At 43.9% G+C, this 106,366-nt stretch overlaps 1 protein-coding gene across 7 annotated transcripts; it reads right to left on the bottom strand.

Annotated features, from left to right (window-relative positions):
* Positions 1-7,213: 7,213 nt before the first annotated feature.
* Positions 7,214-93,183, bottom strand: IFT88 (intraflagellar transport 88). 7 transcript variants are annotated; one of them, XM_053309775.1, is made up of 28 exons: positions 93,045-93,160; positions 92,905-92,943; positions 90,753-90,848; positions 90,354-90,416; positions 89,447-89,503; positions 88,623-88,676; positions 84,982-85,045; positions 84,834-84,903; positions 83,581-83,671; positions 81,928-82,032; positions 79,844-79,946; positions 71,050-71,164; positions 69,538-69,769; positions 67,688-67,758; positions 66,807-66,893; positions 65,915-66,014; positions 51,177-51,263; positions 49,491-49,677; positions 43,151-43,259; positions 42,849-42,999; positions 40,217-40,332; positions 30,629-30,681; positions 27,596-27,661; positions 20,279-20,385; positions 14,754-14,814; positions 13,103-13,153; positions 9,739-9,840; positions 7,214-7,517 (listed from the first exon to the last, which is right to left on the bottom strand). In XM_053309775.1, the coding sequence occupies exons 3-28, from the start codon at positions 90,840-90,842 to the stop codon at positions 7,396-7,398; spliced, it is 2,514 nt and encodes an 837-aa protein (XP_053165750.1). In that variant the 5' UTR covers positions 90,843-90,848; positions 92,905-92,943; positions 93,045-93,160; the 3' UTR covers positions 7,214-7,395. The 7 variants fall into 7 exon arrangements, 6 of the variants coding, with proteins under 6 accessions (XP_053165750.1, XP_053165751.1, XP_053165754.1 ...); XR_008319501.1 differs by lacking the exon at positions 13,103-13,153 and adding an exon at positions 12,633-12,742 and having other exon boundaries at positions 92,905-93,183; XM_053309776.1 differs by lacking the exon at positions 13,103-13,153 and having other exon boundaries at positions 92,905-93,181.
* Between the last annotated feature and the right edge of the window lie 13,183 nt (positions 93,184-106,366).

The raw sequence follows: 106,366 nt of genomic DNA, 5'->3' as shown, positions 1-106,366 counted from the left end.
AAAACTACATTACTTCAGGGAGTTTTCCAGATTACACGCTGCAACGTACTCGCAACGTGTCCACTAAGTGCCGCTCCATATTGCCTATGTTTCCACATCAGTGTCGCTGCATTGTCAGGCAGGGTACTGTTCATATTTCCTATGCCTTGATTCGAATTTTAATGATGCATTTTGGACCTACAACATTGTAAACGCACTGGAGGAAAGTAGCTGTATTTTTCTGTTGTAGGGAGCCTTGCCGTGCATTTTATCCATTGCCGCGTGTAGCAGTATGGACCATTCTTTGCCCCCCTGCCCCGCCCATGCTTGCTTCCTTCCTTCTCCCCCTCACCACGTGGAGAGAAACAGGCAGGGAGAAATCTTGGCTTTCCCCTCCTTTCCTCCCCACAGATCCCAAGCCACACACCTCCCTCCGCCTCTGCTTGCTTCCAATATAGCTTGAGCTTGTCAACACAGAAGGGGAGGGGAGAGCAGTTGAGCAGATTTCTTCATTTACTTCTGTGCAATCATTTACTTCTGTGCAATCTCACCTGCTTACTACAAGGCAAAGGGCAGGGAGAGAGAACAGTCACTTACTTAAAAGGAAGCCCACTGCACTTAATCATTTCATTTACTTCTGTGCAATCGCACAGCTCTCACTGGTGTAGCACTCCCCTCCCCTCCCCTCCCCTCCGCTGCTTCCCTCCTCTTTCCTTCTCTGTTTCTCTGGAGGTGTGCCAGTTCCTGTCTTTCCCCTTTCCTGGCTCGCCACAGGATTCCCTTTCGCTCCCCTCCCTGTTATTGCTTGCACAAGACAGGAATGATACAAGTTATTGCTTGCACAAGATGGGAATGATGCAATACAAAGTTGTATTTTTGTTTTGCAACAGCGCTTCCCCCTGCTTGTGGATTAGCGCAAGGCAGCTGAGAAGTTACCAAAAAAAATTTCACGTCATGCCCCCACCTGCAACTCCATTGGCCCAAATGGAGCAGGAGCTAATGGTGTGCATGGTTCGAAATCCCGCGGTCCGGCACAGGGGGGAGTTTCTCTTTAAGGGGTGGTGGTGGTAGGGTTTTCAAAACGTTCTTGGGGCGGCAGAGTTCCTCCCTGCCGCCCCTGCCCCCATCGTTGTCCTTGCTAGCTTAAAAGTAGGCAGAGCTGGTGGCGCGCATGCACCCTTTGCGGTGCGCGCACTCATCTCCACTGGTGGCGCGTGCGCGCCACATATGTCACGCTGCACTCGCGCGCCAGCAGCGGAGACGAGCGCGTGCGCCGCAAAGGGCGCATGCGTGCCACCAGCTCTGCCTACTTTTAAGCTAGCAAGGACAACGACGAGGGCAGGGGCGGCAGGGAGGAACTCTGCCACCCCAAGAACATTTTGAAAACCGTCAGCGCCGGAGGGGGAAGAGCGGCGGGGGGAGGAATACTACCACCCCCCCTTAAAGAGAAACTCCCCACTGCCCTTCCGAACCGAACCGGGGGAATTCCGGACCGGTCCGGAAGCCTTGTCAATGGCCTCTGGACCGAACCATGCACACCACTAGCAGGAGCAGGGACAGATAAACGTTTTCCAAGGAGAATATGGACAGTGCTGCTTTGAAAACACATTGCAATGGACGGAAAGTATTAATGGCCACCAGCCTACAACGAAACATTGACTAACGTTTTACTCTCGGTTTTAAACCATTGCACTATTCCGTCACACTTTGCAATACCTCGTTGCTAATCTCGTAGTCTGGAAAATGCCCAAGAGAACCTGTTTAGATGCTACTAGATCCAGTTTTTACCCAGGCCCCATGCTATTCCAAGACAACTAACAGAGCCTTGCAAAAAGTCTCAAGAGATCCACTCCAAAGCATTTCCCCCAGGTTTAGAAGAAATTCTTATTTCAGTGAGGCCATGGCAGTTTAGCCTTAGTCCAGTGCCATCCAAATCTCTAAGTGAACTTTGGAGCCATTTCATAGTAGAACTTATGTTTTCTTTTATTGTTCTGTCATTAAAAAATGGATTATTTCTATAGCACCCCAAATTGTAGCATGGAGTTCTGTTTGCAAATACTCAACAAACTGGGATAACCTTTTTAATTATTGGACATAAGATGTTGCCTTAAACCTAGACCACTGGACCTTCTAGCCCAATAACATTGTGACAGGAAGTGAGCCTCCAAGTTCCCAGGCTGAATTTTTTTCCTTTCTGAAGACCTTGTACTAAAGGGCTTGTCCATTCAGCAAGTGTCTTCTGCTTCTCATCCCCCAGTTCATTTAATTAAGGAGAATAAGGTCAGTATTGATAACTTACTGAGCATTAGTAATGAAAGCTCTGCTTTTCAGTCTGTAGCTGAAAAGTCATTCTAATTTTTATAAGCAAGTTCCCAGCAGAATAATCAAAATTGCGCTGCAGAGCAGCAACTGAAAACAAAGCAAAGAAAGGTTTATTGGATATGCTTCGATTCCCATTTGAGATTCTCATTAATTCATAGATTAAAACATAGATGGCACTAAGAACAGAAATGTCATTTAATGATAATTTTGCTTCTTTCTGATTCAAAATGTTATGTGAGGCAGTTCTAATTAGGAAAATCCATATTTAAACAAAAGGATGCTATTTGAGTTTTCCACTATAGTGCATCTTTTAAAGTTGCTGCCTTTTACAAATAAATATGATGGAAGTACAGAAAGGAAAACAAGGGGCCTCTACATGCTGAAAGAGTTTTTGTTAACTTAGGAAAAGCAAACGCATAATTTATGATTCCCTAAAGGTTTGCTAAGTTGGATCTGACTCTAGCACATTTTTCTGCTACAGCTAAGAAGCTGCTCTAGGCGCAGGGGGAAAAATGTATACGGGTTTCCTTGCTATGTTTAGCTGTCAAATTCAATTTAAAAATGTCAATTTCAGCAAACTAGAAAAAGAGAAGAGCAAAAACACCATCTTTCAGATCTGTTATAGACCACTACCTGGTTTTTGTTTGTTTGTGCAACACTAATTACTTAGAGAAACATCCATTTGTGAAACACTAAATTACTTATGTTTCCCTAGTTAAATTTCCTAGAATGATTCCTGAAATGATTTAAACTAGAACAAGTCCAGTGATCTCAGTGCAAGAGTGAGTGGTGTAAGAATCGCAGTTGGAGAATTCAGACTACACATACACAGAGTCTCTCTCTCTCTGGAGGTACACACTATGCAGCAGCTCTCTTGCAGATAACTAAGAAAGAAAGAGCTCTTTCTCACGATCAGTGAGAAGGGCTTGAGGGCAAACGATCCCTTGCAAACGATCCCTTGCAAACGATCGTTGGGTCCATACTGGGTGTGCAAATCGCCCAGCCAGATGGACACAGGCTGCTCCTGGCACCACGCAAGTGCACAGTGCATTGTGGGGATTGCTTCCTTGATGGGTGGGCACTCATCACTGCTTCATTGCTGGCTAAAAGCATCCGGCACTGGCAGATGATCAGGAAAACGGGCTCAGGGCTAACGGAACACTCATTCATTTAACCTCGTTTAAGAGGCTGGCTCTGTAGGCAGATTTACCACTGAGGTGTCACCAACGGCTGCTGGCAGTTCTCATACACAGCCAAGCCCTGTCTTGGGCTGCACATGAGAACAGTCTAAAAGACTACGTGATAGGTATGAGAAGATGTATGGAAAATATTCCAGCAACTATGAAGAGCCGGCCACTTGGCTCAAAATAGCTAGGCACTTTGTTGCCGTTCTCACAGTTCAAATAAATCAGTCCACTACACAGGTGAGCTACATAAGACTACTAGGTTGTCACAGGTAAGAACACTCATTAGTGATGTCTGGATGGAATAATCTGTTCAGATTCCTGTTCCTTCTACTTCAGGAGAAATGGAACAGAAATGTGACAAATGTGCAGAGTACTCTGGATACAGCATGGCACTCAGGGCTGTGCACACATTGTGACACAAAATCCAAACTGTGAAAATGTAATAACTGTCTTAATGTTAAGGAATGGATAAATGAGATCTTTGGAGGTGACCCCAAAGACCATAAAACAGAACTGCTGGCAGCCCATTTTGACCAGTTTATGTTACATTTTGCGGATAAAATTGCTCACATCCGTTCTGACTTGGATGCTAAGATTTATGTGGTGCTGGAACTGGATGTTACCGATGCACCGTCTGGTCCTATTATGTTGGATGATTTTCAGACTGTGTTGCCTGAAGAAGTGGACAGGCTGCTTGGAAGGCTGAGGCCTACCACATGCGTGCTCGACCCTTGCCCTTCATGGTTAGTGAAGCCTGCTAGGAAGGGACTGGGTCCATGGGTGGAAGGGGTGGTGAATGCCTCTCTAAGGCAGGGGGTAGTGCCCCCTCAACTTAAGGAGGCAGTCATCAGGCCCCTCCTAAAAAGCCCTCATTGGACCCCAGATGATCTGAATAACTTCTGACCAGTTTCTAGCTTTGCCTCTCAGCTGCTTTCGATACTATCAACCATGGTATCCTTCTGGGACGTCTCTCTGGGTTGGGACCTGGGGGCACAGTTATGTAGTGGTTCTGCTCCTATTTTGGGGGTCATACTCCGAAGGTGGTGCTGGGAGATGCCTGTTCCATCCCTTGGCCTTTGGCCTATGGGGTGCCACAGGGATCTATTCTGTCCCCCATGCTGTTTAACATCTACATGAAACCTCTGGGAGAGGTCATCCATAGGTGTGGGCTGCGGTGCCATCAGTTTGCTGATGACACCCAGCTCTACCTATCTTTTAAGTCAGCAGACACCAGGGAGGCAGTGGATGCTCTGAACTGGGGCTTGGAGGCTGTTCTGGACTGGATGGGGGCAAACAAGCTGAAACTTAATCCAGATAAGATGGGTGCTCTGGCTTGGTAAAACTGATTATCCAAGTAGTGAAGTAAATCTGGTCTTGGACGGGGTCATACTCCCTCTGAAAGACAAAGTCCGCAGCTTAGGGGTGCTTCTGGACCCAATGATGTCCTTAGAGGCACAGGTGGCAGCAGTGTACAGCAGTGCCTTTAACCAGCTATGGCTGGTGCGCCAGCTGCAGCCCTACTTGGAGAAGCCGGACCTGACCTCAGTCACTCATGCTTTGGTAACATCCAGATTGGACTACTGCAATGCGCTCTACATGGGGCTGTATGTGGTGCTACTGCAATGCGCTCTATGTGGTTTGGAAGCTTCAGCTGGTTCAGAATGCTGCTGCAAGGATGTTTGTGAGTGCTTCACGGGTATTACACCTATCCCTGTGTCAGCTTCATTGGCTACCAGTCCACTTCCGAGCTAGATTCAAGGTGCTGGTATTGACCTTTAAAGCCCTATACGGCTTGGGGCCGGGGTACCTGATGGACCAAATTCACCCATATGAACCTGCCAAGGCCCTCCGCTTATCATCTCAGGCCCTGCTCATGGCCCCGCCAGTAACAGAGATCCAATTGGTGGGGACTAGAGACACAGCCTTTTCGGTTGTGGCCCCTCGGCTTTGGAATGCCCTCCCTGAAGAGCTTCACCACACTCCCTCTCTGTGTTTTAAAAAAACAACTAAAACACATCTTTTTAAAGTGGCTTTTTAATGTTTCACCTGTTATGTATATCTGGTAGGTTCTTTAGTTTTTCGCTTTAAGATTTTTATTTGGAATTTTAAAAACTAATTTTGATTGTGGTTTTAGTTTGGATTTGGGGTATAAATATTTTAAATAAATAAATAAAATAAATATATAGAGAGATTCTTCTACAATCAAGCACATCTTCCGACCACTAATAGTTGCATTCCAACTGACCCTAACCATCGCCATGTACGCCATGATCATCACAATTATAACAAATTAAGGCTTGACTTATCTCGCTTTGCATGTAATGCGTCTATCTCATATATCAGTTTCACCTTTTAATTTGCATTACTGAAATTAATGAACTTTTGCACGATATTCTAATTTTTCGAGTTTCACCTGTATGTACAGAGAATCAGGGCTTGTGAATAATCAGCTGAAGCTTATGAGCTAGGATTGTATTCATTTGCTCTTACTTTGCTTCTTGTGATAAGTGACTTAAATGTGATGTCTTAGTAATATGGGTATTAATGGTGAGTTTGTCTTTGAATCAGTGTGAAATCCTTAGTATTAAGGCCCACTGGGAGTTTCTTGCCCTCTTTCTCTCATTTTAACTGTCTTTCTGAAATACTAGAATATATTCCAAGCAGTGACACAGTTTACTCTGCATATCCTTTAATTATTTACAGAGTATCTGGGAAAAGTCAAATTCTCCATTTATTTTTAAAACTTATGTAATAGTGATGCTACAATGCATAGTAGAGAATTAGACAAGCACTTCTGTTTAGTTTTCCAACACCTCCACACAGTATTTGGGTATTTCATGAGCCTCAGCATACTGAAATTTGTAGTTTTCCAGCATTTTTTGGTCTGGCTATGTCCACAGCTCAATATTTTTTGAAATATTAAAAGATTAACAAGCTTGACTTGTATTTTTCAGCTGATATTATGGCAAAGTTATCTGAAAGATGGGTGTCGGATGTTTGGACAGGGGGTGCAATTTCAGTGCTTGCCCTAGGCGCTATTTTCCCTAGATACGCCTCTGCTACCTAATGAGCTTTTCCTAAATACCCAGAAAAACATTATCCTGCATGAGCTCACCGGACTCAACAATAAAACTGGGAATATTTCATTTAGTTAAATATGTTATTACCCATGTCCTGCCATAAGGGTGACTTAATGAGCCCCTGGTGGCGCAGTGGTAAAACTGCCGCCCTGTAACCAGAAGGTTACAAGTTCGATCCTGACCAGGGGCTCAAGGTTGACTCAGCCTTCCATCCTTCCGAGGTCGGTAAAATGAGTACCCAGAATGTTGGGGGCAATATGCTAAATCATTGTAAACCGCTTAGAGAGCTCCGGCTATAAAGCGGTATATAAATGTAAGTGCTATTGCTATTAACATAATACCATGCCAGTCCATGGTTTCAGGTATATGTCACTCTCCCAGGCACACATACATGTGTGCATTCCAATATATGGGGCTGATTTTCAGAGGCAGAACTTTTAAGCATGTGAGTGGCAATGGGTACTTTGCATATGCACTGGAGTGTGTGGTTCTGCCCCCCACCCCAAACACACACACAATGGAATTGTCAGGTGAATACATGTGGAGATTGTGCAGTGTTTCAGGCTCAAACTGAAACTATCCTGGACCTTTAAGGATCTTTGGAGATGTCGCAGTATGGAAAAAGAGAGAATAAATTGAGATAGGTGCTGTCAAAATCTATATATAAAATTTACCCTATTACTATAAAAATGGTTTACTTGGAATCCACAGTTCATATGTACAATGATAAAATAAATATAAGTGTTTATAAACATTGTATCAAAACTCATGTTTTTTGTTGTTTTTCTTTTAAAAACTAAAAACAAATAAATAAATGGAACTACAGGTTATTCTGGAAGCAAATCATCTCCAAGTTCTTCATCAGCAAATTCATCTTCATCCATTTTTTTCTTTAGTGCAGTTTTGGGTCTCTCAATCTGTGGTCCAAGAGGATCCAGATAAGAAGCATCTAAGTTTCAAAAAGGAGCAAATAATTAAAAAGTTATTTCTTCCAAATAACAGCAGAAACCTCTCCTCTAAATTTTCACAATTACATGAGATTAAAATAAGTGGGTTGGGTCCTAAGTGATGCCCACGGGAAGTAATTCCTGCAAGGAAACAGCCCAGTCCCCTACAACCCCCCCCAAACCCCTCTGTTCCTCAAATCAGCCTCCCATGTCTCATTTTCTTTCATTTTTAAGGACACATGACCTTCAGGTGAGACTTTTCTGGGCTACAGGTAGGCATGATGGAGAGGAGGGGCAGGGAAGTTCCCACATGAGAACTTCCTTTCACATGCAGTACCTAAGATCAAACCTATTATTTATGCTCTGGACTATTCATACTCTGCACCATACTTAAAAATTCTGTGCCAAATCCTGCCAAATTGCAGAAGTCTTTCCTAGGATATTATCCCATCTCATCTTCTGCATCAGTTCTGGGATTTCACCCTATCCTGCATTTTGGCATCATTTCTACCAATAAATCTTCAAATGCTCTGTTGGTAGCACAAGGGAACATTTCATTGTCGTCGTCGTCGTCGTCATCATCATCATCATGGTATGTATTTACCACTTTCCAACAAAAAATGTTCCAAAGTGGTTTATATAGCAAAAATATGAGAAAATGTTCTTTGAATAACTGAGTAAAATATAGATAAAACATATTCTACTAGCCGACCCTGCACAGAGCATCTGTGTGCTCTTTGGGGCCGGCAGTTACCTCTTCCCCCACACCTTTTCCCCTAGTCTCTGCTTCTTGACCACGGCTGGCCTGTGCCGGGACCAGCCGCCTCTCCTCCCCACCTCCACTTCTGCACCCCCACTTTCTTTCCCCCTTCCTGGGCCTTGCCTCTGCTGCCACCTCTGGCCTCCACCGCCGCGGCATGACCCTCAGGAACATATTTTGATGATGCCCAGAGAGAAGGAAAGACTGGCGAAAACCACACCTTTCCCCCACTCAAGTGACAGAAGAGTGGTAGTCTGGAACTCGGACTTCCATATGTACAATGCACATGAACAATGCTAATCTGGATGCTCAGCATTGTTTCATAACATTCATTAGCAATAGCAATAGCACTTACATTTATATACCGCTCTATAGCCGGAGCTCTCTAAGTGGTTTACAATGATTTAGCATATTGCCCCCAACATTCTGGGTACTCATTTTACCGACCTCAGAAGGATGGAAGGCTGAGTCAACCTTGAGCCCCTGGTCAGGATCGAACTTGTAACCTTCTGGTTACAGGGCAGCAGTTTTACCACTGTGCCACCAGGGGCTCTTAGTAACAGAGTTACTAGTAACAATGATGGATGCCAGTGCAATATTTAGGCAAGTCCAGCAATTACAGAGTTGTGTTTATTTTCAGGTGATTATTCCTAGGAAGTGTGCCAAATGGCTATGTATATTTTATTGAGTTATTGAGTATATTCCAATAAAAACATTCCAAAAAAGTTTTGAATTTGTTTCAGTATAACAAAACACATGAGCTGTCTTTATAGAGCCCCTTCCCCCCATTAAATTGTCAGTTCAAATACTTGGTTGATGGAAAAAATTTTGTTATATCGTTTGGGAAACTAATATGGTGGAGTTTTAAAAAACGGTATAAATAGGTCAAATAACATGCCAATCAGATCACAATCTATTTATGGCATCAAGAAAATTTGTATAGTAGGTTTTTTTAAAAAGAAAAATAATGTAAATATTATGCAAATGAGGGAAATTTGCATGGAATTTTTTTTCTGAAAAAGTTTCCAATTCAAAGATGTCTGGAAAACCCACATCATTTACCTATTTCTAGAAGAGTCTATTTTCAAATATTTCAAAAATTACTATTTTCTAGTCTATTTTCAAATACTTGTTTGACAATTCCAAACTCAGGCCTAACTGAAGGTATCTGGTTCTGGAGGGGCCAGAACAATACTGATGGTCATAGGAGGACCCCACAAACTATTTTTGCCCTGGGCCTCGCAAAAGCTAGAGCCCTATCCAAGCTCATAAAGCATCATAGATAGAAGGCATGTGAAGGGTAAGTACTTTTAGTAGTTTTGCAACACCATTTGTGCTTGATTCTGTACCATGAACGTTTGCCAGGATTGTCGTGTTTTTTCTTATGAATTACACAAATTATTTGCAACACCTAATCTTGTACTGGTTTCATGATTCCCCCCAGAGAGTAACACATCACTTACCTATTTCTTTGTTAGTGCTGCTTTCATAGGGATCATTTGTCCCTGGCAAGGACTTCAGTTTAGAACTTAATCGCTCCCCTTTAACATTGATGCTACCAGGATCTGGCAGAAGAGTGAAAACATTCCATAAAACCTCAGGTAGATAGCAGAAGCACAAGACCGCAAGAACATTTGATTATTTTCATGATATGATAAGTGATATATTTTTCACATTAATATTAAGATGTAGATAGTCCAGAGCATTTTACATACAGTATTTTAGTAATCTACAACTACCCAGTAAAAAATATCAGTATTTACTCCCCACTGCAGATTGGGGGCCAGCCCTTACGCTAACTTTGACCTACTTGAGAGGGTCCAATCTGGATTTTTAAGAGCCCTTTATAACGCCAAGATGTGTTGCCAATGCTGCACTAAGGCTGAAAGCAGGTTTGATTAGAACAGAAGTCAGAATTTGGATGGTCATTATTTAATTTCTGGCTTAAGCTTCATTTTAATCCTGTAGGACTGATACCCTTGATATTTGTGGATAATTTCCAATCTTCTTGTCAGAGGGTTATAGCTGTTTTTCTGTGGTGTTTCTCTTGATTTTCTACTTTCCTTGGGTCATGAACAGACAAAGGAAATGATTCAACAGTGTATAAAGGACATTGAACAGCAGAATGATAGAAATCTGTTGCCTAGCTCCTATAAGATACTGAGGGAATCCTCTATAATTGCAACAGCGGCCCTATTCATATTTGACATACTCCAAATATTGCTGGGCATTTTCTAGGGCTTGTTTCAATGCCCTCCCTTCAGCATTATTGGAAGGTAGATTTCAGCATATGCTTATTTCACAATGACAATGCCTTTGTGGCACTGGTGAGATCGAAACAATAACTCATGTTCTTTTGCAATGTTGCTTCTATCGAGATTTGAGATTGGATTTGATTTTACCATTATTAGTGAAATTCCTAGGATATTTGGACAATTTTTATGTTAAGTTTCTTTTAGAGGATAGAGATTCCTATGTCACCTATAAAGTAGCTAAATTTTGTTTTTTAGCATCTAGGGCACGTCCTGTGCTTGTCTAGTCAATATGAGTAACAATGATATAATCAATGATAGTCAGTAATGTATGTATGAGTTGTAGAATTATGTTGTTTTGTCTTGTTGGTCACTGACTGTAATAAAGATTGATTTAAAGGGAGCTGATAAAGGCTTACATTCAGTGCAAGAAAATGCCAGTGCATCCTAACCCTAACATGGATCCCTAGCTTTCATTAAAAAAAAAAAAAAAGCTCTAGTCCTTTACAAGTGGAGTTATGGAGCAAAATATGCGGCAACTATTTTTCAAATGTTAGGATTGAATAGTGCCAACTGTCAAGTGTCAACTACCCGCTCCCCATAACACACACATTTTAGGAATTTTTGAGGTGTTTAGATTCCTCATAGGGATTCGTTATATGGAAAGGTTATCAGACACCAGAGTCTAAACACTTGAAAAAATTCCTAGAACATACTGAGTAGTACCCCACTGCCTTGCGTGTAGGAGGCGGGTGTAGTTGGTACATGACAGTTAGCACCATCCAAAGAAAGTCAAAATGAACAGAAGAAATGAAGGTGTGTAATGAATCCTCATAGGGATTCATTGAGGAAAAGTTATTATACACCAAAGAATCCAAACACTTGAAAAATAGTGACCACACATTTGGCTCCATAACTCCACTTCTACAAGGTCTAGAGCTTAGCTTTTTTAAAAATGAAAGCTAGGAATATGGGGGAATTGATAGGATGAATCCAAATCTTGAATCAATTCAAACAGAATCTGGTGCTATTTGATTTGGACTTGAATCTAGCCAATGGACCACAGGGGCGATTTGCTGTGCCTCCAAATTGCCCAAATCAGCTAGATTCAGGTACAAATCAATTTGTACCCATATCAATTCACACATCCCTAATTTCCAGTTGGTTGATTTATTAGTAGATGTAACTTAATGTTCTTAATGGTGGAATCTGAGATGAACTTGTATTCATTTTACTTTTTCATGCTGTTTTAGTGACTTGGGGCCAGACTAAATGTGGCATTAATTACACTGGCCAAACCTTGGGGACATATTTTCAGGTGGTGCAGGGCATTTCTGGGGGGAAGGCGAGACTGGCAAGCATCACCTTGTGTGATCAGTCTTGTGGAACTAAAGAAGCAATTGCTTGGGAATACTTCTTCCCAGCATGTGGCTGCACAGTTAGTGAAGATGTCTGCAACTGTCAATCACTCTTTGAGTATTTGTTTGTTTGCTAAGTATCATCTGCAGGGGGCCCCAGATGGTCAGGATCAGGACCATGGAATGGCAATGGTGGAGAGAGGCATTAACTTTTTTCGTGACTTGCATCAGAACCTCTCATAGCTGCCAACTGATCTGAACCCACTTATATCAGTGGCAGCTTACCACCTGGGGCATGGAGCATCCATGGGGAGATCTGGAGTGGGATCACAGTAGAGTGAAATGTTAAAGCATCCGCCGCTCCTGTAGGCCTGATCCTGGTTGCACCCCCTCCTAGCTAAAATATAACAAGAAAAGGAAAGGAAAAGAAAAGCGGGGCCAAATATCATAATTATCATAATACATTTTGGCCCTTGGGCTGCAATTCTGTACACAATTATCTGGAAATAAGAGCCATAGCATTAGTGGAACTTACTTCCAAATCAATATGCATAGGGATGGGGTATTAATCTGTTTCAAATGTATGCTTACTTTATTGGTATGTAATTTATTTTAATGTGCTTTAAGTATGCTTTACTTCAGCACAAAAATATTTTTTGCGTTTTACTGTACATTTCTTTGAATAAAGATTTCTAGGCAAGCAGCTTATAAAATATGCAAGTGAGGCGTATCATATCTCCCACCTACAGTTTCTAGCCATCTTTTCTTTGCTCTGATCCCTGTCCATATATGGAACGAAGAGCCAGAGCACAAGATCCTGCCAGGGACTCCTGCTTCTTCTCTGCCATTGCTATCTTCTGCAAGGGGGTGCAGGGAAGGGGAGAGGAGAAAAGGAGGACAGGAGGCTGTGCTTTTGCCCAGTAAGTGACGACTTCTCAGTGTCTGTGCCTCTCCTGTGGGACTAAGCTGCTCATACTCCAAGTTGTTGTAAAACTCTCTGCATCAGGGTTCAGACTGCCAAATAGTTTCTCTTTTCAAAAAAGATGTCAGACTATATAGTAGTTTCCAGAACCAAAGCTATATGTTTCCATTGACTGATTGTGCAGCAAAGAGAGAAAGAATATAAAATAATCAGTTCATATTTACAAAGTACCTAAGTTATTCTAAATTATATACAGCAGATTTCTCTAATGGTCAATTAGAGAAATTACACTGACCTCTTACTACTTCTGAGACCAAACTAGGCCTATTTTCAGGAGAGAGGGAAGCTAGAGAATGGAAAGAAAGAATGAAAGAAAAAGGCAAAAGGGAGCCCAATAATAGTGCTGGGGAAAAACACAGGATGAAAACAATAAACCAACAAAACACACAGAACATTATGAATTAAAAAGAATAAAAACAAAGGATAACAAATGGGAAATCTACAGATGAAAACTATATTCGGTCAATTTTTAATCAGCAAACAACATACCAACAGTGATACAGTATTTGTATCTATCTATATAATTCTCCTGGGTGTGCCCAGGAGAAATGCGTCCCGGCAGCCCAGCTGATTGGCTGGGCTGCAGGGGGCGCCTGATTGGCTGGCAGCACACCCAGGAGAATTCGCTTGCTGGGCGGCTGCGGAGGCGCAGCGGCGGAGCCCAGCGAGGCGGTGGGCCCAGCAAGGTGGCGGCGGCCCCGGCCGTGAGGCGGGGCGAGGCGGCGGGCCCAGCGCGATGGTGGCGGGGCCCGGCGGGGCCGGGACCGACCGCAGAAGCGAGGCGGCGGGACTGGCCGGGCTGGGCCCGGCCGCGGAGGCAAGGCGGCGGGCCTGATGGCGGCACTCTGGGGCCGGCCAGGCCCGCTGGCGGCGGCGGCCGCACTCTGCCCCGCCGGAGACGGGGGGCAGGAGGAGACAGAGAGGTAGCCTGGCCTGGCCGCGGAAGCGAGGCGGTGGGACTGGCCGGGCCACGGAGGCGAGGCGGCGGGACTGGCCGGGCCTGGCCGCACTCGGCCCCCGCAGGGCGGCGGCGGCCGCACGGGTCAGCTAGTTATTATGAAAAGAATTAAGAACTTAAAAAATAGCCCTGCAGGATCAGGCCCAAGACCTATCTAGTCCTGTTTCACACAGTGGTCCATCAGATGCCTCTAAGAAGCCCACAGGCAAGAGGTGAGGACATGCCCTCTCTCTTGCTGTTGCTCCCCTGCCAGTGGTATTTAGAGGCATCTTGCCTCTGAGGCTGGAGGTGGCCTTCAGTTTCCAGTAATATAATTAACTAAGTAATTAATGTTGATAATAGCATTAAGCATCTAAAGACCTAGATGCTGTACAATTGATAAATAACAATAGTACAATTGCCCTGACCTCGCACAATCTAATAATAGATACAATTAAGAAGGAAGGAGAGAAGTGGGGAGTATAATAAACCTGGTCGATGTTTGCCATGATTTCTAACGCTTGCAGGAAAGGGACTGAGCAGCTGCCAAACTCCTGTACATCTGACAGAAATTAGGAGCGATATTGTATTCTGTACCATGAAGCACACACAAAATAAAGGCACAATACATTCCACATGCTGCACTTGTGGGAAGAGGTCTGTACAAAGCTCAATGGAACCCTCTTCCTCCCTCCTCGCCCTTCTCTGGCTGGTCCACCTGCATGCTCAACACAGCATAATGACCACTACCTTTAGCTGGAGTCCCATGCATGCTTCCTATTTTCGCATCTAGCCATTCCTGTCCACTACATGGCTTCAAGTTGCCCTTTGCCTGGAGTGATGCAGGCTAGAGCCACGAAGAGGACAGAGATGGCTGGATGTGTCCATGGGGTAACTTTTTCTTTGGTTTCAGAAGCCTCGAGTATGTCGCCATTTCTCCAGCACTTACCACCACCAGCGCTTCCTTCTCTGCGGGCACGGGCGCTACCATCTCTGCCAGATTTGACACGCTATGGGAACAGTAGAAGAAACAGAGGTGCTGCTTAAGATACTTTAAACTAACAATACCTTTCATAGCACTTTTTAGTGTTGTTGCTATTATTGTTATATTGCTATATATTATAATAATATGTATATGCTGTTCTTCATCAAGAAAGTTCTCAAAGCAGTTTACATAGCAAAAGGTATGAGAAAGTGGTTCCCTGGCTCAAAAGGGCTCACAATATAAACACAAAGTAAATGAAGTATACCTCCCAATTATACACAAGTATACCACCAACTGAAATCTTGAGCTGGGGATTAACACAGTGGCTCATATACTGCACAGTGCACTGTCCGATCGAGCCAAGCACCCATCCCCACAGCTAGTAGAGGCAGAGACCATGGTGTGTATTAGCCTGTCCTGAGGGCGGGAGACCAGGGTGATCACCCCAGGCTGCACAATGGGACAGGCTCCGCGGGGGAGCAGCCTGCCCTGTAAAAATTGACCTTCCTCCCACCCCCCAGCTTGGCTGACCTGTAGAGCTGCAGCCTGCAGGAGCAGTGTGCAGGCTTGCCTGCTATCCAAACGCTCCCTGCAGGAGAGGAGATGCTGCTACAGTTTCCTTTCCCCCAACTCTCAGCTGCTCAGCGAGTGGGCAGGGCTTCCAAGGGCTTCTCTGCTGGAGCAAGCCTCTCGGAAGTTCTCCCCAGTCCCTGAAGCTCTCCAGCCAAGAGGAGATCTATCTGTTCTAGATGGGGTCACACTTCCTCAGAAGGAACAGGTACGTAGTCGGGGAGTGCTTCTGGATCCACACCTTTCCCTGGTTCCCCCGGTTGAGGCAGTGTCCAGAAGCACTTTCTATCAGCTTCGGTTGATATGCCAGCTGTGTCCGTTTCTTGAGGTTCATGATCTCAGAACAGTAGTACACTTGCTGGTAACCTCCAGACTTGATTACTGCAACGTGCTCTATGTGGGGCTGCCTTTGTGCGTAGTCCGGAAGTGACAATTAGTACAAAATGCAGCAGCCAGGTTGGTCTCCGGGTCATCTCGAAGAGACCATATTATTCTTATATTACAGGAGTTGCACTGGCTGCCAAAAAGTTTCCGGGCAAAATACAAAGGCTGGTTATAACCTATAAAGCCATAAACAGCTTAGGCCCATGGTACTTAAGAGAGCGTCTTCTTCTGCATGATCCCCATCGTCCACTGCGTACATCAGGGGAGGCTTGTCTGTGGCTATCTTCATGTCACCTGGTGGCCACAAAAGGTTGGGCCTTCTCTGTTGTCGCCCCGAGACTTTGGAACACGCTTCCCGTGGGAATAAGAGTCTCCCCATCTCTAGCAGGTTTTTAAAAGTGTCTGAAGACTCATTTTTTTACCCAGGCTTTTTAACTTTTTAAAATTTAGATTGTTTATTGATTTGTTTTAATTTAAACTGTTTTTAGTATTTAATTGATTTTAATGTTTTGTTTAGTGTTTTGTTGTGAACAGGGAGAGGAGAGCTGGTCTTGTGGTAGCAAGCATGACTTGTCCCTATAGCTAAGCAGGATCTGCCCTGGTTGCATAATGAATGGGAGACTTGATGTGTGAACAGTGCAAGATATTCCCCTCAGGGGATGAAGCTGCTCTGGGAAGAGCAGAAGGTTTCAAGTTCCCTCCCTGGCTTCTCCAAGATAGGGCTGAGAGAGATTCCTGCCTGCAACCTTGGAGAAGCCATTGCCAGTCTGTGAAGACAATACTGAGCTAGATAGACCAATGGTCTGACTCAGTATATGGCAGTTTCCTATGTTCCTATGGAAAACCCTAAGACCTTGGTTTAGGGCAGTATAAAAATACGCTAAATAAATAAATACACCACCACCCCGGCCCGTAAATTTATGGAATGGCTTCCTATAGGACTTTGATATTGGGCACAGATATAGGGCAGAGTGGGAGGACTCTGAATATGGAAATTGAAATGGATTGGACAAATTGTTTATTTTTTGCATTTTTTCTAAAAATATAAAAAAGATCCTATAAGTGGTTTGTTTCGTGGCAGAAAATTACAAAAACTTCTGGAACTGAAGCCCCGCCTTGGACCATCATTCCACCCCCATGTGGAGGAATCTGCCCTTTGCCTTTATAAAAATGGGTATAAGCATCCCACCTTTTGCCCCACCCTTTAGATCACCTGGAATGACATGGCATAGGGCTCCGATATTGAGCACAGATGTAGGGCAGAGTGGGAGGGCTCTGAATATTTAAATTGATTGGTCAATCCATTGATTTTTAATAATTTTTCCCTACTGCAGGAAATCTTCCAGAATGAGTAATCCATAGAGTATTTCACAACTAGTGAAAGCAGGGCTAACTGTAAAGAGCTGAATAAACTTTATTTATTTTATTTGTACATGCACTATGCTCAAGCTGGTTTGCAATCCAGATTGTCTGAGTGAGAACTGTGAAGCAAGGGGGCATGTGTTGTGTTTTTAACTTCCCCCCCTTACAAATACACAATATGTCCAAGCTGGTTGGACATATCCAAAAACCTCACTCATTCATTCACACTATTTACACAGTATGTCATCAGTCAGTATGTTTTTGTAATGATATATGTTAAGCACATGCTGATTCCACCCCCCAGCCCCACAAGCCCCTAGGGATGGCTCTGGTATGCACACCAAGTGGTCTACAATGCTACTGACATGATTCACAATGGCAATAGTGGTGCAGCAGTGATTTTGCACAGTTTTGTGTGCACTCAATAGCCCCTGTCACCTTAAGTGGCGCAGTGGGGAAATGCTTGATTAACAAGCAGAAGGTTGCCGGTTCGAATCCCCGCTGGTACAATATGCAGTTCAAATCCCCACTTGACAACTGCAGCTAGTGCAAAATGCGGCAGCTAGGGTTTTATCTGGAGCTGCCCGGTGGAAGCACATCACACCCATTCTGAAAAAGTTGCACTGGCTGCCAGTTCGTTTCTGGGTCCAATTCAAGGTGCTGGTTTTTATCTTTAAAGCCCTTAACAGTTTGGGACTGGGATACCCGAGGGACCACTTGCTCCCAAGGGTTGTTGCCCACTCAATGAGGTCATCTGAGGGGGCTCTGCTCCGGGTGCCGACAATGAGGGAGGCTAGGCTGTCGTGCACTCGGGACAGGGCCTTCTCTGTTGCTACCCACCAACTCTGGAATGCTCTCCTGGTGGGTATCCGCTCCTCAGTCTCCATCACAGTTTTTAGAAAGCATGTCAAATCGTGGCTTTTTACCCAGGCGTTTATATTATTGTCTCCACTGCTGCTTCTTGTATTTTATACTGTTTTTATGTTAGTGTTTTAATTTAATTTAAAAAAAAAACTGATTTGTTTTCATATTTTAATTTTATTGTGAGCCGCCTTGGGATTTTCTTAATGAAAGGCGGGGTATAAATTTAACAATAAATAAATAAATATTTAATGGTAAGCAATGGTAAACTGCTCCTGTATTCTACCAAACAAAACCACATGGCTCTGTGGGTGCTAGGAGTGGAAATCAACTTGACGGCACATTCTACCTTTACCACTAGCACTGGGGATGAGCTCCCAGCTCGCTCGGAAGCCTCCCATGTACATCCCTCTTCAAAGGCCAGAGAAGTGCATGCTGTGCGAGCCCCCAGATTTTTGTCTATTCCAGAAACAAATATATTCTCCTATCACTTGTGAAAATGCCCTGTGTGTGCAAATTCATGTAAAGTTTAGGTGGAACGGATGGGACTCGGGGCTAGTTCACACATGCATTTAGATCAGTTGACTTCTCTGCACTTGATTACTATACACTATACACTGGCAGATGAGTGGGTGAACTGATGCAACTCAAAAATATTGTTTGAGGGAATGTTAGCTTTGCTTGTGATATTAGATCTGTAATGGCCTTTTCACACATGAAGGTCATCATTGGATGTCAAAATCATCAAATGAAGAACATGCATATGTGAATTAGTCTTATTGCCAGACAAATCTAAAACGCTGTTAAGACAGCAATTCTAGTTACAAGACTGCTGAAAACATTAAATGTCATTTACTCCTAAATGTAATAAAAATAGGATTAAAGTAGACTTTGCATGTTGTCGTTGTATGGCCTAATTAATAATATGGTGTAAGAAGTTACACATCGTAAAATGTTTCACACAATGTTCACATAGATTGAGAAGGTTCAGCAAAAGGGTTTTTAGATCTACTTCATACAAAACAGATGACTAAGATTAAAGTAGGAAGGGTACAGCTGGAAAAATACTAAACGTATTCCACAATTGGGCTTCAAAGACATTTCTGCATATTAAAATCTTGTAAATCCAAAAATATGTTGTTATTGTAAACAGTAAAATAGAATGCATGAAAGGAAATAGGTATCCTCAAGGTTTATGCTTCTAATACCCTTGGCACTGAATTGAAAAGGTTTAATTAATTTGTTGTAAAGTGTGAAAGTGTGCTTGGGAAAGTTTCTTAGAATGAGGAAAACTATATGATTTTTTTCCAGCAGCATAATTTCTAAAATAATGACTTTTGAATGAGAAGTACCTCTGTGCCATGAATGAGAAGTGCCATGAACACATACATGAAACATACATTTTTTTTAATAGGAAAATCTGATTTTCATATGAAACTGTTTAAAAAGCTGGATCTTGCACAAAGATCCTACATCAACATTTGAATTTTGTAATCAGCAGGTGCAGGGATTGGAGCTTTTAAGTCTTTACTTGCTAGTTTAAATTAAAAACAAAACAAAACACCACCAACAACAACTCCAGTATATATTTTGCAAACCTCTTAAGAAGAAATGTGTGGGCAATGTGGTCATTTAAATATCACAGTATGTGCAGTATTAAAAACAAAGTTTCTCAGCACTTTCTTGTAATGAAATTGCTATCTCAACTGGATGGAGATACCATAAAAGCAGACAGGTGAGTTTTGTTTGGCCACAAGGTCTTAGACGATGAACGGCTTAGACCATGAACTTGGGGATAGATGGAAATGTCTTTAACTGAAAGCATGAATATATTTACTAAATCTGCAGAGGAACAGACTGTTAATACTATGGCAACTGTTCAGCAGTCTGTTCAACAGTCATGATGCAGATACAGTCTTCCATAGAGAGTCATGAGATGGAAGCTTCTCCCAAGAGCACCAATTTATCAGGAGGTGACCAGAAGCAGTTGCATCATGAAACATTTGTTAGAAGTGACTGTCAGGTACTCTGTGCAGCTGGTGTAGAATGCTGCAGCCAGAGGGACTAACGGAGGCCTGACAGGCAGCCCTGGGCCTGTTGCATTGAGCATCACATCACACCACTGTGAGGTTGTGCCAGTAAAAGCAGCAACACAGCTGCAGTCATTTGGGTGAGATCACAGGATCAGGCTGCCCATGAGACCCAATAAGATACAATCGGGACTTCTGTTCCAAAGGCTAGAGCAGAACAGTATTTTCAGAATTTTGGAACTGAAGTGAAATTCGAGTTTTCTTAAAAGGAAACCAACATACCTGCTCCCTTATTTCTTTCAGTTTTTCCACCCTCTTAAGCTTTATTGCATACTCTTGGGTTTCTTTCAACCCCATGTCTGTGCAGAGTCGGACTAAGAAGCGTAGACCTAGTGGTACAATGGTTCTCATATTAATTAACATTAATAGACTTACAAGCACATAAAATAAAAGTAAAGCACACTGCCTATCAACAATCACAGACAGAGTTAAATGTGCTTATGCCCTCTGTTTTCACTGGGTTGTGCTATTAACTCTGTTGAACTGTGACCAATGCATTCATAGAGTGGCACTATGATTTAGTAGACATCACAAACATGTAGTAAAATGAGCTTGTTTTCTCCAGCTTTCAGCATGGAGATCCCCAGCCCACAAATTGTATCACATGCATTTTAATGCAGGGGACAGCTGTAGGGGCACCACAGAACACATGGCAAATGGATGCTCACATGAAGAGGCTCTCTTCAATGAAAGTGAACCAGGAAGCCTACTTATGAGGAGCTGTGTGTGCAACACAGAGCACATGGCACCCTGGATCACGGCTATATGTCTCTCCCTGACCCCTGACCCCAGCAAGTATTGAAAGAAAAACAAGTTGCTTACCTGTAACAGGTGATCTGGTAGTGATGCCTTGACATTCATAAAAAAATGTTTCTGTGCCTGTGGGTAGTATTGATTAGCTCCTCGCGACGCCTTTTAACTGCCTCAGCACGAGCCGTGCAGTACCTATACTGGCAGTTAGGCGTCTGTTGCTCAGTTTCTGTATGACCATTTGACAGTATAAAATGTCCACGTAATCGTAGCTTCTCAGTCGTTTGTATTCTGTAGGAATGTAATGCTCCAATTGTTTGCACTCTGTAGCGGGGCCGGCTGGGAGGGTTTTATGAATGCCGAGGCATCACTACCAGATCACCTGTTACAGGTAAGCAACCTGTTTATCTGGATAGTGATGCCTCGACAGCCATAAAAAAATGGGTGAATCATGAGCTGCCCAGATGGAAGAGGGCACTGCAGGCTACTGGAGCACCCTCTTTAGCACGGCCCTGCCAAACTGCGCCACCTCTACAATGCGAAGGTCTAGAGCATAATGCCTCACAAAGGTTTGGTCTGAGGCCCAGGTGGCTGCCGTTCATATATCCTTGAACTTTATTCCTGAAAGGTGAGCTGCTGAAGCAGCATGTGCCCTTGTAGAATGGGCTCTAATAGAGGATGGTGGAGTGACTTCCTGAACATCATAGGCCATCTTAATGAGTTCCACAAGCCAAAGACAGCTTTTGGCGGGATGGCTGAAGGCCTCTGTTCTTTCCATTTAAGGTAATGAAAACAGTTAGTCCTTATCTCTTTTGTTCTTTGCAGGTAGAAAAGGATGGCCCTGTGTACGTCCAGCTTGTGTAAAGAAGTCTCCAGCGGAATGGAAGGGTTGCTGGAAAAGGTAGGTAAAACAATGTCCGCATTCAGATGAAAATCAGTAACTATCTTCAGACGGAACTCAGGGTCCAAATGCATAACCACTCTGTTAGGAAAGAACTGAGTATAAGGTTCATCCATCCGAAGAGCACGTAACTCACTCACGCGACTTGCAGACGTAATCGCCACCAAGAATAAAGCCTTTAATGTCACTAATTTTAAAGATGCAGTGGCCATTGGCTCAAAAGCGCCCTCTATTAAAGCCAAGAGAACCATGGAGAGGCTCCACTTGTCAGACGGCTTTTGTACGGGGGGTATAGATTATTCAACCCCTTCAAAAACTTCTTGCATTTAGGATGAGTGAACACGGTCTTATGTTCCCAGCCTGCATGCCGAGCGGAGATGGCTGTCAAATGCACTCTTATGGATGCATTGGCCAACCCACTGGATTTCAAGGAGATCAGGTATAGTAAAACTTCCCTCATGGTGGCCACCTTCGGTTGGAATTGATTTTCAATGGCATACAACGAGAATCTTCTCCACTTGAAGAGGTAATTCCTCCTAGTTGACTTTGTCCTGGTGTTTTTCAATATTCTCTTCAGTAACCCACTTCCCATGCTGTCAGATTGAGAACAGTCAGGTTGGGATGGAGTATTTGCCCCTCTTGTTGAGAAATCTAGTCCCTCTGATGGGGCAACCTCCTGTACGTATGGTTCGACAGCCGTAGAAGTTGTGGGAACCATGTCTGTCTGGGCCACCAAGGAGCGATATCAATTGCCCTGGTGTTGTCCTGTAGAAGCTTGGCAACAACTCTGTTCAGTAGGGGATATGGAGGGTACAAATAAAACATACTTCGTGTCCTGGAACGCATCTCCCTTGGATAGGTGGCCCTCCGCCATTCTTGAACAGTATTGGCTGCATTTCTTGTTTGCCGATGTTACAAACAGGTTGACTGTCGGGGTATCCTAGGCAAGGAATATCTCGCCCAGCAAGTGGGGGTTGAGCTCCCATTCGTGTTGCTGAAGGACGGGAGATCTGCTTAGCGTATCGGCCAGGACATTGTCCTGTCCCTTTATGTGTTATTGCTACTAGGTGTATGCGCCTCGCAATACACCAATTCCACATCTGGAGCCCCAGATGGCATAATGGTTTTGACACTGTCCCTCCTTGGTTGTTCACATATGCGATTGTGGTAGTATTGTCCATCTGGAGCTGCAGTACTCCTTCCTAAATGATGTCTTAAAAAGCTTATAGTGCCCTGAAGGCAGCCAGAAGTTCCAGGAAATTGATGGCCTCTTTCCCGTTGAGTCCATCGGCCTTGCACCCTGTGGACTCCCAAATGAGCCCCCCATCCGAGCATGGATGCATCTGTGGTCAACGTGAAAGAGGGTACCGGGGTCTGAAACGACATCCCTCCCTGCATATTCGTATCTTTCATCCACGATAACAAAGAGTCCAGGATTCTGCGCGGGATTCGAAGGGGCATGCCCTGGGGATCCACATTGGGCCGGAATACATCCAGGTACCACAATTGTAGCTTCCTCATGCGAAGCTTTGCGTAGCAAACAGTAGTGGTACAAGAGACCATCAGCCCCATTAGAACCTGGATCGATCTGGCCTGTTGTGTTGGAGCGGCATGAAAGAGTAAAACCATGTTTTTGGAGAGGAGAGCTGTTCTTGTGGTAGCAAGCATGACTTGTCCCCATAGCTAAGCAGGGTCTGCCCTGGTTGCATATGAAAGGGAGACTTGATGTGTAAGCACTGCAAGATATTCCCCTCAGGGGATGAAGCCGCTCTGGAAGAGCAGAAGGTTTCAAGTTCCCTCCCTGGCTTCCTCAAGATAGGGCAGAGAGAGATTCCTGCCTGCAACCTTGGAGAAGCCGCTGCCAGTCTGTGAAGACAATACTGAGCTAGATAGACCAATGGTCTGACTCAGGATATGGCAGTTTCCTATGTTCCATGTTCTTTATTTGCTGGAATCTGTCTTGTGGAAGGAATGCCCTCTGGCAGTCCATGTCCAGCTCCGCTCCTATATATCTCAGGCTCCTTACGCTTTGCAGGAGTAAGGTGAGACTTCTCCCACTTTATCCAAATGCCCAGGTCGTTCAATAGAGCAGTCACTGTTTGAATCTGGCTGCCCAATAGAACCTTGGTCTTCCCAGTAAGAAGCCAGTCATCTAGATACGGAAATATCAAGACTCCTTGCGTCCGCAGGTAGGCTACGATGACTGCCATGCATTTTGTGAATACTCGTGGGGCCATCACCAGGCCAAAAGGGCAGGACATTGTACTGAAAGATCTGACTGCCCAGTGTGAAACGTAAATATCTCCTGTGGGACTCCTGAATGTCGATGTGGAAGTAGGCATCCTTCAAATCTAACGTCGCAATCCATTGCTCCTGGTGAAGAAGAGGCTGGATTTGTTGCAACGTTATCATCCAAAATTTCTTCACATCGATGAATAGGTTCAGGTACCTGAGATACATGATTGAGCGAATGCCCCCATTCTTCTTGGGTATCTGTTAGAGCATGAGCCCACGGTACCGGAGAAATTGCTTCCTTGTCCAGCAGAACCTTGACCTCCTCCTCCAGCGTTTCTGTCTCTGGGGTGTACTGTATACCGTTGAACTGAGGAAGAGTCTTGAACTTGATAGTATAACCAGTCCTGGTTTTATGCAGGACCCGTTGGTCTGATGTTATGTTGCCATGCTTGGGCATGGCTTGCCAGTTTGATGGTCCACCTGGTTTGCAACAAGGTGATGTTGGACCTTGTGGTTCTGTTGGGTAAGCTTGGTTGTTCCGTTAGTTGAGATTCTGGCAATTGTGGGCTCTACGAACAATCAAAGATGTTGTTTTGGTTGTTGAGCAGCCTTATTGCAGCCCTCCTGTTCTGGCTTGTTATTTTTTTGTGTAATTTCTGCGATTGTATCGATTAAAGGGTTTCTTATATTCCTTGCACTCATTCCTCCTGTAGGAGCTTTGTCTCCGTTGATATGGCTGAAACCTATTATTTGTAAAACACTGTGCTGCGAAAGTCTTCACTGTAAAATTAGATTTCTTCAAATGTTCCAAAGTTTCATCCGTCTGTTCCGCAAACAGGCCTTTCCCATCAAATGGTAATGGCTCAATGTGGTCACACATATCCTGCATCAAAGTAGTCGACCAGAGCCATGTATGACATCGCAACATCACAGCAGTTGTCAGAGTGTGCGATTCTGACTCTGCCAAGTGCTTGGCATTCACCAATTGCTGTCGTGCAGCTGTCATGGTCCTTACAAAAACGTTTTCAAAATACCTATGAAACTCCTCTGATGTCAAAGAGGATCTCTGTGCATGAAGACCTTCCCATAAAGAGTAGGTATACTTTGCAAGACAAGCTATGTAATTTGAGATCTTAACAGACAGGCAAGCCATAGAATAAGCCTTTCTAGCGAGCACATCCAGTTTCCTGCCTTCCTTGTCTGCTGGTGTGGTATGCTTCCTTCCTGATTTTGCCGAAGAGGTGCAATCGATCACCAGTGAATTCGGAACTGGAGGAGTTAGCAGATATTCATTATCCTGCTCCCTTATTCTGTATAGAGATTCCAGACATTTGGAGGTGGTAGTTGAAGTCTGTAAGACCTCCCACGCAGATTTCACTACCTTGGTGATCCCTGGGAGCATTGATAGGTAAACTGGCTGCGAGCCAGATGACTTCTTCAAAAAATTGTAAACAGGGTCGTCAAAATCCGTTGTTTTCTGTGAGAGATCGAGACCCAGTACCTCGGCCATTTCAGCTACTTGCTGATTGTAAGATCTCATTTCCTCCGTAGGCGAATCCATTGGAAGAGGCACGGCATCTGGACTGGGATCCTTTGGAAGCTGATCATCCACATCGTCCTTTGGGTTATCATCTGAGGAATCCGAAGGGTATTCCTCCTCATCAGAGGAGCATGGCGCATCATCAGGTAAGTCAGTCTCTGAAGGCAAGGGTCCCTTATGACTAACGCGCGACATTATAGTGGCTGGCATAGACAGTGGAGATAATGAGGTCTGAATTGACACTGATCTGATAGGGCAGGACAGAGGGATGACAGCTTGCACTGCCGAATCATGTACAGGAGGCTTGTTCACACGTGGTTCTAAGGTCTGTACTGCAGCACTAATGCCCTTGGGTACTTCCTTCAAAGGTGTGTTTGTCTGAATAGAAACCGAAGTGCAAGGTAGTACACCTGGAGTAGTCTGTGTCGTGACAGCCATAGAGCATTCCAAGAGTAGGGCTCTCTTTAGCTTTTCAGTCTGCCACTCCTTAAACAACGTATACTCTGCAGGAGATAATGTAATGCAGGCATCTCCCCATCCTCCCAATGGGCATAAACCTATCAGTGTCCTATTCGATGGAGTGATTGATGGTGTCCTGGGAGGAGGAAGACTAACCCTCATCTACATCCACTCCCTGGGATATAGATCCCTGGAAAGTAGAGGTTGAAGGAGATGTGTTATCAGACTGAAGGAGCTGCAAGAGGTCAGGGTCAATATCCATCTCCCCCTCTGCCGGTGCAATCTCAATCTGCATTCCTTCATCCAGGGAGTCCAGCCCAGTCCGTGCAGAAAACCTGGAGTCCCAATCTATTGGGGATGATTCTGCAGTGTGGCTTGAAGCTATCCTCGATGCAGAAGAAGTGGCAGCTGCCGACATCGAGGAGGTATCCCTATCCATAATGGCTATCGATGTTGAAGGGGCGCTTCTCCCTTTCGATTTCGTGGAGGTCTTGCCTTTATTCTTGCCGGCATCCACCTGATGCCGAGTTGGATTCTCTTCAGCTGGAATCGAGGTCGGGGTTGCAGGTGACTGACGCAGAGTTGGGGCAGGTGATAAAGACTTTGCTCTGCCCTTCCACAGCTCAGTTTGAAGCCCCGATGGCGACGGGGTGGTATGCCGTGAAATTGCCTTATGCTTCTTCTTTACCGCATTAGCTGGTGGTGAAGAGCAAGGGCGCTTGGGGCTTCCACCTTTCGGCGCCGAGGGTTCCTTGAATAAGCTCGGCACGGTAGATTTCAGGGAGGTCCCCAGAGCACTATGAGCCATGCCCAAGGGTTTAGACTGCGTAAGAGCAGCCTTCAGCAGGGAGGAGGAGGTAGACGGGCGAAGTGTGTCCTCCATTAAAGAAACTTTCAGTCGTGCCGCTCTGTTCTTCAGGGTTTGTTTCGAAAATGTTTTACATATAGGGCAAGTAGTCGTGGAGTGCTCTTCCCCCAGGAAGAGGAGACAAAGCTGATGGCCGTCAGTTGACGGAAGCTTAGCCCTGCAGCGAACACACAATTTAAAGGTGGTCTTTTCCCTCAGAGGTGCACTCATGAATAAAGGAATCAGTGGCCGTCGAGATCGCCGTTACCAATTTATTAGGTTAAGTATGAATACCGATCAGTGCCACCGATCAGTGCCATGGGCTCCCGATAACATGGGACAGAGCTGGAAAAGTTTGAATGGGACAGAGCTAGAGAGACTCAGTTTCTCGCTCATCTCTTGCTGCACCGTGTCAGTCCGTGAATGAATGTATCCATTAAAGCAAACTATGTCTGTTCAAGCAAAGAATGGTTGGATTGTCTTTAGGTCAATACACTGAGTTTAACAACAAGTATCTTCCGATGAGCAACAAAGTTTCTGAGGTCTTAACGCACAGACGGTCAGAAAGAAACTGAGCAACAGACACCTAACCGCCAGTATAGGTACTGCACGGCTCGTGCCTTTTAACGTCGCGAGGAGCTAATCAATACTACCCAAAGTTGTCCTGCGCAGGCGCAGAACCCATTTTTTATGGCAGTCGAGGCATCACTATCCAGATCTAACCTGCACAGATGGATTATAATAATGAGTTCGTGTATAAAAGTGATGAGCAAGTATTCATATCCTTCACCCTACAAAATCACTTACATTCAGCATTATCTGGAAACTTTTTGTGAATCGCCTTGTACGTATCAAGAGCTTTTTGATAATTACCTGTTAGCAAAAATAAAATAAAAAATATCACACACACAGACTTATCACATCAGAAACAGAGATACCATAGCATCCTCTATTTCCCCCATCACTAGATTTATTTTTGATGAGAGACAAAGGAATTGGAATATAAGAAATCAAGCCTGTCTTCTTTTCCATTGTTATCCAAAGGTAAAAATTACAGGTAGTTACAAACAAGAATCCTGTGGACTGTTGATAAAAAGTTCCAGGAGCAGCATTATCACTCCTATACTACTGCAAAGGAAATTCAGATAAAGGGATCACTGATAATAAATAGCTATTGAGGAAAGTCCAATACTCATGTCCAGGGGTGGAGGGGATGTGGCAAAGTGGGACCAACTGAACAGCAGACAATCTTAAACAACAGCCAATTTCAAAATCTGAATGCAAAATAAAAACTTGGAATAAAACAGATTAGTTAAGTCAAATCTTATACACATTCATCTGGGAGTGTTAAGTGGGCAATATCTAGACTAGTTAGTCATAGCATAGCACCACTGAAATCAATGTGACAAATTAATCATGACTAATTTAAGTCTCATTAATCAATGGGACTCAGTCATGACAAACTTAGGGCTGATTCTCACAATCATTCTGTTGTTGGATATCGAGTGACAGAGAGAGGAGGAGCAGATGGCGTGTGCACGCTTTCAATCCCCAGTCACCTGTGTCATGAAAATGACCAGGAAGTGACCATGTGTAAGGGATCAATCACAGGAACATAGGAAACTGCCATATACTGAGTCAGACCATTGATCTATCTAGCTTAGTATTGTCTACACCAGGCCTGCACAACATGTGGCCCGCGAGGCCTTTTTTCTTGGCCCATGGGGCCATTCTGCTTGTCCCCCTTCCAAGTCCCGCTCGGCTGGCGGCCGCCCCCAAGAAGACCCGCACCGTTCCAATAACACTCACCCGTGCCGCTCCTGAAGTGATTCCGAAGATCCACGCCAAGATCCTGAAGTGTAGACCCCTGCCCTGCCGTGAAGACCCCTGCCCCTGCAAAAGCCCTCCAATTGCAGAAGGGCAGCGGGAGAACTCCCCTGCCGTGCCCTTCCCCTTTGCCGGTCTGGCTGCAAATGGCTTCTAAGAAGCCTTTCGTGCGCATGCGCGAAAGGCTTCTTAGAAGCCATTTGCAGCCAGACCGGCAAAGCGGACGGCAGGGAGTTCTCCGCCGCCCGTTTTCTAAAAGGCTCCTTTTAGAAAACGGGTGGCGGAGAACCCCCTGCCGTCCGCTTTGCCGGTCTGGCTGCAAATGGCTTCTTAGAAGCCATTTGCAGCCAGACCGGCAAAGGGGAAGGGCACGGCAGGGGAGCGTGAGCACCTCCTCCTCCCTTTGCCACCAGACATTCAGTGGCAGGATAATTGTGAGAAACAGTTCTCATGTTGGGAGTTGCCCAATGGGACTTACTTTTGAGTAACATACATAACATCACAGTGATCTTTACTATTTTTCAAGCAGGGGGCACTTTGCCAAAAAGTGGCCCCCACTTTTGCCTGCTGATCTTGAAGAAAGCGGAGGCAACAAGCTTGTATTTCTCTCCTAAAGAACATATCAAGCAAGGAAACAAATAATAAATCAATCAATCACCAAGAAAACAAAACGGAAAGGAGAAGCTAAGTTTGTTAGGGCTAGTAATTTTCTAGGTTTTGATTGCTTGCTGGCTGGAAGTGTTTGCATATTTGACAGAGGAGTTAACCTGAGTGGAGGATTCATTCCAGGTGAGTGACTCAGCTTGTGGGAGGGGTCACATTCCTGATGAGAGTTGGTTTGCCTGCTGATCTTGAATACAAGGCTCAGACCAGAGGAGCTTTGCTAACAGGTATCAAAGGAGTTTTGCAGGCGTTTAGTGGGAGATTGGCAGGGAACTCTGTGGTGAGGCACACAAGTGGTCCCCCTTCATCACAGAGGAGACACCCAGTGCAAGAACAAGCTGAGTACCACCTGACATTTGTAATTTTCTTGGAGAACAAAACTTAAAACCTTTAATTAGCTGACAACTGCACCCAGTATATAGCTTCAAGTGAACAAACCCTATATACTCTAAATAGCCAATCAAACCAGTTATGAAGGTACAATGCCAGCAGGAGAGAGAGCATGCTCATACCTCTTGCCTGTGGGCTCCCCAGAGGTATCTGGTGGGCCACTGTGTGAAACAGCATACTGGACTAGATAGGCCTTGGACCTGATCCAGCAGGGCTGTTTTTATGTGAGCCATTTCCCACTGTGTTGACCTCTGCACAGTACTGTGCTGTTCTCAGTGCTGGAAGGCCCATTATGAGAGATGGAGTCTTCTCTTAAGAGCTTTGTGGGGAAAGTACTGGGAAGGGCTATACTTAACAGCACTTGGTGCACACCATCCAGGATGGTGGAGGGGCTCAAGAGGGCTTCATGTCCCTTATAGGAGCCCACCTCCAGTGCTGCGCAAAGCACTGCACCGCGAGAATGGTGACCCAAAAATGGGTCATACACGAAGAAGTAATCCAAGAAAAGGAACAGCAAAACACTGAGGAACTTTCCGACGGAGAGGCGGCAGACTGAGGTCCAAACGCTAAGGCGGTCGGAAAAGAACTGAGGAACATGGCGCCCAGCCCGCTCTTAAATAGCACGCTCTGCGTGGGGGCGGGGCATGGATGTCTCGACAAGCTGAGACATGGCTACCGCGGGGTTTCCTGCACAGGCACAGAACCCACTCTTATGGCTGTCGGCGGATCTCGATCCAGATCTATTAGTACCACGCTTTGAGTTGATAGGGGCTGTCACTGGCCCCAGGGCCTTACAATGAAGAGCACTGTAGTATCAGGTGTAAAAACTCCTCAGTTTTCCAGTTGCTTGACTGTTAAGGACAAACATTACCAAATTAAAAAATCTGTTTTAGTAAAAATTAATATTTTTTAGAAAAAGATGTATGTGAAAGCTAGAAAGTGATATGCGAAGTGACTTACCACTTCTTCTGTAGCAGCTAGCAACCATCAACTGCCATTTCACTTGAGTTGGTCTGCAGATAAATATATCATTTTATTTTTATTTATTTATTTATTTATATACCACCCTTCCTAAAGTGGCTCAGGGAGGTTTACATTAAAATTAAAAACACATAATAAAACTATTAAAATCAGAAAACATTTAAATCAGATTAAAATTAATTAAAATTAAAACTAAATATCATTAAGAACTAGGCTAAAAAGATAGGTTTTTAAGGTTCTCCTGAAGACCTCCAAGGAAGATGGTCCTCTTATATCCACAGGAAGCACATCCCACAGCTGAAAAGGCCTGATCCCAAGTCGCTACCAGATGAACCAGTGGCCCCTGAAGATGGAACCCTCCTGATGATCTTAATGAGAGGTGGGGATCTTGTAAAGAAAGGTATACTCTCGGGCTACCCAGACTTAAGCCACTCAGGGCTTTAAGGGCAATAGCCAGCACCTTGTAGTTTGCCCGGAAACATATCGGCAACCAGTGCAACTGTTTAAGAGCAGGCATAATGTAGTCTCTCTGGGATATCCCAGAGACCCAACTGGTTGCTGAATTTTGAATTAACTGAAGTTTCTGAACTAAGTACAAAGGCAGCTCGACATAGAGCACATTGCATTTGTCCAACCTGGAGGTTACCAGCTGGTGTACCACTGTTTCCAGGTCATTCTCCTCAAGGAATGAGTGGAGTTATCAAATCAATCATAGCTGGTAAAAAGCTGTTCTGGCCACAGCCACAGCCTAAGACACCATGCTGAGACCCAGGTCCAAGGGGGGTCCCAAGCCATGAACCTGTTCTTTCTGGGGGAGTGTAACCTTGTCCAGAAAAATGGGTTGTTTACCTGTAACTCTTGATCTGGAAGTGATCCGTTGTAGTAATAAGGAATGGGTTCTGCGCCTGCTCACGGGTAGATTGAGTAGCTCCTCGTGATGCCCCACACCGCCTGTATGTGCTGTGCTGAGATCATTAAGAGTGGCGGTTGGGGCATCCTCCCTTCAGTTTCTCTTTGACCTAAGTGTTCAAACGTCGTAGTGTAAGCATTGTGTAAAGTGCCGGGCTAAGCTTCAGACCACAGACAACCAGTCTTTTTCACCTCCATCTCTGGAGATAAAGGTCAATTTTTATTCTTCTAGCCAAATTGGTAAGCGAAGCAATTCTTTTTTTTCAAGTCCAAGTTCAATCCCAAAATCAACAAGTACTTATCCAATAAAGCCAAATCGTTATCCAAGTCAAAGTCCAGTTTCGAAATCCAAGGTCATCAACAAGATAAATCTTTCTTCTGAGGAGCTTACAAGAGATTTGAACGCTTAGGCGGTCAAAGATAAACTGAAGGGAGGATGCCCCAACCGCTACTCTTAACGATCTCAGCACAGCACGTACAGGCGGGGTGGGGCGTCACGAGGAGCTACTCAATCTACCTATGAGGTCCCTGCGCAGGTGCAGAACCCATTCCTTATGCTTACAATGGATCACGATCCAGATCAGGAAGTTCTATCCCGTCTTGCAAATTATGACCCCCAACAATGAGCACCTGTCTTCCTTGAATTCAGCTTCAGTTTATCATCTCTCATCTAGCCCATTACTGCCTGTAGGCAGGCATTTAAGGGGCTAATAATATTGATGACAGGGAGAAATAGATTTGGGTGTCATGAGCATACGGATAACACCCAGCATCAAATCCCCTGATGACTTCACCCAGTGGTTTCATGTAGATGTTAAAAAGCATTGGTGACAGAATGGAGCCATGAGGGAATCCATACTGTAGCTCCTGTTTTGAAGAGTAATTGTCACCAAGCACCACCATCCAAAGTCTACCTGAGACAGGAGCGGAAACACTGGAAAACAGTGCCTCCTATCCCCAAATCCCTCAGGCAATCCAGAAGGATCCCATGGTCAATGGTATCGAAAGCCATTGAGAGATCCAAAATAAAAACAGATTGCTCACCTGTAACTATTGATCTGGAAGAGATCCGTTGAAATCCATAAGAATGGGTTTTGCGCCTGCACAGGACCCACTTGGTAACATGCTGCAGCTCATTGCGGTGACTAAGCCCTGCCTCCACACCTTCAGCATGCTATTTAAAGGCCGGCTAGGTGCCATGTTCTTCAGTTCTTGGACGACAGCCATGGAGGACGATCATCCAGAATTAAGTGAGTTTATCATCAAAGGAGAATAGCTTGCACACTCAGTACACACCACAGCATAGCACTATTGCAGAGATTGGTGGTCTGGGAGAGTCTTATGGATATCGACGGATCTCTACCAGATCAATCGTTACAGATGAGCAACCTGTTTATCTGGATCGAGATCCGTCAAGATCCATAAGCATGGGTGTTTAGCTAGCTCCCCAGAGGAGGAGGGTGCAGTAGTGGCTATTGTAACACCCACTTCAAAATGCTTCTCCTGAAGCTTGCCTCTGCAGCAAAGCGCATATCTATGGTGTAATGCTTAATGAAGGGTCTCAGTAGACCAAGTTGCAGCTTTGCAGATGTCCATGAAGGTTATCCCCAATAGGTGTGCAGCTGAAGCAGCGTAGGCACGAGAAGATTGGGCCTTGATTGCTTCTGGCGGCTGATCGTCCTGTTGCTTGTACGTCAGTAGGATAAGTTCCACTAGCCAAGTGGACATCCTTTGTCTAGAAATACAGGAGCCCCTTGAAGAGCCTTAGTATGCTACCAGGCGTTTGGTGGACCTGAAGTCCTTAGTCCAATGTAAGTAGTACAGCAGCGCTCTTCGTATATCTAAGGAGTGCACTGCACATTCTAATGGAGTTGTAGGATCTCTAAAGAACATTGGTAGGACAATGTCCTGGTTGAGGTGGAAGCTCGACACTATTTTTGGTAGAAAATCCGGGGCCATGCACATCAAGACTTTGTCTGGATAGATTCTAGTGTATGGTAGATCTATTCTCAGGGCCGTTAATTCACTTACTTGTTTGGCTGTAGTGATGGCCAACAGGAAGGCTGTTTTCAAAGTCACCAGTTTGATGGAAGCCAAACTCATAGGTTTGAAGGGGGCCCCGGTCAAAGATGAAAGGACCAGAGATATACTCCAGGGCTCAATTGGCATGTGAACGGTAGGTACAGGCTCAAAAGGCCCTTCAGGAAAGCCTTACTTTTTGGATGGGGAAAAAGGGGTTTTCCCTCATAACCTGGATGCCTAGAGGATAACGCAGCTAAGTGCACCTTGAGAGACACGCTGGCCAAACCTTGAGACTTCAGATCTGTAAGGTAGAAAAGCACATCTCTGATAGTGGTGCAGGCAGGCTGGAAACCCTGTTTCCTTGAATAAAGTTTAAAACGAAGCCATTTGCTCCTGTAGTTATGCTTGGTGGAAGATTTCTTCTGGTTAAGAAGAATCTTGTTCAACAGTCGATCCGCCATGCTGTTAGGCAGAGCGTTAGAACATCTGGATGTAGTATCTTGCCCTTATCCAGAGTTAAAAGATCCAGTACCTGCAGCTGTCTTTGGTAGCAGTTCTTTGACAGTCTGAGTACCTGTGGAAACCATGGTTGCCTTGGCCACCATGGTGTCACCAGGATACAGGATGTAGGAGCTGTTAGAAGATGGGAGACTACTTGGCTCATCAGCGGTCAAAGTGGAAACATATAAGAGATCGGCACCTGAGTTCCGACATGTACACTATCACACATGGTTTATGTGGCTGACTCTTGGAGGAGTATATCTGAAGTCATTTGTGTGGCTTTTGTAGAAGTCACGGGTGGCAGTCTCTATGGTACAGTACGAATAGAAGCTTGTGACTGGCCCCAAGACTGATGTTCTTGGAAATTGTAAGGCAATCCAGGGGAGATCACCCCCAAAGGTGCTGAAGCGAGGGCATCTCCTGCTGAAGATAAGTGAGCAAAGCCACACGTATGCCACTGAGAGGTTGCCGTGTGTGCAGCCGTCAACGTGGCTGGCTGTTGTGTAACCATTTCCTGTGGTGTCCCCCTCATAGATGTCTGTGGAAAACCCTTGAAAGTTGACGCCGAGGGGGTGCTCAAAGTAGAATCCAAGATAGACAGTAATGTATGAGCTGTTGTCGTATCCAGGGCCACTTTCCTATCCTCCTCCTCAATATCAAAGGTTGGTATGTCAGTGGGACATCAAGGGGTCACCAGTCCCAATGCCGATAAGACAGGCATATTGAGAGTCAAAACAGCAGGTCTAGCTATCGGCATCGAAGGAGAGCAAGTTAACATCTATGGCACTTCTCAACACCGATCCATAAGAGTTTGTGAAGGAACTTCTTGATGTCGAACCCCTGGTGTTAATGCCAGTGGAGAATCTATCTGCATTGGTGCTGGCGACAGAGACTGGGTCCACTGTCTTAGGCTTTTTTGATTTATAGGAAGGTTGAGGATCCTCCGATTCCGAATGTCGCTTAGGTTTCAAACTCTCCGATGTCGAATGCATGGATTTCGTCGAAAGCTTAAGGATCTGCGCTCGGAGTCAAAGGCTTCTGGATCGATGTAGATGCCTTTGTGGTTGATGTCAAAATCGAAGGGCGGGGTTCTCGTGACGTCAAGGGACTTAGCACCTCGTCATAAATGGTGGTGTGAAGCACCACCATGGTTTTTTCTCGTTTGTTTCGAGGACAGGCAAACCTTACAGGAGGAGACATTGTGTTTTAATCCCAAACAGATTAAACACAAGTCACGCAAGTCCTTCGAAGGGAGTTTGGCATTAAAGCCAGTACATCTTTTGAAGGTCAGTTTCTCCTCAGCCATGTCTGTGTGATCCAAATTGTCATCAAAGTCCATTCTAAATAGTTCAAATAACACCAGCAAATTCCGGAAGCCGTTCCATTATAAAGGTCACCAGAGTAGTCGTTAAATTCTGTTCCTAGTCAGAGCCAATAATTCAGTCCGGTTTTCCTTTTTGTTTTAGATAAACTCACAGAGCAACTAGTCCAACGAGGAACAACAGCCCGAAGACTGCACGCAACTGCTGTCGGAAAAGAACGGAAGAACTTGGTTCCTAGCCCGCCTTTAAACAGCACGCTGAAGGTGTGGAGGCGGGGCATGGTCACCGCGACGAGCTGTGGCATGTTACCAAGTGGGTCCTGTGCAGGCTTATTACCCATTCTTATGGATCTTGATGGATCTCGATCCAGATCCAGGGGAATCACACTCCCTCTATCAATTCCCTGGTAAAGGTCATCTATTAGGCCGACCAAGGCAGTCTCAGCCCCATAGCCCACCCTAAAGCCAATTTGAAATGCGTCTAGATAATCAGTTTCCTCCAAGACCACTTGAGGCTGATCAGCCACCACCCTCTCAATCATCTTACTGATAACACTTTCTCTGAACACAAAAAAAATCAAGGAAATCCTCCATCAAGTGATTATTTCACCCAAAATAAACCAGGTAAACTATTTTTTCACTTAAGATTAGTGAAATATGTTGTGTGGATTGCATATTCACGTCCGTTTTTAATCTCCCAAGCATAGTACTGAAGATTCTACAGCAACAGTCTTTAGTTGATAAGAGTCCAACATTTTAAAGCATATAAAATAAGGCATGGCCCAGCCAAAGTAAAATGCTTGCTCTGCTCTTTCAAATCTGAAGAGAATTAAGCACGGCTTAACTCTTGTGTTGCAACAGAGTGCTTAGTTTGGCAAGATCACAGCCTTGATGTTAAGCTCCCCAAAGCAACTTGCTCAAAACAAAATTTTACTCTCCTGCTCCTTGGCGTTGGGGCCTGGAACGTATGTGTATTTTTTTAAAAAAATACACATTTTGTTGCACTTTTTTTGGTTTTTTGTTGTTGTGCACTTTTTAGTTGCACTTCTGTGGGTAACGGCAGCTGCTTCAACAGCAATTGGAAGCACTGAGAATGTTCCTGGTAGATGGCTGCTACTGATCGCCATCTACACTTCCTGCCCCATTCTATGTGGGCACCTAACAAACATGCCCGCAGTGCTGTGCAACAGAGCTCTTCTACTACTTACCCCTGTAAAATTGCACATCACAATGCTACTTGCTTGGGGAACAATGTAAGCAGCATTGCGACATGCAATTGTGCGAGGCTAAGTAGTAGTGGAAGAGCCCTGCTGGGCAGCCCCACAGTTCTAGACTGCCACAGCATGCAAGTCATTGAAAATTATTGACGTATGCAAATAACAAAAGGACTGAAATCGAATGAAGTACTGGCAATCAGAAATTAAGATAAACTAGTGTCATATTTGTTGAAAATTAGTAGCATTATCTCTTTTTATATGGCCATTATTACTTCAGAATTAATTGGGGCTAGCCCTCCTACCAAGCAGGGTGAAAGTGGGCTGCTGCAGACAGTAGAATGTAGGGTAGTTTTTAGGGGCAGAACAGCTGTCACCCAATAGTGTAAGGAGGGCATAAGCAGCCCATATTCAGGCACTCCCCCCCGCAACGCCTCTCCTCTCCCCATGCACACACAGGGCACCCCTTCTCTTCCCGCCATACATGTGGCAGTGGCAAGAAGGCTGCCCTGGCTGCTGCGTGCGCTGTGGGGAGAAAAGAGGGACCCTGGGCACGTGGTGGGGAGAGGACAGTGGGGTAGGGCAGCCTACTACCACGAGCTGCTGTTCCACCGCTGTCCTGCATAGGGCAGGGAGAAAAGGGTGCCCCCCCCGCACTTGGCAGGAGAGTAGAGGTGCGGGGAACCACCACCGGGTGCCAGCCACGGTGAGCGCAGCAGCCCTGGAGGCCACTGTGCACAGGTAACACTCAGGTACACAATTACAGCTCCACCCAATTGATGGGCTGCTGAGGAACGAAGGCAAAGTGGCACCATTTCCTCTTCCCTTCTCAACAAAAAAGAAAGGAAGGGGAGAGATTTAAAAGAAAAGAAATGTGGGCGCGGATTTTAATAGGAAAATATGGAAAGGGGAGAGGAGGCAGGGGCATCATTTCTCGCTTTGCTTCAGGCAGTAAGAGGTCATAGTTTAGCACGGGGATTCATATGTAACTTCACATGCAAAGGTTAAATGTATTCATGTTTTTAAAAAGAAGTTCTGTTATCTGTACTTGGAACATTTTACATAAATGTGCAAACAGGCAAAGGTGTGTGCAGGTTTGCTGGCAGCATTGGTTCTCAAATGCCTAGGGCTCTGGGCCAGGAAAAACAAACCTTCATCCAGTTCAATACTTTAAAATTAACTGAGTTGTCTTCTGCATTTTCCAAATGGAAAAAATTGTTTTTGTTGCTGCTGCTCTGTATTTTATGGTCTTATTCTGTATGTTTTTTTAAACTTTTAATTGGATTTGTATTTTTATATTCCAATTTTATATTTTTATTGTTTAACTGTTTAATAGTTTTATATTGTTTTAAATGTTTTGTAAACCGCCTTGAGATTTTTTTTTAATGAAGGGTGGTATAAAAATCCAATTAATTAATTAATTAATTAATTAATTAATTAGAGTGCCAGCATGAGTGATTCAATAACTAGACTGCATTTCAGGTGTTTGAAGTGGCCAGCAAAGCTAATCTTCAGGCTGTTGTTTTTAAAAACATTTTTATTGGTCTGTATCCATTTAAAAACATTTTTTTCCTTGAACAAATGAAGCCAAAGAATTTAGGCACTTCCTGGAAAAAGAAGGAGGTGAGAAACCACCAAACTTTAGTTGCCAAGAAATAATGAAAACAGAAAACACTATGCAAGGTGTTATAAACCTAAGTTACCTTCCGCATGAGTATTATGATGGTACGATTACTTTTTAAAGCATACGATTAAAAAAATGACAAAGGAGGCTGCAGCAAGTCTGAGCCAAGGTCCTATCGTGGCTTCATGAGCTGTGGCTTTTAACTAGCATCAAGTATTCTAGTAACTCAATCTCACGCCTTTCTCTTATGGCAAAGTGGCTTGTTGGACTGAATGGCCTGTCAGCTTCGCAAACAGAACTCCTCAATATTTCAGGACAAACAGGAATATTTGGATGGTAAGAACAATGATAAGGATATGCAGAAATTGTTGAAGGCAAATTTAAAAATCCAAGTATGATGGTGATCCTTGATATCCAGTTTATAGGAGGTACCTACTGTAGATAGGATATGGGAGTACAAGTGACATACAAGGGTGACTGAACAATTAGGTTAGTAAAAGATGGCGTGGCTAGTATAAAAGTAGCCTGCTACCCTATCTTCCGATAGGGATATGCGCAAAACTGGAAAACCCGGTTCAGCTCAAAACGAACAAGACCTGAGTCCAACCAGGTCTGGTTTGTTTTTATGCAAAGTTGAGCCGGGCCCAGTTTGAATCCAAACCAGTTCAGGCCTGGCTCGTGGGGGTGGGGGGCAATAAATTAGTTAAATATTATAGACTTACCGCCATCGAGTCTTTTGACAGCCTCAGGGGTGCTGCAGCAGCTATGGGGGGTCTCCAGTGGCTCCCCCTCCCCCACCAGCCTCCCCTTGAGTCTCCCCAGCCCCTTTCAGGGCCATTTCAGCCCTCTGTGTGTGCACAGTGGCCATTTGGGGGGCCACCACACATGCGCACTGGCCATTTGCATGACCTGGGTCACACAAATGGCCAGTGCACATGCGCGGCGGCTCCCAAAATGGCCGCAGCACACAGTGGGCCAAAAAAAACCCCAAATGGGCCAAACCATCCTGGGAAGACTTGCGGGGAGGGGGAGCTGCCAGAGACCCCCTGCAACTGCTGTATCACTCCCAAAGCCACCAAAGCTCTTGGCGGTGGTAAGTCTATCATATTTTTAAACAAATTTACTGCCCCCCATCCCCCTTGAGCTGGGCCTGAATTAGCCCAGATGGTTCGGCTTGAGGTTGAGCAGAGCCAGTTCGAGGTTGAGTGGCCTGACCTCGAACCGGCTCACACAGCCCTATCTTCCAACACATTTAATTGGAAGTGTCTCCTTTACTTCTGTGGAATTTTTCCCCAAGCAGGTGTGCTTAGGATCACAATGTTTAGCCCTGAAATCTATACAAAAGTACTATTAAAATAAGGTGTTGACCTTACTAATCATGTATTTATTTATTTTAATCATTTATGTCCCTCCATTCAATCAACAGATCTCCAAAAGCAGTCTACAACAGATTATAATATAAAGCAAAGTAGTTTACTCATCCATTGGTGTTCGGGTAGCCAACAGAGTTGCTGGGGGAACAGCCTTTCCTCTCTCTGCTATTCCTGATGCTGCAATTCTGCAGCAAACCCAGGGGAAATAAATCCAAACTTTGTTGTAAATTAAATATCATCAGGTACCCTGGCTACTGCCTTCTTTTTCATGCTAATGCAACCCTAGGAAAGCAATTTTTCAGAGTAATTGAAACTTCTGATGACATGAAGGGTGTTTTCTGGACCACCTAAGTAGATGCAGTTGCTCAATGTTGCACTGGTGTTTAAGTTGAGGTCTCAGCATTCCTATTTTAAAAGCTCCAACAAATCAAAGGTGTGAATACTTTAATAAAAAAAGTACCCAAGTCTACTGTTCATACAGTTTACAACATATATATAAATGCCAGTTCACTTATTCTGTATGCTTATTCAGCATACCTGGGTTGTAATAAGTCCCCTGACCAATGATATTTGTTTAAACACACAATCACAAACGTTACTTACTGAATGAGCGCTGCTCTTTCAAAGTAGTGAATAGCTTTTTCACAAAATTGCGTGTCAATGTAATAGGCTCCAAGCCATTCAATGACCTCAATGTTTGAAGGGAAATACCGATAGGACTGACAAAATAAAGAAAGTGAAAGAAACGCAACATTAGTGATAAACAACATCTTTATTTTGCTTCTGGAATATCTTACTCATTTACGTGTTTAATTCTCCAGATGCTGAAAATATGTAAGACATGAATGAGAGCAGTGTGCTAATACACTAACGAATCCCTAAAGAGAACGTGGTAGGTTTTCCAATTAACAGAAAACTTTGTAGAAGACTTTGTTGAGGTGAGAGCCATGTTTTCCATATATCTTATTTTCAAACATGAGTTAAGGAAACTAAAATAATACTCTACAAAAATACCTTCATTTCCTTAGATAATTAATTTGTGCAAATGTATTATAATTTTCAAAAAGTTATGGATAATGGATTCCTTCCAATCTTTTGGAAAAAGAGTATTTCACATTTTGAAGGGAGAATTACATAATTTTAAAATTATGATTTAGTTGCTTTGATTTTTAAAAAGTAGCCACTTTTAAAAACCAAACATATCTAATCAAATTGATTCCATGCACTCATAGATTGAAGTTTTTTTTTTAGTCAGGAGTGTAGAACTCTCCTTCCTCTCTGTGCAAACAAACCAAAAACCACATCTGTAGGCAGCTGGAAAGTAAGAACATAATGAGAATGGAGGCTGAAAGAGCCATTGTGAGGTTCAAAAAATAGGAAAGTTTCTAGGCCTGGGTGGTGCTGCACCCCAAAGCAAGGAATAAAAGAAGTGCCATTTATTGGAGCATGCCATGCCATGAAAAAGTGTGGCCTACTGCACACTTTAATTGGCTAACAAATATTTTAATCCTTGTATGGCTGATATAAATCTTTTGACACTCAAGCACTGTTAATCTATTTTTAAATAAATTTGATCCTAATGCCTTGGAATTTGAATAATTATTGCAACCTGTCCTGTGGATTGCCTCTTTTTCAAGGTTCCATGATGGAGTGGTTAAAACTGCTCATATTTGGGAACTGCTTCATAAAAATGGCTTATTAAGTATAGCTCTGCCCACAGAATGTTAACAGTACAAATGCCTATCTTCATTGTAAAGAAAACACAAAATATATTAACAGTTTCTTCTAAAATCTTCAAATGAATGAGGGATCTGTTTCTTAACCATGTTTAAGAGAGAGCCAGAGTTACATCTGCACCAGCCCTCCCTCTATTCCTGAAAAGTAAAACCCAAAATGCCACATGTGGAACTTTAAGAAGGCTAAGATGACTATTTGGACACAAAGTGCCACTGCTTGCTTAAAGATGTTAGGCTTTTGCCCATGACAAACAGTCTGGCTCTGCTGCCACTGAAATCCATGGGTTTTTCATTAATACAAGCCGACCCCGCACAGAGCATCTGTGCGCTTTTTGGGGCCAGCTACCTCTACCCCCACCCGGCCAGTCTCCGGGGGGGCCGAGTGCGGACGCTTGCCAGCGGGCTGAGTGCTGCCGCTGCGGCCACTGCCGGGCCGAGTGCCGCCACCTGCCGGGTCCGCCGAGAGCCGCTTGCCACTCTTTGGGGCTGGCCACCTCTCCCCCCACCCCTGCTCCAGTATCGGCCCCGCCCCTCGGCCGGTCCTCCTCCTCGCCTCGCCCCTCGGCCGGTCCTCCTCCTTGCCTCGCCCCTCGGCCGGTCCTCCTCCTCGCCTCGCCCCTCGCCCCACCCATCGCCGCCAGGCCGGGGCGCCGGGCCCGCCAGCGGCCCTGGCCCACACCGCTGGCCAATTGTCCTCTCTCCTGGGTGCACCAGCCAATCAGGTGCCTCCACAGCCCAGCCAATCAGCTGGGCTGCCAGGATGCATTTTTCCCTGGCACACCCAGGAGAATTATATATATAGATTAATGGAAATTGGGGTGACCAGATCTCACTTATTCTGAAATCATCCAAGTTCAAAAGGATTAATCTAGAATAAATGGATAGTGGTTTGTATGCTTAAAGGGAAATCCTGTATTAAAATATTTTATTTATTTATCATATTTTATACCGCCTGATATGTACATCTCTAGGTGGTAAAGATATGAAAAAATGAGGGATAAATGCCTGTTTCGGCTCAGTGCAAGTTACTCATGCTTAGAGCACAAGCAATTTCAAAGGCATATAAAAGGAAAGTAAGGTGGAGATATGGTACATGACCAAATCTTTCCATTCCCCCTAATGTTCTGTCATGCTGCCTGTGTGTGTACGCGCGCACACACACAGTAGACATCAGTAGGGGGGAAATCATGGCTCTATGGCCCTGTGCCTCTGGGCACAGTTTTTTTCTTATAAGATAGGAGGAAATTAGGCCTCAAACTATCAAGTTAGACTTAACTCTTCTGTACCTATTACCTTATCAAAAATATCTACCTTATACTGTTTCCTTATTCTTGAGTCACTAAGAATTATTCTTTACTAACTAAGGTTAGAGATGTGCTCAAACTCTATATGCTCTTTACATTTTCAACGAGTCAATTTTAGCATGTCTTCCCTTGTAAAGTATGCCTGTTGTAAACATTTACAAATGCATATAGAATTATAATTTAAAATGCAAATACCTCATAGTAATATTGAAATGCTTGAGACTTATCCCCTTCATTATCATAGAGTTCTCCAAGCTTTGCTAAAGCATGTGAATCTGTTGGAACAACACTGATGAGTTGCATAAGCCACTCAATGGCTTGATTAGGGTCCTCCATTATTTCATATCTGAGGTATCTTCAGTTAAGGAACTTCTCACGGTGACTTGCTTGACACATTAAAGGGGTTCAGATGCAATTGTTAAGTACTGTACTACAATCTAGAAAAACAGATGATTTGGTTTTTTATATGCTTGATTCTATATTTGTTGAAAAGATACATGCTTGCTATTTGGAAGAGAACCTGGGCACTGTTTCGAAGGATAGCGTGAAGTTTCAGAAAAGAGTCCAACGCCTCATCTAACCGGTTCAATTTTTTGTAAGTTAAACCTAGAAACAAATAGGTCATCAAAAACTGGGAAGCATCAGTGAATTACAAGGTGGCAAGGAGGGGTTAAGAACATGTTTGTTGCTGAAGAAATAAACCCTCAAAAATAAAAACCCAACATTCATTTTGTATCAATCAATCTGTAAGAAATTGATCAGAGTGAAGGAAGCTATAAGAGTAAGCCACTTAAGCAGTAGCTGTATTATTCCAATCTATAACTAAATGTACAGACCAAATTGTTGTTGACTGCTACCAAATATGCAGAAACAATTGGTATACAACTACAGGGATGAAGAGCATAGCCTGCACAGCATAACTCAAAAGCACTGCCTCAAATGAACAGGTTGCTCAGCTGTAACTGATGATCTGGTAGAGATCCGTCAACATCCACAAGAGTGGGTTCTGCGCCTGCGCAGGAAACCCCGCGGTAGCCATGCCTCAGCTTGTCGAGGCGTCCAAGCCCCGCCCCCATGCAGAGCGTGCTATATAAGAGCGGGCTGGGCACCATGTTCCTAAGTTCTTTGGACGACCGCCGTGGAGGACAATCATCCTGCGAGTAGGTGAGTTCATACTTGATGAATCCAAGGGCAACAGCAAGCATACCGTTACGCACATAGCAGAGCACCACTACTGCAGAGGGGTAGGATGAGAGGGTCTTATGGATGTTGACGGATCTCTACCAGATCATCAGTTACAGGTGATCAACCTGTTTATCTGGACTGAGATCCGTCGACAGCCATAAGAGTGGGTGTTTAGCAAGCTCTCCGTGGAGGAGGGTGCAGTAGTGCTATTGCAACACCCATTTAAGGACACTTCTCCCGAAGCTAGCCTCTGCAGCAGAGCGCACATCTATGGTGTAATGTTTGACAAACGGGAGATTCGATGACCATGTGGCCGCTTTACAGATACCTAAGAAGCCAACTCCCGAAAGGTGTGCTGCTGAAGAAGTGCTCAAGTTCAAGTTCTTTAATGTTACAGCCACAAGCCAAAACAGAAGAGAAAGATTACAGCTATATAACAATAATTGTGGGTTCCGGAAAAAGGTAGGTAGAATAATATCTTGGTTCAGATGAAATTCTGAGACGATCTTTGGTAGGAAGGAGGGATCCAGACGCATGCAGACCTTGTCCTCATAGAATCACATGTACGGGGAATCCACCCTCAAGGCTGTAAGTTCACTGACCTGTCACGCTGTTGTGATCGCAACGAGGAATGTGGTTTTTAAGGAGACTAACTTTAAAGGTGACGTGGCCATAGGCTCGAAGGGAGCCTGTGTAAGTGATGAGAGCACCAAAGACAAGCTCCAAGGTTCTACTGGTGTCTTCACCGGAGGGTAGACATTGGAGAGGCCTTTCAAGAAGGCTTTGTTTAGTGGATGCGAGAAAAGAGTCTTTCCTTCCCATCCCGGGTGCTGGGACGAGAGAGCAGCTAGGTAGACTCTTATAAAAACATTAGCCAATCCCTGAGATTTCAGGGTGGACAGAGGAGAAGCACCTAGCAAATAGACACCCGTCTTGGCAAAACCCCCTGGGATCTTGCATGGGTTTTAAAACGAAGCCACTTTTTATGATAGTTGCGCCTTGTGGATGCCTTCCTCTGATTCAATAAGATGTTATTTAAAAGCCTATCCCCCAAGCAGTCAACCGGAAGGTCTGAGCATCCAGGTGAAGGACGAGACCATCGTCCTGCGAGGGGACGTCTGGGTTTGGCAGAAACTGATGGAACAGGTTCTTGGACAGTCTGTGTACCTGAGGAAACCATGACTGTCTTGGCCACCATGGCGTCACAAGGATGCAGGGTACTGGGCACGCCAGGAAGTGAGTTATTGGCTGAGGAGGAAACATGTACGATGTCTCCTCTGTCCAGTCCAGTTGAAAGGCATCCCCCAGCGACTCAGGGTCGTGATCTGTTCTGGAGCAGAAGCGGGCACATTTCTTGTTCTTTGAGGTTGCAAACAGGTTCACGGACGGTTGCAGCCATCGGCAAAAGAGAGGGTTGATATATTTGGGGTTGATCTCCCATTCGTGATGAGTGTCCTGGAGGAACACTCGACTGAGATTGTCCACTAGGATGTTGTCTAGACCCTTGATGTGAGCTGCAACAGGGTATATCCTGTGTCAGATGCACCAGTGCCACATCTGGACGGCAAGTGCACACAAGCTCCGAGAGACAGTACCGCCCTGACGGTTGATCTATGCTTGTGCTGTTGTGTTGTCTAACTGAACTTGGACATAGGTGTCCTGTAAAGTCGGTAGGAAGGATTGCAGAGCAAGAAAGACTGCTAGCAATTCTAAGAAGTTTATATGGAGTTGTCTCTAGTTCAGGGACCACTTCCCCTGGGTCTGTCGACCCGCACAGTGTGCCCCCCATCCCAATAGGGAGGCATCCGTTGTTAACCAGACTGTCGGTGACAGGGTCTTGAATGGTACTCTCTCTAAGAGGTTTCTGCATTCTGTCCACCAAGAGAGGGATTGGGGAACCGGGGTTGGGATCTCGAGGTGCTTCCTCTGATTGTGTCTCGTCGGGTGGAAGACAGAGAGAAACCACAGCTGCAGCTTCCTCATCTTCTCCTTCAGGATCAGACTCAAAGTCCGACAAGCCGTAGTGTTCTGAAAGCGAGCCCGTGGGTGATGCGGGAACCGCAGTTTGAGTCTGTGCCGATGTCATAGGTGAGGCCAAAGCGGCTGATGTCTGGGTCGCTATGGAGTGAGTTGCTGGGGACCTCGTCTGAATAGCTTGATGGGAGACAGTAATGATATCAGTTTGAGTAGCTGTCTGCATGGTAGTGGTACGGACCTTAGTAGCAGCCTTAGATAATATGGTCAATGACATAGCAGAGGGAAGTGAAGTTAAGGGTTCCCAAGGCCGGGCTGCCCCCGAGGAAGGAGCATGAGAGCAGGAAGTTATCATTGGCCCAGAGCCAGATATGTGGGCAGGTGGTGCATGGGTGAAACCACAGGTGTGCCAGGATAGAGGACTCTGCAATTGGGCTGCTGAGATTGAGGGCCCCGGACGAAGCGGAGGTGCAGGGATAGTTTGGGAATCCTCCTCTGATGGGCGGAATCCCTTAAATGTAGCCTGGGACGGAGTGCTTGTGGTTGAATCCAGGAGAGACAGAAGCGTCTGCGTTGTAGAAGGGTGGAGGCCCACCTCAGTATCCGGAGCAGTGTCCTCGATGACGAATGCCGGGAGCGGTGATTAATACCGAGGAGTAACTTGTTTCGATGTTGAAATTACTGGTGTATGTAACGTCGATGGGACGTTGGGAAAAGCCGCAGCCGGTGTCGATGGAGGGAACGAAGGGACCGGCATCGGCACTGGTGAAAGCAATCTCACCCTCGGCATCGAGAAGTTCAATATCGATGGCGGTCCCTGTGTCAAAGGTCGGGTCGATATTGGTGATGAAGGGTCAACCTCAACACACTGATCAGGTGCGGAAGGTGTAGGTAGAGCTGAAAAAGAAGCCTGAATTGCCAATGGGGATGGCGTACTATCCCGAGTCAGATCGATTAACTTTTGTCGCTTTTCCGGTGTCGATGCAATAGCCAGGGCTGGGCATTTTATAGACTTTGTCCTATCGGTACACTCATCGACATCAGGGTTGCTGTAGGTAGTTGAAGAGACACGACGCTTATGTTTCAATGTTGAGGATTTCCCCAAAATAGAGGGGCTGTGTGTAGCTTTCGACGCTGAGGAACAGCTCAATGACAAGGCATGTCTGGGAGACGCCAAACGCATCGAGGTCGAGGATTTCGGTCTCGAATGAGGTGACGCCGAACGCATTGAGGTCGAGGATTTTGGTCTCGAATGAGATGTCGAAGTAGGTTTTGGTGGAGTCTTCGACGTCGAGGGACGGGGTATGCCCGGTGTTGAAGGACTTAACACCTCGTCATAGATTGCCGCCCGGAGGTGAAGTGCCCGATTCTTCCACATTTGCTTGGGAAACGAAAGGCATATTTTGCAAGAGGAGACATTATGCTCCTCAGCCAAGCAAATGAGACACAAGTCATGAAGGTCTTTTGAGGGGACTTTAGCATTGCAGCCCTCACACCTCTTAAAATACTTTTTCTCCTCAGCCATTACTGTAGGCGAGAGGGGTAGTCAAGTCCGTTCTGCAGTCAAAGCCAGTCTAAGGTTGTCAGCCGGTCCGAGTCAGAAATTAAGAAATGTCGTCAGCCAGAAATAGGTCATACACTAAGTTCAGTCCAGGTAATTATTTTATTTTTTAAAATAGAACTCACGAGGAACTTTCCAACGGAGAGGCGGCAGACTGAGGTCCAAATGCTAAGGCAGCCGGAAAAGAACATGGCGCCCAGCCCGCTCTTAAGTAGAATGCTCTGCATGTGGGCGGGGCCTGGACGCCTCAACAAGCTGAGGCATGGCTACTCAGTTTTCTGCGCAGGCAGAGAACCCACTCTTATGGCTGTCAACAGATCTCGATCCAGATCATATGTTTCGTAAAGGGAGTCTTCCAATTTTTTGTTTTTTACCACAAAAGTGTCCCCCCTCCATTTGTAACCTGCCTAGGGAGCAAGAGGTTGCTGGTTCAAATCCCTGCTGGTATGTTTACCAGACTATGGGAAACACCTGTATAAGATGCTGAAAGGCATCATCTCATACTGCGCGGGAGAAGGCAATGGTAAACCCCTTTCCTGTATTCTACCAAAGAAAACCACGTGGCTCTGTGGTCGCCAGGAGTTGACACTGACTCGATGGCACAACTTTACGACTCTACAACAGGGCTGCTCAGCTTTGGCCCTCCTGCAGATGCTGGCCTACAACTCCCATAATTTATTTATTTATCACATTTATATACTGCCCAAACTTTCGTCTCTGGCTATTGGCCACTGTGACTGGGGATTATGGGAGTTGTAGTCCAAAAACAGCTGGGGGGCCAAAGTTGAGCAGGCCTGCTCCACAAGGATCATTTCCAAGGTGCTCCTGTGGCAGAAAATGTTATCCTTGTGGGGGCACTTTGGGAAAGATGGATATTGATAGTGGAGGGCGAACCACTGCTTAAGCTCTCTACCTTTTACATGAACCTAATGAGCCTGTAGCAACACATCTAGTATAAGGAGAAAAACCCACTCTTAATTGCAAATAACTTGCATTTTTTAAGTGCCACCTAATCAGCAATCTGATTTGAGCACACCAGGTTCTGAAGAACACACAAAGATCCCCTTCCCTCTTATTGGCTGACATACTGAGTTCATAACAGGAGCTGTGTCTGTGCAAGACTCAGCAACGGAACTCAGCCTAGAGTGTTGATGAGTAGGGAGATCGGCAGATCGGATAGCGGGTAGTGATTTTTGCTGTTCTCTCCTTCCTCCTCAGCCCCCAAGGACATATTTCTGAAGTCAAAAAGTAGTTTTGGAGGAAGGAGATAACATAAAAAAATTGCTACAATTTCCCCTCCATTCACATTTTGCCTGCTTGGCAATATGCTGAACTGAGCTCCGTTGCAGAGTCTTCTATGGACACAGTTCCTGTTACTTACTTATAACACTACTTGGAAAATCAGCCATTAACTTGGAAAGTCAGCCATTAAGGAAGGGGGCTGCTTTATACCGAGTCAGACCATTGTTCCATCTAGCTCAGTATTGTCCACATTGACTGGCATCAGCTCTACAAGATTTCAGGCAGGAGTCTTTCCCAGCCATTCATGATGGTCAGTTGATGGCAACTTTGCACAGCATTCCACACATCCTTTAAATGTTTTCTTCGACTCCATGTTGTTAGGGAGCAAGTGGGGTGAACACCCTGCAGCTTCCATCTACAAATCCTTGTCAAAGTCCATTTTTATTCTTTTTGTTTGTTATCCGATAAGGCAAAGAATGGTCTTTAGAAGTTCTGAGGTCAAAGTCCATAAAAGTAATCCTAAATTCTCTTTCCAATTTCAGTTAATCCGAGGAGCCAATACCAAGGTATTGATGCGTTGGCGGTCAAACAGAAACTGAGGAAATAGTGCCCCCAACTGCCATTTACAATGAGAGCACGTAGCATGTGAGAGGCAGAGTGGGCGTCTTGAGGAGCTAGTTAGTCTACCTGCGAGGTCCCTGCGTAGGCGCAGAACCCATTCATTCATTATGAATGTAATGGATCACGATCCAGATCTATTTAGTTACCATAGCTTTAATCTAAACTATATCATGAAGTTTAAAAATAATAGCTCAGCCCCGGCAAATACTATAATGCCAAGTGCAAGCTTTATAATCCCAGTATCTTTCACTTACCAATGTTATAAAGTGCTTCAGTACATGAAGAATCATTCCTTAAAGATTCCTTATAGAACTCTGCTGCCTTCTCATAGTCTCCACATGCAAAAACAGTGTTTCCTTTATTTGTGAGAGCAGATGGGTTGTATCTATCAGAATTTACTGCTAAATCTGCATAGATGTTTGCCTGTGTAAATTCATTCTCCTTAATTAAACAAAAAATAGAAATAACATATTAACCAGTTGTCAAGTTGCATGCTTTGGAAATCAGCTGTCACAGATTACCGTATTTTTCCGACCATAAGACGCACCCAGTTTTTAGAACAAGAAAAAAATATTCTGAACCAAAAATAATCCCCCCAGATTAGGGGCCGAATCGGCCCAAACTACTGCCGCCGCGGCCGCCCACCCACCCACCTGGATTAGGGGCCAAATCGCCTGCCCGCCCAGGTTAGGGGCCAAATCAGCCCAAGCTACTGCCACCGTGGCCGCCGCCCACCCGCCCTCCCAGCTGCCCGAGTCCTCACCACCTTCTTCGGCCCGCGTCGGTCGGGCCAATCAGAGACCCGCCATTGGAGAAGGAGAGAGGAGCTCGCAAACAGAGCTCCTCTCTCTGCAAAGCCTCGGCCCGAACTGGTGCTTTGGGCGCAAAGGACGTCTGTTTGTGAGCTCCTCTCTCCTTCTCCAATTGCGGGTCCCTGATCGGCCCGACTGACGCGGGCCGAAGAAGGTGGTGAGGACTCGGGCAGCTGGTAGGGCGGGCGGTCGGCGGCCGCAGTAGCTTGGGCTGATTCGGCCCCTAATCCGGGCGGGCGGGCGATTCGGCCCCTAATCCGGGCGGGCGATTCGGCACAGCATTTGGACCATAAGACGCACCCTCATTTCCCCCCCACTTTTTTTTGGGGGGGGGAAGTGCATCTTATGGTCCGAAAAATACGGTATACTGTGTTGCTTGTGGTAAGCACCTTCTAATTTATGCTTAAAGGTGCCTCTTGATGCCCCCCTGCCTGGCAGCACCTACACTGGCTGCGGTGCCAAGGTCACTTGTCAGGATAAGAACCCAATGCTTAAGCTACAAGCATTTTTTGCATTCTAAACACTTCCTGGCATAGTCACAAGGAACTCTGCTTAAAAATACTGGCTGACATCTTGACTAACAAAGCACATGTGCAGAAAAGGAAGCATATGTGCAGCTTCTGCGTTCCAGATTGAAGCAGCACGGAGGGGTGTGTGTGCACACGTGTGTGTGTGTGGTGGTTTTTGCCAGTCTCTCCTTCCTTCTAAAGTGCTCTATGCTACTGCCATTTAAATTGCCATTTAAACTGTTAAAAAGTGGCTGAGCAGGACTGTTGTGAGTCAGAAGCTGTGTCCCCCTTGATGAAATTTTCTACATTGGTAGTTTAGAGCAAGACAGGGATTTCTGGTGACATCTAAACCCGGTAAGTCCCACTTGTTCTAATCAGTTTGCACATGAGCTAGTATAAACCCCAATTTTATATCTTAAAAAAAAAACACACCAAGCTTTAAAAGAGAGAGGATTAAAAATAAAGTTAGAGGATGTGGTTTCAAGATATTAACTAATTAAAATGAATGTGAGTCACAAGCTAATGTATTCTACAGGGATTTGCCTTCACAGCTACTGTTTATTAAATAAAAGATACAATACAGAGATCCAAAGAGGTTCAGATGAACTCAAAGACTCACCAAGAAATAAAGAAATGAAAGGTTTGTTGCAGCTGCACTTTTAACTCGACTTTCCTTTTTTTCAAACATCTTTAGAGTCTCCACCGCCTAGAAACAATAATAAATTATACTATTACTATTCATATACTGCTTTTCAAAGCGGTTTACATAGAAAAATAAAGAATAAATAAGCTGACTCCCTGTCCCCAAAGGGCTCACAATCTAAAAAGAAACATATGGTAGACACCAACAACAGCCACTGGGGGAGTGCTGTGCTGAGGTTGCATAGGGCCATTCACTCTCCCCCCTGCTAAATATAAGAGAACCAGGGGTTACTCACACTGCAAGCCACCTAATGGCGCAGTGGGGAAATGGCTTGACTACCAAGCCAGAGGCTGCTGGTTCAAATCCACGCTGGTATGTTTCCTAGACTATGGCTAACAGACATATGGCTAACAGACATTTCCCAGACTATGGGAAACACCTATATCGGGCAACAGCAATATAGGAAGATGCTGAAAGACATCATCTCATACTGCGCGGGAAGAGGCAATGGTAAACCCCTCCTGTATTCTACCAATGACCACCACAGGGCTCTGTGGTCACCAGGAGTTGACACTGACTCGACGGCACACTTTACCTTTACTCACATTATACATTACTCACATTGAAAAATGGGAGATTTACAGTTGGCAATCGCATAATAGGAAAACATTGAGAAACAAATATTTAGAATGGAGAGTGCTCATATTGTGCCAGTCCGGCATCACAAACCACAGGGTTGCTGGCAGGTTTAAGATCAAGGTATGAAACAGTTATTTCACTGTTGGTACACCAATTTACTGGAAGTATGTGCCACTCAAATTAAAGGGACTTACTTCTATGCAAATGAATTTAGGTGGGGACACATCTACACTACAAAGATAAACAGCCATTCTCTCTCCCCAAGGAATTAAAGCTCTGTGACTGGGGAGCAAGGTAAGGATTTCTAACAGAGAATTCTCAACACCTTCACAAAACTACATTGCACAGTTTGGAGGGCAAGCAATAATAGTTCAGCTAATATAAAACCAATAAAACTTTGTACTATAACTATGTCCCAGGACTACACTGCTGAGATTTTCAAATATGAACTACTTAGAAAGATGTACATGTGTATATATCATGGGCTAATAATTTGAAATACATTCATCTGATGCAGATATTTCTTGATGTGCTTTATTTTCAAAGTAACAAGTTTTGTTAGGAAATTACTTGTTTAGTCATCAATTGCATATATTTAATTTCCTTCTGCTCTCTTTTATACTTGTGCAAATTGTTCTTTAAAAGTCAATTTGTTTTGTGAGACTAAGTAAACAAGACATAAAATAAATAAGAGGACATGTGCTGTCTTGAAGGACAAACAATTGTTGTTTGTCCTTCAAAGATGGACAAACATCTCAACATCTTGTTGAGATGGTGAAACACCTCTCAATAAGGAATGACATGAACTCTCTCTCTCTCTCATTTATTTCTATTTCTAATATGTTATATATACATACATATAAATGGCTATGGATGAAGTACATGGCAGCATCACACAAGGAACACACAAACGTAGGCTAACAGACATTTTAAATAGAGAGAGAGAGAGAGAGAGAGAGAGAGAGAGAGAGAGAGAGAGAGAGAGAGAGAGAGAAGATAGAACTATCCACAGACCTTCCCAGACAATATGCTGTGCACATATTAAATTTAGAATAGTTCATTTGTGAGAATCTAAATATCTTCTAGGACAGTTTCTGTTTTGGATATATCACATTTCCCCAAGCGTAAACCACCATATTTTCTAATCACTGGGGAAATGTAATTAATTGCTTCCTCCCAATTGTGCCTGCATAAGCATTACCCTTGGAGAGTGCCTATGACATTGCTAGTAATAACACAATTTCTGTTCTTCATGCTCATTCCATTTTATCAACATTTTAAACAAGCTTTATTTTATTTTTCCTACTTTAAAGATACCACCCCAACATCTTGTGCATTCTTTGCTTACTTTTAAAAGACTGAAAGTTGTACAAAGTACAAACACTCTTTTCAGTGCTGTAGTACATATCTTTTTAGCCTACTTTCCTTAAGTAAGCTTATGAAATCACTCGGCATTCTGTGTGTGTGTGTCCTTGTGTCCCCATCAACTTCACAATGCCTGGACCAATATGAACCAAATTGGGTACAGTTGTAGGGACACAGGGACACCTCAAGGTGTAGTTTGTGATGATGTCATCCACCCCACTTATTTATTTATTCATTCATTTGTTTTCTATACTGCCCTTCCAGAAAAGGCTCAGGGAGGTTTACACAGAGAAATAATAAATAAATAAGATGGCTCCCTGTCCCCAAAGGACTCACAATCTAAAAAGAAACATAAGATAGACACCAGCAACAGTCACTGGAGGTACTATGCTGGGGCTGGATAGGGCCAGTTACTCTCCCCCTGCTAAATAAAGAGAATCACCACGTTAAAAGGTGCCTCTTTTCCAGGTTAGCAGGGGAAACTTCTAGATGACAGATGTGTAAACGTTTGAGGCACAAGTGGTCTAACTTGTGAACCACCTAATCAATTTGAACCAAATTTTCAACAGCTGTAGGGACACATAGGGACACCTCAATGGCGTAGTTTGTGATGATGTCATCCCCCCAATTCAAGATGGTGGACACATGAATGTTTGAGGTGCAAGTGGACTAACTTGTGAATTGCCTAACCGATTTGAACCTAATTTGCTACAGGTGTATGGACACATAGAGACAGCTCAATGGCATAGTTTGTGATGATGCCATTCCCCCCACCCCTCATTTACCCCCAGTGGTGGACATAAGGCTGAAGTGACCTAACTTGTGAGGATGATATTTATCAATTAAAATTATAGTGAAAGGAAAGCAGGCAGATTAGTTCTTATCATTACTTGTTTTTTTAAGGTGACCAACAGTTTGCTCCTTTGCCTGGGAAACAAGACTACTCATAACTTCTATAATATGAGGGAGAAATATAGTACTTTTCGCTCTGATGCTAGGACAAGTATATCACTTAAAGCAGGGGTTCTCAAGCTTGGATCCCCAGACATTGTTGGATTTCAACTCCTATAAACGCCAGCCACGATGGCCTTTGGCTGATGTTATAGGAGTTGAGGTCCAACAACATCTGGGGACTCAAGTTTGAGGACTTCTGCTTTAAGTAACTACTCCTTTTTTCAACTTCTGAAAAAATCTCAAATGATATTGGAATATGAAAAGACGGTTAAAGAACACAGTCAATTATTTTGTAAAAGAAATTGCAATAATTTCCCCGAGAGTGTGAAAAATAAAGTTATATAACCTTTTAAGTTGCTCTTGCATTTTACCTATTGAAATTCCACCTTTTAAGTTTCATTTTACAGCTTCAATTTGACTCATTTTTTCTATAGCGCAAAAATGCTAGTTACAATTCACTAGGCTCTGTTTTCTCCTCCACAGAAGTTATGATGCTGCAAAATTCAAACTACTTATTATGAAATGAATGTACCTTAGAGCAGCAAGCCAAGAATGTTGAAGTACATTTTAGTTTTACAGTTTCCAGCATGAAGTGCATTACTGTCTTAATTTATAAGGTGCAAAAGAGAGCATAGGCAGAGCATATGCAATTCGCTCGTTTAGTGCTCACCAGCAAACCACTTAGGAAGTACACATTATTACTAGTGTGGAACATTTCCCCCCCACCCCTAATTATAATGAATTATCTACAGAAATGATTGATTTCAGAGGTCAGAAAAACATTTCAGATACAGTATGTATTAACAATATTTAGATTTCATGGAAGCTCAAGAACATTTATTTCTGTTTATCACAGGGTAATTATGGCTGCAGTCCTAAGACACCTTACCTCTAAGTAAGTTCTATTAAAATCACAAGACTTATTTCCAAGTCTTGGCAATAAGGATTGTAGGGCAAGACTTTTGCACAAACCTATTAGATAATCTATCACAGGGGTAGGCACTCCAGCTGTTGCTGCCAACATCATCATCCCCAGTCACAATTTATTGTGCCTGGCAATGAGGGGAATTGTAGTTCTGCAACAGCTGGAGTGCCAAAGGTTCCCTACCCCTGATCTACCAAGTCAGTAGAGTACGGCTGAGTATAGTCCAAAATTAGTGCAATTTGTTCAAATACCAGATCAGCCATATATAATCACTGTCTCAGTCTAAACTCCCCCTGGATAAAATAAAAGTGATAGCTATACAGTGCAGCTATAAATGAACATGGAGCGGTGGGGGGAACCAAATGCCCCTGGGCCCCAGAGGGAAGCAGGACCACCAACTGGATGACAGCTTGCTCTTTGCTGTCCCCTGTCGCCCATCTTCACTTTTTATCCCAGGGCCCATTCTAACTTTGTCATGTCCCTGTAGCCACTTATCTCACAGACTCCTTCCTTGAAAGGATAATGTAAAAAGAATTGTAAAGCATGTAGCTTATTCAAAATGTTATCTGAATGCTAAATAATGTATACTTTTGTTTCAAGGCTGGAATTGTTTGTCCCTGAACAGGAAGTACCATTTTCATCCCATTGTGTTTTACTTTGGGTGGCCATCCCTGAGGTAAATTAATCTGCACTCTAATAGCTAAGGATTATGTGTGATTGATCAATAATTTCCTTCAACTAAGCACTGCTTCACTTAAATCTTTTTTTCCATACCAGTATCTTTGATGTACACAGTAGAAACTCTGTGTGTACACAGTGGCAAAATAAGAACATGTGGGTTGTTATACATTGTGGTGCATCTATGTTTTTCCTACATCAAAGAGATATCTATATTTATAAATGGATATCCATGTTAAGTGGCTCTTAGTGGTAGTTAAATTGTTTAGGGATGCTCCTCAATTCATTTTTCAACAGACATTTTTTGACAAGCATTAATAACCATGTCAGAAAAGGGAATGCATGAGGCAACTACAATTGTACAAGTGTAGAGGAGAGCTGGTCTTGTGGTAGCAAGCATGACTTGTCCCCTAAGCTAAGCAGGGGTCCACCCTGGTTGCATTTGAATGGGAGACTACATGTGAGCATTGTAAGATGTTCCCCTTAGGGGATGGAGCAGCCGCTCTGGGAAGAGCATCTATGTTCCAAGTTTGCTCTCTGACAGCATCTCCAAGACAGGGCTGAGAGAGATTCCTGCCTGCAACCTTGGAGAAGCCGCTGCCAGTCTGTGTAGACAATTCTGAGTTAGATGGACCAATGGTCTGACTCGGTATATGGCAGCTTCCTATGTTCCTATGAGTTACAACTAAGCCTACAAGTGTGATTCGGTCCATCCAAAGGTCAAAGGACCTACAAGAGACCACTTGTATGGTCTCTCTTATCTCTGATGCTCATATAGGACCCTGAGAACTTCTAAAAGTCTTTTTGATCTTTCCAGATCAGAATATGGAAAAACATCAGGCCATATACCATAACTGAACTGTAGAAGATGTGGATGTAGCATGCTACTGAAAGATAAAGCAATGTAACTGAAACAGTGCAGTGGCAGTAAATGCATTGTGGCAATGCATTTGGACCCTATCAGATTTTGCCCAATCAAGGAGGTGATTCTCACGATCACCAAGAGTGGGTGGGGAGGGCAGGGAAGGCTCCAAAGGGCTTACCTTCCCTGCAGATTATCCAAGGCTCTGCGGGGATCCTGCTGCTTCTCACGACCAGCCTTACCTAGGCTGGATCAGGTTGGTCATGAGAACAGCCTCAAGGACTTGTTAATTTAGTAGGACTATTAGTGGCATGAGGATGTACTCAGAGCCCACTGTGGAGGTGAGAGTGCACTCAGGGGGCAGAATCTACACTAGTTTTTGCCAGTGTAAATGCTGCTGTGCAAGTGACCTAATGCAAGTTTGTCACATGAAGCAAGTAAAAACAGGTTGCTCACCTGTAACTATTGATCTGGAAGAGATCTGTTGCAGTCATAAGAGTGGGTTCTGCACCTGCGCTGGACCATTTGGGCAGAATTGACTAGCTCCTCAAAGTGCTTAGCCCTGCCCCCTGCACACTGTGTACTTTCTCAGTTTGGGTGGGCTAGCGTTTTCTCCAAGTAGCGTTTTCTACTGCCTGAATGACTGACACTTGGATTCAACCATCATATGGAATCTGTTCACAGTTCAACAAGGTAAGTAGAACTCCATGTTCTATAAACATATGTTTTGTCACTTCGCATACTCCAGCGGGGTCGGCGGGAAGATCTTATGACTGCAATGGATCGCTTCCAGATCAACAGTTACATGTGAGCAAACTGTTTATCTGGATCGTGATCTGTTGCCCTCATAAGAGTGGGTGACTAATGAGCTGTCAGTCTGGAGGTGGGTGTAGTACGCTAAGGTAAGACCCCTTTCAGCACACCCCTCCCAAAATTGGCCTGAGCTGCAGAGCAAATGTCCAATGTGTTGTGCTTCACAAATGTATGCTCAGAGGATCAAGTTGCTGCAGTGCAGATGTCTCTGAGCTTAATGCCAGCCATATGGGCAGCAGAAGTAGTGTAAGCTCTGGTAGAGTGAGCCCATATGGTCTTAGGGGGCTCCACCTTTTGATGCTTGTAGGCCAGGAAAAGGGAGTTCCACAATCCAGTGGGATAGCCTTTGTCTAGAAATCTGGCAACCTCTCACTTTGTCCTTGTAACCCACAAAAAGGCATTTTGTGTTCCTATAGGGCTTGATCAACTGCAAGTAGAACAGGAACACATGTCTAACATCCAAAGAATGCAGGGAACGTTCCAGAGCTGTCATGGGATTCTGGAAGAAGGTAGATAAAACGATGTCGCTGTTGATATGTCTGTAACCACTTTATGTCTGTAAACCAAAACTCGGGGTCCAGGCAAAGCACTACCTTGTCCTCATGGAATTTAGTGCAAGGAACAGCAATGCAAACGGCATTTAATTCGCTGACCCACCGAGCTGACGTTATGGCTAACAGAAAGGCCATTTTTAGTGTTACAAGTTTAGGAAGGGCTGTTGCCATGGGCTCAAAACGAGGCTCAGAGCAGACAGGACAGGCTCCACTGTTCAGTAGGCCATCAGATAGGTGGGTAGAAGTGGTTCATACCTTTTAGGAATCTCTTGGAGTCTGGATGTGAGAAAACTGTCTTTTTGTCCCATCTGGGATGATGAGCAGAAATAGCGGCCAGATGAACTTTGATTGAAACATTGGCCAGCTTCTGTTGCTTCAGGTTTCTGAGATATAGCAAAACTTGGCAAGAAGTAGCAGAATGAGGCAAAAAAAAAAAAAAAAAAAAACCCTGTGCCTTTGTGCATACAACCTAAATCGCCTCTACTTGCTGTTGTAGTTGACGCGAGTAAATTTCTTCTGGTCGTTGAGGAGGATATCATTCGAAAGCCTATCCTCCAGGCAGTCACGTTGAGAATTTTCAGGTCTGGATGGCAGAGCCTTCTGCCCTCCTGTGTTAGAAGATCCTCACACTGAGGCAGATGTCTGTGGCGACCCTTCAACAGTCCAAGTGCCTGTTGAAATCATGGCTGCTGCAGCCACCATGGAGCAATCAATATACAATGCAGATTCCTGCAGAATTTTCACCAAAACTCTGTTCAACGGGGATAAAGAGGAAAGATATATAGCAGCTTTCGACCCCAGTTGAATTGGAAGGCATCCCCTCTGGAGTTGTGGCCAATGCCCACCCTCGAGCAATACTGGAGGCACTTCCTGTTCATTGATGTTGCAAACAAGTCGACTTCTGAGATCCCCCAGGTCCTGAACTGGAGGTATTGGAGATCGATCTCCCATGCGTGTTGCTGTAGGAAAAGCTGTGACCTGCTGAGATTATCTCCTAAGGTGTTCTCCACTCCTTTGATGTGGATCACGGTCAGGGTTATTCACTGTGCTATGGCCCAGTTCCAAATTTGTAGGCTTAGCATGCAAAAGGAGTGGGAGACCGTCCCTCCCTGCTGGTTTAGATAAGTGATCGCTGTGGTATTGTCCAAGCTGACTTGGACCACCTTGCCTTTCAGAGATGGTTGGAAAGACTTGAGCGCCTGGAACACTGCCAGCAGCTCTAAAAGGTTGATATGCATTTGGTGATGGTTCAGATACCACAGACCCTGTGCCAGAAGATCCCTGAAGTGGGCTCCCCAGCCTTGCAGGGAAGCATCCGTCGTGATCCAGTCAGATGGTTGAGGCACTTGGAAGGAGACTCCAGACAGCAGGTTGACTTCCTTTGTCCACCACTGGAGTGAAACCAGGATCGGGTAAGGAATTGTCAACAGCATTTGAGAGCTGTTGACGTTTGGCGTTTGTTGAGAGCTGTTGACGTTTGGCCAGAATACTGACAGAAACCAGAACTGAAAGTGTCTGAGTTGAAGTTTGGTATAATGCATGGTAGAGTTGCACGATGCTATGAGGCCCAGCAATGTCTGTATCTCTTGAGTTTTCTGTCTTGGTTGTGTTACGAAGGTAGTAATAAGGGTCTTGATGCGTAAGAAGCGCTCCTCGGGCAGAAATGCTTGTTGTGCCTCCGCACTGAGAATAGCCCCTATGTAGTCTATTTTGACCAGCTAACCTGGACACCCGAGTCCGCAAGCAAGCTCAGGACTGTCGAGACCTGCAAAGCTAACTAACCTTTTGGCTTTCCTGCCAGTCACCAGTCTTCGAGATTGGGGGAAATTGTAAGTCCCTGTGACCGGAGATTCATTATGATCACAACCATTTTGTAAATACATAAGGAGCCACAGCCAGACCCAATGGGAGGACATTGTACTGATAGACTTGGTGCCCCACTGTGAATTGGAGGTACTGCCTGTTATTGTTCTGGATCCCAATGTGGAAGTATGCATATTGGAGATTCAACATTGCGAACCACTCCTCTCCATGAAGGAGAGGAAGGATACTCTACAATGTCACCATGCGAAACTTGTGCACGTCCACATAGCAGTTCAACCACTGTAGGTCCATGATTAGCCATAGACCCCCATCCCATTTCGGGACCTGGAAGTAGCGGGAGTAAAAACCCTTCCACTGATCTGTCCACTGGACAGGAGATATTGCCCCTTTGTCCAAAATAGTCTGAACTTCTTCCATCAGCAGTGGGGACACTGGCGTGTACTTGATTCCATTGAATGATGGTAGGGTTGTGAATTCTATCACATAGCCCGTCTGGACTATGTGAAGGACCCAGCAGTCTGATGTTATGTTGCACCATGTGAAGGCATGACTTGCCAGCCTGATGTGGAGGTGGCTAAGATGGAAGGTTGTAGGAAAGTCGATGGTGGAGACTCCTGGATGAGAGGATTCTGTAGACTGACCTCAGGATCAAAGGTATTGCTTGCCCTGGTTGGAAGTCTTCAGACAGGCACCTTGCAAGACCCTGGACTTCTGATTAAAGGGCTTTCTGTTGAAGCACTGATACTGCTTTTGGAAGTCTCTTCTGTCCATCTGCTGGTAGGAATACTGTCTCCTACTGTATTGGCGGTATTTAGAATTTTGGGACTGAGAAGGAGCCGAAAAAATCTTAGCTGTAAACTTCGATTTTTTGATGGACTCCATGGTGATGTCTGTAGTTTCACAAAACAGAACTCTCCTGTCGAAGGGTAAGTCCTCCACACAGTCTTTCATGTCTGGTTGAAGCCCTGTGGAGTGAAGCCAAACATACCTCCAAAATGAAACAGCAATCACCAAAGTCCAAGACTCGGTCTCTGCCAGTTGCTTGGTGTTAATCAATTGCTGTCTGGTCAGGAGGGTAACTTTGGAATGGATGTCATTGAACTTGGCCAGAAATACTTCAGGCGAGAGATCAGCCTGTTCATGGGTGAGTTCATCTCAGAGGGAGTGAGCATATTTCGCGAAACACGCCATGTAATCTTCACAACCAGGCAGATTGTATAGTAGATCTTCCGACTTAGGACGTCCAACTTTTGACCCTCCTTATCCCCTGGTGAGGTATGTTTCCTGCCGGTTTTAGAGGAAGAGGTGCAACACACCACGATAGAATTTGGAGGAGGATGTTTTAACGAAAGTAATTTTCCTCCTCCTGAATTCTATCTAAGTTCTCCAAGCACTTGGAGGTAGGAGCAGAGGTTTGGAGAGCTTCCCATGCAGACTTTGCTGCCTTGGAGATCACAGGCAGCATAGGTGGTGCACTGGTTGGGTGGTAGCCATTGAGTTAAAGAGCTTATAAACAGGGTCATCTACCTCCTGGGCCTGTTTCTTCAACTGCAATCCAAGTGCAGAAGCCATCTTTGAAATCTGTCGGTGAAAGGAACGCATCTCTTCATTAGGAGACACATTGCCCCTTGGCACTACCTTGAGTGGGGTGTTGTCAGAGTGTTCTGAGGAACTTGTGCCAATGGAAGACGAATCAGAGTCATAGTCATCCATTAAGATTATGGTTTGTGGCCCAGAAGGAGCAGAAGCTTTCTTTTTGGAGACTGTTTGAGTAGTAGATGTCATGATGTCAAGGAGCACTGTTTGGGTGGGCTGACTTTTTTGAAGATGCGGATTAGGTACTTCCACAGTCTGTGTGGAAATGCAAGCAAGCTGAATTGGGCATTTCAGTACCAAAGCGCCATTCTTTCTCGGTGGCATAACTTGGGTCAACATCGAGATCCCAGCTGCGGCAGGAGCCGATAGCGGTGTGACCAACATAAAAACCATAGCAGCAGAAGGTTTAGGTAATTCCAGTGGAGGTGTTACTTGAGTGGCTATGGGTACCATCAAGGCTGACAACTGGCGATGGGCCTTCCGGAGCTTATACTCTTGGTAATCCCATAGAAGACCCGGGGAGTGGAGACCATAGCAGACCAGGGGATGCTTTGCAGACTCCCCAACTGCCTCTGTACACCAAGCCCTGTGTGGCCACATAGTCTGCTGGGGCTTTTCATGTATGTGGGCTGGCAGTCTGCATCGACTGGAAAGGCTGGAAAGCCAAAGGTGTGGAATGAGTAGAGAGTTGGGACCGAGAAGGTGAAGTTCCTGGGGTCCTTGGTATCAAGAGTGCCTCTCCATCCTCCTCAGTGTCAAGACCGTGGCTAAGGAAGCCATAAAAGGTCAATGCTGAAGGAGTGCTCTCAGTGGAATCCAGCATAGTTGAGAGGTGTTGGGCATTGCCAGGCCTCAAGCCGGCCTCTAGATTATCATCCTAGGCGTCGATATTGAAAGAGATGGGGGAATATGAAGGGCGGAGAGCATGCCGTGCACAGAGAGTGGCTGGAGACAGAGATTGTTTTGGTGTTGTGGCGGGTGACAGGGACCACTCCCGGTGCCGAGCAGTCAAGATCGTGGTCAGTACCAACGTCGACATCCTTCTCAAAGTCAAAGCAGGGCATCGAGTTGTGGGCACAGAAGAGTCAAGTTCTATGACCTCTGGTGTCGATGGATGAGATTGAGAAGCCATTGGGGTTGACTGGAGGGTCAATGGAGAAGGTGTAGCCCGTGAGGCAGAGGTTGTCTCTTTGTGTCCAGTCTTGGCACTCTTCTCTCAATGCTTCTTGGAATGGGGGGCCCTTCAGCATTGGACCCTCGATGCCGAGACTTGTGCCACTTACAATGGGATGAGTCAGAGGGCGGCTTTGGAACTTTAAATGTGTCAAAAGCAGAAATCATAGCAGTAGCAGTTCGTGTCAAGGTTTTAGACTGTGCAGCAGCAGATCCCAGCACCTACTTTAACACCAAGTCCGGTGTTGACCTCAATACCATACCAGATGTCGATGGTATGGGTTCGCCAGCCAGAGACCTGGGTATCGGCATACTGGAGCGCAGCGCATCATCATAAAGGGTGGCCCTCAGATGAAGGGCTCTATTTTTCCTGGTTTGGTGGGAGAACATAAGAGAAATCTTACAAGTGGAGGTGTTATGTTCCTCCCCCAAACAAAGTAGACAAAGGTTGCGGTCGTCCGCCGAAGGGAGTTTGGCATTGATAGCAGAGACAACGTTTAAAGGTCTTTTTCTTATCCATAGTGGAAGAAAAATAACAAGAATACTCAAGTAGTGCAGTAGAAAGTCCATTCTGAGTCTAAGCTGAGTAAAGCCATCCAATAGTCCGTTCAAGAAAGAGAATAGGCTGGTCCACTCTGAGTCGAGGATAAAGCAATAATTGAGATATATTTTTATTTTGTTTCCACAGAAAACTGTTCCAGTCCAAGGAGCTCACTGTCTCAGGTGCCGACACAATGGCGGTCAGAAAGGAACTGAGGAGAAAATGCTAGCCCACCCAAACTGAGGAAGTGCACCATGTGCAAGGGGCAGGTCTAAGCGCTTCAAGAAGCTAGTCAATTCTGCCCGAATGGTCCAGCGCAGGTGCAGAACCCACTCTTATGAGTGCAATGGATCATGATCCAGATCCTCTATTTTAGACTAGTTCTTGCACTAGTGGAAGATGTTGCACTTGCAGTCTTGAAATGAGGTGCACTATTGCAGAACATGTTTTACTACCTCTTGCACAAGCTCATCAATATATATATGAAGGTGCCTCTTTTGCCAGCAGTAGCACAACATTATCAAGCATGGCAGTTGCAAGGAGTCATATGCTGCCAAAATACAAGGTGCTGGTTATAACCTATAAAGCCCTAAACAGCTTAGGCCCTGGGTATTTAAGAGGACATCTTCTTTGCCATGATTCCCACCGCCCATTAAGATCATCTGGAGAGGTTTGGCTACAGTTGCTACCTGCTAGTCTAGTGGCTACTCAGGGATGGGCCTTCTCCATTGCTGCCCCAAGGCTTTGGAAGGTACTCCCAGTTGAAATAAGAGCTTCCCCATCTCTGTCAACTTTTAAAAAGTCAATTAAGGCACATTTGTTCACCCAGGCTTTTAATTAGGATTTACAGTTTTAATATTTTAACTTGTTTTAAGTTTTAAATTATTTTAATGTTTAGATTTTGTTTTGTGTTTTTATTGTGAATCGCCCAGAGGTGTAAGTTTTGGGCAGTACAGAAATTTGTTAAATAAATAAATAATTCAGATCTATTTAAATCTTTTCTCCCCTATCAAGGACTGCATCAGTGTCACATAGAAACTAGTATGTGTGTTAACAGCAGAAGCTGGTTGCTCATGGGGCTGGCTGGCTGGAAACTAATGGCATCAATTAATCACCTTTCCGTTCCTCCTTGAAGCAGTTTTTCCAATATTTTAAATTTATATTCTGCTTTTTTAAAAAAAGAATCAGTATACATTTAAATTGAATACATGAGCAAGCAGTGCTTCAAAAATTAAAAAAAGGCAGCCAGCCTGCCTGAAGGAGGCAAGACAGGCTACTGAATCACTGGCTAGCATTTCTGTCAAATGCATTAGGAAGCAGGGTTTGTGTTGTTGGATAAAACACACACAAACAAAGGTCAGTCCAGGTCTGCATGTACATTTGTCCACACCCTAACATTAAGTATTGTTAATTCTTTACAAGGTTTGGCACCCTACACTGAACCATGAAAACCTGATATGGTAGCAGATGTTGATACTGTACCTACCTCTTCATACTTACAGCAGCATACAAAATGGGAGAGAAAGTACGAGAGAAGCAATAATTGAAGGAAAGGGAAAGTATTACTTTTTAAACACACAATAAAACTGATCTGAACACCAAGACAGCAAATGTATGAATGGAAGAGACACATTTAGGACACACAAATTACATAAACCAATTCATCCACTTTTATTTTCTAGAATGAAGAGAGGCAAAAGATGGGTAAAATATTATTAGACTAAGAAGGTGGAGCATCTAACATTGTGTTTGCTTGTCTATTTCACATATTTTCAAAGTGACCTCTCTACTAGATCATAAATGAACATTTGCAATGACTAGATTTGTCTCAGCAAGTGTATCTTTTGTAAAACAATCACTTATTTCAGTCTAGCCCTAAGGTAAATAGAGCCCTGGGTAAGGGATGCCTTTGGCACACCCCCATGGTTAGTGTATCTATGTATTCATCATTAGTTTATCAGCTTGATGCCCCCATCTGGTAGGCGTCCTGGGCAACTACCTGGTTTGCCCACCCCATGGCTGGCTCTGATTCCAGTACACAAACAATATTTTTTGTCACCAGGGAAATGCAGCCTTTCTCCTAGATAAAAGTGCTGCTTCAAATGTTGTTGGTTGAATGTCACTGCTAGTGCCTGCAACATAATCAGACAAGCCATACTTCCCTCCTTCAATACCTGTGCTATATTATAGGTTGTTAACAAAGGATGATTTGTTTTTTATTCAACTTTTGCTTTCTTCACAAGCTGAATCCTTCTTGGTGTACCACTCCAGAATGGGTTCTCAGACAAACAAATTTATCCCTCTCATGCTGAAATGCCCAGCTATGTAAGTGAACCCTGCTTTTCAAAAGTACCCATCTGGTATATTTTGTGGCGATTGCTTTTAATTTCATCCCCTGCCTCTGCCCCGGCTAACCTTCTTCCACCAAGATTATCTGCTCACCCATTAAGTGCAGATAGAAACTGTGTCACCAGCACCAGATCAGGGCTAGGACTTCTCTACCACTAATCCCCACCACCTTCAGGTTGTTGGAGGGAAAGGCTACTAGATTTAGTCTTGTCATTCCACCCCGGCAGCAGGTCAATATTGCTTCAGTCTTATATAATGCCACCAAAAAACCCAATCTATCATACCTTATTTGCTAACATAGTAACAACTTGTAATACTGATATATAATACATTCTGCTCTCAGTTTGTGAGGAATATTACAAAAGAAGTTCATACTTGAAAGTGTAATTTGATTTCTACATGAAATTTTTATCAGTATAGTGTTTTATAAGAGCACCATACCTGATTAAAATCCTTTTGCCTCAGATATGTAATTGCTTTATTGATTTCCAGGTCATTGGCTAACTCCACATACTGAGAAGCTTTTACTACTTCAACACACCTATAAGAAAATAAAAAAGCAGGAACAGAAATTCTGTTATAGTGAACCTCTCCAAGTCAAGGAAGCAACTCTTCAGTCCTACCCAAGCATTAGTTACAGCTCAATCATATAAAGAGGCTGACATCTTAACAAAATGCAAGAGCTACTTGCGAAGCACTGGTGCTACTGATGGGTTTGACAAATGCAGCATAAGCACTTGCATGGCGGAGGGGCAAAGTCTGATGACTTCCCCTTTCCCTGGAAATGCTCTGTACCATCCAAAAATATGTCCCTGGGGGTTGTACAGTCTCCAGGGACATATTTTCAGGTGACACAGAGTGCTTCCAGCACCGAGGTGAGATTTGAACTAGGTCACACCTTAGCTACTACTTAGGATCCACTATTAGTACTCAATGGGACTACTCAGTGCTAATTCTCTGAAGTCTGTCAGTCAGGCTGAGGAGAAGGGTATGCTGGGTTTCAGCACATAGTCAGCCAATCAGGAACAGAAGAGGACACATCACTGAGGACTTGTCAGCTTCAAGCCAGCAATCCTCAGATGGGGAACAAATAGTGTGGCTGCAGCATAGAGAGACAGGAGGGCTCAGAGTACCCCCGGGACTCTTCAAGGACCCCTGGGGATACTAGCACCCCCTGCTGGGGAAACACTGTTCTAGAGAATCTTGCATTTTAAAATATGCTACAGCTGGAATTGCCATAACCAGACTGCAGTTTTCAAACCAAGGACTTCCATGGGTTTATGCAGGAGAAAGAGATCCAAGAATGGCAACTTAACTGAAAAATGTCACCTACCAGTCATAGCCTATAGCAAACGATGTTTCAATTGCTGGTGCGATGAGTTTAGCAGCCGTCATTATATACTTCTCTGCTGTTGCTTTCCTTAAAAACACAAAACATTATTTCACACATATAATGGCTTAGCTCAGCACCAGTGTTGCCTATAACAAGGATTCCCAGACATTGTTGAGTGCAACTCCCAGCATCCCCAGCTGCAATGGCTTTTCGCTGGGGATTATTGGAGTTGTGGTCAACAACATCTGGGAATCCCTGTTACAGGGAATATTGATTGGCACTCCATTTATAATCTGCGCTAAAAATATTAATAATAGTAATATCTATATCCTATTATTAAGTTTACTTTCCATGTGGACATGTTCTGAGGAACTTGCTTTGAAAATAAATATATGAATACATATGTCAGATTAAATCAGAGAACACATATTTGGGGGGGAGGGGAGCAATTTTGCTTATTTGCCAAAAAAATGTCACTGAAACTTAAAAAGAGCGGACAGAGCATGACATACAAATAGCCTGTCAGTCTGCAAACCCTCCCTAACTGTCAGGTACTAGCTTGAATACATAGCATAACCAACAAAGAGTCTTCTGTCAGCTTAGACTAACACATTTATTGTAGCAAAAGCTTATGCTATAATAAATGTGTGTCTTTAGGTGGACATAAGACTCGTCATTGTTTTTGCCACAACAGACTAACATGGCTATCCCTCTGGAAGTTATAGCATGACAAGAGAGGGGAAAAGAAAAATAACCGAGTTCAACCTTTTAAAAACCAGTTATGTAGGCAAGACTTTGTTCAGTTGCGTAAGTATAGCCACAGGATATAAAAGATCTTTTGAGTCTATGCAACATAGGAGAGACATCCAATCCAATTTTACCTTTCACGCTCCATTTGCCTTAAGCTGTCATTTTTAATAGCTTCCATCAATAGGTTCGTATGTGGATCATCCTAAAAAAAGGTACAAAAGTGTACGTTCACCAGACTTACAAAAATTGCAGATAAGTCTATGTGTGTGTGCACGCACGCACGCACGCACACACACACACACACACACACACACACCCCGTACACAATTATTATTAGGGCAGGAGAAGACTCCTATCCTAGTTCCAGAGCTGTGCACACTCCCGGTATCTGATCACATGTTAGATAAAAGCAAGGCCAGAGGCAGGGAGCTTGCTCGTCTGTCACGCCCCAGCTGGGTAGGAGGGTTTTTCCTCCCACCTCATTCTGAAGCTGAGGAAAGGATCTGAGTAGGGTGTGCTCATCCTATCCAGCCGGGGCTTGACAGATAAGCACGCTACCCATCTCCAATCTGTTTTTATTTAACACACGATTAAGTACCGGGAGCGCACACAGTCCTCAAACTGGGGCTTAATAATAATCTTGAGAACAGTCCTAGAAAGTTACATGTCACTTTCTAAAAGTCTAACCTCTCTCAACTAACAAGGAAAAGTACCATGCCCTGCTTGTGGGCCTCCTGACAGCATCCTACTGGTCACTAGTGGTATGAGTTGCTGATCTAGAAGGACTAGTGATCTGCTGCTGCTGCTAATTTGCTGCTTTTTAAAAATCCCATCTCTAAAAATATCTTTATAATGTTTGAAGAGGCTGACAAATTCCAACCTCAACTGGCACCCAGTGGTGGCATTACTCATTTCTGTCTGACTCCTGCTATACTATTTATATGTAACATGTTTTTATTAAACAGTCAAAAGTAGTGTATAATAAAACAAAAACATATACATTGATAAATCAAACATTAGATATGCAGACTGCCCCTCACATTAACTATGCTGATCATACCCACCTCTGTTGAATGAATTATATCCATAATCTAGAAAAGCAATTAAGCATCTGAAGTAGTTCCTCTAAATGCCGCAGCTTACATTCTGAGCAGCACCCCGTCAATCTAAGAGTGGGGCACATGGGCTGGTTCCATTCAACTTAACAACCTGTCTTTGCTGGTAGCAATTTGCAAAGGCTAGCAAAGGCATAGAACTGAAACAGTCTTGTTTAGAAGAATGGGCTAAGATTCCTCCAAGCTGACATGAGAGACTAATCACCAGTTACAGAACACATTTAGTTGCAGTTTTTGCTGCTCAAGGAGGTGCCACCAATTGTGGAATGCAGGTTCACATACTTTTTCAGACAAGGATGTTTGTTGTTAACTCTTTCTGTTGAGTGAATACTATATTCAAAATATATCCGTTTTGCCCAGGGGCGTAGCTAAGGGAGAGGGAGGCCGTGTTTATCTCTCTCCCCAGAGGCCCTTAGAGTGAGGGAGATGATTTAAAAAATAGGGAGGAGTGGAGCTGGGGGCCTCGGGATGTTTGAACCCATTCACTCAATTATAGCTACACGCCTGGTTTTGCCCAAGTTACATATTCATTGGTGTTGCTTTTCTCTCTTATCAGGGCATAGCTTAGGATCTAATCATGTTTTGAATAAGAATTTTGCTAACATACAGATCATCCTGGTGGTTTACAAACTTTTTCTCAGCATGGTATAAGTGGGCTTTAGACTCAGCAGCACAGTTTTGAATTGCTGCAGCCAAAGCCACAACTAATCCAGCAAATTACTGCCTTTGCTTGACATATTTACTATTTAGTTATTACATTTTTATCTCCATCACTAATAGCTCAGGGCAGTGTACACGATTCTCCCATACTGCATTTCAAATGTCTTTGACCTACAAACAGTACATATAGCTTTGTTCATACTTACAGCTGGTGAAATATATTTGTCATCATCATCAATTTCCAAAGGAACTGAAATCAACTTTTGGAAGGCTTTTTTCATTTGTTCTTGGTCTCCAGTAGCAAAATAGCAAAGGATCAAGTTGAAGCCTGCTTTCAGGTTCGGAGATGTGCTCATAATGTGTTCAAATGAGTTAATAGCATCTGTATATTGGCCAGTTTTAATAAATGCAATTCCAATGTTCTGCATTATTTTAATCCTAATTAAATAAACCATTGTGAGAATGTTATTCTGTTTTAAATATATACCCACTACTATTTGCTCTGATTATAATACACAAGTATTTTCCAGCCCGTTAAATTAACGGGTGCTAGTCGCCGCCCTCAACCGCCGCCTCCTCCCGCCTGGGCCCACCGCCTCCTTCGGATGGGGCCGGTGCCATCCAGGGCCGTTGCTGGCCTCCCTGGCCGGGCCAGGCCCCCCGCCACCTCAGGCCTCCCTTAACCTCCCCGCGGCCGGTCCAGTTCCACGCGGGGAGTTCCAGTTCCTCTGGCCTTCCCACGGCGCCCACCGCCGCAAGTGGGCCCAGTCTCCCTGCCGCGGCCGCTCGGGCGTAGCGTGTGCTCTGGCTGAGGCCGCGGCTCTGCCACTGCCTCGGCCAGCTTCCCCCGCCGTCTCCTCCCCCATGCCCGGCTTTGGCCGGGCTGGTCCCGCCGCTGCCGCCTCTGCCCTTCCCAGTCCCCGCTTCTCCTGCTCCCGGACTGGGAGCCAACATGGCCGCCCGTGTTTCTGCGGCCGTATCTTTCTCGGACGTTCTGGGCATGCACTCCGCATACCCAGAACCGCGCTCCGCGCATGCCCAGAACAGCCGAGAAAGACACAGGCAGGGACACGGGCGCACACTTTAGTTCTTTATTATAGAGGATAAAAGATACAAGAAAAATGCTATTAAAACACTTTTAAAAACCACAATGGAAAATAAATAGTCAAATGACAAAATTGACATGATGGGGGCAGCCACATTTTTTAATTCAAATACCTCCCCACTCACATATAAAGTGGGAGGGAGGATGAGTGATTTTTCCATCAAAAGGGTTTGATTTTTCCATCAGAACTGCTTATACCCTCTCCCACCTCACGTCCCTGCTAACTGTCATCTGATGCACTTTCCTCCCAGTCTGGCTCAATTCCAGTACCAGAGCCAGGCTGAGAATAAAGTCCCTGAAGTGATAGACTCCAGGGAAATAAGGTGGAGGGAGGGTTCTCCCCCCCCCCCCACCATGCAGGCTCCTTCTGATGTCAAAATTAGACCCAATCCAACTCCCATTTCGTACATTAACAAGGTGAATAAACAAATGTGGTCACCTCCATCACATCTAGTCTGGCCACAAGATAAAACCAAAACAGTAATGAAACCAAAGGTGTGTCCAAGAAAGATCTCTGAAAAATACCAACTGAGCAAACCTGGTGCATCTCCTTAGATAAGGAGCTGTAACAACTAACAACAACAAAATCAAACTTGTTCATATTAGAACTTACCTCATCTCTTTATGGACACTTGCAATCTGATCTAGAGCCATACGGTAGAATTTTATAGCTTTTGAATAGTTTCTTTGTTTCAAATAAATATTTGCCATGTTCACCTTCAGCATCCCTATCAAAGCAACACAATGAATACAATATCTCCCTGTAACTCACATAACTTTATTTGGATTTCAGAATTTGAACATTTTACATATAAAAAACTTACACGCTGGGTACAGAAGAATTTGGAGAAGGGAAAAATGGAGTGAGAAAAGAGCACTGAATAGGGAGAAAAAACAGGTTTCTGGCCTGTAACTGATGATCTGGTAGTAATCTGTTGACATTCATTAGAAATGGGTTCTGTGCCTACGCCTATTGGTGTGGACTACCACAGCTCTTCTTGGCACTTGCGCCCCACCCCATGTGACCACATACTTATTTAAGGCAGGAGGAAGTATCAGCACTTCAGTTCCTGGATGGCCACCGGAGCAGGTGATCATCTTTGTAGTAGCAGGTGAGTTCTATGATGTAGAATTGTACACTACTGCAGAGGGGAGGTTCGGGAGGGTCTAATGGATGTCAACAGATCACTCCAGATCAGTTACAGGTGAGCAACCTGTTTATCTGGTTCATGATCCATTGAATCAATTAGAAATGGGTTTTTAGTTAGCTCCTTTAGAAGGTGGGAGCAGTAGTCGCTGTAACACCCTTTAAAGAACTCCTCTCCCAAAATTTGCTTCTGCTGCAGAGTGCAAGTCAATGGCACAGTGCTTTATGAAGGGCAACTCTAAGGACCAGGTTGCAGCTTTACAGATGTTCTTGAATGATATGTCTGACAGATGAGCTGCTGAAACATCGTATGCCCTAGTTGAGTGTGCTTTTATGGATTTTGGCAGCTGCACTTTTTGCAACTTGTAAATCATGAGAATAAGTTCTACCAGCCAGTGGGACAACCTTTGTCTGGATAGAGCTTGGCCTTGTGATTTCCCTTTGTAGGTTATAAACAATATTTTCGTCTTTCTAATTGTCTTTGTTCTTGACAGGTAGAATAGAAGTGTCCTCCTGACATCCAGGGAATGCAGGGCCTTCTCAAAAGAAGTCATTGGAGTGCTAAAGAAGGTAGGGAGCAAGATATTTTGCCTTATGTGGAAATCTGTCACAACCTTTGGCAAGAATGCGATATCAGGGCATAGTAAAACCTTATCCAGGAAGAAGTGCATGTAAGATACATCCATCCTCAAGGCTGTTAGCTTGCTCACCCTGTGTGCAGTTGTAATTGCCACTAAAAAGGAGGTCTTAAGGGAGACCACTTTCAGGTTAGCAGTAGTCAGAGGCTCAAAAGGGGAGACTGTTAGAGCAGAAAGGACTAAAGATACACTCCACTGCTCCAGTGACTGTCAAACCAGCAGATATAGGTTGGTGAGACCTTTCAAGAAGCTCTTGAAGCTGGGGTGGAAGAACACAGTCTTCTCATCCCAGCCCGGGTGCTTAGCTGAGATAGCTGCTAGGTGTACTTTAATGGAGACAATAGATAGCAGGGAGGTCTTTAGTGTAGTCAGATTTAGTAGCATCTGGTGCACTGTGGTTTTCAAAGGGGGGAAGCCATTAGAAGCCGCACAGCAACTGAACTTCTTCCATTTACTTGCGTAGTTCTTTCTATTTGAAGGCTTTCTTTGGTTAAGCAAGATCTTTCTTAAAAGCCTATCCTCCAAGCTGTTAGTCCCAGTGTGGGCACCTCTGAGTGCAGCACCTGCCCGGCTTCCCATGACAGAAGATCTGGGCACAGAGGAAGCCTCCTGTATGTGTGATTAGAGAGTCTAAGTTGATATGGAAATCATGGTGTAGCAAATTGCAGATTTAAGCCCAGCCTTCACCTCAAAGCAAGCTTACGTAGAGGGAAGAAAAATGCTGATTCCTTCCTTCCATGTTTGCTCAACAAAGGCTGTTCCTTTAAATTTCAACTAGTACAAAATACGCTGCCACTACACCCTAATTACAGAGCTTAACCCCTCCCTGGATTTGGGTGATTGTCCAGGGAGACTCTCATTCTCTTTACCAAATGGAGAAGTATAAAAACCCTTCCACGTGCAGCCTACACGTGATGAAAAAACCTGGTAGTGATTTGCTGAGCAATCAAACTTGAGACTTGTTTGCACCAGAGTAAAAACCCCTTTCCTGAGTTAAAAATCCACTCAGAGGCAGGTAAAATACAAAGAACAAAAAGAGAAAAACTTTATTCAAAATACTACAGATTGCTTCAGTCTGAGGATCTCTCAGCTTTGAGTTACAGGTAACAGAAACACTCAGTACTTGCAAGAATACTTCAAAAAGTACCCTCAGATGATGTTGGGGTGGAACACTTTAAAAATCGTGGTTACTCAGTTGCATAGAACAGAAATGCAAGAAAATACAAAAAGCCCCTTGAGTTTATAGAGACTTTTGCAATACCCTAGTTGGAAAGAAAGGGCACAGGCTCAGTTTCTCTTAGTTTGTTACATAACAAATAAAAACACAATAAACCATTTGTCAGGATTTGCACAACACAAAAAGAAAGGAATCTAACGTGAGTTAACTAACAAACTGTTCCCTCGCTAAACCCTCCAGAAGCCTCAAAGCCCTGGCTTCCTTTCCCCTTGAAACTCACCCCAAACTCCAGGAGAGATTTCAAGCTTCCTGCAATCAGCTCAAGTTGCCACCGGCTTGTCTGGTGGCTACTCAGGGACAAGCCTTCTCCATTGCTGCCCTGAGGCTTTGCAACACACTTCCTGCCAAAATAAGAGCCTCCCCATCTTTTACAACTTTTAAAAGGGCAGTCAAGATGCATTTGTTCACCCAGGCTTTTAATTAGATACTGTTTTAATTGTGTTTTAATTGTTTTAACTTTTTAATTTTAATTGTTGAAATGTTTTAATCTTTTATTGGCTTTTTTTATTGTTTTGTAAACTGCCCAGAGAACTTGTGTTTTGGGCAGTATAGAAATGTATTAAACAAACAAACAAACAAACAAATAAATCTTGTCTCTCAAAGATCTGCAGATGTCCTTCCATGAGAGAATTCTTCAGGCTAGCTTTTGATTATGAAACAGCAAAAGCTCCATTGCTGCAGCTCACTCAGCCTTCCTCCCGTCCTCTCTCATCTCCCTCCGAGCTTCTACTGAGAACAAAGACAAACCTTCACTTCCTGCCACAAGGCCCTCTAGGTCCCAGCCACCGTGTGCTGAGTGGCTGATCCCCAGAGGTCATTGCCTGTCAGTCAGGACAAGGTTCACTTCCGGTCCACCCTTTAGGGTAAGGGAACGCCGATTGCTACACAGTTGTCAGGGCCACCATGGTGTTATCAGGATACATGTAGTCTGGCCAGCCAGAAGCTGTGCAACTACCCTCCCTATGAGTGGTAAAGGTAGATACATGTACAAGAGGTGTTGGAACCAGTCTATTTGGAATGCATCCCCTATTGACTGTGGGTTGTGACCTGCTCTCAAGCAGTATGTCTTGAACTTGGTATTGTGAGCCCTTGCAAACAGGTCTATTTTGGGGTACCCGCAAGACCTGAATATTGGAATTAGGTAATTGTTGCTCAATTCCCACTTGTGTCTCTCTTCCCTTGTAAATGAGCAACTCAGATCATCGGCAAGAACATTGTCCATCCCTTTTATATGCATGACCTGGGGAGCGATACTGTTTCTGATGCACCAGGGCCATATCTGAATGCTCAACACACACAGTGACCAGATAGGCAATCGTTGTCATATTGTCCAATTGCAACTGCACAGTTTGCCCCTTCAGCATAAGCAGAAACAATTTTATGGCTTGAAACACTGCCAGGAGCTCCAAGAAACTGATGTGGAGTTGTCTCTGCTGGTAGCTCCATTGTCCCTGTACCGTGCTGCCACTGCAGTGACCTCCACAGCCCAACACTGAGGCATCCGTTGTCACCCACACCGTGGGAGATTCTACTTGAAACGAGATGTGTTGAAGCAGGTTCTCTACATGAGTCCACCAACCCAAGGACTGGAGTATTTGTGGTGGTATGTTCAAGTGTTGGGGGGGGGGGGCTGTCTACATTCAGACAGAAGGTGGAGATGAACCATAATTGCAACTTCCTCATTTTCAGGTGCGTGTAGTGAACCGTCATCTTGCAAGAGGCCGTGAAGCCTAGGAAGCGCTGAACTTGCCTCGCACAATGTGATGAGTTTGACTGGAACTGATGTACAAGCTCTGAGATGGCTTGGAATCTCTCCTGCGGTAAGTAGGCCTTCCCCGTTCACGTGTCCAGTATAGCCCCTATATAGGAGGTTAACGTCACTGAAGTCAGATGGGATTTTTTCCAGTTGACCTCTATCCTGAGGGTTTGGAGAAGGTATAATAAGTATTGTATCTGAGAAAGTAACCCTTCTCTGTCTTTTGATGCCAGATGCCAGTTGTCTAGGTAAGAGTAAGTTGCCAGTCCCCTGGCCTGAGGTGTGCCACAACTGCAGCCATGAACTTTGTGAAGACTGGGGGGGAGGGGCAGTGCAGAGGCCAAATGGAAGCACCTGATACTGGCAAATTGAGTTGCCCACTGTGAATCTCAGATATTTGTGGTGTGACGGCCTGATCCCTATGTGAAAATAAGCACACCGTAGGTCTAACATTGCAAGCCACCGTTCCTGATGTAGAAGCAGCAGAATGTCTTTTGTCATTCAATATTTTTACACCTGTATGAACTTGTTCAGATGTCTCAGGTCCATTATAGGTCATATTTCACCATCCCTTTGGGGGATTTGAAAGTAGTGGGGAGTAGAATCCCTCCCGCCTCTGTGCCCTCCCACCTCTGTGCACTAGGACAATCACTTGTTCAACAACTCGTGCACCTCTTTCTGCAGTGCAGAAGTCACCTGTGTAAAATGTACCCCTCTATACGCTGGACGTGCTTTGAACTCTATAGTGTAGCCTAAAAAGATGGCCTTCAATACTCATTGATCTGATGTCATGTGGTGCCATGAATGGGCATGGCTGGCCAATCTGATGTTGTTGATGGCTGAAGATGTTATTGGAGCCTGATAGGTGTTGCAGGCAGTTACGCTCAAAGCTACATTGTTGGGGTAGGCTGATGTTTGAACTGGGCTTGAGTCCCCTGTTGATAAATGGTGAGATGGGCTGTTGATTTCAAAAAGGTGCTGCTTCTGAGCCTCCACCTGTTTATTATGCTGGCCCTGACTGTGCTTTTGGATTGGTAATGCTTTTTATTGTATGGTTGGAAAGACTTTTTGAAATATCTGCGGTCCTCCTGCCTATAATTGGAACACGGCCTGTTATAAGGTTTGAATTTTATAGTACTGTAAGATGTGGATGTGGACATAAAAGTCTTCACCGTGAACTTCGACTTTTTAACCTGGACTCAGATTCAGTCAGGTGCTTAGCTGTAATTAGTTGTTTTCTTGTCACGGCTGCTGATTTTATCATGTTTTTTTAAAAACATGCTTTGAACTCTTCTGGAGTAAGGTTGTCCATTTCATGCTCCAAGCTATCTCAGAGACAGTGATTGTATTTGGCCATGCAGGCTGAGTAATTCACTATTTTTACTTATAAGCATGCAGTAGAGTAGATTTTTCTTCCAAGTACGTCTAACTTTCTGCACTCTTTATCTGCAGGAGTCGTGTGTCATCTGCTGGATCTGGAGAAGGTAGTACAGTCTATAATAAGTGCATTGGGTGCTGGGTGTTTCAATAGGTATGTATTCTCAGTCTCTTGAACGCCATAAAGGCTTTCCAGTCTCTTTGACATAGGTGTGGATGTATGTGGCACTTCCCATACACACTGTGCTGCTTTTGAAATTACTGGCTGAAGAGGTAAGGTGACTGGTTGTGCCGACATTGCCTTGACCATAAAGTTGTACACGGGGTCATCAATGGTAGCTGTCTGTGTTTTTAGATTAAGTCTCAATGCCTCCGCCATATATTTTAATTGAACATGGTAGGCCTTCATTTCTTCTGTTGGGAATACATGTGAAGGGTCGCAACATCTGGAGAGGGGTCTGGGTCAACTGTCTCTGTATCTGATTCAAAATCGGAAGAACCATGACGACTCCCAGAAGGTGTTGGTGAGGAGTCTGGCTCATGCTCCCATGCAGGTAGTTACCGGAGAATGGGAGCCTCAGGCTCCGGAGAATCAAGTCTGTACAGCAGCCGATGTCTGTTGTCTCACCCTTGTCTGAGTTAGTTTAGATATAATCACAGGTTTAGGCAGCTTGAGAAGCAGCTCCATCTGGGTTTGAGTGACCACCACTGCAGTTACAACCTTCCTTACTGTCTCAGGCACAGAGGTATCCCCTGCAACCAGTGTCCACACCCAAAGAGCCTGGGAGTAAGCAGTTCTCAGTGGATTCTGTCTCTCAAATGTAGACTCCCATGACCGGTCTTCCTGGTAATCATACACTAGCCCCAGAGAATCCTGGGCCAAGCCACATGGTTGGATAGTGGAAGGTGTGCAGTGCGAAAAGCCGCAAGTGTGCCAACTTGTTATAGTAGCCAGATGCACAGCTATAAGTGCGTAGCACACAGGTGGATGTTGTTGAAAAGTAGGTGGGTCTGACAGAGCTCAGGGATTCATACTCTGCAGATTGCAGGAACCCCCTAAGGCTGAAGGGGCATTATTGGAATCCAACATAGAAAGCAAAGATTGTGCTGTGTTGGGGTCCAAAGCTAAATCACTCTCCACATCTGCCGAGTCAGCATTCTCAATCTCGAAAGTGATCAGTATCTGACAGTGTGGAGTCACTGTTTCCATCAAAATTGGCGTGTTGAGGGTAGCTCTCTCACTGTCGGTGTCAACGGAGATTTCATTGGTGTAGGTGCTGGGGAAAGAGAGGCTGCTCTCGGAACCGACACAGGCCTCAATACTGAGAGAGATGGATTTGGCATCGAAGGTCTCAATGTCGAAGGTGCCACTACAGTAGTTGAATGCACTGATGTCGACGACTCTCTCAATGCCAATGCTGTTGAAGTCGACCTCGATGTCGATTTGTTCATTTCCGAAGTCAAGGCTGACTGCATCGATATCGACAGTTCCAGAGCCAAATAGCTCGGTGTTGGTGGTCTCGTTATCGACATTATTATAACATCTTGCACTGATGAAGGAGGAGTACCCCCTGATGTTGACGATTTCCTCTTCTTTTTGGCAGTCTCTGAGTCTTCTGCCATTTTGTCTCCATGCCTCTTCGGCAGTTTGGGAGACTTAAACATGTCTCGAGGGATTAGACTGGGCTGAAGCCTCGGCCCTCAAGCCAGATGGTTTAGAAGACAATATTGCCCCCTCCTTAGATGGACCCAGGGGACTCAATACATCGTCATAAAGAGAAGCCCGGAGACAAAGCTCAATATTACAATGAGTCTGCTTCGAGAAGAATTGGGAAACTCTACAGGAAGTAGTATTGTGGGCTTCTCCAAGGCATATTAAGCACAAGTCATGCCCATCTTGAGAGGGCAGCTTAGCATAATACTCAGTACATTTTTTTAGAAGATTTTTGTCCAATTTTTTGTCTGCCCATAGGGTTATCCATAGCCGCTGTCAGTCGTTCTGATAGCGGTTAGCCAAGGTATCCAAGATAGTCAAGTTATCTGTCATCTCAGTTAGTCTGTTAACAAGTCAAAACATAGTCTTAAACAATCCAAAGTCCAATAGCCAATAAATCAGTCGGATAAATATTTTTCTTTCTAGAACTCACAAAGGAAAAGGAACCAGTACAAAGGAGCCGTAGTGACCGAGGAACCAATTGCTATGGCGGACGCAAAGGAACTGAAGTGCTGGCGCTTTCTCCCACCTTAAATAGCCACATAGTCACGTGGGGCGGGACACAAGTGCTAAGAGAAGCTGTGGAAGCTGTAGAGAAGCTGTGCAAGCACCGAACCCATTTCTAATGGATTCAACAGATCACGGACCAGATAACACAGTTTCTATTTGTAATTGCATAGCCATGGCTATAGTGTGAAATAGAAATCTCCTGTTTTCCTTGAATTAATAGATAAACATGGGTAATCCATGGCCAAAACGACTGTGTTTGAACTGGCAAACTACTCTTGGTAATGACATCACCAGCATCATAAAGATTCAGTTCAGACAACATTTAGTACACTATTAGAGGGTGTAGCTGAAGGCTTGGAGTTGCACGCATCCCCCACTCCACCCAGTCTCCCCAAGTAGAAAGAAAGATCTGATCCAGCACAATGTGGGTTAGCTTGAAACCAGGTTTGCCTTCAATCTGCGATCTTAGCCTGGATCCCAACAGAGCAAACCTGGTTTCACACCAGCTTGGTACTGTGCTGGAATAGCTATTTATTTCCACCCACATATGCGTTGTATGCAGGTTGGGACAGGTCACATGTGATCCTGAGATCTTGCACTCTTTAAGCTGGTAGGAAATAATGGCAGACATTCAGACTAACCTTGCACCAGGATTATCCATTGTAAAAGGTAGGAAGGGTGATTTTTGGCAATCTGAAGCTGCCTGTGCCTCCCAAAAATGATCTCCCTGAGACATAAAAAGCTGCTCACTGATAAAGTACATGCCTTGCATGTAGAAGATCCCAGGTTCAACCTCTGGCATCTCCAAGTTAGTCCTGTCTAAAACCCTGGAGACAAACACCGAACCAAATCTACTGATGGGCTGACTCAGAAGGCAGCTTCATATTTCTATGTTCATTATTAAATTGTGTTGATTCTCAGCTCTAATTGATTTCAATGGGCATTGAGGACACACATGAAGAGCTCCCAGCTGATAGGATATGCCCAATAACTGAGTAGCCTCCCTTGAGTTTGAGCATGCAACCTACCTCCATTGACGAACATCTTATTTTTCACGATGACCTGATAGGTATTTAATGCTTCTGCGTACATTTCATTAGCAGAATATTGGCTGGCCAAATTGAAAAGTACCTGAAAGCACAGAAGTGAGGCACAGCTGTCATCTGATAAAACCCACTAATTTAACATTTCTTCATTAATAAGGCACATGTCTGCATTTTGGCAGCAAGAGTAAAGCTGCCAGCTGGAGGACCTGAAAAAGTTGAGTCGGTGACCCCTCTAAGTCGTGTGCATGCCACACTTTTTTGAGGTCCGCTCAGTTAATTTCTGAATGCATGTGTGCACACACTGCCTTGATACTGCCACCCAGAACAAAATTCATTGGGCAGACAGATGAACAAAATTAGAGAGAACACTGGTCTGAGAGTTGTGACCTCTTCCTCAGGGAAAGATTCAGAGATGTATTTATTTTGAGCATTTACTATCCCACTCTCTAGTCCTCCAAGAGTGGCTTATGTAAACATTTAAAACCACAGCAAAGCACTAAAACCCAGTTTAAAAAATACAAAACAGTAAGTAGAAAAGGAAGCAGATGTGATCTGTGACATCTAACCACTTCCTTAATTTTCTGGCTTGGCCAGAAAATCTAGTCATCAAGAGGAGTTAGGATTAATTATACTGGCCCACATACAAGCTAACATTAAAATTTCCGATCAACCAGCATTGCCATGTACATGGAAGCTAGATCGGCAGTGATGTTCAAGAATGCAGTTGTGCAACTACTTAAAACAGCGTGCCTACACTTGTACAGCACTATTTACATTTAAATAGTGCTAAGGAAATGAAGGTGTGCTGTTTTAAGTGGTTGTGCAAATGCACTCTTGTGCAACACTGCCAGAGCTGGCCTTCACATGCACAGTAGCTGATTGAAAATGCTGGCAATAAACATAATAAGAACATAAGAACAGTCCTGCTAGATCAGGCTCAAGGCCCATCTAGTCCAGCATCCTGTTTTGCACAGTGGCCCACCAGATGCTTCCGGGAAGCCCACAGGCAAGAGCTGAGGGCGTGCCCTCTCTTCTGCTGTTGCTCTCCTGCAACTGGTATTTACAGCCATCTTGCCTCTTAGGCTGGAGGTGGCCTATAGCCTTCAGACTAGTAACCACTGATAGATCTTTCCAGAGCTCTTCACAATCTGTTTTGGATTTCACTGTCCTATATAGTTTGGTGTAATCTGCAAATTTGGCCACCTTGCTGCTTACCCCAACTTCTAGATCATTTATGAATAAATTAAAAAGGACTGATCTCAGTACAGATCACTTCTTACTTCCTTCCTTTTAGAGAACTGTCCATTTACACCTACCTTTTGTTTCCTGTCTATCAATCAGTTACCAATCCACGCATGGGCCTGTCTCCTTATCCCATGACTACTAAGTTTTCTCAAGAGTCTTTGATGAGGAACTTTGTCAAATCAAATGAATGAATGCATGAAAGCTTTTTTGAAAGTCCAAGTATACTGTGTAAACTGGATCACCTTTATCCACATGCCTGTTGACACTGTCAAAACAACTCCAAAAGATTGTTGAGACAAGATTTACTTCTGCAAAAGCCATGCTGGTTCTTCTTCAGCAGGCCCTGTTCTTCTGTCTGCTTAACCATTTTATCCTTGAGAATGCTTTCCATCAATTTGTCTCGTACAGACGTTAAGCTAACTGGCCTGTAAAGATGCCTTTTGCATGCTGAAGTAACATCACTTAACAACACATCCTCCTTGATTATCATATAATTATGTATATAAGTTGATTTTACTGCTCTTATTGTTATGGTTACTTGAAACTATTTTTAACTTTTGTTTGGTTTTTATTGTGGTTTTATTGTTTTCACTTTTGTGTAAACTGCCATGAGATGCAAGTTTTTGGTAGTATACCAATATGCCAAATAAATGTATAAAAGCCAGCTAGCCAGCTTCTGTCTCTTGTTACACTAAAGAGTTGCTAGGATCAAGCATACCCATGAAGCAGAACACAATGAACAAGTCTTGCCCTCTCTAAGCCCTTGAGAAGTGGGAGAATAGAAATTAAAATGGGCTAAATAAATAAATATTGGTACTTACAGTATATGTAAGATCTAGGTTGACATTTGCAGGAGACATAGTCTGTTCACGTTGCCTTACTAATGCTCTTTCCTTTCTTCCAGCATCTTTTGCCTTTTCAAGAGCCTTGAAGAAACAAATTACAAATTCAGTGGTGTTTTCTGCCCTTTAAAGAATACTGCATAAAGACAAATTGTTCTCACACATACTTATACAAACCCAATTCAGCAGCACTCACACAGACAATGATAGCAATAGGACACTACTGTGGAATGCCAATAGGAAATCCATCAATAATAAGCTTACAAGAAAACTTTCAAGATAAAAACAGTTCAGTTTACTAACATTAAATAGCTAGCAAAGCCTCTGTGTTACTATTTCATGCATAGAGCTCTGGGTACAATTTGTCAGGTGCTTCTTCCATGCAATGACTGGAGGGTTGTGCACAGGACTGTGTGTGAAGAAATACTGCCGTCTGCCCCCTCACACTCTGTGCCAAGAAAAGCTGCATTCTGATATCTGCATAAATTATGCAAATAGAGCACATCTATCTTCTATATCATTAATTCTCTTGGCCGCCCACCGTGGGGATGCGTATCATCGCGGCGGAACTCTCAAAAGGTTGCGCGAGAGTTCCACCCTTATTAATGGCGGCGGCCTGGCCTGGCCCAGAGGGCAGGAGAGACTGAGGCAGAAGGCGGGGGGAGGACAGGAGAGACTGAGTGACTGATTTATTTATATTTCACACATTTTTATACCAACCAAAGCTCATGTCTCTGGGTGGTTTACAACAAGATAAAAACATTAAAACATTAGTTAAAAACAAAAACAGTTGCAGACTGGGGCAGAAGGCGAGAGGGAGGGCCGGAGAGACTGGGGCAGAAGGCGAGAGGGAGGGGGGAACTGCCAGCCCCAAAGAGCGCACAGATGTTCTGTGCAGGTTCAGCTAGTTTATATAATTGTTCTTGTTCTGCATAATTTAATTCGGTTTTGCGAGTCATAGGGAGGAGCCAAGAGGTATGCGCAGCACAGATGTCCTGCCCCCAGCTGCTGGAAATCTCATGGAACCACTGCCCTGGTTTCTCCATTTTTAGCAGTCATTACTCATCTCTTCAGAGATGTGAAGGCAGCAGACTTGCTGTTTTAAAGAATGAATGCTGAGATCTGCAGGAAGGAATTTTTAACCCTAGTCTCTCACAGACAAAAGTGTACACACAGCTGTAGTGTGCAGAATCAGTGCATAGCAGATAGGGCTAACACTACCTTCAGCAGTCCAAAATCTCCTTGCATTTTGAGGCAAAAAAAGTAGAGTACATAAGAGGGCTGAAAGAGACACAATGGGCCACAGAGCTTGCCAGAGTAAGTATTCAACCTCTACCCCATCACAGCTAAAGTACTTGACACGTGAGTCAGCCCATTTACATGTAGAGTTAGCCTCGGCAGGTACACCACTGGCATGTTAGCTCTTCACGTTAATAGTTCTGTTGTTGTTGTTCTTATACATAACGGGATACACACAGAATAATGGGATTAATACACACAAGGACTTGATCTGTGGTTGCCATCACATCTGTTTTGGCCTCCAGAATGTAAATTGAGCATCTGAAAACTATAAAAGCAGGCGTTACGATCCATGTCACAGATGTAAAATATAAATGGAAGTCCATGGCTTACCAACTTGAGGTCTCCGCAGCTGTGAGCAATGCAGCTTTCTTCAACCAACTCATTTACCTTTTTTTCCAACTGTTTAATTTTTCCTTCTGGACTAAAGTAAGGGAAGATAATGGAATCATTTATCAACCGAATCCACAAATACCAAGATTTTTAAAAAACCAATATTGTTTCCAAATCTATTTAATAGCTGGTTTAAGCTCCAAGCAGTATGAAAATTATAAAGCTAATTTTGTTTGTTTGTTTGGTATGCCCAATTTCAGATAGTACATCTGTTTAATTGGCTACAGAGAGCTACTGAATACAAGACCTGTAGATTCATTACATTTAATGTGTAATTTCCAGAATAATATTATTTAATAAATAATAATGATAAATCACATTTTGGTCAGATATAAAGTGTGCTTGTCATTGAAGTTTAGAAGGAAGAACCTGTTGCAGCCCTGAAATGCTTGGTTGGTTAAAGATCCTGATGTTATTGTGCACAGGCTATCAATTATCAGCTATTTGTTTCTGTACCTTTACCAAATAGCATTAAATACTTGCACACATTTATGCAGGTAGGTATGGAACTGATGGAACTGAATGTAGCACTGAAGTAACTATTAGTTTCTAGAAATCAAAATATTTAAATCAGTGAATGAACTATGTGTATCCAAGTCCCAGAAGAGTACTTAAAGTCTTGTGACAGCTCTGCATTTTTCCACAGTAACCAAGCTAAACTGATGCTTCTTTGTACTACAGAACTGGTGGTGGAAGACAGATAGACAGACTATGGATAAATTCCATCAAAATACAGAAAAACACCACATGCAGGAGCATGAAATTAATAGAGGCACATGAAACGGCCTCTTTTAATTATAGTGGTTGACATATACGATGAGGGCAGTTCTAAATTGGAGGCACCTAAAAAACCCACCAGTCTTGCACAAATACTTAAACTGGCACAATCTCACTTTCACACTGCTACTTACATTATTTCCAATGCAAGCAGAGTTGTGAAAGTGTAGTTATGTCAGTTTAAGTATCTGCACAATAGCACTCTTGAACAAGACTGCCAGTGGTTGTTTTTTTAAGGTGCCCTTAGTGGCTCAGGTAGTTCAAAACCATGCACCCTTTACTGAGCAACATGTCAACCATCATATTTTTGTTCTTCAGAGTCCAGGCAACATAAGTGATGAAAACCTAATGAAATTCTACAAAAAAAATTTAAGCCGTTGCTCTAGAGGAGACTACAACAAAAAATGACTACATACCTATCTTCATTTTTCATTTCTAAGGGAGGAGCAGAACCTCTTGCTTGGCCAAGGGGATCAAATGCAGAACCTGCAAATTAGTAAACAGTACTGAGAACTGTACCAACATGTTTTCCTATTACAACCAAGGATGTTTATAGGACTCTACCTCTTGAAGCTGCTTTGGTGTAACCTGCTGCCTGCACTGCTGTCATAGGTCGAGCAATACCATCCTTAAAGAAAAATGAAATTGAAATACTTTTATATTATCAACAGCGGGGGAGCAGGAATTTGAATAGATTACAAAGCCGACATTGACAGAAAACTGAAATACAGATTGAGAGTTCTATTAAACCACACTGTAACTTTTGTAAGTATCATATAAAATATTTACTGAATTTTTAAAGTTAAAATTTACTAAAATGTATGCTTCACTCACTGCTCTGCTCTATAATCTGCACTGCAAGGTGTACTCAAGTCAGAATGTGGCTGAAGTTGCTCTAGTTGAGCTTATGGCTATGCTTGCTGCTCTTCGGGGATGCAGGATCTATTAGGATGGTCTGACCAAGAAGGCTGTTGGATCCTATAGGATTCCAAGAGTCCTTGGAGAGTTTTAGGGTTGATTCTGCCAGTGATTCTGTTGATGCCCTGGTGGAGACCTGGAATAGGGAACTTATCAGGGCAGTAGACATTATCGCCCTTAAGCACCTTCTCTGTTCCGTTTCGAAACAAGCTCCATGGTATACTGAACAGATACAGGAGTTGAAGTGGAAAGGGAGAAGGTTAGAGAGTAAATGGAGGAAGACTCGACTTGAATCTGATAAGACACTGCATAAAGCCCATTTGAAGGTTTATTCTGTGGTAACACGTGCAGTGAAGAAGCAATTCTGTTCTGCACATATTGCACCCGCAAGTTTGCATCCAGCCGAGTTGTTCAGAATTGTGAGGGAATTGACTCAGGTTCCCTCTTCTCTGAGCATAGATCTGGATTTTTCATTATCTCACTGTGATGCTTTTAACAACTTTTTTGAAGATAAAATATCTCGCATTCAAGCCAACTTGGACTCCACGGTTATGGCAGGGGCGTCCAGGATCTCCTACGGTTCAATTAGAATGGATCAGTTTCAATTGTGACTTCTGAGGATGTGGACAAACTCCTTGGATATGTTCGGCCTACCACTTGTCCTTTGGATCCATGTCCAACGTGGCTTATAACATCTAGCAGGGAGGTTGTTAGAGATGGCCTAGTTGACATCATAAATGCCTCACTAAGGGAGGGCAGGATGCCCCCATGTTTGAAGGAGGTAATTGTGAGACCTTTGCCTGCCCAGGTCTTTGCCCTGCCCTGGCAGGCAGAAGCCTGCCCTAGAGCCCTCAGCAATGGATAATTATAGGCCTTAAGCACCTTTAATTATAGGCCAGTCTCCAACCTCCCTTGGGCAGGCAAGGTAATTGAGAGCGTGGTGGCTGATCAACTCTAGGCTGTTTTGGATGATACTGATTATCTAGATCCATTTCAAACTAGCTTTAGAGCAGGCTATGGAGTGGAGACAGCTTTGGTCAGCTTGATGGATTATCTTTACCAAGGTATGGACAGAGGGAGTGTGACTCTGTTGGTTCTTTAGGACCTTTCTGCAGCATTTGATATCATCAACCATGGTATCCTTCTGAATAACTTGGGGGATTTGGGAATAGTTGGCACTGATTTGCAGTGGTTCCATTCCTATCTTTCTGGTAGATTCCAGATGGTGTCGCTCAGAGACAGTTGCTCTCCGGAAAGAGAACTATTGTATGGTGTCCCTCAGGGCTCCATCCTGTCTCTGATGCTTTTTAACATCTTCATGAAACCGCTGGGCGAGATCATCAGGAGATTTGGAGCAGGATGTTATCAAAATGCTGATGACACCCAAATCTATTTATCCATGGCATCATCATCAGGAAATGGCATAGCTCCCCTAAATGCCTGCCTACAGGCAGTAATGGACTGGATAAGGGATAATAAATTGAAGCTGAATCCAAGCAAGACGGGGTACTCATGGTGAGGGGTCATACTTCAAGGGACATGATAGATCTTTCTGTTCTGGATGGGGTTGCACTCCCCACAAAGGAACAGGTACATAGCTTAGAAGTGCTTCTGGACCCAGGCCTCACTCTGGTTTCTCAAGTTGAGGCTATGGCCAGGAGCACTTTCTATCAACTTTGGTCGATATGACAGCTGTGTCTGTTCCTTGAGGATAATGATCTCAGAACTGTGGTACACTCTCTGGTAACCTCTAGGCTTGACTACCGCAATGTGCTCTACGTGGGGCTGCCATTCGTATGTAGTTCGGAAGCTTCAGTTGGTTCAAAACGCAGTGCCATAGGATCCTATGGTGTTTGGGGGAAACCTTCAAAATTTGTTCAAAATTGCCCGCTCTCCCATTTATTTTGTGGGTGGGGTGGTAGGTAGCACCCATCATGCCCAAACAACCACTTTAGTGTCCCTAGGAGCTATCCATGGGGTGTTTCGAGTTTCCCTATTGTTCCCTATGGCCAAAACACTCAAAAGGTTTCGAGTTTTGTTCTGTCAAAACAGCCAGTTCAACTGCTGTTTTGACAAAACATTTTGATCATCTGCATTTTGTTTCGCGCTTGGAACAAAATGCAAAATCATTTTGTGCACATCCCTAAATCCAACATGTATCTAGGATAGACCTTTAAAATTCTCTTTTCCATATACCAGGGGTTCTCAAGCTTGGGTCCTCAGATGTTGTTCAATAAGTTGACGCTGGGAAATATGGGAGTTATAGGCAACAGCTGAAGAGCTGTAGGTTGGCTATCCCTGATATCTATATCTATCTATATACATAAAGCTTCTTGGGCCTCACTCACTTACTGACATGCAACTCCCAGACCAAACCCTGAAAGATAGAAACATGCTATTTTACCCCAGGGGATTATGGGAGTTGAAGTCCAACAACATCTGGGGACCCAAGCTTGAGAATCCTTGGCATAAACAATCTAATCTAATAACTTTTTGGTGCTGATCAAGTTTAGGAGAAGATAGAATTAAAATATATTGAGAGTTTTTCTGGAAAAGAAATGGGGGGAGGGAAAGGAGGCACTGATGATCAACAGGTTTCTGCCATTAGATGATAGCCTATAATTATGACCCTATGTGAGGGCTCTAGCAGTATGCCTGCAGAGGCTCAAAGCACGTGTGCTTTGTAAGTCAGGATGTCAGCTAGTGTCCTTTATCATATAGAGATCTCTTCATATGGAACTAGAAAGCAGTCCAAATCAAGTCTAATCGTGCAGTTCCTTTAAAAAAAATGCAAATATTTCCATAAACTTGTCTTTGGATAAGAGCAAGAGGAAAGGAAGAAAAGGGAATAAAAACAGAGAAGAAAACAGAATGACGTTCTTCCCAGTAATAATACTGATAAGTTATTAATGGAAGGTTGTTTAAGGAAAACGTACACAGAATCAGAGCTTTTTAAAATGTGCAACCAGACACAAAATACACAACTCCAAAAAAGCATTTGCTCAGTTCAGAAATTCATCATGAAAAAGTTTCACTAGGCTTGATGATATAAAAGGTGACTGGTAACAATGGCAAAAGTAAAGTAAGTTGTCCAGGCGCCTCTGGATTCCAGACCTACATTAAGAAGTGGCATATTGATGCTAAGGCTGAACACTTAACCATACATCTTCATTCTCTGTGTTGCACTCCTTAATTTTAAAATTAACTCTTCAGTACTGTGTGTGACCCATCTCTTGATTTGCTCTCATTGGCTATCTATACGTTATAAATAATTGTAGTAATATTACCTGTACAGCTGCAGTCATTGGTCTGCTCATTGATGAAGACAGTGTTGTCTTTGACTATCACAACATAAGAAAATTTTTGAAGTCAGTAATCACTACATGCTTGGTTTCTAAGAGAGGTGCAGGGCTGAAGCTGGGAAATACTAGCATCATAAAGAGAACACTGTTCTAATGTCACCTGAAGACTCCTATTTTCTGGCATCTACATAAATAAATATAGAAACACCCTGGTGATGTAAGGCAGAGACATTTCCAATTCCCCAAATGCTATAAAAATTAAAATTAGTACCAGAAAGGAGAAAGGCATCTTCCTCAGGGGCTGCCTCTGTTCAGTTTACCTCTTATCTTTCCTGAAGTAGGAGCCCTCATACTACAACCCTTCCCCTCCTTGTCCCAGAAATGGTGGTTCTGGTCTCGGCCATTTTCTTCTCTCAGCACCTTAAAACCAAACAGATTTGGGCTGCATCCTATCCTTTCATCATAGTAAGCCCCACTGAATATAGTTGGGCTTATGTCTGAGTAAGCAAGCACAGGACTGCACTGTGTGCCTCCATTTTCCACTTCCTCTCACTCTCAGGCCTAGACTATTTCTTCCACCTTCCAGGAGCCCAAAATTAGATTTTATTTCTTCCGTTGTCTCTCTTAGGCTTCAGCTTCGGGATATGCCAAACAGCTCTTATTTTGGAAATCAGATGCTCATTACTACATGCATGTAAAGTTCACCTACAAAATTAAATGGCAGTGTGTATGGATCTCTTGAGAAACCGCTAAGCCAAAGAAAGGATATAGATGGTCTGGGCAAATTTAAGTATATCATAAACACTTACTCCATATCCAGTAGCTAATGGTCGCAACGCTGATGTGCCTGGAACCTTGGCTGTAACCTTGTAGGAAGATAAAGCAGAGTTAATAATAAATCAGTCAACAGTTAACAGGAACTAGCACATTTACAATATAGTCACTAGGCCTGTGCAAAGTTTCAGCTATGCAGGGCCAAAGCTGACTCGTGCACATTGCCCCTGGCTCTGCATAGAAGCGGCTGCTCTCCTTGCTTACCTCCACACAAATCCCTGTGCACATGCCAGGGAGTGCCCTTAAAGGGAAGCGGAGCTGTGGGAAACCTCAGTGATGTCTTGAAAGGTGCACAGGGAGCACTGGGAAAGGTAGTCCTTCCCAGTGGTTTCCCCATAGAGCTCTCTGAGCACCAGGAAGGACTATACTTCCCAGTGCTCCCTGCACACCTTCCGTCACTGGGGCTTCTTGCGGTTCTACTTCCCTTTAAGGACCCTGCTCTGTGCAGAGGTGAGCAGTGGGAGCAGCTGCCTCTGTGCAGAACTGGGCAATGAGGATGTGATTTGGCTTCAAACTTTCAAGGTCAAATCTTTGCACAGGCCCAATAATCAGTAAAGGAAATTATAGCAATAGTTGTATACTGATGTATACAAGCCACGCTTTCCTTTACTAATGACAAAATTCAAAATTGCTTCAGTGTTATCAACTTTTATTCATTTTGAAAGTTATGTTATCGCACACAGGACTTGTTGGATGTAAAGAAAGCAAAGGTTTAAGTCCTAATACTTTATTGGAAGCAAATCCAATAGACCTCAGTGATTTTGATTCTGAATAAAAATACAAAAAACTGGGCTAAAAGCATTGTAATTGAATTAATCTTACATTCCAATTCCTAAGGGTGCTAACAAATGCTTAAATTGATATATTTTAACATTTACTTACTGGTGGTCTTCTACCATGACTAGTTTTGACAGCACGCTGAAAAGCTGGATCATTCTCTAAATCCTAAAAGAAAACAAACATGTAAACATCAAATAACAATGTAGTAATTAAGTATACATTTCATTTTCTCTGTGGGTGCAGTCAAATTACATAGTTAAAGTCATTCATATGCTTTTTAATAACTTATTCCTTTGGGGTCTTTGTTACATATGTCGTGCATTTACATTTAATAAATTATTTCACAAGCTCTAACCTTTTAACAACGAATTACACTATTCCAAGTTTTTCTACATCACTTCTGCTTATATGCAAAGTAGTAGATGATCAGACCACAGTCAACCTTACTGCAACAAAACTGTAGTTTATCCAAGCACAAACTGGGAATCACCATTTTTTTACCTCTGTGTCAAAGGTAGGATTATAGTCATTGTACCCAGAATAAAGATCATCTTCATCTGTCTCAGGTGCCAGGTGGACATTTTTCATCATTTTAACCTATGAAACATTGACTGTATTAACATTATGACCTTTGACTTCGGCAACCACTAAATGTATATTTTCTAATACTGGACAGCATTGAGACTAAGTCCCATTGAAATTAATGGGATTTAAAGTTAGTCATTGCCATTTATTTAAAAAGTGCTTAATCATAAGTCTGGATGCTGTCATTATTTTTTATATAGTGGGGGAATCCTAACAAATAAGACATATACCTGAAAACTATATTAAAGGACTGCTGACTAAAAAATGACCCTAAGCAAGCTAAGTTTCAGCAACCTGTATTATGTTGACAACATCCATAATAGTAACAAGATTTCCAGACACATGTTTTTCCTGCAGTATTTGCTGCTTCAGAACACTGGGAAGTTCTTCAATTTTGTCCAGAACAGAATCATGGCATCATCCTGACCCACTCATGTTTTCAGAATTGTAGACAATTCATCTTAATAATTACATGCCAGATTTTCCAACAGCATTCATCAATGGCATTAGGTTTTTCCAGTGTTTAGCAATTAACTTTTGTGCTCTTGCGGTTTTGTGAACTCTTTGGACCAAGGTCCAAATTTGAAAGTACTAAAACCCTGACTACAGAAGAGGGAGTGCAGCTCAGTGGTAGAGCACATGCTCTGCATGCAGAGTCTGACATGCAGACTAACACTGTGCTTGCACAAACATGTTGCACTAGTACAAGGCTGTTGTCAGGTATTTGCATTCCAGACTAGTGTTGCACTAGCACAACAGGATGCACTTGTGCAACAAAGTGTGGAAGTAGACATCTTGCATCATGTTCTGCTTTCCCTGTTGCACAAATGCAGCACTTGCATAACCAAACAGAGAGCCCAAGGGATTCTGCAACTGTGAGCATCTGTGCAGCTGTATGACTTGGCGTGTGTTCAACTTCCAATGGTCTAACTCAGTATAAGGTAGCTTCATATACTCATATAAAAGTTTGTCTAAAATGTAAGTGAAATTACATTAATACAGTCATCTTACATTAATCAAATATACATTGTACTTATTATTAGCTATACAATTAACAATTCATAAGCAATAAATCTCAGTTTGACTAACTGGCCAGAAAACATAAAACCTTCATAAGTAATCATAAACAAAAGGCTCTGATCCACAATTATCTGAGTGCAGTAGAAGGCTGCACACACACTGCATCACTAACAGCTCTTCCTTATGAATACATGATCAGACCTATCAGCTCTGAGAGCTGATCATTTTTGTTAAATAGATGGATGTAATATTATTGGAGGCCAGAGCGGTGTACTACATACTTAAGTTTCTCCTCACAACAACCCTGTGAAGCAGGTTAGGCTGAGAGAGAAGTGACGGGCCCAGAGTCGCCCAGCAAGTATCATGGCTGAATGGGGATTTGAACTCGGGTCTCCCCAGTCCTAGTCCAGCACTCTAACCACTAGACCACGCTGGCTCTAATATTCAGATACTTGCCTTTATTGCTTTTCCTCTACTGAACAGAGCCATCTTATTTATTTATTTGTTATTTCTCTTTGTAAACCGCTTTGAAAACTTTTGTTGAAAAGCGATATATAAATATTTGTTGTTGTTGTTGGAAATCCTTAATCAACAGCAGGCACACAGACTCCCCTCTGTGCCCACATATATCTGGGCCACGCTGTGACCAAATCTCACCAAGGTAAGAAAATAGCACCTGGTGTTCTTTCCTTCGGTACTCATGCACACACTGGCAAGAGAACAAATCAATAAAGCTATAGATCTGCGACCTAATCATGTTGCCACAAATTGCAAGCAGATGCATTGGTGCACACTTCTGAGCAAGAGTTAATCTGTAGAACTGCATCACTATTATTTCAGCCGTAATAATAGAAACTCAAGAGATTATTCATTTCCCTAAAACAACAAGAGGGCTTAAAACACAGTTGTAAAAACCACTTCCTGACTGAATTTATCATGGGGCAGGCCAATATTTAGCAACTTATTTCATGTGTTTACTCCTACCTGCCAACCCGCCCCCCCCACCCCCCCAAAAACCCTGACGAAGTGTGGGATCTTCAGTGCTTACCTCAGAAGCTCAGCTGCTGAAAAGATTTTTGAAAAATCTGTAAAACAAACAAAAGGATAAATGAAAACTGGCATACAGGGACTTTGTCAGATATTCTGCTATTTGCACGCTCGCATTGCTTTCTCTTTCTTCCCTTCCCTTAACGTGGCTTCATCTTTATGCTCTCTCCGAGCAAGACGGGCAGCCCCTCGGACGATCGAAGGGATCTTAGTTCTACTACTCAACTGCAGGGCCGACAACATTAACAGCACCCACAATGCATCTCTTCAGGTTGCTAAGAGACGAGAACGCTTCGCTGAGAAAGAGGAAAATTTCTGAATATGCGCAGTACTACCCGTCGAAGCCGTCGTCTTCAGCCTGCCCGCAGACCTGACGTCACGTCCTGTTTCCTAGCTGGAATATAAAAGCAAGAAGTGGAGCGGGAGTATGGGATGGGTTGGCTCTGTGGTATGTTAAATAAAATAAAGGGATAGAGGAATCAGGAACAAGAAGCTTGGAAATCATGTGTATCAACAACCATTTAGGTGATTTGTTCAAGGAACAGGGAGGAGTGATGCCGTGCACAAATCTTAAATTCTTGTTACCTAACTTAAGCGGTTTCTAGTTACTATTATTATTAATATTAATATTTACATTTTATATCCCGCTCTTCCTCCAAGGAGCCCAGAGTAGTGTATTACATACTTAAGTTTCTGCCCACAACAACCCTGTGAAATAGGTTAGGCTGGGAGAGAAGTGACTGGCCCAGAGTCACCCAGCAAGTATTTGGCTGAATGGGGATTTGAACTCGGGTCTCCCCGGTCCTAGCTCAGAGCCAATTCCCCCCCCCCCCATTTATTTGAGGCTCAGCACTCTGTCAGCTTAACAAGCTACCTTCTAATTTCCCACCAACTTGATTCCTACAGCTGTGTACACTACTACTAACATTTATATACCACTCTTCAACCCAAGTTCTCAAAGTAGTTTACACAGAAAAATACATAAATAATATGGCCCCGTCACTGTGTCCCTAAAGGGCTCACAATCTAAAAAGAAATATAAGGTAGATACCAGCAACAGCCACTGGAATGATGCTGTTCTGGGGTTGGATAGGGCCAGTTGCTCTCACCCTGCTAAATATAAGGTGTTTCTTTGCTCTAACATCACACCTGATCCACATCAATACACACTCCGTGCCCACATATAGCAAGTAGGGATCTTGAATGATTTTTTTTCTGTTGCTGCTGTGGTTGTAACAGCTTTGCAAACACTTCATTTTAAAAGGTCTGTTATAGGTGTATATGTGTGAAACAAAGCAACTGTTGAGCTATAAAATAAATTTCAAAACAGATGCAATCCAGGACAATGCCTATTAAAGCAAAATCCAGGACAATGCCTATTAAAGCTATGTCAGATTTTTCATAAACAATAACATAGAGAAATGTTCTATGGACAACTATAAACAATCTAAATATGTTAGAGTAACCTGGGGTATTTCTGGAGAGTGGGGTGTCTGTTTTGTGGCATGATGTTTCATCATGACTGTTCTTCTGTCAGGAATACTTAGCTTTCAATTTCTGTGCCAGACAAAATTGTATATTTCAGTTCACATGAATTGAGCATAGCTTTAATTGAGAATCCATGAATGTGGCAGAGCCCTAATATGTCTTATAAATATGTCCTAATTCAGAAACAACCTTGACAACCTAATTCAGAAACAACCTTAAATCTAATTTAACTCACATCAGCAGGGGCCAAACAGTGAGATATGGAAAAACAAGAGTTTACACTTATTTTCACTTGCCTTGTTTGATCCATCATGTTCTTCTTTCAGTTTTCAGATTCTGCAAGTATAATTGAGGGCTAGAAATTTAAGAGGGGGAAGCCATTCATGGAATGCAAGCAGTCGTAGGCCATACACAGTGTGTCCATTGTTTATTTCATTTCATTTATTTATTTATTCATTGAAATTCTACACTGCCTTTCATAAGGCATCCAAGGCAGCTTACAAAAAGTTTAAATCCAATAAAACTCCATAAAATTCACATTAAAACCAGTTAAAACAATAAAAACCATTAAATACCAAAAAACAACAATCATATTGTTCTTTCATTTACCCTTCTCTTCTCTTCCTCCTGTGGGGCAAAATAAGAATCCTGCTTGCTATAGTGGAGTGCAAAAAATCTACCACAGAACCCGTGAACAATAGGAAAGGCAATAAATACAGAGGCACAAAGCAGGATAGAGCCAAACTACACATATAATGACAAATTCCCACAGGCACCCATGTTACAGCACCAAGTAAACACAATGAAAAGGGCTGAAACAAGCTCCACAAGCTGAAAAATATGATGCTGACAACAGTCACTGAAATGCTGGTCGTTAACAATGATGTTAAAGGTACTGATGTGCCGAAAATCAATCCTCATGAATGGGAGGTGCTGCACTCTGCACAAAAACCTTGAACTGAGAGGCTTGGCACAGAAATCTTTAAAGTAGAAACCGTGGAAACTGGAACCTTTATGCAATCAAACCAACCTTAAATCTGGAAAAGCCTTGTCACTAAAAGCAGCACCGAAACACCATGCCTGCTAGGACATGCTACACTCCTTAATGGATGATACGACCTTGGAGTTAAATACTCTCCCCAACAATCAATCACATAATGGGTGGGAATAATAGAGCAGCTGTGCTGATCTTCATTCCCCCCCCCTGCGCTTATTTATTGCCTTTCTTATTGTTCATGGGTTCTGTGGTAGATTTTTTGCATCTGTTACCTGTGTTCCCCCAGTTTTTTTTTCTTGCTATAGTGGAGTGGGCAGGTGAAAAGACTGGTGCAGAGAAAAGCAGGAAAGAGGCACAATGGCTACACTAGGTGCTCCACAACTTCTTTCAGATTGCAACTTGACAGACCTCACTCCCTCTTCACTTCACTCTGATTGTTAGATTGACTATTTACTTACTTCTTATATACTGCTTTTTTTTTAAAAAAAGGTACTCAAAGTTTACATTTAAAAAATGAGAATTGATTTGAGCGGGGGAAACAACTTGCATAGACCATATCATGCTTAATTTAATGGGCACTAGGATAACCAACTGTTCAACAACACAGAGTGAGAATATTTGTTATGAATTTAGAATGTAACTGAAAAGGTCAAATAAGGTATGAGAACGAGGGAAAGAAGACTAAACTACCATTCAAGTCAAAGTTTGTTTCAGGAGAGACATATGTTTTATGGTCAATCATGTTAATGTTTCACCTTCATATCTCCTCCTGGGACATAACAGCTCTCACAAGCTTGCAAGATTGTACAGAGCTCAGTCTTGCTGACATAATGCATACTGTAAAGACTAACTATTGGGAATCATAAAGGGGAAGCCAAACGTCTTCCATAAAGCAAACTGGAAATTTCTTTATTAAAAAAATAATGCTATGTTCACACATAGAAGTGCTGTGTATTTATAACCAGGCTGCTCACACAGAATGAGAGTCAAGCAAGCAATGTATCATGCAAGAGGCCTCACTAAAAGATGTGCTTAAGTATGGTAATATCTCTTTTAGAATAAAAAGTAGCTGAGGAGCACCTATCTGAATCAGTACCATAACACACATGGGGGGGGGGTTAACTGTTTTCCTGCACCAGTTTCCCACTGGAAGATGCCTGCCCAAAGTTGCTTCCAAAGAAGTTATTTTACACACCGAGAGAGATTTAAGTGCATCTCTTAAAGATGTGTTTAGCAAAACATGTAGCTTGGCCCTGAGATATGGTGGGCAGCTTCACATGACTGCCAGAAAGTAAGTTGGCAGGAACTGCTGGTTCCCAGTAAGCACATGCTCCTAGCACGAGCAACTACGTTCACCAGTTTCTGTGTTATCTGAACCCACCAAGTTCAGCTTCCTGAGCCACACATCCTTTTGCCACCTGTCATTCACCACCCAACTTCAAACATAGGTTATGAATTTCAGGTTTCTGGAGGGAAGTGCAGCTTGGGAACCTGACATTGGTGGATTCAGACAACACAGAAATGGGTGGAAGTAACTGCTCGTGCCAGGAGCATGTGCTTGCCATGAAACGGGGGCTTCTGCCAACTTGCTCCTTTGTGGTTATATGAAGCGGTCCTCAGTATAAGCCTATGCATACTTATTTAGGACTTTATATCATTAAGTGTTGTACAATCAGTTTGACTTCTGAGTACACATGCCTGGAAGTGGGTTGATTGAATGCAGCATTAGCTGATGTACAAGTGTTGCAAACATAGACATACTGCCAGATATTCTTTGTTCTCTGTGCAATTCAGATATCCGGAGGTAAACTAACATAACATAACAGTGGTATTTTTTCAGCTAATAATGTTGATAAATAATTGACTGTCCCTAGAGCATCCCTTCTGAGGAAATATGATGCTACCTGTGTTCATTAAAATATGTTTTTTCTCAATGCTAACATGAAAATATTTTGGCACCAACGCTCTGGAATGCTTACCCCAGGGAAGCCTGACCGGCTGCCTCATTCAACCACCTGGACAAAACTAAATAAATTTGAATTGATTTTATATCATAATAGTTTTAATCATTTTATTCTGTTTTTATATTGTATTTTAACTTATATACACTGCCTAAGGATGCACAAGTCATGCCGTATAAATGAATAGATAGATAGATGACTTTTTGGGGAAAGCTCTGGGGTTAACTAACAGCTGTTTGGCTTTTCTTTTCTTTTCTTTTTACTCTTTCTGGCACTATGGTGGGGCTATATCCCTTTCTGCTGATTGCTTTGTTATCTGCTGCTGTTTTATTTTTTTATGATTATTTTGTTTTTAATTTGCTACTTTTATTATCTTCGTTGGAAAAAAGCAGGATGTCATTTATTCAAAATAAATCAGGAGAGATGTTTAAACAGATCTGGAACTCTCCAAATGAAAATGAGATGTAGAATAGAAAGCTGTTTATTCTATTTAAATGTTTTCATTTACTGTACTGTATAAGCTGTTTCCTTCTATCAAGGCTGTAGACCATTTTTTCCAATGGAAGCAATCCTCCTGGGGTAAACAGCAGTTGCAAGGTGGGAGGGACATGATCCAGATAAGGACCTCAGCAGAGGCAAGGGGCTGAAGCCCTCATGCTGCAGTCCTAATCTAGATGTTTGCATCTCCTCTCCCGCCCACACAAAGGTAAGGTAAAGTGTGCCATCGAGTTAGCTCGACTCCTGGCGACCACAGAGCCCTGTGGTTGTCTTTGGTAGAATACAGGAGGGGTTTGCCATTGCCTCCTCCCGCACAGTATGAGATTATGCCTTTCAGCATCTTCCTATATCGCTGCTGCCTGATATAGGTGTTTCCCATCGTCTGGGAAACATAACAGCTGGGGTTCGAACCGGCAAGCTCTGGCTTGCTAGTCATTTCCTGCTGTACCATTAGGTGGCTCCCACACACATACACACAGTTATTTAGAAAACAAAAAATTGATGCACGGCCCAAAGACGTCAAAGGTAACAGTGGACATTCTGACTAATGCTAGACTTGCACAAGAATGTTGTGCTAGAGCATGGCTGCAGCACTAGTGCTAAGTCTGGAGCTTGCATTCCAGACCAGTGTTACATTAGTGCAAACATGTTTCTGTTTGTGTAACTAGATGCCTGCATGCTTCATATATTCTGCAAGGAACTTTTATGCAACAGTGCGGTTCTGAAAATCCCTGTGATTTAGAACCCCCACACAGTCTTCTTGCATTATCATAACGTTGTTCATTGCACAAGTGCAGCATTCGGATGTCAGCCAACATGTACTGAGTTTCACAGCTGAAGAGGGGTTCAAACCTGGATTTTGACTGTTCTGGTCACATGCTGCCACACCACACTGGCTCTAGGATGTTGAGGCTGCTTTGTCCCTAGATGGATTCAACCATCCTTTGGGTTCAGAGGTAATTGTGCTACTCAGTTCAGATGCATTTTCTGTTGTCATGATGGCACAAAGCCTGCTCCTCTGTTCCTCCACTTCTTTGTTGCCCACAGTGAACAGAGTCTGATATGGGTTCTAAATTTAGTTCAACCAAGGAGACAAGGGGGATATTGGATAGAGAACAAGGCTGAGCCTTAGTCATAATTGGGGTTTACGTTCTGCAGACGAATCATACTTGTAAGTAATAAATGCCACAAATCCGTAAGAGCCGCTTTACGAAATGGTTTGTGTTGACACACTTCAAAGGATAATGCTTACAGACCAGAAGTAACTATTATAATTAAGGCATGGAGTTGAATTAAGTCTTTTAAAGCCTCTCTTATATAACATACATAGTTATCTTTAAAGAGGTGTTTTGTGAAACAGAATAACTATATTTAGGAGTGTCCGTTGATTGTTTGGGTACAGATTTTTAGACAATGCAAGGAAAATGTGGATATTAATAATTATATTGTACTACAGTCCTGGGTATTGCACTTTAGGAAAGATGTAGATAAATTGGAAGAGGTTCAGAAAAAGATGGCTGGGGCCCAGAGCCAGAAAACAAGCCCTATGAGGAAAACTTGAAGGAACTAAGTATACAGGTGAAACTTGAAAAATTAGAATATCGTGCAAAAGTTCATTAATTTCAGTAATGCAAATTAAAAGGTGAAACTGATATATGAGATAGACGCATTACATGCAAAGCGAGATAAGTCAAGCCTTAATTTGTTATAATTGTGATGATCATGGCATACAGCTCATGAGAACCCCAAATCCACAATCCCAGAAAATTAGAATATTGTGAAAAGGTTCAACAGTCTAGGCTCCAGGTGTCCCACTCCAATCAGCTAATCAATCCATAACACCTGCAAAGGGTTCCTGAGCCTTTAAATGGTCTCTCAGTCTGGTTCATTAGGAATCACAATCATGGGAAAGTCTGCTGACTTGACAGTTGTGCAGAAAACCATCATTGACACCCTCCATAAGGAGGGAAAGCCTCAAAAGGTAATTGCAAAAGAAGTTGGATGTTCCCAAAGTGCTGTATCAAAGCACATTAATAGAAAGTTATGTGGAAGGGGAAAATGTGGAAGAAAAAGGTGCACAAGCAGCAGGGATGACTGCAGCCTGGAGAGGATTGTCAGGAAAAGGCCATTCAAAAGTGTTGGGGACTTTCACAAGGAGTGGACTGAGGCTGGAGTTAGTGCATCAAGAGCCACCACACACAGACGGATCCTGGACATGAGCTTCAAATGTCGTATTCCTCTTGTCAAGCCGCTCCTGAACAACAAACAACGTCAAAAGCGTCTTACCTGGGCTCAAGAAAAAAAGAACTGGTCTGTTGCTCAGTGGTCCAAAGTCCTCTTTTCTGATGAGAGCAACTTTTGCATCTCATTTGGAAACCAAGGACCCAGAGTCTGGAGGAAGAATGGAAAGGCACACAATACAAGATGCTTGAAGTCCAGTGTGAAGTTTCCACAGTCTGTGTTGATTTGGGGAGCCATGTCATCTGCTGGTGTTGGTCCACTGTGCTTCATTAAGTCCAGGGTCAACGCAGCCGTCTATCAGGAGATTTTGGAGCACTTCATGCTTCCTTCCGCAGACGAGCTGTATGGGGATGATGACTTCATTTTCCAGCAGAACTTGGCACCTGCCCACACTGCCAAAAGTACCAAAACCTGGTTCAATGACCATGGGATTACTGTGCTTGATTGGCCAGCAAACTCGCCTGACCTGAACCCCATAGAGAATCTATGGGGCATTGCCAAGAGAAGGATGAGAGACATGAGACCAAACAATGCAGAAGAGCTGAAGGCCGCTATTGAAGCATCCTGGTCTTCCATAACACCTCAGCAGTGCCACAGGCTGATAGCATCCATGCCACGCCGCATTGAGGCAGTAATTGCTGCAAAAGGGGCCCAAACCAAGTACTGAATACATATGCATGCTTATACTTTTCAGAGGTCCGATATTGTTCTATTTACAATCCTTGTTTTATTGGTTTCATGTAATATTCTAATTTTCTGGGATTGTGGATTTGGGGTTCTCATGAGCTGTACGCCATGATCATCACAATTATAACAAAGTAAGGCTTGACTTATCTCGCTTTGCATGTAATGCGTCTATCTCATATATCAGTTTCACCTTTTAATTTGCATTACTGAAATTAATGAACTTTTGCACGATATTCTAATTTTTCGAGTTTCACCTGTATTTAGTCTGAAAAAGAAAAGACTGGTGAGAGACAGGATAAAGTTGAAAGTTGTGCTGTTGAGTCGGTGTCGACTCCTGGCAACCACAGAGTCTTGTGGTTGTCTTTGGTAGAATACAGGAGGGGTTTACCGTTGCCATTTCCCATCCCGCGCAGTATGAGATGATATTGCTGCTGCCCGATATAGGTCTGGGACACATAACAGCGGGAGTTCTAACCAACAACCTCATACTCGCTAGGCAAGTTACTTCCCAGCTGCACCATTAGGTGGCTGAGAGAAACCTGAAGGGCTGTCACAAAGAAGAGGGCAAACACTTTTTCTAGAGGGCAGAACTAGATCTAATGAGCTTAAGTTATAGGAGAGCAGATTTTGACTGAACATTAGGGGAAGCTTTATTTGATTTTAATAAATTTTTTTTGTTTTAATTTGTTTTTAATTTGTCCTGTCACCACCTCAGGACCCAAATGTAAATAATAAATGAATAAAACAAACTTCTTAACTGTAAGAACAGTTTGACAATAGAACATGAGAGAGGTCAGTGGGTCTCCTTCACTGGAGATCCTCAAGCAGAGTCTGAAGACAGCAATCTAATAGAGATATTTTAGTTCTGGATTTCTTACATCAAACAAGCAGTGTGAACAAAATGGCCTACAAGACCCCTTCAGATCTATTATTTGAGTATTTCCAGTTGCTTCTGGGCTGTTACAATAAAATAAGAAATAAAAGTAGGCAAAATGATCTGTTTTACTGGGCCAATTCCAGTTGGTGCAGGAACTTGGAAGCTTTTGAGCTACACAGAATTCTTATGCCTGAGTAACTAACAAGTGGATCCACAGACGTGTGTCAAGTTAGAAACAAGTTAGAATACAAGTTAGAAACTTAGCTATTTTCTGTTTCTTAATCATTACATGTATTAACATATGCATTCTATTTTCACTAAAAATACTTTTCTATCTTGATCTTATCTGATGTACCTAAATTCTTGTCACTTTAAAGCTTAGTCTTTTTTTTTTACAGAATCTTTAATATCTCCAAAGACATCACATCCAAGTTCACTTACTAGTTGGACTTAAATATACCCTTTGTAATTGTTATCCATTCAAAATATGATCCAGTACTCAGCAGTTATCTTAATCAAAAGGGAGGAGAGCTGGTCTTGTGGTAGCAAGCATGACTTATCTCCTTAGCTAAGCAGGGTCTGCCCTGTTTACATATGAATGGGATACTAGATATATGAGCAGCACTGTAAGATACTCCCCTTAGGTGATGGAGCCACTCTGGTAAGAGCATCTAGGTTCTAAGTTAGCTACCTGGATTCTCCAAGATAGGGGTGAGAGAGATTCCTGCCTGCAGCCTTGGAGAAGCCGCTGCCAGTCTGTGTAGACAATTCTGAGCTACATGGGCCTATGATCTGACTCAGTATATGGCAGCTTCCTATGTTCCTATGCTCTGCCCCTTCCTCGCCTTGTTATGCAATCTAAATCACTACTGCCCCAGCAGAACAACTTGATCAACTCAACTAAAAGCCCCCTTTTTGACCAATGACTCAGAGAATATAGTAATACTAGAGAAAGTATTGGTCAAATTAATGGGATTTGCATGGGCAGTAACATTAAAGCACTGGTTACTTTAACAATATTTAGCAATTCTAAGTAATACATTACATTCATCTAATGTTTAACAGATGTGGACTACGGCTTTTTTCTTTGCCCTCCTAATTAGCAATATTTACTTTCTAACTTACAGTCTGTTCTAAAATCTGCCCTTTCCTTGTTCTCTAACCCCTGCTAACTGGACAATGAGGCACCTTTTAAAGTGGTGATTCTCTTATATTTAGCAGGGCAAAGAACTGTCCCTATCCAACCCCAGCACAGCATCCCTTCAGTGGCTTTGCTGGTGTCTCCCTTGCACAGGGGCGTAACAATGCTGGAGTGGGCCCAGAGACAAAATTTTAAAATGGGCCCCTCGCTGATACACACACACACACACACACACACACACACACACACATACTTACTTCACATGTGACTTGCCTCGGGGGGGGGCTCTAGGCATGGGAGCCCCCAGGCAGCCACCTCCCCTTGCCTAATAGTAGTTACGCCCCTGCCCTTGCATTCTCTTTCGAATAGTGAGTCTCTTTGAGACAGGGAACCACCTTCTAATATCTAATTCCATTTTCTGTGTAAATTTATTTGATAACTTTTTTTGGTCAATCAGGGCTGGTCTGCTAATGACCCACGGTAAGACAGCTGCCTCAAGTGGAGATGGTTCACCACCAGCCCGCTGCCTCACCACTGCCTCACCGGCTGACCCATTAGCAGGTTACTGTCCTACCTGCTGGCGGCAGCAGCAGCAGCAGTATTGCCCCTAATGCTACCTCCCCCTAGTGCTGCAGCTGCACTACTCTTCCTCCTCCCACTCATCCCATGCAATGTAGAGGGGCCGGGGTCCTGGGGAAAGTAGTAGGAGGTGTGGAGGCCTGTTTCACCTCAGCTTTATAAAAGGCAAAGAGTGGGACAGGCAGGAGAAGGATGGAGGGTGGGAGTATCAGTTGCAGCCAGCACCATCTGATAAGGATGGGGGGGGTGGTGGTGATTAATGAAGACAGAGGGGGAGATCAGGCATGGGGAGATCTGTGTGGGGCGAATGGATATAGGCATGAGGTGAGGGGGAGGTAGCTGGGGGGAAATCAAGCAGGGCTGAGGGAAGATTGGTGTAGGACTGGAGGGAATATTGTGTGTGGTGGTTGGGAACTGGTGCATAGCAATCTCTACAGGAGTACGAGTAGGCAGCAGCTCACCACAGAAGCCTAGTCTGGGCCTGTGTCTGATAACAGAAAATGCTAAACAGAGAAAGACATAAGAAATCAAGGAGGTGTACTCAGATTTCTCAACAAAACTTAATCTATATATTTATATAATTAATTCCTGTAGTGGGGATGCGTGGGGATGTGGCAAGCTCTGCCCCCGCTGCAGCCGTGACCAATGGTGGGCCCAGAGGGGGTGACATGTGCAAGGGTGGGAGAGAGGAGTGTGTGCCAGTTGCTGGTTGGGGTGGCGCATGCCAAGAGGTGGTTGGGGCAACGGGCAAGAGGGAGGCAGGAAGAGGACAGGGTGTGGGCAAAGCCCTGCCACCCCGAGGAGAGGATGGTGAGGTGGAGGGAGGTGGCAGCGGTGCTGCCCTGAGGAGGAGGGCGAGAGGACGACGGGCGGCGGGAGGAGGGTGGGTGGAGGGCAAAGGCCCCCCCCAAGAAGGAGGAGGGCGAGCCGGAGGGAGGCGGCAGCGCCGCCCTGAGGAGGAGGGTGAGAGGACAGACAGTGGGAGGAGGATGGGCAGCGGGTGAAGCCCCACCACCCTGAGGAAGAGGACAGCGAGCCGGAGGGAGGTGGCGGCAGGACGGCCTGGCCCTGGCCCCTTGGGTGAGGCGGCGGCATGTGGGGGGGGGGGACACGGCTGGGCCCAACTAGAGGCGCAGATGCTCTGTGCCCGGGTCCACTAGTATGTAGGTAAGCTGTGTTAGTCTGTTATAGCAAAAACCACAAAGAGGCTTGTGGCATCTTGAAGACTAATAAACCTATTGTAGCATAAGCTTTTATGGACTATAGTTCAGGAAATGCATCTTCATGCATCTGATAGACCTTGAAAGCATATGCTGCAATAAACGTCTTGGCCCTTAAAGTGCCATAAGACCTTTTGAGTCTATTCTCACGATTAAGTGAGAGGGCGAGAGGGCTGGCGGCAGGGAAGGCAGCAGAAGCTCACCTTCCCCACAGACTACCTCTGGAGAGTTGCTGGGCTGGCGAATCATGCGCCCAGATACTCCGCGGCTGCCACGGGCAGTGCAGAGGTGCGGGGGTTGGGACGTGTCGTCCCAGCCCCTGGAAATCCCACAATGCACCACACAAGTGTGAGGTGCGTTGTGGGGATCCCCTCCCCCAGCAATGGCCAGGATCCAGGAGCCTCCTTCTGTGTCAGCGCCGGCTGGAAGCAGCTGGCGCTCGCACTCAAGCAGTTAGCCTGAGTTAAGGACGCGCTTGTGCCCTTAACCTCAGCTAACTGGTGGGCTTCTTTGGCGGGTTTGCCTCCAAGTGTCACTGGGTTCCGAGTGGATCTCAGTGGTTCTCATGGACTTGGCTGCCTTAGCCCAGTCCTGGCTGCTCTTGAGAACAGCCTCTTTGTTATTTTTGGGTAAACAAGGAAAGTGTGCTCTTAACTGCAATTTCTTTGTAAATTTAAACTTAAAACATCTGCATTGTTGGAAAAATGCTGAGAATGCAGAAACACCAAGTGGGAAATGAAACAGAAAGAAAAGAAAATGGCTTGCATGTAATAGCATGTGTCATTGGTCACAGAAGCCTTGTTAAATGCCTCTGGCTAGTCTGTCAGAGTAAATATTGCCTGTTTACTGATGTAATACCTGTAGATGTTGATGTCCCTTTCCCTTTCTCTCTCTCATTAGTGGGTGAAAGGGATTTTGTTTGTGTACCCTCCCCTTACATCCTTTTCCTGGGTAATCATTAGGAACACTTCTAGAGGGCTAGCCATTAATACAGGAGCAGACTCTTTCTGCTGCCAGGACAGGACAAGCGGATCCAAACTCACTGTTATATATTGTCCGGCTCACCTGTGGCAGTAGGTTATGGAATTGCTACCAACATTCCTAATATAACATGTTTTATCCTATTTAAATTTGGTGCTTCAAGCTAATCACAGAAAGAGAGCATATATCTTTCTTCTGGAATCCTTTCAAAAAGTTAATCATGCAAAGATAATGAGGCTGTCAAATGGACAATCCTAAATACAAGAACACATAGCCATCTCTTTCTGCCTAACTGGCAGCAAAGTCCAAATCACAGCTGAAATGGAACACTTGGATTGAAATCAGTCACATTAATCCAGAGAAGACTATGGGCTGAAATCCTGTTAACTGGAGATGCCAGTGATTTTGGTTGTCAGGTCTTGGTATTTCTCAAGCAACATTACAAATCACACCACTGCTTAATTATAACTTCCATACCCAATACTCCCAGTCCAAACACCTTGTTGGATATATCAGCTTTTCAGCTCCCACTCCCCCAGCCTTAAACACCCTTCTTTTCCCTCTGGCTGTTCTTCAGTTTGACATAGTTAGGCCTGGAGCAGTCTGGAACTTGTGACTCCGCAAAATATGCATGAAGTCATATTTTGGAAAAATAGACAATTGATAGTTCTGTCTCCTATTAAAATTGAGACATGGATAATTACAATTTTGGGGAGTTGCCTTGTCTTTAGTTAGACCAGAGGTCCACCTAACCCAGTTCGATCTGACTAGCAGCTTTTCTCTAAGATCTCCA

Source organism: Hemicordylus capensis, chromosome 3 (assembly GCF_027244095.1).
Source record: "Hemicordylus capensis ecotype Gifberg chromosome 3, rHemCap1.1.pri, whole genome shotgun sequence".
Taxonomy (NCBI): Eukaryota; Metazoa; Chordata; class Lepidosauria; order Squamata; family Cordylidae; genus Hemicordylus; species Hemicordylus capensis.
The sequence above is the reverse complement of the archived record's forward strand: the minus strand, read 5'-3'. Positions and strand labels throughout refer to the sequence as shown.

Bases quoted from the DNA above. Each gene is read 5' to 3' on its own strand.
- IFT88 (XM_053309775.1), bottom strand. From the start codon at position 90,842: ATGATGAAAAATGTCCACCTGGCACCTGAGACAGATGAAGATGATCTT. The intron at 88,677-89,446 runs GTAAGTGTTTAT...ATGTTGTGATAG, and splicing joins CATTAGCTACTGGATATGGA to TCAAAGACAACACTGTCTTC. The intron at 43,000-43,150 runs GTATCTTTTCAA...AAGATACCTCAG, and splicing joins CTCTTCCAAATAGCAAGCAT to ATATGAAATAATGGAGGACC.